At 35.4% G+C, this 121,896-nt stretch overlaps 1 protein-coding gene and 1 long non-coding RNA gene across 3 annotated transcripts; one reads left to right on the forward strand and one right to left on the reverse strand.

Annotated features, from left to right (window-relative positions):
- Positions 1-44,709: 44,709 nt before the first annotated feature.
- LOC127846961 (N-acetylneuraminate 9-O-acetyltransferase-like) lies at positions 44,710-121,488 on the forward strand. Of its 2 annotated transcripts, XM_052378422.1 has the most exons (22): positions 44,710-44,840; positions 54,380-54,476; positions 57,957-58,143; positions 61,638-61,748; positions 65,265-65,316; positions 68,402-68,473; positions 70,875-70,965; positions 72,348-72,459; positions 76,947-77,071; positions 86,855-86,925; positions 88,163-88,295; positions 89,086-89,194; positions 90,179-90,268; positions 91,560-91,679; positions 102,165-102,230; positions 104,951-105,107; positions 107,427-107,506; positions 109,312-109,416; positions 109,945-110,085; positions 110,789-110,866; positions 112,375-112,467; positions 116,504-121,488. In XM_052378422.1, exons 1-22 carry the CDS (start codon positions 44,711-44,713, stop codon positions 116,753-116,755), a joined length of 2,472 nt encoding a protein of 823 aa, XP_052234382.1. In that variant the 5' UTR covers position 44,710; the 3' UTR covers positions 116,756-121,488. The 2 variants fall into 2 exon arrangements, with proteins under 2 accessions (XP_052234382.1, XP_052234383.1); XM_052378423.1 differs by lacking the exon at positions 102,165-102,230.
- LOC127846968 (uncharacterized) lies at positions 62,030-63,226 on the reverse strand. The gene is made up of 3 exons (XR_008033752.1): positions 63,132-63,226; positions 62,587-62,898; positions 62,030-62,352 (listed from the first exon to the last, which is right to left on the reverse strand). It is a non-coding gene; the product is annotated as an uncharacterized LOC127846968 (long non-coding RNA).
- Positions 121,489-121,896: the final 408 nt, after the last annotated feature.

Genomic DNA, 121,896 nt, shown 5'->3' on the forward strand with positions numbered 1-121,896 from the left:
TTCTTTTTTTCATAAATTTAAGGCCAAGAAGTTTTATATAAATATTTTATGGAGTTCACTCATTATTCGAGCCCAAAGCACTTTCAGAAAGCAACAAGCATATTCGTTCAATTGATTTCCCTCGCCAAAAAAATTTCATTATTGATTAGCGCAGAAGTAAAGGAAGGTTTGAGCTTTTTTTTAATACTTTATAGATACATCTTAAAAAATAAAAAAATAAAGGGAAATAACTCTCATTTAATACAGTTAATGTATATGGTTCTTGTGCATGGCTGTTCTCCTGATTGATATCTTAACACCCATGAAGTTCCAAGTGATTGATATCTAAACACCCATGAAGTTCCATGTGATTGATATCTAAACACCCATGAAGTTCCATGTGATTGATATCTAAACACCCATGAAGTTCCATGTGATTGATATCTAAACACCCATGAAGTCCCATGTGATTGATATCTAAACACCCATGAAGTTCCGTGTGATTGCTATCTAAACTCCCATGAAGTTCCATGTGATTGATATCTAAACACCCATGAAGTTCCATGTGATTGATATCTACACACCCATGAAGTTCCATGTTAAAATCTTGTATTGTATCTTAAATATATCCCTGGAAAATTGCATAATTCATAAGAAACAAAGGGCAATAACTCTTATTTAAGGGGTAATATAATACAATATAGGAAATGGAGATACAATGGTAAAGATAATTTCTAATATCTCGGAGTTGTTGTTAACTACAAGGGTAGCTTACAATTTAGTCAAAAACATTAAGTTGGAAAATCCTATTAGAAAATGCATATTATACTGTTTAAATGTAAGTAGTGTCAGCTGAATCCGAAATAATTGGGCAGTCGTTATATTATTTTTTGTTTTTTTCTTTTTATGCTATGCATCTGAAAGGTAAATCTTTTTAAATAAATCTTAATAGATCAAACGCACAAGTTAATATTATTATCGTTGTACCGAAAGATGTTCAATACATGTTCTTTGACCACAGAGTAAGAGTATTAGCATTTGATGGACTGTATGTGGAAACATGCCTATTTACCCAAATAAACCAAATGCAACGACCCAGTGACTTCAAACATTCATTTGTCAGATTGTATGGCCGTTATCAGGATGTAAAACACGTGTGTAATGTGTTTGCGGATTAACGCAAAATGGTTGATATCTGATACAAATGAGACTGTCTGAAAATTGACACTAATAAAATGAAGGGGAGAAATATATGGGTCCGAAAAATTGGATGCAAACAAAATATTGGCTTGAAAAGAGGGTTCCAGAAAGTTAGAAAAATTGAGATAGGTATTGGAGTTACCATCAACAACCTAGTGGGTCTCAGGTGGCAGATAGGGGCGACCTTTAGATATAGGAGCTAGGTGTTAGATAAGCTGAGCTTGCCCGAATTCACACATTGTTCTGAACCACCTTGCGGTGATACTTACAAAAATGGAGAGAACGCAAGTTTCAACATCATGCACTGCAATGCAAAAGGAGTAGAAAACAAGAAAACAGAGTTAGAGGATGTTTTGCATGTACCCAGCATCAATATCTGCTTCAAACAAAAAGAAACACATGTGAGAGGAGAAGCGATGGTAAAGAAAGGAAGAAGTTTGAGATGAACCAGATAAAAAAACAGCACGAGTACCAGCGACAAAAAAGAATGAACTAGGCAGCGTAAACCCGCTGTAGCGTGAACTTTGTTAGATCGTGAAGAACATCAGATAAACCGGCAGTCTTAAGATTCTCACAGTACCCCGTGTATTCATCAGATCATTGGTCGTAAAAAGTGTCAGATCGATGCACAATAACAATTTTTGTTCCAATACAAGCCGAGTTCGCGAATAACATAGCGGTTTTATGATCTAGTAGTAATTTTCGGATATCTGATTGTTTCGGACGTTGAACGTAAACAAGTTGTTAACAACAAAAATAACTAACACAACAATAGTTATAACTCCATGTAAACCTTATGAAATATAAACTAATTTTATATGACAATTTATAAACTCGATGGTATATTTGTATTGCATTGTAAATTCGTCATTTACAGTGTAGCAGTATTTAAAGTAAGCATTATTAGCCAAAATAATGGACTATTATTTATAAATATATTTTTGCAAATGAACAAATATTACAATATAGATCTGTTTACAAAATAATTACAGACGCAGAAATTAATATTCACAAAACACAACCACCTTCATAATTATTAATTTAGCAAATTTACATGTACACTACATACAGAAACATTATTTTTAAATAAGAATTAGAAATGTGACTTATAACACACCTGCATGTTACCAATTTCATAATTTATTTGTGTTATTTCAAAGTTTTTAAGTTCCTTTCCGAGCCAGAGGCTAGATTCAAGAAATTTGGGACGAAATTAGAATTATAGCTGAAATGTTCCCGCTATTTCGTTGTTACTGAATATCTTTCAATATGGTTAAGTCTTGTGTTGTGGGGAGGGGGGTCTGGAGTACCGGGAGAAAACTTCACCTGTCCGGTATGGTGACCACCAACCAGACTCACATGCTGCCGGGATCAGGAGACAAACCATATTTGCCTAATATAGAAGCGAGTATAGAAACCACTGTTATAGCTGGACAGCCTTATCATTTATTCAGTCTGTCAATAAATTTATATTGCAATCTTTACGGATCTTTAACCAGTCCATGACGCTGTACAGACACCTCCTCCACTATCATCATTCTTAATAATGAGTGAAGTTATGGTTTTTTAACCCTAATTAATTACAACAAGAGTCCCGCGGTCGGAGATATATGCTTCCCAAACAGGGCTTTGAATTAGTGACCCCAATTTTAATAGGAGTCATCTACTGTTTAAGGTCAATGCACATGTGAAGTATCAAGCCAATCAATCAATTCGTTGCCTATTGATTGATTTATTCCGATATCAGCTTATCTTCAGTCCGTTACTGACCTAGGGAAAAATACAGTTGAAATTGATCAGTTTGTCTTAAAATCCTCGCCGCCTAGTTATTTGTTTATACCGATAGGGGTGTGATTTAAGAATCACCCCAAGAGAGAAAAATGTTCAACCCCGTTTTTGGTGCAATTTAACTTTTCTTTTGTACATAGACCCAGCAAAGTTAATAACATTTTGTTAAATAATTTTGACTTTGAAATGGAGGAAACCGTCTGAATTGAGTAGAAATCCCAACACTGACCAAGTATTCAGAAAAAAACAGTTCATGAAAATGAAACGATGAAGACATAACCACCATCGGGATGATTACATTTCAGCCAAATGTTCTTGGATCCAAGCAACTTCATGAGCAATATACGATAGCATACCCTCATCAATTCTTATTGAGGTCATTCATTTGATCTCGTGATTATAACAAGCAAAAATGATCATATTATCATTTTGAGTCTCCAGTACAGTGTTACTTCTAGTAATTACTGGTACTTTAATCTAAACATGTCCATTATTTTTTGCAAAACAGTTGGTTTAGCAATTTTAAGACAAATTTAATTTCTTGGCACCACGATCATTTTTGTGGATTATAATGTTATGATTGGAGTACCTGTAAATAATTGGTGCCTGTGTATTTATAACTTGCACAATGATTTACCTTTGTGTTACACTTTTGAGATTTTCGGAATACATACCGACTACTTCTTTTTTTCATAAATTTAAGGTCAAGAAGTTTTATATAAATATTTTATGGAGTTCACTCATTATTCGAGCCCAAAGCACTTTCAGAAAGCAACAAGCATATTCGTTCAATTGATTTCCCTCACCAAAAAAATTTCATTATTGATTAGCGCAGAAGTAAAGGAAGGTTTGAGCTTTTTTTAAATACTTAATAGATACATCTTAAAAAATAAAAAATAAAGGGAAATAACTCTCATTTAATACAGTTAATGTATATGGTTCTTGTGCATGGCTGTTCTCCTGATTGATATCAACACCCATGAAGTTCCAAGTGATTGATATCTAAACACCCATGAAGTTCCATGTGATTGATATCTAAACACCCATGAAGTTCCATGTGATTGATATCTAAACACCCATGAAGTTCCATGTGATTGATATCTAAACACCATGAAGTCCCATGTGATTGCTATCTAAACTCCCATGAAGTTCCATGTGATTGATATCTAAACACCCATGAAGTTCCATGTGATTGATATCTAAACACCCATGAAGTTCCATGTTAAAATCTTGTATTGTATCTTAAATATATCCCTGGAAAATTGCATAATTCATAAGAAACAAAGGGCAATAACTCTTATTTAAGGGGTAATATAATACAAGATAGGAAATGGTAAAGATAATTTCTAATATCTCGGAGTTGTTGTTAACTACATGGGTAGCTTCAAATTTAGTCAAAAACATTAAGTTGGAAAATCCTATTAGAAAATGCATATTATACTGTTTAAATGTAAGTAGTGTCAGCTGAATCCGAAATAATTGGGCAGTCGTTATATTATTTTTTGTTTTTTTTCTTTTTATGCTATGCATCTGAAAGGTAAATCTTTTTAAATAAATCTTAATAGATCAAACGCACAAGTTAATATTTTTGATTTTGTTAAATTCAAAATTAACACATATAATACTAAGGTATACGGTGAGTTAGTTGTAAGCTAAAAGATGCGTAAAAAATAACATAACATAAAATAATATATGCTTTATTGCAATGCAAGGCCTACGGCGAAAATAGAATTGTTCAATAATCATCCAATAATGACAGAGAAATGTTAATTAATAATAAATTATAAACAAGCAAAACATTTAACACAAAGACATAAGCATAATGTCGCGGTTTTGGCGCGTTAACGTAACGTCGCGCCAATTTATGTAACGTTGTTTTTAACGTAACGTCATATCATGTTATACTATGTTATTGTTTGTTGAATTAAAGGAACGAACCTGAACACAACGTCTTATTATTTACATCGTCTTAATAGTGTGGTGCCGTAATTATTACACTAGAAGTACGATGAAGTTACACAAGCTAAGATCAAATAGAGGAGGTACTAAACGCACAATCGCTATTTTGCTGGAGAAAATCGAAGAAAAGAAAGAAAATGGAACGCTGATAGAACTCAACACACTTCTAAAAAAATTGGAGACAAAGGTGGAAATGCTAGAGACACTTAACGAAAAAATCTTACCAAACACGGAAACTGAAGAAATTGAAGATGCAATTGTGGAAACAGACATTTACATGATGGATTTATGCATGAAATTAGACACACTTATCGCCGATCGTGATCAACGGGATACGAGCATAGGGAGTCAGGAGCCGACATTTCATCCCATAGATACGCAGCGTGGTCGAGGGGATACGGGTGTAAGAGTTCAACAGACGACATTTCATCCCTTAGCATAGCGTGATCAACGGGATACGAGCATAGGGTGTCAGCAGCCGACATTTCATCCCATGGATACGCAGCGTGGTCGAGGGGATACGGGTTTAGGAGGTCAACAGACGACGTTTCATCCCTAAGCACAGCGTGATCAAGCGGATACGAGGTTGGACATTCAGCACACGACATTTCATCCCGACGATACACCACTTACACTTGAGAACAGAAATAAACATGCGTTAAATAATCCAGTCAATATTATTCATCTCACAGCCATGCAGCACGAGAGGGCGCCTTGCAGCTTCCAGTTCCGGAGGGAAGGATACGACGGCTCCCGGGCGGCTCACAATAGACGGTCCCCGTATCCGTACGGAGAGTACCTCGACCGGACAAGATCGGAGTACCGGCAATGAAACAAACACAGCTCTCACGTAAACATCGCAACTGAATTCCCTTTCGTAAGCGGCCTTTCGAACAGGGTTGGCGTACCGGAAACACCCACTGCCATTTTCCGGCCGTTGACCCACAGGATGTCGCCGCCTGGTACTGTCTACGAACCACCCGCTGGATTTCACTTCAATGGCGTATATCCGACGCGCCATCATCACTTCGCCGCCGCCCAGCTGCAGCCACATTCTACACATTCAGATTACCGGAATAGCTTCTCACACAAAGGCCACTACGCAAACGTTAACCTTGCGACTCACTTGTGGCCTGATTATGGCGGACACTCTGAACGCACGGAACCGACATGTCCTAGCAGCGCCGACGGCAACCACGAGCGGCCGCGGAGCTCCGGCGATCCGGCGGGAACCGCATCGAGCGAACAGACAAGCGTCTCCTCTGCAGAGATGAAGAGCGAGCGGACAGACGGCGGATTGGTTTCTTAGACGATCTCAGTTTCGTGGTCGCCGTCGCCGCAGAGTTTTCAGGGGGTAAGCCCCCAGTCACGTGACGCGAGCATGCCCGATTTCAGCTCGTCGTCCGACTCCAATCTCTCGTCCAGCTCCGAGAGCGAAGATCATAAGCCGAACGTGTTTTCCAAAAAGTCACGTGGCGAAAGTCCGACGGTCAGCTCTACGGTGACCGCTTCTCACAAAGATTCCCGCGAGTCACCGCCTGCGCATCGTAAGCCGTACCACCACCCGAGCGCCGGAGCCGCGCCCGTCGGCTTCGGCTTCCGGTACACCACGTGCGCGGTTGTCAACATGAACATGTACCCGCATGCACAGAGAACACCGGTGGAGCAGACGTACGAGGCGGCCGCCAAGTTGCTTTTCATGTACGTGCAGTGGACACACAACCAGGTCAATCGTAAAACTGTTAGAAGTGCTATGTGGAAGCGAAACCGAGAGAAACTAGTGATGAACATTGTGATTAAACCTGTGAGAAACAGCACGATAAACAGTTTATTAACAATGTGCTTAACATGTGATTGATACATTTGTGATGCAAAGTGAACTTTTAAAGACAGTGCAATCTATTCTGGGGTTTAGGTGATTGATACTTTGAGAGTATCTGAGATAATTATTTTGACTAATAATTTGTACTTCAAGTATTTTTGTCAGATTAACATTTTGATCAGACTTATTTATACATGTTGCTTAATCATTTTGAGGCCCCCAGAATGTCGCGGTTTTGGCGCGTTAACGGAACGTTGCGCCAATTTATGTAACGTTGTTTTTTTAAGTAACGTCATATCCTATTATTATGTTATTGTTAGTTGAATTAAAGGAACGATCTTGAACGCAGCGTCTTATCACTTTCATCGTCTTTACACATAACATATCATATCATAACTTTGACAAGTTAGTAATTCAAGTTGAATGTTTCATAATAAAAGAACTTATAACGTCAACACATTAATATTCAATTAAGTATCAAGCAAAAAATTCTTTCGAGTAGTAAATGCGTTGTGCATATATTTTGCCATAGCAATTACACGCTTTCTGTCATATTCCGACATCATTGCATACAACAGATTTAAAGTTATATAATGGCTTCCAATAATGTCCAGTAAATATTTAAGTCTTATCTCATCATACAACGGGTACAACAAAACAAAATCGAATTTTACAAAATTACAACATTAACAGTATTTCTATCCTCTGTCTTTATTCATATATCGACCCTTTCCAATTTGTTGTTCGTGGCTTGAATAACGAACATTTGATAACGTCTTATTTTAAATATAAGATAAATCAATATAAAGGTATTTCTCGGTATTCAGGAGAGTTTTGAAATATTTATAATTTAGTGCTTTTGGTGATGTTTTGATAAAATCCTGCATCCTTTGGAGAGCACAGTCTTTAATTCTTATTTTATAGAGATTCATAAAAGCACTGACGATTCAAATTTCACCGGCTATCCAAGCAAACCCAAATCCATTTTTAAACAAAAGTTGTATCACACACGTTGTCTTGCCGTCGGTTTTTAAGTTAGGTAGGATCAGGTAACAGTTTTTCGGATACCTTTGGTCTTTCATTCGAGTCAGCATTGCCCAATATTTAACACAGCGCGACATATGAGTTACATTTAATGGATGCCGTCCACACCTCACTCAGAGCGAGAGAGTTTGGTACATTTCAATTTAAACACGCCAGGCATTTGAAAAACCGGGAGTGTACACGCACTAGAGTTTCATTGTAACGAACACGAGTAGCATAAAATTGGGGTCGCCATTGCATCGAATAGTTAAAAAGCATTTTAAGGTTGGAAGTAAAAATAGTTTTTGAAATCTGTATATGTTATCCACCGCCTTCAAAGCGTGTAGACTAAATATTTCCTGGACTTTGGTCCATTACAAGGTTGGTGTAAAATAGGCTCCCAGATATTTATAAATCTGCACAACTTCAATTTGTTCACCGTTTTAAAACCACTTTTCATAGGATCTAAGCGGGCCTCCGATGCGAAACACTATAATTGTTTGCTTTTCCACATTATTTTCATCAATAAGGGAGCAGAAATTGCCGTATCAGATAAGCCTGTGGAGTCCGCACAGGCTAATCAGAGGCGACACTTTCCACTTGTATGATATTTTTAGTTTACATAGAGTCTCTTTAGCAAAACTCCAGTTAAGCCGGAACGTGTCGTCCCTGACTAGCCTGTGTGTTTACTAAAAATGTCATCTCCTGTCAAGTGTGTAAGCCATTTATATCCGTGATCTTTCATGAACGACATTATTTTGCCTCTGTGTTGATCCGTTTCTATGGTGAAGACATCAATGTCAATTTGGTTCCAGTCTATTGACTCCAGGATGTACAATTCCGCACCTTCAACATCCAATGAGAAATAATCAACCTTTTTAGTTCCAATCACGTTCAGAATATCAAAAGGCTGTAACATTGAACGGGTATGGACTTGTTGTACGTATTGTCATTTTTAAAATAGATTATTTCGCTGTTTATTCTGTTCCTGTGCTGCGCAGTCATGACTGCATCTGCACTGGAAATCATTCCGGCGATCGTTAATGTCAAGGACGTATTCGTATATCCTAGGCAACAGTTAATAGCATAACAATTTCTGTTTACAGAAGCTATGAAAGAAAACATGTGGGGATTGGCTTCAATTAATAGTTATGTCCAGTTGTTCTTCATTTCAAGGAGTAATGAGTTCGATAGAGACTGTCCGTCATACGCTCCGATTTCATAAAAAAAAAACGTTTCTTTTCGACCCAAAGAGGATGTTAAGGTACTTATCTTGCCCATACTGCGAAAAAAGAATCCTTGTAACGAAGATCTGGGTGCAAATTATAACTGCCGTTTCCATGAAACAGAACCTTCTGAATGCGATCGCTCACTGTTCCTGTGTGATCACTCACTGTCCTTGCATGATCGCATACTTTCCCTGTGTGATTGCCTACTGTCCACGCGAGATCGCCTACTTTCCCTGTGTGATCGCTCAATATTCCTGTGTGATCGCTTGCTGTCCCTGCGTGATAGCTTACTGTCCCTGCGTGATTGCTTACTGTCCCTGCGTGATCGCCTTCTGTCCCTGCGAGATCGCCTATTGTTCCTGTGTGATCGCTCAATGTTCCTGTGCGGTCGATCACTGTTCCTGTGTGATCGCCTACTGGCCCTGCGTGATCGCTTACTGTCCCTGCGTGATCGCTTACTGTCCCTTCTTGATCGCTTACTGTCCCTGTGTGATCGCCTACTGTCCTTGCGTGATCGCCTACTGTCCCTGCGAGATCGCCTACTGTTCCTGCGTGATCGCTTACTGTCCCTGCGTGATCACCTACTGTCCCTGCGAGATCGCCTACTATTCCTGTGTGATCGTTTAATGTTCCTGTGTGATAGCTTTATGTTCCTGTGTGATCGTTGAATGTTCCTGTGTGATCGCTCACTTTTCCTGTGTGGTCGCTCACTGTTCCTGTGTGGTCGCTCATTCTCCCCGCGGATTTTGCTGCTTTGTCTGAAGATACCCTCTCATCTGCCTGACAGTCAATTTGGTCCGATTTCCGTATTGGGTTTGTTGAGCTATACACACTGTCTGGTTTGATACGCAATGCCATCGTTACGACGTAAAAGAGAAATGCACAAGTACAGAATTCCACAATAAACGGCTTCAAGTCGTTGCGCAACGTTTTCGCAAACATTTTGAATTAACCAAAACGTTCAAATGCGAAAGTATACCACTGTTAACACACTTAAAAATACATTTGATTCATTCCATTCAGTTCAGCAGAAAATGGATTTCTGAAAGTGTTTAAAGCAAAAAATCGAAACACTTCATACCGCGTCTATTTGCTGGCAACTTGTATTTCATTATCCAATGTTCTTCTATATCCGCTTAACAGCGCCTGACGATCAAAGTAAGATAATAGTTTTCAATCAATATTGATTAATTTAGTGTAATGAGTTATGCCCCAATCAATAGAAATGATCATTTCAAATATAATTCCGTATCAAATAATGCACATTTTTTTTAGTTATTTTAGTTATTTTTCCTTACATTATGTGTATTTTAAGATCATAAATAGTTCTTCTTAAGAGAAACTTAAGAATAGTGAGAGTGTTTTCTATAAATCAAATGAATACAATTGTAACTTCATTTTTTCTGGGTTAAGCTACCCCCCCCCCCCCATTTACCGAAATTACTCTAATTTTTCGGACTCTCAAACATATAATATTTGTGTGTCGGAAAATTAAGAAACTTTAAAATATTTTCAAAATACAGTTTCCGAAAAGTAAAAGAAACTGACAATATACCTAAATGCACCGGGATGTATCTAAGTTTTAGAAATTAAGCCTTTAAAACTTGAATAAAATAAAAAAAATGTATGCAATTAAATTAAATTTTCTAAGGGACTACACATGCGTCAAAAATGTATTCAAGTGGTTAAGGGTTAATTTGTTTATATTATTAGTTACCTTACATGTTTGTTACAGGATTCCTCAATGTTGACCAGTGACATTTGCATAAGGGTACTAGTTTACTCAGCTTAGAATACCCTCAAGGGATCATGTACAGTAGTACAGGGTATTTAAATAAGTACCACTCTCATCTGGAAATCGGGACCCATCGGTTCAGGAGTGTAACTTGTTCACTTTAAATAACTCACAACCATTTAGTACAAATGTAAAAAAGTGTTCGTTTTTAGGAATATGTAAATCTGTTTAAAAGTCCATTTCCCGGTAGAACTTTCAGCTTTCAACAACTACATTTGTTGAATTCATACCCCCCGCCCCCACACGCTAACACAAAATATAAATCCCGGTAGAACTTTCAGCTTTCAACACCTAAGTTTGTTGAATGCATACCCCCCCACCCACACACACACACACACTAACACACACAATATATCTTTGTTTATTTGAGAGGTGCAGAACTGAAAAAAGAGTAGTTTTTCTCACTTATTTGCAGTCACGTTATACGAAAATGACAAGGGCAATAACTCTTATTTGAGAAAGGACAATTTTAACTCATATTTAAGAAAGTGTTCATGTGCATGTCACTTCTCCTATTTGATATTCATACACCCAACAAATATCATGTTGAAATCTAGTAAAGTATTTGAGATATAGCCCTGAAAAGTAACATAATACAGAACAACTAAGGTAAATAACTCTTATTTAAGCAAGTATAGAGTTATGGCTTTTGTGCATGCTACTTCTCCTTAGTGATATCTATACACTGATGTTCTCCAATAAAATGAGTAGACAGTTATTTTTTCAAAGAAGCCAGCAACTAAGAACTAAAACTGGCATTTGTGCATTGTTTTCAAAGAATATTTTGATGAAAAGTAGCCGGTGCCAATATTGTTAGCGCTTTCGGAGAACACTGTCTATACACCAATGAAGTAGTGAGATCTTGAATCGTATCTGAGATATAGCCCTAAAATGTTTCATCATACACAAATAACCAAGAGCAAAAACTCGTTTGTAAGAAAGTGTATGGTTATTGCTATTGTGCATAGCACTTGCCCTCATTGATATATATATATAAATACACCCATGAAGTTTAAATCTTAACATCTGTAATAGTATCTGAGATGCAACATGTATAGCCCAGAAAAAATTCATCGTAAACAAGTGTGATATGTCTTGTTATGACTATTGTGCATAGCACTTGCTCTAATTGACATATATATAAATACACCCATAAAGTTTCATCTTAAAATCTTTTATAGTATCTGAGATATAGCCCCAAAAAATTACATCGTAAAAAAAGTGTGATAAGTCTTGTCATGGCTATTGTACGTAGCACTTGCCCTCATTGAATATTATTAAATACACCCATGAAGTTACATGTTTAGCTCTTTTATAGTACCTGAGATACAACATGTTAAGCCCAGAAAAGTTACATCGTAAAAAAAACAAAGTGCGATAAGTGTTCTTTAGAAAATGCAGCGTAATGGTTCTTGTGCATATCCTAATTGATATCTATAAACCCATGAAATTGCATGTTCAAATATTGTATAGTATCTGAGAAATATGTACACAGACAAACTGTACCACTGATAAGATTATGACAGACGGACGCAGAGACAGACTCTATAAAAACTATATTCCTCCGCCGTAGGCAGGGAATTTAAATTCCGTTCACTAAAATTTAAGTTGTCATTTGTTCGAGATTCATAACAGCCATCCCAACAAAAACATGTTTAAAAAATAATTGGAATATCATGCAGTGTTGATATTTGGTAAGACATGATATTTGGTAAGAAAATACATTGTGTTATTTCAAATATTGCCCTAAAGCTCACACACACATTAACTTATTATTGTTTGGAAAAGCATGACACAGTCTTGTCTAGATACTTCCAGATAAGCACCTATTACAAACTGAAGGCGTTTGCTGCAAGGAAAATGGCTACGGCATATCCAGGGTACAGGGGATCACTTGACTTAGTGTGGTTCACAATAAACGTTGATGGATGTAAACACGCTGGTAAGTAGTGCTTTTATGTTGAATAACTTTTAAAACAATTTTTTCTCGAATTTTAAATAGTGCAATAAAGACAGATTTGTATGCTACTTTTGGCAATGTGAGAAAGATCACAATTACTTGATTTCAACGAGCCTGTGTTCTTGGTTAAAAATTTGATGTGTATTGCACTATTATGCTCTACTCAACATGAAATTTTGACAACGATTTCAGATGTTTTCAAGTATTTATTCTTATACCTTAAGATATCGGCACACACATCAAGAAAAACTTCTTTTATGCACTAAAGATTTTTCAAATATTTTCAATCACTTAAGATGTTTGCAAAAATAAAGTTCTTAAAAGTGTGTTTACATTCTGTCCAGCCTATTTGTAAACTCTGAAAACCCTGTTCATCATGCACCCTGATATCAGGTGAGAATTTTGGATATCATTTTTTTCGATAACAAAGTCTAAGTCACAAATCAATTTGGCAAGTGTAATTTTACATCCCTGGTTTTGTAATATTTTAGAGTAAACATTAATTTGCGGAAAGAATATTACGATAATAAATTGCAATAATTGATGATTTTCAATGGAAAGCAGTCTTGTTTACTCTAACTGAATGCTGTGAATGTTATTTTAATCAGAAAGCAAAACTTGTATGTGTTTATTATGCAAGTTTACAAAATCCAGGGCTTGATTTGTGGAAGGGCTTAGCCTTCTATTTTGAGCAATTCTCAACAAAACTAAGTCAAGATGGCCTGAAAGGCCCAAAGTCGCTCACCTGAGACACAAAGAAACTGACCTGTTCTGTGCAGACCAAGATATCATTAGACCAAATGTTCTAACCAAATGTCATGGAGAATGAACTATAAATGTAACTCTAAGAGGGCTAACCAGGTTTTACTACAGCCAAATAAGGATAACTTCCCCGCCCCCTTGGCGAAATAAAAGCCAAATTTTCTGCATTGATGTTTTTCTTTGTTTCATTTTGTCACATTTAATTTTTAACTGAACTTTAATTTAACTGTCAAATTTATTTCATTACACGGCATATACCCTATATACATTCAGTCTTTTTTCAATAACTCCACATATTGGACATTTTAGAAAAAGGCACTCACTTTGTACAACACTGTGACTTAATACCTATATCTATTTTCTCGAGTGATACTATTGTAACTACGTTTTTTGTCTTACCTAGGCGAATATATGGAAGTGTTTGATATTATTTTCTTATAAATTAAGGCTTCATATGTTGTTGTTTTTTTAAACATATGCATGCAGCTTCAATGTGTACTGAGATTTTGCGAATTCTAAAGTGTTGTTTTATATAGAAAAAAATAATCGTTGTTTTATTGTAATGTTGGCGTATTTTTCTTTTGTTTTTTTTTATGTTAGAGTTTCGCAGATATGTATATATGCCTAGCTGAAATATTATTTTGACTTATGTCGTCCAATTTCGATTCTATTCTCTGCGTCAATATTGACTTAAATGTATTTCTGTGAAATTAAGCTATTTTTTTAATGCTATATTCTGTTGATGGAATTCATTTACGGCCAAATCTAAGAACATGAAATATTCGCATATCAGGATATTCTTGCCGGAATTAACCCTCTAAAGCAAACATACCTGTGTTAATTGTTAACAGTTTAATATCTAAAATTTGTATGCTTAATATTTAACAGGATTTTCTGATCAGAATACTTAGTTTTATCATATTATTTTAAGGGTCTGGTGTTCCAACGTGAACAATTCTTTGTTGATGGACTTCATATTGGTTTATAACTTATACATACACACATCATTAAAATGTTATGACAATATTTTAATATTTACTTTAATGTGATTTCGCAAATTTTCATGTTGTATCGAAGTTGATGAACAATGACACTTATGTGTTTAATGTTTCACGATACAAATACAAATATATATTTATAAATCGAGTAATTTTATTCACAAAATTACTAACTAAGTTGTATGGTGTATTTTGAATGTGTTATGACATAAATAATATAGACGTTTTTAATTGCAACATTTTTACGTAATTCTTAACTAATGAATAATTGAACGTGAAACAAACGTGTTTAGTTATTGTTTGACGATGTACATTGAACACATTTAAAAAAATACTTTTCAATCAAATCTATTAAGTACTTTTCATATGAAAAATTCAACTCCCGATTTGGATGCTTTGATATGTAGATATTTAAAGGGATCTTTTCACGCTTTGGTAAATTGACAAAATTGAAAAAAGTTGTTTCAGATTCGCAAATTTTCGTTTTAGTTATGATATTTGTGAGGAAACAGTAATACTGAACATTTACCATGGTCTAATATAGCCATTATATGCATCTTTTGACGATTTTAAAACCTAAAAATTATAAAGCGTTGCAACGCGAAACGATTGAATAATTTGGAGAGTTCTGTTTTTGTCGGTAAATTTTGTGAAACTACGAAGATTGCTTATATAAGGTATAAAATACGTCACCAACGTGTACTCGGCGGAATAGCTCAGTAGGCTAAAGCGTTTTTACTTCAGGACTCTGGCAGGACTCCAGGGGTCACTGGTTCGAAACCTGCTCCGGGCAATGTTCTTTTCCTTTTTTTAATTTTATTCTTGATTTTTTACTGGAGCTTTTACGATCCAATGTTTACATTTATCAATATAAAGCATTTAATGAATAAGTTAAAAAATGCCAAAATCTGTGAAAAGGCCCCTTTAAAATCCAAATTCCAGATTATTATTGTAATATGCGGTTGTCAGCACGTAGGAATAATGGACCTCTGTTCGTTAAAGGCTTTCATGATCACGATACCACTTGTATATTTCAGTTTGTTCCAGTTCTTCAAGTTACTAGAGAGTTTTTATTGCGTCCGAATTTATGTAAAATGAAATCATTTTGTACAGATCAAAATATATATGCACATTCAAAGTTGCATACGTAATATAATAAGCATGCCGTTTTATTTAAGTTTAAGCGCCGATATGTTCTGTCTATATACACAAATAGCATTCATTATTAATTTAAAACATAATCTTTTCTAAACATAGATATTCATGTTTGCTATGACGACATTTTAAAATTGTTTCTTTTTAACGCATTCAAAAGGAAAAAATAGAATTATTGTCAATATGTTTGCAAATTTATTTAACACATATTCCTTACAAACATAGAGCATACTTTTATTTAATACATGTTTTTTCTTCAATTTATGTCGATGTATAAATCACGATTAGCATGTACTGTTTAATCGACAATAACATTATTTTTCTTTTATATTATGGTCTTATCTTTGTATATTTATCTTTGTTAACAAAGGAACATATGTGAGCGCGAATTTCGCGAATAGTTAAAACTACTTTTTGACGATGCTGGAACAGCGTTCCAGCATCGTCTAAGGTTTGATAATCAGTAAAAAAATTCTTCACAATGGCGACCTATGTAAAAGACCGAGCCAGTCCGATTGAGATAACTCGATTTTTCAGTTACTTCCCAAGTCATTCGCCACTGCGTGGGAGATTGCTCGTTGATTTTCATTGATAACATTCTCCTAACAGAGTTGTCGTTCGTGTTGATAAAGGTAAATATTAATAGAACAGCATATCCTGGGAAACAGATTCAATAAGTTTATCAGAACGTTAATTTCAAATTAGTAATTTTACATCCATTTTATTTTTATGGACCAATGAAACAACTATATATTTATTCTATTTTGTTTGATATTTGTTCTCGATTTAGTAAATAAATTGCGAATAAAAACATGTAAAATTAACTTTTTACGTGATCTCAAAACTAAAGAATGCGAACAATTTCGAACCTGCAAATTGTAAACGCTGCACTGCTATGATATATATAGATAAAACATCATTTCTTTGCGTAATTGTCCGTCCCGCTAGCGCAGTGGTAAGGACGTTCGCTTTTTCACCTTTACGACACCGGTTCGATTCCCGCTCCCGGCGCAATGTTATATTTTTTCTTTTTTGTGGTCACCATTCCGGACAGGTGTTTTTTTCCGGATAATCTCATCCCCCCCCCCGCAGCATTTGACCATATAAAAAATTAAAAAGTATTTCAGTACATAACAAATAGCTGGAAATTGAAGCTATCATTCAAAATTCGTCCCAACTGTCGTCAATCTAATCTTATTAGGTAGGAGTGCTGGACACACTCCGGGTCCCAACATTATGCAGCCTCAGCGCGGAGGTAACTAATTACCTTGGAAAAACACAAATACACACACTGGGTGCAGCCTAGGCGTATATAGACTCAAACAAGGCAACAAACTCAAGTGCGGGCACAATCATTTTAAATTTACATATTGAATACCGTATTCTAACAGAAATTACACAACCACCTAAGTGTACATACCATTTTTGATATTTCGTTCGATTGTTAGATTTCAGCATATACATGTATAAGGTCATTTCGCTATTAGTAAACTTATCCATATGTTCGTGGGCGAACTCGGATTGTCAAGTGCTCATACGATTGAGCTCACATGGTCCGGCTATGTGCTCATACCTACTTTCGAGAATCATCATGAAGGTATTGCCATACTTAATGAACAAGAATGTGACCCGCCTCCCAGTTTCGCTCAATGGGTCAAGTTACCCACGGGTACTACTTCCCCGTACTCCTAAACTTTTTTTCGTACCAAAAATGTTTCGTTCGCAAATTTTTTTCGTACCAATTTTTTTTCCTACCCAAAATTTTCGTACCCAAATTTTTTATCGTACCCAAATGTTCGTACCAACATACACAATTGTGGTGATATAGATAAACTTAAATTGATGTTTTATATCCATCCTCTTCAAAAGCATCGTCACACCAGTACTGCCAGTACTTTGATTCGTGTTGAGTCGGCAACTCAATTGACTCATCGGTAAACATTCACCCAACAATAAAATTAATTGAAATTTAATACAAATTTATGTGAATGAAACGGAGATTACTCCCGCATTTTATGACTACCGTGTGGCTCTTAAGGCCCATATATCAATGTTTGGCATGTTCAGGGTAGTCTGAACAGTTTTATTGATATTGCATAATGGCTGGCGGTGTCTGTTTCTCGAAAGCAACACATAATTATGATAATGATGTTAGATATTTTATTACCGGTCTGTAAATATAAAAAATAAACAAAATATTGTGTGGTTTTCTGTAACCAAGCTTTATTTGTTTGACATTGTATAATAATTAAAGCAAAATTATGATTCAATTCAAAGGCACATTTAAATATCGCTTCATGTATGTAAATGGGTAAAATATAAAAGCAAGGTGCACGAATAAATTGTAACGTGTAGTTACTGGTGACAGTCAGAAAAAACGTTCGATTGGCCAATATTTATTTAATATGTTTGCACCTGAAATTCAAATAACAATAATATGCACATGGTTATCAAATATTGGTATAATCAATTCAGAAAATAATTTCGGTATCACCACTTGGCCGATAAATAACTCTAAAGCAATCATTTCTTGTATAATTCATAATTTATCTGATTATAATTATTTACTACACACATTAACGGATATGAATGTAAAATGTATATACCCAAAAAGCTTTGTATATGTGATACGTGTTTTTAATTTCTAGCCCTCTAATCTATAACAAAATCCATGTTTCTAGTCATGCGCCTTTTCACATTAATTTGTTACAAATGAGCGCTTATAACGGTTGTTATTTTTACATTATCTTAATTTAATAAGATTCCCAATTCTGTTTGAGTCATTCTTCATACAAGAAACCGGACGAAACTGATAGGATTATTATATTTCTTCCTTTGGAATAATAGCCCAAAACATTATAAAGATATTACATTCATTAAAACATTTCCACACGCTATACGCTGTTTTATGTGTCAAAATATCGTATTTTTCTGGGTTATCTGTGAAACAAAAAAAGTATATTGTATATAGTTATATATAACATAACAATTCTAGTGTTATATTTTTCTTGTCAAAATAATTTTCAAACAATAAAAAGCTATATGCATATAATTTAAGGTTATACATAAATTTAACCTGACTTAATTTAAAAAACATTCAATATGCAAATCACGCGAAATAAAGTCTGTACTAGTCGGAAGATATAGACCATATGAATTTATATAATAATCATACAAATACCAGATTCACTGATTCAATCTCGGTATGGATTTGTCTTTCGGAATTGGTGGTGTTTAGCCTCAAAGCGGTGTTCTGACCGGTCCTTCATATTCGCGGATATGAATGGGTAGTTACTGCTATTAAAATGCCAATGAAAAACGCTTTAAAAATACCTCCGATCTGAACATTAAACATGCACGGAATGTATTTTTGTTCATAGAACGATTTGCATATCAAAAAATAAAGGAAAACAACATTTAAAAGCCATTATATGTTCATATCCGCACTTTTCAGTCATATCCGCGGATATGAGTCATATACGCACTTTGGTCGTACCCGATTTTTACTGAAGCACCGCATCAACACTGCAATGTATTGTTGTATTATAAATGGTACAGCCCAGTAAAATCGGGCTGGCCATATTATAGCCGTTTTCGGCTTTTTTAACGTAGAGTTTAAAGTTACGCAGTGTGCTCGGGCAATGGTTTCTAACCGAAGTCAAGAGGGTAAACAACCCCATTAGTCGAAGTAAAAATATTTTTTAAAATCTGAATATGTTATCCACCGCTTTCAAAGCTTGTAGACTAAATATTTCCTGGGCTTTGGTCCATGACAGGGTTGGTGTAAAATAGGCTCCCAGATATTTATAAATCTGCACAACTTCAATTTGTTCACCGTTTTAAAATCATAGGATCTAAGCGGGCCTCCGATACGAAACACCATAATTGTTTGCTTTCCCACATTATTTTCACCAATAAGGGAGCAGAAGTGTAAAGTGTCGTCACAGATTAGCCTGTGGAGTGCGCACAGGCTAATCAGAGGCGACACTTTCCAGTTTTATTATATTTTTCGTTTACAGAGAGTCTCTTTAGCAAAAATCCAGTGTTGGCGGAAAGTGTCGTCCCTGACTAGCCTGTGTATTTACTAAAAATGTCATCTCCTTGCAAGTGTGTAAGCCATTTATATCCGTGATCTTTCATGAAGGACATTATTTTGTCTCTGTGATGATCCGTTTCTATGGTGAAGACATCAATGTCAATTTGGTTCCAGTCTATGGACTCCAGGATGTACAATTCCGCGCCTTCAACATCCAATGAGAAATAATCCACCTTTTTAGTGCCAATCACGTTCAAAACATCCAAGAGGCTGTAACATTGAACGGTTACGGTTTTGTTGTAAGTTTTGTCATTGAAGTTTCTTTCACTGTTTATTCTGTTCCTGTGCTGTGCAGTCATGACTGCATCTGCACTGGAAAGCATTCCGGAGATCGTAAATGTCAAGGACGTATTCGTATATCCTAGGCAACAGTTAATAGCATAACATTTTCTGTTTACAGAAGGTATGAGAGAAAACAGGTGTGGAATGGATTCAATTAAAAGTCCCGTCCAGCTGTACTTCATTTCAAGGAGTAATGTGTTCGATAGAAACTGTCCGTCATACGCTCCGATTTCAACAAAAAACCCATTTCTTTTCGACCCAAAGAGGTTGCTTAGGTACCTGTCTTGCCCATACTGCGAAAAAGAATCCTTGTTACGAAGATCTGGGTACAAATTATAACTGCCGTTTCCATGAATCAGTTCCTTCCGAATGCGATCGCTAACTGTCCCTGTGTGATCGCTAACTGTCCCTGTGTGATCGCCAACTGCCCCTGCGTGATCGCTAACTGTCCCTGTATGATCGCCCACTGCCCCTGCGAGATCGCTCACTTTCCCTGCAAGATCGCTTATTGTCCCCGCGGATTTTGCTGTTTTGTCAGAAGATACCATCTCATCTGCCTGGCAGCTGAGTGGGTCCGAATTCCGTATTGGGAATTTGACGTAAAAGAGAAATGCACAAGTACAGAATCCCACAATAAACGGCTTCAAGTTGGTGCGCAACGTTTTCGCAATCATTTTGAATGAACCAAGACCTTCCATGGCGTGTACTCCAGTCAACAAGTATAACACACTCAACATAAATTTTATTTAACGCAGAAATTGGAAACTCTTCATACACAGCCTACGCGCAGAGATTTGAATGGATCCAGTATCAAATTGAATTCCGCATATTTATTCATCCAATACCTCGTTAAAGTAAATACGAAGAGTGGTAACACGGTTAAAGTTAAAAGGGCGGTTGACGAATCGCACTCCAGAAGTATTTGACAAACTTGCATGCGTTATAAACATAATTTATGTTTCAAAAAGATCATAACTGGGCTTTATTTTAATTAACTTTTAAATTAAATTATACAGCGAAAATTATCTATTATTTGTTTTTCACACAATTTCAATATTAATTAATGAATTAACAAATCAAAAGAAAACCGTAATTTTATTTATTTAAATAACGGTCGAATATCAAAAAAGTTCATTTATCAACATTCATGCGTTATAAATAAATTCACCGTTGGTAGTATAAAAACTTTAAACGAGTGCAGTAACAAACCACCTTAACTTCACTTTTTTCAAACTTCGAACGTGGTCAGAAAACATGGCAACTTTTCGTTCATTTGGTTACTAATAAACACGGGAGTTGAGCATTGTGCTTGAGTGTTTCAGATTTGTAGTTTGTATATATGCATCGATTTTATAAAGTGCGAAGTATTGGAAGTATGCCGTTAATGAAACTATTCAGAATCTTTATTCAGAGATCGAAGAGATCAAAAGAACGGATTGAACTATTGATGAACGGGGTCGATATATCAAGATTAAATAGAGTGATTTAATCATAAATATTTTAGTTTACTAGTTTTTAAATAAATTATTATCTCCACGCTTATCGAAAGCGTGGGGATTATGTGGTTAACTCCGCCGTCCGTCCGTCCGTCCTTGCAACTCCTCCTACAATATTAGCGCTAGAACCTTGAAAGGCTTGAAACTTACACACGTGGTACCTATGAGCATATGTGCAACCGTGCACTATTTGGCATTTTATCTGACCCCTGGGTCAAAAGTTATGGGGGTTGGGGTGGTGCCGGGTCAGAGATTTTCACTCATTTTTTAGGTTATTTTACATTAACTTATTCATTTCTACACCGATTTACTTCAAATTGATACTGAACATCTCTTATGATATTAAGGTCAATCTTAACTATGCACGGCCCCATAACCGACCCTGTGGCGCCCCCTGGGTCAAACATGCGGCGTGGGGATACGCGTCGGCCTCTGCCGCGCCATTTCTAGTTTATGCATGGATGCATGGGCTCGAGATAGTAAGATTAAATAGAGATAGTTAATCATAATTATCGTAATATACAGTCGAAACTGACCTAACGGCCACCTGAATTTACGGGTCACCTGCAGACAACGGTCAGTCTGGAATCCCCCGACGAAAAACACTCTATATTACGTTTGAATTTAACGGTCACCTGGCCATAACGGCCAACGGCCACCATATTCCACTCCGAAATTCATGTTTGACCTGAAATTAACGGTCGCGCGTCAGTTGTCTCGAGTCGCGAAAATTAAAAACACAGCACATCATTTGTCCGTCTATTTTGCGGTTAAAGCGTCTGAAAGCGGTAATTGTCTTTGATATTATAAAAGCGGCCCGCTACGAGTAAACAAATAATAAGGTGTTGAGACGGGTTGTTTTCCGGTGGTAATTGTGGGAGCATCTTCAAAAGAAAATATGTCAGAATTCGTGACACGTTTTAAGTAATTATCGCTAATTAAATGACCGCTAATTAGTACATGTTACTTTGAACGGTACAGTTACACCGTACTATCGGTTTATGACAGCAAATCCGCTTTTTAAACTTGTACGGACGTGACGTCAACGGCACATGACGAACTTTAATTAATGAATGAACGAGATGCATGAGTAAACAATTATATCAGCGTTGATAAAGTCATTGCTTTAGTTTAACAAGATGAAATTAAATAAATCTATAAGATATTATTCTGTAGCATTTAATGTACACACGTAAGATATTTCTGTTATTATGCTCAATTAACGGCAATGAGCCTTTGTTTTACACTATATTCAAACGACTGGGTAGGGTAACGACGTAGCAATACTACCAACTGACATACCATCCTAAAATTGTGATCCGAATTCAACGGTCATCTGTGGACAACGGTCGCTTTGGTCATTTCCCTTGACTGACCGCTGTTCTCAGGTTTGACTGTATGTCGTTTCGATTTCAGGTTATAAGCAGACGAGGTGATCGAATATATTAGACGTGTGTTGTGTGTGACTGTTCCTCAAGGGCAACTACGAGAGAATGAATCCTCGTCCGAAACAACGGAAACTTTACGCACGAGGAAAATCAATTTTGAGTAGCCTCCGACAGGTTGATGCAGAGGAAACGGAAACGATGCAGAGAATAAACTTCACCTGTTCCAACAATCTACAATGCAGAGGTAACTGCACTTCGAACCTGTGATTGGAATGGAGACACCGCTTCGCTCGTCGTGTGTTTACCGACATACGTAGGTGTAAGACACAGTTTTACCGCCAAAGAAGCAAAAACAGACCCACACACGATATAAACCTTGAGGTTGAATTGACACAGACATGTAAGTGATTCCGTCTTTTAGATGAGGGAGACGACAAAAGATTTATTGTATTCACCACAGGCTCAAATGTGCAGAACATGTGTGCGGCGAGAACTGTATATGGTGACGAAATATTCTACACCTACACTAATCTGTTTTACCACCTCTACACCTGACATACGTTTTGACGACCAAATGTACCCTGTCATGTTTGCATTACTACCAGGGAAGTCAGAGGAAGTATACAGGCGGTTGTTCGAAGCTCTGGTGAGAGATTGTAGCTAGGTTGTATGCTTCAACCAGACGTATTATTCATGGACCATGAGATATAGCCCAGTTGTTTCACAATATGTTTTTATTTAGTTCCATTGCTTTTGTCCCAATACATTGAAATTATTATTTAAAAAATAATTCCATATCAAATAATATACAGTTGTTTAGTTTATTTAAGTTTTATTTCCTTACTTTATGTATATTTTATGTTCATATGGAGAGTAAGTTGGTTCCTTTTTCCTAGTTCCTTATTCCTTATTCGAATAAGGAATAAGGAACAGTTCCTTATTCACGATTCCTTATTCGAATAAGGAATAAATAACGGTTCCTTATTCCTTATTCACGCTTAACATATTTGACTAAGCTTTTTAAGAAAAATAATGCAAACAATTCTCAATTAAATCAAAGCTAAATAACAAGAATACATTTAATTTGTGTATAACGATACATATTCATGTTTCTTCTCAGCGTTTTAATAGGATTTTTTGAATAACCCGAGCCGGCATTATCTACTTCGAATTCTAACTTCAAATCAACCAAACCTTAAGCCTGTTTACTTATTTAACATTTATGTGATATAAAAATGCAATCTAGTACATTTCCTAATTTTTGTTTTCATTTAAACTCAATTTCCTTTTTCGCGGCCGAATAAGGAAACGGGAACCAGTTCCTTATTCCGTATTCAAGCCGAATAAGGAACCTGCATTTTTTTACTTAAACATCAATGAAAATGATCAAAATTGTTCAACATATAAATGAACATCATTATATACATGTGTATACATAGGTTGGATATTTAAAATACGCATTGCAATACATTTCTACTAAGTTTTAAGTAATGATAAACCAGTTCCTTATTCAGTTTGAATAAGGAATAAGGAACTGGTTCCTTATTCCTTATTGAAATCGAATAAGGAACTGGAATGTACTTACTATAAATAATAAATCAAAATCGAATAAGGAACGGCATTTTCTTACTTAAACATCAATGAAAATTATCAAAAGTGTTCAACATATAAATGAATATCATTATATACATGTGTATACATAGGTTGGATATTTAAAATACGCATTGCAATACATTTCTACTAAGTTTTAAGTAATGATAAACCAGTTCCTTATTCAGTTTGAATAAGGAATAAGGAACTGGTTCCTTATTCCTTATTGAAATCGAATAAGGAACTGGAATGTACTTACTATAAATAATAAATCAAAATCGAATAAGGAACGGCATTTTCTTACTTAAACATCAATGAAAATGATCAAAATTGTTCAACATATAAATGAATATCATTATATACATGTGTATACATAGGTTGGATATTTAAAATACGCATTGCAATACATTTCTACTAAGTTTTAAGTAATGATAAACCAGTTCCTTATTCAGTTTGAATAAGGAATAAGGAACTGGTTCCTTTTTCCTTATTTAAATCGAATAAGGAACTGGAATGTACTTACTATAAATAATAAATCAAAATCGAATAAGGAACGGCATTTTCTTACTTAAACATCAATGAAAATGATCAAAATTGTTCAACATAAAAATGAATATCATTATATACATGTGTATACATAGGTTGGATATTTAAAATACGCATTGCAATACATTTCTACTAAGTTTTAAGTAATGATAAACCAGTTCCTTATTCAGTTTGAATAAGGAATAAGGAACTGGTTCCTTATTCCTTATTAAAATCGAATAAGGAACTGGAATGTACTTACTATAAATAATAAATCAAAATCGAATAAGGAACGGCATTTTCTTACTTAAACATCAATGAAAATGATCAAAATTGTTCAACATATAAATGAATATCATTATATACATGTGTATACATAGGTTGGATATTTAAAATACGCATTGCAATACATTTCTACTAAGTTTTAAGTAATGATAAACCAGTTCCTTATTCAGTTTGAATAAGGAATAAGGAACTGGTTCCTTATTCCTTATTGAAATCGAATAAGGAACTGGAATGTACTTACTATAAATAATAAATCAAAAACGAATAAGGAACGGCATTTTCTTACTTAAACATCAATGAAAATGATCAAAATTGTTCAACATATAAATGAATATCATTATATACATGTGTATACATAGGTTGGATATTTAAAATACGCATTGCAATACATTTCTACTAAGTTTTAAGTAATGATAAACAAGTTCCTTATTCAGTTTGAATAAGGAATAAGGAACTGGTTCCTTATTCCTTATTGAAATCGAATAAGGAACTGGAATGTACTTACTATAAATAATAATTCAAAATCGTATAAGGAACGGCATTTTCTTACTTAAACATCAATGAAAATTATCAAAATTGTTCAACATAAAAATGAATATCATTATATACATGTGTATACATAGGTTGGATATTTAAAATACGCATTGCAATACATTTCTACTAAGTTTTAAGTAATGATAAACCAGTTCCTTATTCAGTTTGAATAAGGAATAAGGAACTGGTTCCTAATTCCTTATTGAAATCGAATAAGGAACTGGAATGTACTTACTATAAATAATAATTCAAAATCGAATAAGGAACGGCATTTTCTTACTTAAACATCTATGAAAATGATCAAAATTGTTCAACATAAAAATGAATATCATTATATACATGTGTATACATAGGTTGGATATTTAAAATACGCATTGCAATACATTTCTACTAAGTTTTAAGTAATGATAAACCAGTTCATTATTCAGTATTGTTTAGTTTACTTTTTCGCGGCATTATAATAATTAATCACATGCATATTCAAACTGATCGGAGTATGCTTACTTTAACAGTTAACATATACCAAATCTGTTTTGGAATCATTTTATTTGCTTTCACCTTTTTAGTATGATTCTCTTTTTTTCACGTTAGTTCTTCCGTTAACTTCAGAGATTAAATAAACAACTCTTAATCAGTTATTTCTTAACATGAACAAGGGACAAAGTCCATGTCAATGACCGTAACCATTTCGACTCTTTATTTATAGCTGGCTTAGGTATCGACCATCCGAATGTGTGTTTCTGGAATACAGAAGTGGTATCAAATACGCAAGTAGTAAATGAAGTTTAGTTCTCAGGTGTGAAAGCAAAGCAGAGACGAGCCAAATTCTAGGTTGTTCGAGGTGGTTAATAAGTTATTACCTAGTATCTGCCAATTACAGTTAGAATAGAAAACGAAACATATTTTAATAACGTCTATTGATTTGCTTATATAACCAACTAACAAAATGTCAATTTACTTTCACAACGATGTACTGTGTGATTGACACTGTGACGTACCCATTTTAAATTATATTTTCCAATAAACAACAGTAAAATATAAAGGAAAATGATTGGTCACAAACAAAAATGTTTAATTGTTTCGGATGAAGTGTGGATAGCAAAATAATGATTTTTTTTTCTTTAACTAATCAAAATTGTGTCGCATTTTATTACGTACTAAATATTCCCCAGATCAAGTGTTTAATTAAGTTTGTACGAACCTAGGCACACGATTATTAACCGAAGGATCTACAAAACGGAAATGGCCTCGATGGTGAACAGTTTTTCGCCGTTCTTAGCGTAACAATTGCACTCTGTATTCGAACCGAGTAAGCAAATGGGTTATCATTAAATTTAACTTAGTAGAAATGTACTGCAATTAATGATTTTGATACCTAACCTACATTTTAAATGCTTTTCATTGATTTATTGGCTTCTTTGGTTCATTTATTTGTATTTTTTATTTAAAAAATGCCACTTCCTTTATTATTCGATTTGAATAAGGAAAACGGAGCCATTTCCTTATTCATTATTCAAACTGAATAATAAACTAGGCTATCATTAAATAAAACTCAGTAGCAATTAATTGCAATAAATATATATTTTTTTATTTCCAACCTTCATCTTTATACCTTGATTTTCTTTGACAATTAGTATTCTTTGATTTATTTTGATTTATGTTTGAGTAAGACGATGCCATTTCCTTATTATCGTCTTCATAATACTTGTTTTCAGTATCGTCAAATAGAATATAAAATAGAAATGTGACAGAATACATCCATATTACATAAGCAAGCTTAAATTACACACACAGCATCTAAAAAAATAAATATCCGAAAGTGACCGTTCGGAATATAGGCTTCCGAATAAGGAACTAACTTATTACTCAATTCCTTATTCAGATGCTTTAACTTCGGATAATTACATTCGGATCATTCCTGCAGAGCGCAGCTTTATGTTCGTTATTATTGGCTATGTTTATTGTAAGATTTTTTCTTCTATCTCTGATACAGTTCTTGAAGTTTTATGTGACCCCTTCCTTTTGCCAAGACTATACGGTATCTCATTACAAGGCATGTTTTAGACATTCCGTTCTCATAGAGATTTCAACACGTCACCATACAAGCAAGACTGCACCGGAAGCAGCGGTCCAGGTGTCTCTAGTAGACTGGAAAGTTCAATCGAGATGCCTCAACATTTTATTTTATTTAACATTCAAACACCTGCGCGCAAACTTGCTGTTATAGTGTTTTTTCTTCATAGATTTGTTTAAATGCGAATACGCGTTTTCTCGCTCGTGCAAACCAACGGTAAATACGGCGACCTTCAACCTCGGCACACGATTATTGACCGTGGTATCTAAAGAACGGCGATAGTCTCAATGGTTGAGAGTCCTTCGCCGTTTTTAGCTTTACAATTGCGCTCTGTATTCGAACAGAATGCCAAAATTGCGAACAGCGTTGTCGTCAGTGCGACATCACTGACGTCACCATAAAAAATGTCTGCACCGGAAGGAGCGGCCCAGATGCCTCTTGTAGTCTGGAAAGTTTCGTAGGAATGCCTCCGTTTTTTTATTCAATTTAAAGACAGATGCGTTCTCAAGCTCTTATTGAGTGTTTTTCTAATTAAATAGATTTTCTATCACTGAAAACGCGTTATCTCGATCTTGAAGCCAACGGTATATCCGGTGACCTTAAACATTGGCGCGGAAAATAAAGGTTGCGAGAACCAAAAAAAAATGGCGCTCGTCTATTTGATAACCAGTCCTATTTTTCCGATGTTAGTCCAACTGGTTACTTTTCCTTACTCGGAAGCAAAAAAAAGGAACTGGCTTATCATTTAACAAAAACCGAAGAAGAAATGTTCTGCAATACATATTTTGATACGCGACCTATATTTACAATGATTTTCATTGATTAATTGGTCTCTTTGGTTCATTTTAATTGGTTTGTTTAGCAAGGAAATGCCAGTTCCTTATTCGATTTGAATAAGGAACAAGGAACCAGTTCCTTATTCCCTATTCAAACCGAATAAGGAACTGGGATATCATTATATAAAACTAAGTACAGATGTTCTGCAATTCAAGTTTTTGATACCCAACCTAAATGTAAAATGCTTTTCATTGATTTATTGGTTTCTTTGGTTCATTTAAATTAAGTTGTTTAATAAGAAAATGCCAGTTCCTTATTCGATTTGAAAAAGAAACAAGGAACCAGTTCCTTATTCCTTATTCAAACCGAATAAGGAACTGGGTTTTCATTAAATAAAACTCAGTAACGATGTATTGCAATAAATATGTTTAATTTCGAACCTACATATACCATGATTTTCATTGACATTTAGTATTCTTTGGTTAATTTTAATTTATCTTTGAGTAAGACAATTCTATTTCCTAATTATCGTGTTCATAATACATGTTTTCAGCGTGTATCGTCAAAAATAATAAACAATAGAAATGTGACAGATTACATCCATATAACATAATCAAGTTTAAATAACACACACAGCATCTATAAAATAAAATACCCGAAAGTGATTATCCGAAATCGCTCTTCTGAATAAGGAACTAACTTATTACTCAATTCCTTATTCAGACGCTATACTTTCGGATACTTACATTCGGATCATTCTCACATAGCGCAGCTTTATTTTCGTTATTATTGGCTATGTTTAATGTAAGATTTTTTATTTATATCTCTGATACAGTTCTTAAAGTTTTGTCTGACCCTTACCTTTGGCCAAGACTACACGAAATCTTTTTTCTAAGCATGTTTTAGATATCTCATTCCGTTCTCATACGTTAACGGTTACGAAGGGATATGATTAAGGATGTTAAGAGATTTTCAACACGTCACCATAAAAGCAAGACTGCACCAGAAGCATCGGTCTCTTGTAGACTGGAAAGTTCCATCGAGATGCCTCAACATTTTATTTATTATTCAATAACCTGCGCGCAAACTAGCTGTACAAGTTTTTTTCTTCAGAGATTTGTTTGAGTGCGAATACACGTTTTCTCGCTCATGCAGACCAACGGTACATACGAGGACCTTCAAACTCGGCACACGATTATTGACCAGGGTTCCTAAAAAAACGGCGATGGTCTCGATGGTTAATAGTCCTTCGCCGTTTTAAGCGTCATAATTGCGCTCTGTATTTGAACCGAATGCCAATAGGTTGTACAGCGTTGTCGTCAGTGCGACGTCACTGACGTCACCATAAAAGCGGGACTGCACCGGAAGCAGCGGCCCAGGTGACTCTAGATGGCTGTTTAGTTTCGTCGAGATGCCTCTGTATTTTGTTTTTCAATAAAAAAAAAGCGTACTCAAGCTGTTATTGAGTGTTTCTTTTTAAATAGACTAACTATCACTGAAAACGCGTTATCTCAATCTTGGATGCCAGCGGTATATTCGGTGACATTAAACATTAGCGCACGATTAAAGGTCGCGAGAACCAAAAGAATGGCGCTGGTCTTTTTGAAAACCAGTCCTATTTTTGCGATGTAAGTCCAACTGGTTACTTTTTCCTTATTCGGTAGCAAAAAAAGATCTGGGTTATCATTTAACAAAAACCGAAGAAGAAATGTAATGCCTTACATATTTTGATACCCAACCTATATAAACAATGATTTTCATTGATAAATTGGTCTCTTTGGTTCGTTTTAATTGATTCAATAAGCAAGGAAATGCTAGTTCCTTATTCGATTTGAATAAGGAATAAGGGACCAGTTTCTTATTCCCTATTCAAACCGAATAAGGAACTGGGATATCATTATAAAAACGAAGAACAGATGTACTGCAATTACAGTTTTTGATACCCAACCTACATTTAAATACTTTTCATTGATTTATTAGTTTCTTTGGGTCATTTGAATTAAGTTGTTTAATAAGAAAATGCCAGTTCCTTATTCGATTTGAATAAGGAACAAGGAACCAGTTCCTTATTCCTTATTCAAACCGAATAAGGAACTGGGTTTTTATTAAATAAAACTCAGTGGCAATATATTGCAATAATGTTTTTTTTTATCACATTTAGTATTCTTTGGTTAATTTCAATTTATGTTTGAGTAAGACAATTCCATTTCTTTATTACAGTCTTCATAATAATTGTTTTCAGCGTGTATCGTCAAATATAATATACAATAGAAATGTGACAGAATCCATCCATATAACATAATCAAGCTTAAATAACACACACAACATCTAAAAAATAAAAAATCCGAAAGTGATCGTCTGAAATACAGGCTTCCGAATAAGGAACTAACTTATTACTCAATTCCTTATTCGGAGGCTATACTTTCGGATACTTACATTCGGATCATTCTCGAATACCGCATCCTTTATATTCGTTATTATTGGCTATGTTTAATGTAAGATTTTTATTTATATCTCTGATACAGTTCTTTAAGTTCTCTCTGACCCTTAGCTTGGGCCAAGACTATACGATATCTCACTACTATGCATGTTTTAGATAGCTCATTCCGTTCTCATACGTTAACGGTTACGAAGGGATATGATTAAGGATTTAAAGAGATTTCAACACGTCACCATTAAAGCAAGACTGCACCGGAAGCACTAGTCGACTGTTAAGTTTAATTGAGAGGCCTGAATATTTTATTTTATTTAATATTCAAACACCTGCGCTAATACTAGCTGTACTAGTGTTTTCTTCGTAGATTTGTTTTAGTGCGAATACGCGTTTTCTCGCTCATGCAGACCAACGATACATCCGGCGACTTTCAACCTCGTCACACGATTAATGGCCGTGGGATCTACAAAACGGCCGTGGGATCTACAAAACGGCGATGGCCTCGATGGTAAACAGTCCCTCGCAGATCTTAGCGTCACAGTTGCGCTCTGTATTCGTACCGAATGCCAATATTTCGTACATCGTTGTCGTCTTTTCGACGTCTCTGACGTCAATATACAGGCGATAATGCACCGGAAGCAGCGGCCAGGTGCCTCTAGTAGTATGGAAAGTTTCATCGAGATGCCTACGTATTTTGTTTTTCCATAAAAAAACAAATGCGTATACATGGTATACGAGTGTTTATATATTAAAATGCATTTTATATCTCCGAAAACGCGTCTTCCCGATCTTGGATGCATCCGTACATCCGGCGACCTTCAATAATGGCACACAATAAAAGATCGTGGGACGCGACAAAATGGCGCTGGTATCGGTGGTTACCAGTCCTATTTTCCCGAGTTAGTGCAGCTGGTTACTTTGTCATTTTTCACCCGCGAAAAAGGAACTGGTCATCATTACACATAAAAACTAGGTAGAAATGTACAAGAATACATATGTGCGATACTCAACCTACATTTACAATGATTTTTATTGATTTATTGTTGTTGTTTTTTGTAAGAAAATGGCAGTTCCTTATTCGATTTGAATAAGGAATAAGGAACCAGTTCCTTATTCCTTATTGAAATCGAATAAGGAACTGGGTTATAATGAAATAAATAAAAAGTAGAAATGTACTGCAGTTAATGTTTTGGATACACAACGTAAAAAACAATGATTGCCATTGATTTATTGGTCTCTTTGGTTCATTTTCATTTATTTTTTTATTAAGAAATCGCCAGTTCCTTATTTGATTTGAATAAGGAATAAGGAGCCAGTTCCTTATTCCTATTTCAAACCGAATAAGGAACTGGATTCTCATTAAATAAAACTAAGCAGCAATGTATTTCAATAAATATTTTTTTACATGTACCATCATTTCATTGACATTTAGTATTCTTTGGTAAATTTTAATTTATGTTTGAGTAGAACAATGCCATTTCCTTAATATCGTCTTAATAATATTTGTTTTCAGCGTATTTCGTCAAATAGAATATACAATAGAAATGTGACAGAATACATCCATATAACATAATCAAGCTTAAATAACACACACACACACACATCTAAAAAATAAAATATCTGAAAGTGATTGTCCGAAATACGGGCTTCTGAATAAGGAACTAACTTATTACTAATTCCTTATTCAGAGGCCATAATTTCGGATACTTTAATTCGGATCATTCTATCATAGCGCAGCTTTATATTCGTAATTATTGGCTATGTTAAATGTGAGTTTTTTTTTAAATTTATATCTCTGATACATTTTTTGAAGTTTTATCTGGACCTTACCTTTGGCCAAGACTATCCGATAGCTGAGTATCGAATAAGGAAATGGGTTATAATTAAATGAAACTAAGTAGAAATGTACTTCAATAGCTATTTTGTTATACCCAACCTACATTAACAGTGGTTTTCATGATTTATTGATCTCAGTGATTCATTTTCACTTATTTTTAATGAAGAAATCGCCAGTTCCTTATTCGATTTGAATAAGGAATAAGGAATCAGTTCCTTATTCCTTATTCAAACCGAATAAGGAACTAGGCTATAATTAAATAAAAAAAAGAAGACATGTACTATAATACATATTTGTGATGCCCAATCTACATTAATAATGATTTTCATTGATGTATTGAGCTCTTTGGTTCACTTTAATTTATCTTTTTTGGCAAGAAAATGGCAGTTCCTTATTCGATTTGAATAAGGAATAAGGAATCAGTTCCTTATTCCTCATTGAAATCGAATAAGGAACTGGGTTATAAGTAAACTAAAATATGTAGAAATGTACCTCAGTAAATATGTGTTATACCCAACCTATATTTACAGTGATTTTCATTGATTTATTGATCTCTTTGATTCCTATTTATGTTTTTGTTTAGTAAGAAAATGCCGTTCCTTATTCGATTTTGATTTATCATTTATAGTAAGAACATTCCAGTTCCTTATTCGATTTCAATAAGGAATAGGGAAGCAGTTCCTTATTCCTTATTCAAACTGAAAAAGGAACTGGTTTATCATTACTTAAAACTTAGTAGAAATGTATTGATATATGTATTTTAAATATCCAACCTATGTATATACATGTATGTAATGATGTTCATGTATATGTTGAACAATTTTTATCAATGTCATTGATGTTTAAGTAAGAAAATGCAGGCTCCTTATAAGGAATGAATAAGGAATAAGGAACTGGTTCCCTTTTCCGTATTCGGCCGCGAAAAAGGAAATGGAGTTTAAATGAAAACAAATATTAGGAAATGTACTAGATTACATTTTTATATCACATAAACGTTAAATAAGTATACAGGCTTAAGGTTTGGTTGATTTGAAGCTAGAATTCGAAGTAGATAATGCCGGCTCGGGTTATACAAGAAATCCTATTAAAACGCTAAGAAGAAACATGAATATGTATCGTTATACACAAATTAAATGTATTCTTGTTATTTAGTTTTGATTTAATTAAGAATTGATTGCATTATTTTTCTTAAAAAGCTTAGTCAAATATGTTAAGCGTGAATAAGGAATAAGGAACTGTTACTTATTCCTTATTCGAATAAGAAATCGTGAATAAGGAATAAGGAACTGTTCCTTATTCCTTATTCGAATAAGGAATAAGGAACTAGGAAAAAGGAACCAACTTACTCTCCATCAAGTTCATCAGTATTTCTTCTTAGAATATTTTAAAAGAATTTTGTTTTATAAATCCAATGTATACAATAATGTTATTGTAGCTTCAATTTTACTTGGTTAGGCTACCCCCATTTACCGTAATAACTCTTATTTTTCGGACACTCAAAAGCATAAAGATTTTGTGTGTCGGAAAATAAAGAAACTCTACAAAATTTTCCAAAATTTTCCGAAAAGTAAGAGAAATACTGAAAATATTCCTAAATGCACCGGGATATCTCTATATTCATGTGAGTAACGCCAACAATAAAAGCGATTGCTTGTATATACCACATCGTTTGGTATTAAGGAAATGTTTGAACTTAATTGAATAGGATTTAATTGCATTTGACCTTGTACCGAAAGATGTTCAACAAATGTAAATTGACCACAGAGTAAGATTATTAGCAATTTATGGACTGTGCATGAAAATATTTCTATTAACCCAAATAAAGCAAATGCAACGACCCAGCGACTTCTAACATTCATCTGTCAGGTTTTATGACCGTTATCAGGATGTACAATACATGTGTAATGTGTTTACGGATTAACGCAAATTGGTTAATATCTGATAAAAATGCAATTGTCTGAAAATTGAAAGTAATTAAATGTTGGGGAGAAACATAGGGGTCCTAAAAATTTGAGGCAAAATAATATTGGCTAGAAAGAAAGGTTGTCCAAAAACATAGAATAATTAAGATAGGTATTGGAGCGACCATCAACAACCTAGTGGATCTCAGGTTGCAGATAGGGGCGACTTTTAGATATATGATGTAGGTGTTAGGTAAGCTTAGCTTGCATGAATAAACACATTTCAGACCAGCTTGCGGTGTTAATTTCTCAAAGGAAGAAGCAAGTTAAAAATATTTAAGCCATGAGCTAATTTTCTTAATCTTTATTAATCTTAATCTCAGAATTCGGAATATTTCTTTCATTTTATTACTATTATTTAAACATGAATTAAGACATTCTAAATATAAGCAGTGATATTTTGGGAAAAAAACAATCGTCGAAAAATCTCAGAATATACTGTTTTTCTTTAAACACAACAATACCAAACAAGCATAGCCGGATAATTATGTTCCGGTTCCGGTTGATAAAAACATGAAATTACAAATGTAGAAATTTATACTTTAAACAGCACATAAGGTCAGGATTAAAGGATTGAGGGTGTGGATAGTGATTATAAATGGACTAATAGAAGTGCTGCCAAAATGCATGTAGACATGTTTTTGCTGAAAGAAATTTGTTAGAAGAAATTATTGAAAACGGCAAACCCCTATGGGTGGGGTATAAATTTAATATTTACTACAGCTTTTTACTGTTATTGAATATCGATATGCACGGAAAAGTTATCGCAATTTTAATCCGTCACGCATGAGCAATTTATAGAGCTGAAGTGTATATCAACTAATTATCTTAGCCAGTGAGAAGTATAACAATCAGAAAAAATACCGCTAGTCGGCGGTAAAGTACAGCGATGCATAAGCGAATACATTCCTCCACTGCGAGCGAGGCTACAAATACTGATTCAAGCCTCTTAGACAACACAGTTTTTGAAAATGGTAACAGCAAAACAAACGCTAAGAGTAAGAAAAAAACCTCAAAGCCCGATACAAAAAAACAAAAAACTATCGAAACGTATACTGAAAGTGTACCAAGAGAAAACGGTAGTCATTCTGAAAATATCATTAAAAAACAGCTTGATGAAATAAGCGCAAAATTGTCAAAAGTCCTCACAAAAGACGATACGTCTTTTATAAAAGATATCATCAAAGAAACTGTTGAGCAGTTAAAGGAAAAACTACTTGGGTCAGTTCTCAAAAGGCTTGAAATACTCGAAGGGACTGTCTTTGAGCAAAAGAGCGACATTGAATTTTTAAAAACAGAAATACAATCAAAAGACACACAAATCGAAAAGCTAAAAAGTGAAATCCATGCAACGGTGAACGATAAAAATAAAGAACCCAACAAATACGAAGAAATTGCAAACACCGCTGAACAATATAGCAGGAGAAATAATTTGAGAATGACAGGCGTCCCCGGTGACCAAGACCGTCAATCTTCGATAGCTGTGACAACCCAGGTTGTCTCCCTTGTAAACAGGTACCTGAACATTCCGATCAACGAAAGCGACATAGATATTGCACACAGGCTGGGCAAATTCAAACAGGGGGAAAACAGACCTGTAATAATCAAATTCGTCCGCCGGCAGATAAAAGTTGACATAGTAAAGAACTCGAAAAGATTCAAAGGATCCGGCATATTTGTTAACGATGACCTGACCAAATTAAATGCGGAAGTGCTTGCCTCGACGCGACTTAAGGATCCTCAGAACGTAGAAAGGGCGTGGTCCTTTGAGGGAAGCATATATGTTCTGTTCAAGGGAAACCAGCAAGCAGTGCAAATAAAATATGCCGATTACAAAAGTTGGCTTGAAAAATCATGGCCAAAAAAAAGCTATTCCCAAAGCGTCGAACAGGTGCACAATGGGAACCAAAAACATTCGCAGCAAAAGCGTTACTAAGTTGTAAGCATACAATGTGTGCGAACGATACAGTACCTAATCCATAGGCGATTACGCCGATTTAAATTGAACTCTTTGACCGTTTTTTTTTACACATTGTTCGTGTTTCTCTAATTTCAATAAACGTGTACATTATATATAAAATAAATTGCGATCAATAGAGGCAAGGTAACTCTGCTAACTACAAGTCAACTCTTTCTATCTCCCTTGGCAAACCGTATTGGTGTGTTTTTTTCTGTCGCATAAAAAAAGCTGCACCCCTTATTTATAAATTTACCATGATTATAATCAAAATAACAACAACTATGTTTAATGATGTTTTTCTTCATTAAAAGACTCAAATAATACTCCAAATCATGGCAGTGTATTTTTATGAATTACGGTATAGATGGAATATTATCGACGTTTCTTTTTGTCATGTGGTATGTAAAAGGCTCTGACTAATCTATTTTCAAAGATGTATTAATGCTATACCCATAAAGGCTGTACTATAAATGTTTTTGGTCATAGTCTTTGTTAAAAAAACGCAAGTTTTTCTCTCTTTTACAGTTTTTTGGCTTGTTGTTTTTCAAATGATGCCTTTTTTCCAATAGATTTTATTAAAATATAGATAATGCACAAGTATCAGTTGTTGTTTTTACTCGAAAAGACAATATAAATTAGAGATCATACATAAATATCAATGAAACAATATATCCTAAAAACATTTTTTACAACAAAAGCACAAAAACGTAACAGGTTTATATAAACATGTACATTATACTTTTAACTATAATGCGCATACTGTACTACTGTCGCCAATCACATACTAGATCTGTACTGTTCAGTAATTTTTAAGTAACTGAAACCACAATTCAATTTTATTTACATAGTGACATGTTGTTGTGTTTTTGTTTTGTTTTTTTGTAATAAAAAACCTAAATACAATATAATATATTTGTTCATATGTACATGAAAACACTAAAACGTTGAATTAACAACTCAATTTTAGCTGTTAATCTGTTGAGTGACTCTTATCGCTGTTACATATTGTCTCAAAGAACATCAGTTCCACATAACACAATTAATCAAATTTTAATATAACAATTCGTATGTAAACAATGCCTCATTTTCGCTTTCGACTGAAGCAAAAGGTGTTAATGTGTAAGATAAGCTGATTTTAGCTGTTCATCTGTTGAGTGACTCTTATCGCTGTTACATATTGTCTCAAATAAAATCAGTTCCACATAACACAATTAATCAAATTTTAATATAACAATTGGTATGTAAATAATGCCCCGTTTTCGCTTTTCGACTGAAGCTAAATGTGTTAATGTGTAAGAAAAGCTGATTTTATCTGTTAATCTGTTGAGTGACTCTTATCGTTGTTACATATTGTCTCAAATAAAACCAGTTCCACATAACACAATAAATCAAATTTTAATATAACAATTTGTATGTAAATAATGCCTCATTTTCGCTTTCGACTGAAGCTAAATGTGTTAATGTGTAAGATAAGCATTTAAGTAATTAATATTCAAACTGTCAACCTTCTGAAAATTTCTGTTAATTTGTTTGAGTGACTCTTATCGCTGGTGCATCTGTGTCTCAAATAAAATCAAATCCACATAACACAATTAATCTTAATATAACAATTCGTGTGTAAATAAGGCTTCTATTTCGCTTTCAACTGAAGCTAAATGTGTTCATGTGCACGATAAGAATTTTATTAATTAATATTCAAATGAAAAACCTTCTGAAATTCCAATAATCGCACCAGAAATTGTACCATATATATTATTAGTGTTTATTTTCTTGCTTTCTTTTAAATACTATTACACGTAAATTAAAATACCAACCGTTTGTTTTATAAGTGTGCACTACTATTTTCTTTTAAATACTATTACACGTAAATTAAAGTACCAACCGTTTGTTTTATAAGTGTGCACTACTATTATGCCTATTCTTGTCTCCCTAGTTGAATTTTCATACCAATATTAGTTTTGTTACTAATACATGTTTGTGTATCAGAACTAAAAACTGTTATGATCTAGTTATGATCTAGTGATGTGTATTTTTCCAATATGTTCAAAACTGCCATTTGTTAAATGTAAATTGATTAATCGAAATTATACTTAGTAGCAACACCTAGTGAACGAATATATGTCATAGAAACACATATTGAAAATAGTTAAATTAATATCGGCATATCTAGTTTGTTTTCTTAATGATTAACTGTGTGTACTTGCACAAAAGGCACACGGGATCCAGTGGTATTCAATTATGTTGAAAGTATCTTTTGTGAAAATGTGAACTCTTAAAAATTGTTTTTAGTAACAACTTTTAGTACGCAAATATCTTTCCATGCGATCTTATAAACACTTATTGAAAATAGTTTTTATATATACTGTATATTGTATACTGTTAATCAAACACTGTTTGTATCTTACTTGTTTTATGTTTATGCAGACGTTCATTATAACATTTATATATACACAGTTTATACTGTTAAACAAATTGTTTTTAAGAAGGGAAAAAACTATTTCAATGCTAACATAAAAAAATCATAGTAAATAAAGATTAAAAAAACCCACAAAATCTGTTCAGTGCATAGATAATATGTAGCTGAGCGAAATATATATACCATCTTTATTTAAAAAATCCTGATGTTTACATAACCACACATCTTAAATTTTTTGTACAAAACATCTTAAAATAACCACGTTTCTTGTCCGGTAGAAACTTATACTGGTTACATTAATAACATAGCAATACACTGTATTCAACAAAAAGTGACGTTTAGATAAAATGACCTACATATTTTAAAGACTTTTTTCAACTACCTTAAAAAATCAATTTTCAGCTTCATATACTTGAGCTTGTTTCTGAAAACTTTTGTAAATCAGTAAGCTGATACCCGTACTACAATACTATTGCTAAAGTTAAAAAATTGGCCTGTGTGCTGTTTACTTGTTTGTTGTTGTTGTTTGTTTTGTTAGCATTTCTCTTAAGACATTTTACATCATAATAGCGTTATTTTTTGTATCGTGTTGTTCATATACAATATGATTGCAGATATATGTATTATGTCTAGATACCTATATTTTGGTCTTTGTTTCTTTTGCAATATTGCTGTAACCTTTGTAACTAGAATGTCTGTTGGATGCTGTTCAAATCACCGTTTAGACTGTAGATCATTAACTTTAAATTTTTGCCTTTGTTTACAAACGGTACTAACAGCCAACTGGACTGGCGCACAAAACATTACCATTTACTTAACTATCATTTGGTATGAGTATTAAAATATGTACTCTAAATGTAAAAGGGCTAAATAACATAGACAAACGCACTAAAATTTTTAAATGGTTAGATGAAAAAAAATATAATATATGTCTTTTACAGGAAAGTCATCTAACACCTACCTTAGCACAAACCTTAAAAAATGAATGGGACGGAGATATTTATCTAAGTGGACAACATACAAATAAACAAGGCATCGCTTTTCTGATAAAAAGTAATACAGGAATAATAGTGGATAACTTCAATGAAATAATAATTGGCAGACAAGCAAGCATAGATATAAAAATACACGAAACACAATTAACATTAATAAACGTTTACGGCCCTAACATAGATGAATCCAAATTTTACGAGACATTGCAATCCTATATAATAAGTAACCAAGATAAAAACATTATAGTCGGAGGTGATTTCAATATTGTTCTAAACCCATTATTAGATAAAAGAAATGGAAACCTATATTCTCACTCAAAAAATAGACAAATTTTGAATAACATAATTGAAAACTACAATTTAATCGATTTCTGGCGTACAGTTAATCCGAATGAGAGAAAATTCACTTGGCATTCAAACACAAAACCAACAATATTTTGCAGATTGGACTATTTCTTAATATCTGAGTCACTCTGCAATATTATTAATACATGCAACATAAAACCAGGATTTATGACCGACCATTCTCTAGTTGAACTTAAACTGCACAATATACAACCTGGATACTTTAAAATTAATAACAGCATCTTATTAGATACACAATACCAAACGCAAATAAAACAGGAAATAACCAATACAGCTCAAAGTAACAAAGATGCTAACCCCAACACATTATGGGAAATAATTAAAGGTAATATACGTAACACAACAATACGATACACATCATTTAAACAAAAAGAAACAAAAAAACTTGAAACTGAGACCATGAAAATAATTGAAACACTTGAAAAACAATTGCATGAAACAATTACAAATGATACCAAAGCCATTGAAGATGAAATAACATCAAACAAACAAGTATTAGAAGGAATCTATCATACACAACTCAATGGAATATTACTACGAGCGCGTGCACAGCATGTTGAACACAATGAAAAAAAAACAAAATACTTCGCAAACATCGAAAAACGTAGAAGTGAACAAAAAACTGTACACAAATTAGTAGTTAATGGCAAAGATATAACAAACAGAACACAAATACTAGAGGAACAACGTTTATTTTTCGAAACCCTCTATAAACGAAAACATATTGAAACTAACACCCTTTTTAAAAATACACATCATGCTTTAAATCAAGAGGAAAAAATATTGTGTGACGGATTACTTAATGAATATGAATGTGGACTAGCACTTAAAGAAATGCAAAATAACAAAAGTCCAGGATCTGACGGCATCACAATCGAATTTTATAAAATATTCTGGAACGATATTAAAACACATTTAATTAATTCACTTAACTATTCATTTAACAACGAAAACTTAACTACGCTACAAAAACAAGGTATAATATCACTCATTCCAAAACCTGGAAAAAACTTAGAATCCTTATCAAACTGGCATCCGATTAGTTTACTGAACAATGATTATAAAATTGCAACAAAAAGTATATCCAACAGAATTAAAAAAATATTACCATCAATCATTTCAAGATCTCAATCTGGCTTCATAAAAGGACGTTACATTGGTGAAAATGTACGTCTGATACAAGAATGCATACATTATTTCAACCAACCAAACAATTCAGGCCTTATTTTCTTTGCAGACTTGGAAAAGGCTTTCGATTCACTAGATCATTCGTTTATGTTCTCTTGTTTAGAAAATATGAATTTTGGTGAAAGTCTAATTAAATGGGTAAAACTATTTTACACCGACATAAACAGCATTATTATTAACAATGGATTTTTTTCAAACAGTTTTAACATCGAACGAGGGGTAAGACAAGGATGCCCACTTTCATCCTCGCTATTTATTATATGCATCGAGTATCTATCACATTATATCCAATCAAATAAACATATAAAAGGAATATCGCTAGAACCTGACGACGAAATTAAACAGTCCTTATTTGCTGACGATGCAACTTATTTTTTAAATGACAATAGTGACTCATTCAATAACCTTATAGAATCGCTAACCCTTTATGGAACGGCATCAGGTCTAAAACTAAACACAAGTAAATGCACTGTGCTACGAGTAGGTAAATTTAAACAAAGTAATATTCAACTTAAAAAAGAAATGAAATTCCACTGGACATCAGATGAAGCAACAACGTTAGGAATAACCTTTACAAACAATGAAAATGAAACAATTCTAAAAAACATATTGCCTAAATTACAAAAATTTAAAAATTGTTTAAAATCATGGCAGCATCGTAAACTTACACTAATTGGAAAAAACACGGTGTTGAAAACGTTTGCACTCCCTAAATTAATTTATACACTAACAGTCCTCCCAAACCCACCAAATGATATTATTAAAGATATACAATCAGCAATATTTAATTTCATATGGGACGGTAAACCTGATAAAATTAAGCGAACCCAGTTAATTCAATCTGTAGAAAATGGAGGTATCCAATTAACGGACATCGACTCATTCTTGAATGCAATCAAATGCAGCTGGGTTAAAAGATATCTAGATAAAACCAATACAAGTAAATGGAAATTATTCTACCAGAAAATCCTAAAAAAATATGGTGACTCCTTACTTTTTGAATGTAACATCAACAATACCATTTTGCATGAAATTGCAAACGAAAACATATTTCTATCGAGTGTTTTATCAGCATGGACTAATGTTACTCATAATCTAGAAACCCAAATCACCAGTAAAACTATTTTATGGAACAATAAAGACATAACTTCAAACAATAAGACTTTTTTCTATAAACATTGGTTTGAACAAAACATTAAATATGTCGACCAATTGTACGATTACAGAATAAATGACTTTTATTCTTTTGAGAACATATGTTATATATACGGAATACCTTCAAGCAATTTCCTAATGTATTACACATTAATTAAAAGCATACCCATACATATTAAATCTACAATTAATACAAATAACACACCATGTACCCAAACATCATTCACGGAAAACATACTTGCAAAACAAAACAAAACAAACAAAATATTTTACAAACTACAAATTAAACACCCTGCAGAAAACTCCAAGATTCAAAATAAATGGCAAAACCTGCTTCGAGAACATGAATTTAATTGGAAACAAATATTTATCATGCCATATAAAACAACTATAGATAGCACACTGAGAAATTTTCAATATAAATATGTGCATAGAATCATAGCAACAAATAAATACCTTTTTAAGTGCAACCTATCCAACACAAATTTATGTGATATATGCAGCGAACACATTGAAACAATAGAACACCTGTTCTGGGAGTGCAAACATATTCAAATTCTATGGAACCAGTTAACAACATTTCTAGAGAAACAACAATTAAAATTTAAACTGTCTCTCTTAAATATCAGTTTCGGTGTGAATACTTTTAAAATACCAGAAATTAATAACACTGTGAACCACATTATCATACTTATGAAATATTTTATATTTAGCTTCAAATACAAAAAACAAATACCTACCTTCAACTGTTTTATAAACTATTTAAAATTAAAGATCAAAATTGAAAAAGAAATAGCCCTCAACAACGATAAACTTCATATTTTTGAACAAAAATGGAAACGCATAAACTTTCATAACCCAGTCCAGTTGTCTTCTACCTAACTCTCCGCAAATCATCTCTATGATTGATTATTACATTTAAAAATAACAGCATACACCACAGGCAACCAAACAAAAAAAACAGTATATCCTAGCATATCATGTATAATATGTGTTTGACATTATAACTGTTGTATTATACCACTTTTGTTCTTGCTTATGCACATATTTACATTGTATGTTTTATATTGAATAAAAAAAACAAAAAACAATACCAAACAATCTTGCGTGAGACATAAAGCATCTCGTATGATAAAGAAATTAGAAATTGCCTTAGTTTGTTTGTATATCTCACTAAGGGTCAGACGAAGTTTCAAGGCCACATTATATTTTCAAAGCTCGTTATTTATTATTCTTTGTATTTAAATGCTAGGGAGGATTTCATTGTTAACTCGGATTATAATCTGCGCTATTGCCGAACAATGTTTCACGAAGAGCCTTCATAATGCTCAAGTTAAGGACAGCGTAAGGTCAAAAATTGTCGTTTTTCTCTCAAAATCTATTAAAAGCGTGTGCGTATGATAATATTACATCGTTTTTTATTATTCCCACGCCCATGATGATTTGTGTACACTTCATATAGCTCCACCGTGGTTCTTACTGCCGATAACAGACTTTAACTTTCGAAAAAAAAAAACGCAAAAATTGTACGGGAGAAAGCAATCCCATGACAAAAACGACAGATATATAACATTAAGGCATTTACAAAAGAGCAGAGTTACTCTTGCGATAGTGAAATGTAAGTGGAATGTAACCTTCATTTATTATTTCTCTTGCTTTTAATTAACTGCTCTTTAGTTTCAAAATGGCCGATAAACCAAGTTCGTCTACTCATGAAATTACATATTTTCTTAACATCGAAAATGCCAAAATTTTGGCTTTTATTATGGTTTCGGGGTTCATTGCCTACCACGGGTTTATCCATGTCACATATAGTAAGTTGCCTTTACATGTTGCATATTTACTTTTGATGTATCATTTCATGCTCAAATGGGTGGGATTTCATGTAGCTGAAATAATTCGCGTTCAGAATAAATCTGAACGCTGAAACTCCGGTCTGCAAAAACCATAACGAAAATTAAATACAATACTATTATATCAATATGCTTAAAATTGCAAAAGAACATAACCAACTCATAAAGTTTTAGTTAATAAGTCCATTTTTACCTCAAATAGCGTCGAATTGAAGTTAAAAGGCATAATTTGTTTCAGTTAAACTTCTGCTTAAATCGCAATACAATCACTGACCTCTCGCCATGTTATGAAATATTTAAATATCAACCATTCAGAAGAAGGCATACGGTGTAATAGGCTGCGTTATCGATTAAAATCTACCTGCCGTATACAGCGGGCACAGCGATTGGAATTGAAAATGTGAGTAGTGTGTTGATTTAAATTGGTCAGGCGTGCATAATTGAAAGAGTCATTACATAATTCTTACGGAACATTATTGAGAAATGAATTATCTACACAGGTATGTAAATATTATTGCAATCCGTTGATATTAACTGTCTGATATCGGGGCTTGAATGTTGCGCACCAAATTCCTTGCGCATCAATATAGACAAAGAAGGAAAACTCTCGCTATTAAAAAGATAGAGTGGACTATTGACGCCAAGAGTCTGCCAAAGAAAAAATCATCAAAAGACTCTTAAGGCGGCAATTTATATTGACTAGGATTTCATGTCGATGTTTCATGACATTTTACGTGCTGTTTTGTTTGTCACTGTGGTTTAAAAATGTCATGATAACATAATTTACACGCTTTTATTTCATTTTGAATATAAACATTAAAGAACGTCTATGCCTATACATTATTTGTGTAGCAGGAGATGAACTTTTACTGTAGTGTATTGACGATTTCCTTATATCAAGCGTAGCCTACTTTTGATCACTTTTTTTACATTTAGAGCACGGCTCTCACGATGACGTTGCATGCATGCGTTCCAAGTATGTTGTTTCATTAACATTACTATGCTTGAAAATAAATTAAGACAATACTAAAAATTAGATGTTTTTTATTTGCATTTCAAAATTTTACTTAAACTGAAATAATCCAGTGGGTGGGTTCGGGATGGGTATCACTCACCAGGGATGGCGAAATCAAATGTCCGAGTTGCCCGAGTCGTACATTTGCTTGTCAGGGCAACTGATTTTTTTCAATTAAGTTGTCCGTGGACAACCAGTCGGTCGAGGAATACAAAAAAAAACAACATTATATTAAAGCGGTAATTAAGTTTTACAAAACCGGATGTTGACACGCGATTACATTGTCAGTGCTATTTGCGGAGCATTCAAGATAAAATTCGGGCACTCTCCTGCCCAGTGATCTCCCTTATTCTATTAGAGACTGGGAGCATGCCGCATTTTCAATATTCGGCCAGACTGTTAGACACTATGTTAGCGTTTCCGATCGCCAAAATCGCCATAGGCGATTGAATCTTTCAGCTGGCGATTAAAGTTTAAAATGTGAATGAAAATGGCGATTGCAAAAAAAACCTGATATTTCTCTATAAGTATATAATATTCCCTACTTTTAAAGAGAACTCGGTACCGATTTCCACATGTAATCGCCATAAAAGCTCCTGGTGGTAACAGATAGTCCATTGATAAGAGATAACTGGATGCCCATATCGTATATTCAAGCCACATAACACAGTCATGTATGCTGACAGATGCATCACGGGAAATTTTCGGGTAACTTTCCAGTCGCCAAACTGTGACATTTAACGTCCAATCGGTTACGAGAATGTTTATGGAGGCGGAGTTATATAGCGATTATTATTTTTGATTGACATCGGTCACAGAGTAAGTGTTTATCGCAGGTTTATTAACAATGAATCACAGTAGTAGCATTAATACGTGATATAAAACCGGTAAATAAAGCAGTACATTAAAGGCGGTTTCGGGCATCATCATCACACCTATTTACCGTACTGTAAACAATCATTAATTATGAGAAAATAATTGCAATTGGTGAGCAGTGTAAAATTACTTACGGCGAGTAAGTTGTGAAAAACAAAACCCGTTAATAATTTGATGCGGTCACAAATTAAATCCAGTGCATGTATATTTTATCATGTCTATTTGTAGAACTGATTTACACCGTTTTTCTATAGCCACGTGATAAGAACTATTCACCTTGCATTAATACCGTTATGCCATGTAAAACCCGTGTTATAAGAAAGAGCGCGAAATTATTGCTGCCGTCTGCAATGCCAAGTTCTACGCATGCAAAGCATGCTTTTTAAAAATCAGACGATGTGTAACTAAATATAGCCTAGCCACTCAGTACATGCAGTATTTAAGACTTACAAATTTACCGGTACGTTTCAATAAATTATATATTGCAACTATGGAAAAATATGTCAATTCAAGAATACATTGCAGTAAATGTGTTTTTCAAAAATCAAGAAGCACCAGACTACGGCAAAAATTATTGGGAGAAGGGGGGTGGCGAATAAGAGTTACGCAAGACCCACCCAATCAAAGACCGGGGCATATCTGAAAGTTCTAACATTGTATACTGTTTATGCCAGTGCATGAAAATAAATATAAATGAAAAATAAATAAAAAATATAAAATTATTTGATTTCAGGTAACAAATAATTTATTTAAATGTGACTTCAATAATAATTTAATACAGTCATTGTTGATACCTATAGATTCATGATAATGATTATTTCGTTCATTGAACAAATAAGGTTATAATGTGGGTCTTTATCGTAGTGCTGAAATTTGGCTACTAATTTTTTTTCCCTAGCGCCAACCTAGAGACAGTGTACAGACTGGTTTCTTTAGTTTCACAATCAGACAGAAATATAAGTATCGAACTAAGATAATCAAAACACGGTCTACTTTGTTATTTGAGAATAATTTCAGACGACTTTAACGGAAATGATTGGAACTGATGAGGTCCACATATTGGACTCATTTAATTTTTTAAGATTACGATGTATCTATGTGAAACACATGTTTTAATAACACTAGCTAAATGCAAGATTAAAAGTTTGAGAACGTCTTTATATTGTTTATAACATACTGCTATAATGAATGTACCATGGAAATACAAATATAACTAAAACAAGCAAAAAATACTCATTTTGATTTATTCCTCATTATTTTAAATTAATCAATAAATGCGTTTATAATTTATATCAACATTAACGGACAAGTGTAGTTAAGCAACGGACAAGTTAAATTTCCTAAATGGTTGTCCGTGGACAAGTATAGTTTTTTTTAATTTCGCCACCCCTGCTCACCCTAGAAAATTTTCTAATTGAAGGAGTTAAATGGCGCAATCTGGTGCATCAAATTAAGCTTTTAAGATTGAAGTAATACAGCATTTTTCACAGAAAATAAAATACAAATGTATCAGACCTTTTTCTCAATTTTCTGCCTATCTCACAGGTCCGATAGTCAGACCCATTCCCAATGCCAAATTCAGATATTTTTTCCCAATTATCCAAAAAAAATCCAATTTCTGATCGAAATAACTGAAGCCCAAAAATGCGTTTACCTGTAGGTACCGTGTTTTTAATAATCGGGCGACGTGTTTTAGCAGCCAATGTGAATTCCGCGTAGAATGTCATCGTATCGCCTGTTCCATAATGCAATTTTGCAATCTTGACACTTCATACAAAATGGCGGCCGCTTGTGTCTATGCATTTCTTAAGACGCATTTACGGTCATTTTCGGTCAGAATTAGCTTTTAAATATTGAAGTCCTGGATTATTCAGAATCATCACGTATGTATACTACAAGTGATAACCATGTATACGCATTAATTATTGTAAATTGGTTGAGAATCAATATCAATGGTCTGAGGTAAATAAATGTGGACTTGTTTCACTTTCAACGTAACCGTGGTTCGAAAGAATAAATTTCGGTAAAAAATTACGGAAATCAGACCCATTGTAAAAAATGTCGTATAATTCGAAGCACTATCAAAGTGAATTACGATAAATTGACTCGAAAGGCACACAAAAACTGAATGTTTTGTGGGGAAATACTACCTCCAGTCAGTCTACCGTTAACCCAGAATCTAGTTCTTCTTGAATGGTCTGAGCTTAAATGTGTACATACGTACAGCTCTTCACAGAGGGTCAATAGCTGGGAGTTGGATTATTGCAACTAACCCAGAATCTGACTCGCCCATTAACATTCCCAGTAGTCAAACTCAGTTTGTGTTCCCCAGAAGGGGTTTCTGAGCAAGCAAGTGATGAACATTTGCCACTGCCAGATTTAGAGTGACTACCCTTTGTAGCTTCTCAACATTTCAATACTGTACATTTATGATGTTCATCTTTACTTTTGTGTTTCAAAACAGGATTGCCTTCAGACATTTGGCAACTTGAATGTTGAATAAAAATATGTTGAGTGCTGGTCCTTTTACTGTGAATATTCAAAAATAATCCTTAATGACATATCGAGCTATGTATTTTATGATTATGTGAACTTCAAGCAAAACAAAGTCCGTGTTTTTTTTTTATCATACACATACTTACTTTAGCAGTGGACAATGACTGTTGCATGGTTACAAACAGTTTAATTCTTTCTTAGCATTTTTGGACAATAACTATGTATGAAAACATCAGATTTAATAAGAAAAATTCAGAAAAATAATTTCCCAAATAATGCTTTTGTCGATGAAAATACTTCCCAATTTGGAAGATTTCGCAACTAAAAAAATCCCAATTTTGCTAGGTACTTTTTCCCAAAATAGACAGAAAAAGGCCTGCTGTATTTATTTTGAAATCTCTCAAACTTTAAAAAAAGCAAAAACATTTTAATTGCAACTGTTTTTATGCCCCCGGTAGGGTGGCATATAGCAGTTGAACTGTCCGTCAGTCAGTATGTCAGTCTGTCTGTTCGTCCGAAAAAAACTTAAACATTGGCCATAACTTTTTCAATATTCAAGATAGCAACTTGATATTTGACATGCATGTGCATCTCATGAAGCTGCACATTCTGAGTGGTGGAAGTTCAAGGTCAAGGTCTTCCTTCAAGGTCAAAGGTAAAAAAAATAAATTCAAAGCGGCGTTCTCATGAAGCTGCACATTTTGAGTGGTGGAAGTTCAAGGTCAAGGTCATCCTTCAAGGTCAAAGGTCAAAAAAAAAAGCGGCGCAATAGGGGGCATTGTGTTTCTGACGACCACATCTCTTGTTTAATGTTAATACTCTGAATGAGAGTCTAGCTCTAAGTCAAGTGCGTGGAGGGCAAGCTAATATTCAGCCTCTCCAGATTGCAGGGCTGGCTACACTTGCAGATTGCTTTTGAGGTCACAGGGCGCTCATTTGGCCATTTTTGGGGCCGAAATTCGGCCCCATTCCCCCCTTAAAATAGTATACTTTTTTCCCCTATTTCAGCTAAAAATTCCCCCCTCTAAAAAAAATGTTGTTTTTAATTTTATTTTATACATGTACCTTAGTTGCCAGCTGGTATTGTGCTGTTAACCTTTGATTAAATGTATATTTATGTAAATTACATAAAATATTGCAATTTTATGTGCTGAATGGTTGGTGACTAGATCTTCTAAAATTCCCCTTTTCGCCTAAAATGACGCGAAATTCCCCCCTTTAAGGGCCTCGGCCCCAATCCCACAAAGTGTAGCAAGGGCCATGGATCATTCTGCAGCTGTTGCAGGTCCTCCTCTTCCAGGGATTTTCTGTGGTGGCATCTGTTTGAACATAAGGAACTGCCACATCGTTTACTTTAGAACAAAGACTTAAATTATTCATGGCTTATGAAGAGTATTAAACAAACCATGTGATATATTAAACACGTCAAACACATGTATCTCATCCAAAAGTCTTTAGAAGTTTTATAGATTTTAAACAGTTAAAAACGGCACAATTCCACAGATCCTTGCAGCCCATGTTACATTCTTAAATAAATGCAGAAGAGCATTGTTAACACAGTCTACCGGTGCAAGGTTCAGCCCAGGGTTGGAAATTAGTGGTTGCCCATGAGCCCGGGGCCAGTACGTTTTGGCCTGTGCAACTCAAATTCAAAAGTTAATAGTCCGGCTGGGAAACTTGCTTTTTATGCTTCCACAAAATTTTTGGGGGGAGCATATAGTCGCCGCTTCGTCTGTCCAGGGCCCTCACACTACTTTGGGGGAAGGGGTCCGCAGTCCTTAGGAGGGGTGATTTTTGCGGCGTTTCCCTTTTTGGAGGATTTTTTTTACTTACTCTCTCATTATTTCATTTGTACATGTTTGCACTATATTCATTCATTTTTCATAATTTAGTATGTTTAAAAAGATTAAATTGAAATAGAATTGAGATATAATAATCATGAGACAAATCTTTCTATTAAAAAAAAAAAAAATTATTTTTTTTTTTTTAGGGGGAATTTTTCCCCCCAAAAGGGGAAAAAAGTATACTTTTCAGGTGGGGGACTGCCGCCGAAATTCGGCGGCAGATTTGATAGATTGAGGGCCCTGCTGTCCATGTGTCCGTCCGTCCGTGCACAATTTTTGTCCGGTCTATTCCTCAGCAATTAATGACCGGAATTCAATTAAACTTTATGGGAAGCTTCACTACATGTACCAAGAAGAGATGTGCAAATTATCAGCCGGTTCTCGTCGGATGATTTTTCACAGAGTTATGGCCCTTTGAAAGTTTCCATTAACTGTACATATAGTACAATTCTTGTCCCCCCAACTACTGACTGGAATTCAATGAAGCTTTATGGGAAGCTTAACTACCTTGAGGAGATTCGCATATTATCTGTGGGTTCTGGTTAGATGATTTGTTTAGAGAGTTATGGCCCTTTAAAAATTTTAAGTTGCTAAACCATCCATCGTATTATTTTGTCCAAAGTTATGCCCCTCAAGACGTTTCCTTTTATATGAATATATAGTGCAATATTATGACAAAAAAAACTTTGGGGAGCATCACCCGTCTCCAACGGTTTCTTGTTAAGCTTGAAACAATTCAGTGCAATTAAACATTTAATGAAATTGACGACTGTGAGTTAATAATTAGTTTCATAAAATTTATTTATCAATGCCAATGAAATGATTTATCTCAGACTTATAATAGGATATAATACACAAAAAGTTTGTCAATTAAGCAATGTTGTTGTTTAGTTATCTTTTTTTTTTTAAGAAAGTTTTATATACACGTGACACTACATGTATATTGTACTGGGCTCATTAGTCTTTAGCTGGGCAACCAAATTACTAAAGATGGTTGCCCGTGTGCGCAACCAATTGTTAAACGTTAGTTTCCATCCCTGGCTGAGTTATATTTTGGTTGATAACACAATCAAGTGCATTTAAAATGAATAAATAAAAGGTAAATGTGTAATCAAATGAAATATGTCATTACCCAAATCCATATTTAGAGTAACAAAACTACAACAGACTAAATAGTAGGGCTGTAACGAATACACTAGGTGACGAACATGATACGTATCACGAATACAGGGTGGCGAATACGAATATTTATTCGAGAATATGAATTTCAATGAACAAAAGTAATACTGACAACTTGACATGACATTATATAGTATGAAACTATGAGTATTGGTCAATTTGATTAATAGAGTATCATTGCATACTGAAAATATGAAATATAACACTTTGAAATAACAAAACACTGACTAGAACTGCTTAAACTTTAAACACAGATTTGAAACTTTTGAGAAAACATGACTAGTACCAATAAAATCCTTGAGTAGAACAATTAATAGTCAACAGTGTTGACACACCCGCGATATCAATAGCATTCCCTTTGCTAGGCCCCATGTTTGTTGATAAGTTGCACAATCATTGTCGTAAAGATAAACAAAATAGAAATACCATCTGCTAATCCTTTGTGTGTATGTTTGAGCATCAAATCACTCGTATTTACCTAAATATACATTAAACAACCATCAAAAGATTTTTCAATTCAATGTCGTAAATATTCAACCGGTGCCCGCCATTTTGTTGATAATCTCACTGTGCAACATAGTGAGTGGGGTAAACATGATGAAAAACGCCGGAATAAGGAGAACATTTAAATATAGGGGTTTATTGTATGAACCTTCATTTGTAAGATAAGATGATTAAACTTTCAAACTCGAAACCACGTTGTTTGTATTGATCAAATATTCGGTTTGGGAGGTGGCGAATAACGAATACAATTCATCTACAGCCGTATTCGAGTAATTCGAATATTCGAATGTATCGTTACAGCCCTACTAAATAGAGGCGTCAAAATAGGGCACTTGAGTAAACTAAACCAGGGATGTAAAATTACACTTGCCGGCTTGTTTTGTGACTTAGACTTTGGTATGGGAAAATAGGATATCCAAAATTCTCACCTGATCAATATCAGGGTGCATGATGAACAGAGTTTTCAGGGATTTACCGGTACACATGGGCTGGACAGAATGTAAACACACCTTTAAAAACTTTATTTTTACAAATATCTCGAGTTATTGAGAATACTTGAAAAATCTTTATCGCATAAAAGACAGTTTTTCTTGCACTGTGTGCCGATATCTTCAGGTATAAGAATAAATACTTAAAAACATCTGAAATTGTTGATAACATTTCATGTGAATGGAGCATAATGGTGCAATACACATCAAATTTTTAAACAAGAACACCGGCTCATTGAAATAAAGTAATTCTGAGGTTTTTCAAAAGCAGCATAAAAATCTGTCTTTGTTGCACTATTTAAAATTCTAGAGGAAAATTGTTTTTAGAAGATATTAAAAAAAAAGCACCACTTTAAATATACCAGTGTGTTTACATCCATCAATGTTTAATCGTGAACCTCACTAAGTCACGTGATCCCCTGTACTCTGGATATGGTGTTGCCATTTTCCATGCAGTAAACGCCTTTAGTTTGTATCAGATGCTTATCTGGAAGCATCAAGACAAGACTGTGTCATACTATTCAGTACTCCAGCTAGGATTTAAAAAGGGCAAGGGGGCTTTTTGTCAGAAGGGCACTTTTGACGCGCAGTATTTTGTCAAAAGGGCACTTTCGAGCGTGCTGGCGTTTCTGGAATGCTTCCTGTTGCAATAAAAATAAAGCATGTTTATTTATATGATATCAATATTTGATAGAATATATTATTCCTATTATTATTAAACTATTTAAATATAATGTCTAAAATGAGGAAAAAATAATTTCAATGTAATAAGAGATTTATTAATTATCATATTAAAAAAAAATAATAAGGGCAGGGGGGGGCCTAGGAAGGGCAGGGCAAGTGTTCGGAGGGTCAGGGCGGGGCGCCCTTCTATTAAGGCTTAGCTGGAGCACTGCTATTCCTAATAATAGTCAGCTAATTTGTGTATGAGCTTTGGGGTAATATTTAGATTAACACAATGTACTTACCAAATATCATTTCTTACCAAATATCAACACTGCAGGATATTTCAAATGTTTTGATATGTACCCCCTGGGTGACATATTGTTTTTGCCCTGTCTGTTTGTCGGTTTGTTTAACTATTGTTGTACATTACAGGCAGTGACACATGCACATGGCTTCTGAGTGATGGACGGTTTCCAGGCTATGGGGTCTGGCAGCCGTATGGGTGTATGGTGCATAAGTATACTAGAGAGTAAGTTCCTTTCATGTAGAACCAACTTAAAGAAAACTACATGTATACAGTGCTCCAGCTTGAATTTGAAAAGGGCATGGGGGACTTTTTTTTTAAAAGGGCACTTTCAACGCGCAGTATTTTGTCAAAAGGACACTTTCGAGCGCACGGGCATATCTGGATTGCTCCCTGTTGCATATTAATTTTTATGTCATAAATAATTGTAAGAATAAATTATTCCCATTATTATCAGTGCTCACACTGGCCTTCAGAAAATAATAGCCATCATTTTTTCCTTAAAAAAACATAATAGCCAAAACAGACGCGGACTTTTCCGCAAAATGGTACTGAAGGCAAAAAGAAAAAACAATGAATCTCATTTTATCTATGTTTTATCAAATGTATATCTCTTAGATTTAATTTATAATATATACTTTAAAACAAGCATAATATCAGTGGCATTTTCTTATAAAATATTATCATGGCTTTACAACAAAGAATACAATCAAGGTTGTTGGTGTGACTTAAAAAACCAGACATCAGCTACAGTTACATACATATATACTTTAAAACAAAAAGATGAATACTTTTATTTAAGTACTATTCATAAAGTAAAAACTGCCTTTTCAAATTGTTAAATTTTTAAAGTCTGTCTAGGAGCAAGTTCGGGTTAGTACCATACGAAATATTGTCAACCAGACCATCCGTAACACAGCATATGTATTCGTCATTCTATAAAAAAATGTTATAAAGAACGCTGAAAGTAAATTAAAATCGACAAACTGTACAGTATCCGAAAACGCCTGTCCGAAAACATGTTGAGATACCTCTTTTGCACATGAAATAAAATATGCATAATAATAGATACATAATTTAAAATTGCGAGATGGCTGACTTTTAATTTGCAACATGCGTAGAATGGTACGGTTTTCAGAAAATAGCGAAAACGTGAATAATTGCAACATTGCAAAACTCAAGTTTTTTTACTACTTACCTTTGAGAAGTGTTGAATGTTTTTAACTTTAAATAGTATTTTGAGCAACAAAAACACAATAATTATAGAAAAATAACAAAATTGGCTTCTTTATAATAATTAAAGCAGACGACAATTAGCGCCCGCTGACTTGAAAGCAATTACGGTATCATTTGAGCAACGTAAACAAAATAATTACAAACAAGAAATATCTTTAAAAAAGATATACGGCGTTGATTGTGGTTGGATTTTGTGAAAGGTAAAGAGTTCAATGAATGAGATCAAAGATAGCGAATGTCTTTTTCTGTGCAGTTCTTAGCTGCATGACACGTAGTACGGGATGTTACGCAGAGTGTTCGCGGCTTATTTTACATTATTACATATTGCTGGTCATAAACCTATAGATACAAAACAGAAAACCAAAAGAAGAATGGAAGTGAAATTAAAACATTAAGTCAACTGGCCACACGCGAAGTATCCGTACATATTTTAAATATTCATACGCGCATTCTTCGAACAAACCTGTTGTAGTGGTTTGTCGGGCATTGCTATTTGATTTGATTATTAACAGTATCGAGAATCATCGCGCTCATGCTTAATACATTAGTCAATATAGTGGAATAATTCTTGTTAAATTAATCAAAAATATTATTTATCATAATATTGTTGAAAACACATTAAGAATCTACCATAATTGTATCACTGAATATTTTCATTTAACATATTTCTGGTCTAAAGAAAATTCCACAGTCCACATATGACAGATTCTTGAGTCAGATAGACTTCAGCCCTTATCAGCAATACAAAAATGGTCTGTAGCTGTTAATGAGATAACATGCTGAGATTGACCCTTTGAGAAGGTTAACCCGAGAAAGTGATTTATTGCTGCTGACCACAAGTCTTCCAGATAACCCAAACACTTCACCTAGTTCACGCGATAGCGTCTATATTATATAACAACTATTTCACTGGCCGCGATTTGACCCTGATACTGGCGCTAGCTATATTTTGAAAATAAAAGGTGCACGCGCAAACTGCGTTGATGTCGAGAGTTGAGTTTAACACTGTTCTATCTATCAAGTCTTTTCATTAGAGATACAATTGTTTCATGCAGTAAAACAGTGTTACAAACACGCGTCCATGTTTCCAATGTTCTGGTGGTATGTTCAAATCAGCCAATTGAATAAATTAAGTGTGTTCATTTGTACCTAGCCGCGGGAAATTTTATTTGAATTTTATTGGACACTTACAAAGGTCAGGTAAGGTGAAAAGCTGGCTTATACAGCTACGCCGAGAAAAAAGTTGAAATCATTATCACACATCAAGAAATGTTGAAGCAGACGACATATAGCGGTTATGACGGGGATAATAAGTTGATGGCGATTAAATAATTATTTAATCAAGAAATGTTCAAGGTAATCTAATTGGAAAAAAAAAAGGCGTGAAAAACTAAACCAGCCGACAATATTTGCGGCAATTTTCAATAATGACGCTTAAATAATAATTGCGATAAAATAACGAAAATCTAACAGTTACCGATAATTGGTAAAGCACCGGGAGATTAAAGACGTTTTTTTCCGAAATATATCACTTCTGTTGGACACTGATTGAGAAAAACGCTCTAGGCCAGGATGTCACAGAAGTTATTGACACGTGTATGACAATACACAGGGTCGAGTGTGTACACAGGTAATCTCGTTATCGATTTTTCCTGCTTGATGGCCCGATTAACAGGCGTTTCGCATTCGCCGGAAAACTTGTAGAGGCAAATTTATTTTTGATGTAGGCGGATAAAATAATCGCCAATTTTTCTAGACAATTTAAAGAAATAATAGCCAGTTGGATTAAATAATCGCCATTGGCGATAATGTCTGGCAGCAGCGTGAGCACTGATTATTAAATCATGCAAATAAAATGTCTACAATGAAGAATAAAGTAATCACAATGTAATAAAAGATTTATAAATAATCATAATATGTCCAAAAGATTATTTTTTTTAATAAGAAAAAGTGCAGGGCGGAGCCTTGGAAGGGCAGGTCGGGGCCATGGAAGGGCAGGGCAGAGCTCCGGAAGGGGAGGGCAGGCTCCCTTCTATTTAGGCCTAGCTGGAGCACTGTATACATGTTTATTTATGCAGATATAATATTTTACAATTAGACCTGTCATAATGCAGTGTTATTTTTTTTTAATTTGGGTCCGGTAGGGGGACCCATTCCCATAAAAAAAATGTATATTTTTCCCTAACGGGACCTATAATTCTAAATTGAAGGTTTCCCCAATAAAATTATTTTTTAAGAAAGTCTAACTCCCAATTCTCCGAATCTAATTCTATAAATTGAATGTTATAAAATATAATATAGAAATCACTTTTATTATCAATTTTATAGTATTTGCATAAAATCAACAACATTAATTTCCCAATTTTAGGCAAAAGTATGCAATATTCCCCAATCCAAAGGGACCAGGCCCCGTTTCCAATATGGTAAACAAACAACACTGTACAGTGTATCGATACAATTCTATTTCAGAGACTCCAGGATGTGCATGCATTATATATCATACTGGGGAGGCCACAACCATATCACGTTTCTCGGCGACTCCCGTATACGACAGCTGTATTTTGAGTTTGTCAGCCTATTGAGCAATCAACCCATAGAGACGTCCAAGGCGCATGAGGACATTCACTTTGTTGATGATCACATCAATGCCAGGGTGGTAAGCATCAACTTATTAAATAATTCAGGTGGCCGTGGCAGAGTGGATATGGTGTACACGTACAGACTTCGAGGTGAAAGCTTTGGTCCTTGCTGTGGGAGTGGTCTTAAGATCTCCTCCATGGACATCAAGTACCTAAGAAACATATTTGAGAGCATATCAATAAGCCTTTTGATGCAATCGAAGTAATATAAATAGGTTTATTAACCCTTTCAGTGCGGGAACCGAATTTTAAAGGCCTTTGCAAACAGTTTGGATCCAGATGAGACGCCACAGAACGTGGCGTCTCATCAGGATCCAAACTGTTTGCTATTCTGATAGTATTCTTTGAAAAAAAATCGAAGAAAATGCTAATTTTAGAAATTCAGCAGACGACATTTTAGCAGGCAACAAATTTCCCAGCATGCAAAGGGCAAATAATTATAGTACATGTACAAGTGTTAACAAGCTAACTCATGAAAAGTGTGAGTAGTTCAATTAGTCTAAATGATGTGAACTGAATTACTGCAGATGCTTGCTAAAAATCCAAAACATTAAAAGCTTGCAAATATAATGGTCATCCATATTCTCTGGGTAATTAACGTTCTAATAAAAATTCAAGTTGAAACAAATACTTACTTGATAAATTATGGATTCCTGTCCGAAGATAAACACCTTTTCAAGTGAAATCTATCTAAATTCTATTCATATTTCATGTTTCTTTTTCGTGTCAATCAGTTTATACATCATACTGTCCACTGATGCGTACGAGATGCCATATTCATATTCTTGCCGTAAGTAGGTTAACAGGCGTTAGGTCACTAAATCACAATAAATAGAAAATATCTGCTTAGAAGCTTAACTTTTAGGAGTAGTAACATTAATCATGAAACATTAAACTTGATTTTAACATGAACATTAACAGTTTAACAATACTTTGAACTGCACCACAGTAATGATTCTACTCCTCTGGACAATGAATGCACCTAAAGGTGCTTCCTCTTCTGAGCACTTTCACAGGTGTACAGTGTGCCAGATGTACCCAATGTTTACAAACATCACACTGTCCCCATTTTATTAACTTCACATCAGGAAAGATAACGAGCTGTGGTGGAAGACTTTGTCTACACGCACAACACAAGTCATACAGTTGTAGATGGATACATCAGGCGATGAAATATTGTGTGCTGGGCTGGCGTCATGACAGGTTGCTCTAGACGACTTTGGTGATGTTATTTGTGACGTTTGATTGGAAACGGTAGTCAGTGAAACCACTATATTTGTACTGTCCACAGCCTTTGAGTTGTTTGAGGGTTTTTTTACCTGCAGACTTTTCAGTATTTCAGTATTTTTCTCTGGCATAAGGTTTCCAATAACTTTTATAGGTGGTGTGAATTTCTTTTTGGTTCTTTGAACAATATGCGTTATGTTTCTGTTTTCAAGGAAGCTTTTTGCTGTGGTTGTTGTCAGTTCTTTATTTGAAGTTTCAGTTTCAACTTTCTCGGCTGACGGTGTGACATCTGTGTCTCCTCTTTCTTCATCCAAGTAAATGTTCCTGTAAAATGGGTAGATGCCCGATTTTGAAAAGCTGAAATTATGTTATCTGGGGAAAATGATTTCGCGTATGGTCGAGAGGTCAGTCTAGCAACTTCATATCTTGTAACACTCACTCCTGGGTTACTAGGCATTCATGAGAGTAGTATTTTTTGAGTGGTCCAAAAACACCAATGTCAAGGGGCTGTGTCAGATGGCTTGAATGAGGTGGTAAAACAAACAAAACAACATTATTTTCTTTTTCCCATTCTGTCAGAGTTAAAGACAAATGTGATGTGTGCCCGTCATATAAGATCAGAGTAGGAGGGCCAGTTTTGTCGAGCTTCACATGTTTTGAAAAATGCTCAGACAGATAACGCTCAAAAAGGCCTCTGTTAATCCAACCACTATCTGACATGCCACTGGTAGAGCCTGGCAACGTACAATCTAAAAGATCATCTGACCACCTTTTTCCTGGGAAGATGAAGAAAGGTGGTACATGGTTCCCTACGGCGTTTGCTGTACCGATGATAGTAATATTCTTCGTACTTGGGGATGTAATGGCCTGTGCGACTGTGTCTTTAGCACAAACAATCTTGGGAGGACTGTGTTCTGTTGAAAAGCCAGACTCGTCAACATTATAAATTCGTTCCGGTGCATTAAGCATATTGTTTTCATTCAGAACTTTTTCAAGTTCTTGAAAGTAATTGCACGGGCCATTCCAAGCTTTTGTGGAGCCACAACTTTAAGTTGTTCCCATCTTCCCAAAAATGCATAAAACCAATTCTGGCTCAGACCTTCACCCGCTTTCACCGATTTCCCAAGTGACCGAGCATAATCAGCAGCCATATATCGTATGCTGCTTATTGTGTAGCCATATCCAATGTTGGCCATGTGTATTATGTGATCAACAAGCAGTTTTTCTTCTTCATCATTAAAGAGACGGACAGGACCTGACCTACAGTCTAGGGTTACATTATGCCTGGTTCTATCCCTTAGTGTGGATTCTGGAAACCCATACAACCTGCTTGCCCTATAAACCGACATGCCTGACAGAGATGCTTGGAAAGCTCTCTTTAAGTTTTCCTTGTCGTGTGGCTTCTAACCACTTCTTATTTTCTGCAAATGAAATAATTGGTCGTCTCACTTTAAGACCCTTATGATCATTCAGGTTCAACCAACAGTTTCAAATTAAATGGTTTAAGGCCTAATCTTTAATAGTGATGTGTAACCTTAAGCATATGGGCGGAGCTTGGAATATTTGCATATTCATGACATCAGGAAAAAGCGAGCAGACGATGCGTAAATAAGATGAAAAAAAGTTAAAATACTGAATAAATAAATAAATAGAAATAGTGTTTAATTTGGTGGAAAATTTTTATTTCTGTTGGATAACAATTACAACTAACCAAAATATTGCTCATGATCACTGAAAATACAGTTTTCTGACGTCGAAAGAAATTGGGTCACCAACTCTGACAGGTAAACAACACGAAGGGGGCGCAATCGAAATACCGCGGGAATAGGAATACCGCGACAATACGGATGTGGACTATATATTGTGTTGAGGTCATTTTTCAGAACACTTTTTACACAATCTATTTACACATATCTGCAGTTAAAGATTGAGACACAATAATATTTAATTATACAGGCCTCGACACTTACAGTGTACCAGGAACTTGAGACTCCCACATTTTGGTAAGGGACACCAGTTTTTCCCAGGATTTTGCTCTAATTTTAATTTGGAGGGTTCCCTTTTGACACCAATCTGTATAAGTTAGTGTCAAGCCCTGGTTTATCATTTGTTTGTTTCTTTAAACAAATCATTCTTCTTCGATACCTGTTAGTCAGAAAAGTAGATCCACTGTCTAAAAGTCTTAAGTTCTTAAACATTAAGGCTGCTGTATAATTTTTATGGCATTTGTATCCTTCATATGAGATAATGTACATTTCATTACATGCCCTTGTTTTCTCTTAAGGATTTCATCTGGATGCCGTTTGTGAATCCAGAGATGTATAAGCTGTACAAACAGTGGATGTTGAAAGCTCCCAGCGAACGGCCTAATCTTGTGGTTACAGGCAGTGCTACAGTAAGTAGTGGTTTGCAACCTTCTACATCAAGTGCTATAGTAAGTAGTGGTTTGCAACCTTCTACATCAAGTGCTACAGTAAGTAGTGGTTTGCAACTTTCTACATCAAGTGCTACAGTAAGTAGTGGTTTGCAACCTTCTACATCAAGTGCTACAGTAAGTAGTTGTTTGCAACCTTCTACATCAAGTGCTATAGTAAGTAGTGGTTTGCAACCTTCTACATCAAGTGCTACAGTAATTAGTGGTTTGCAACCTTCTACATCAAGTGCTACAGTAAGTAGTTGTTTGCAACCTTCTACATCAAGTGCTATAGTAAGTAGTGGTTTGCAACCTTCTACATCAAGTGCTACAGTAATTAGTGGTTTGCAACCTTCTACATCAAGTGCTACAGTAAGTAGTGGTTTGCAACCTTCTACATCAAGTGCTACAGTAAGTAGTGGTTTGCAACCTTCTACATCAAGTGCTACAGTAAGTAGTGGTTTGCAACCTTCTACATCAAGTGCTACAGTAAGTAGTGGTTTGCAACCTTCTACATCAAGTGCTACAGTAAGTAGTGGTTTGCAACCTTCTACATCAAGTGCTACAGTAAGTAGTGGTTTGCAACCTTCTAAATCAAGTGCTATAGTAAGTAATGGTTTGCAACCTTCTACATCAAGTGCTACAGTAAGTAGTGGTTTGCAACCATCTACATCGAGTGCTATAGTAAGTAGTGGTTTGCAACCTTCTACATCAAGTGCTACAGTTAGTAGTGGTTTGCAACCTTCTACATCAAGTGCTACAGTTAGTTGTGGTTTGCAACCTTCTACATCAAGTGCTACAGTAAATAGTGGTTTGCAACCTTCTACATCAAGTGCTACAGTAAGTAGTGGTTTGCAACCTTCTACATCAAGTGCTACAGTAAGTAGTGGTTTGCAACCTTCTACATCAAGTGCTACAGTAAGTAGTGGTTTGCAACCTTCTACATCAAGTGCTACAGTAAGTAGTGGTTTGCAACCTTCTACATCAAGTGCTACAGTAAGTAGTGGTTTGCAACCTTCTACATCAAGTGCTACAGTAAGTAGTGGTTTGCAACCTTCTACATCAAGTGCTACAGTAAGTAGTGGTTTGCAACCTTCTACATCAAGTGCTACAGTAAGTAGTGGTTTGCAACCTTCTAAATCAAGTGCTATAGTAAGTAATGGTTTGCAACCTTCTACATCAAGTGCTACAGTAAGTAGTGGTTTGCAACCATCTACATCGAGTGCTATAGTAAGTAGTGGTTTGCACCTTCTACATCAAGTGCTACAGTAAGTAGTGGTTTGCAACCTTCTACATCAAGTGCTACAGTGAGTAGTGGTTTGCAACCTTCTACATCAAGTGCTTCAGTGAGTAGTGGTTTGCAACCTTCTACATCAAGTGCTACAGTAAGTAGTGGTTTGCAACCTTCTACATCAAGTGCTACAGTAAGTAGTGGTTTGCAACCTTCTACATCAAGTGCTACAGTGAGTAGTGGTTTACAACCTTCTACATCAAGTGCTACAGTAAGTAGTGGTTTGCAACCTTCTACATCAAGTGCTATAGTAAGTAGTGGTTTGCAACCTTCTACATCAAGTGCTACAGTAAGTAGTGGTTTGCAACCTTCTACATCAAGTGCTACAGTTAGTAGTGGTTTGCAACCTTCTACATCAAGTGCTACAGTTAGTAGTGGTTTGCAACCTTCTACATCAAGTAGTGGTTTGCAACCTTCTACATCAAGTGCTACAGTAAGTAGTGGTTTGCAACCTTCTACATCAAGTGCTATAGTAAGTAGTGGTTTGCAACCTTCTACATCAAGTGCTACAGTAAGTAGTGGTTTGCAACCTTCTACATCAAGTGCTACAGTTAGTAGTGGTTTGCAACCTTCTACATCAAGTGCTACAGTTAGTAGTGGTTTGCAACCTTCTACATCAAGTGCTACAGTTAGTAGTGGTTTGCAACCTTCTACATCAAGTGCTATAGTAAGTAGTGGTTTGCAACCTTCTACATCAAGTGCTACAGTAAGTAGTGGTTTGCAACCTTCTACATCAAGTGCTACAGTTAGTAGTGCTTTGCAACCTTCTACATCAAGTGCTCTAGTAAGTAGTGGTTTGCAACCTTCTACATCAAGTGCTACAGTTAGTAGTGGTTTGCAACCTTCTACATCAAGTGCTATAGTAAGTAGTGGTTTGCAACCTTCTACATCAAGTGCTATAGTAAGTAGTAAGTAGTAGCTCTCCAACTGAAGTTTCCTATTTTGGAGCATGAAGTCTACCTTATTATATTCTTATTATATTACAGACTTGAATTATAATTAGATGTTGAAGATTCTCCTTCTCAAAGGAGATAGTGGCAAAGAGTCGACGCATTTTCTTTGATGATTGGTGGCAGCATTGAGTAGTGGCTGTCTGGCCATGATCTTTAATACTGTGGCTTTGGAGAAGTGAATCAGACATAGATTTCCAAACAAATCTCGACTTCGAAGACTGATAGATGTGTTCAAACTATTGCACACTTATCGTCCTTAATAGTCTTTTGAAGCGCTTTTACTGACTCTGTCAAACTGTCACACCTTACAAGCGTTATTATCGACGACTAAAAGGGGGTAATGTCCTCTGTTGTCAGCGTGTTTTTTACGTCCCCCAGTCTATACTGGGGGTCATTTTGCACATTTTGAGTGGTGAAAGGTCAAGGTCATCCTTCAAGGTCAAAGGTAAAATATATGGGGGGAACATAGTGTTTCCCAAACACATCTTGTTTTCCATTCAAAATTGGGTCTTGTAATCGGCTCCATTCCCAATGGAAAAAAAGTATATATTTTTTCCAAATGGGAGCTTAAAATTCCCAAGGAAGGTTTAAACAAAAAATATTTATTTTTTAGATCTCAATACTTTGTTCATCTTCAATCCATTAAAGATCAACCTTGGTAATTATAATACTAAAAGCACTTGTATTATCAATTTTTAGCATTTTTTAGCAAAACAGCAACAACACAAATTTCCCAATTATTGTCAAAACGCCGCAAATTTTCCCAAACCAAAGGGACCTGTCCTCATTCCCCAAATGGTGAAAAAAAACACTGGGTGTACAGGCAGGGCAATTTCGGGGGGGGGGGGGGGGGGGGTGGGGGGGGGGGGGATATGTTCAGAGGGTACTGTGTCCTTGAACCAACAGGCCCACTTAAGAATAACAATACAATTTTAATTCAAGGAAAAAAATATATACATGAGACAGGTTTAATACATGTTGCAACCTTGTTTCTTGTTTAAGTAACAAATATAACAAATAGTTCATGGACAATGAATTGTGTTTTTTTAGAGGTTAAACCAAAGTTGAACTCAACATGAAAGCACTTTTAGATGATACAAGTCTTTTTATTATTCATAGCCTTAGGATCAAAATTCAGTGACATGCATATTGTGTTCAATACCTGACTTGATGATTCTGTATTAAGTGCTTGCAAAGTTTGTTTGAGTGTTGATTATAATAGCAAACTATTTGGTGTTTTCCCTCTCTTTTCAGTGGAGCATAAAAGAGTTTAATGGAAGCACTGAGGCCCTAAAGAATTTTGAAAGTAAGAATGATTTATTTTTTTTAAATACACCCATAGTTGTGTACTGATTTGCCACCATATAGGCGGCGGTATATAGTTTTGACGACCGTCATTCTGTCCGTTTGTCAGTCCATCTGTTTTTCGTCTGGTTGGAACATTGAAACTTGGTGTAATTGTATATTTGGATATGAAGATGTTTCGTGTCAAATGCTGTTGCGATTCATTTGCAAATAACAGAAATATGGCCTTGTTATGTCCCCCACTATAGTAGTGGGGGACATATTGTTTTTGCCCTGTCTGTTGGTCTGTTGGTTTGTTTGCACCAACTTTAACATTTTGCAATAATTTTTGCTAAATTGAAGATAGCAACTTCATATTTGGCATGCATGTGTATCTCATGAAGCTGCACATTTTGAGTGGTGAAAGGTCAAGGTCATCCTTCAAGGTCAGAGGTCAAATATATGTGGCCCAAATCACTCATTTTATGAATACTTTTGCAATATTGAAGATAGCAACTTGATATTTGGCATGCATGTGTATCTCATGAAGCTGCACATTTTGAGTGGTGAAAGGTCAAGGTCATCCTTCAAGGTCAGAGGTCAAATATATGTGGCTCAAATTGCTTATTTTATAAATACTTTTGCAATATCGAAGATAGCAACTTGATATTTGGCATGCATGTGCATCTCATGGAGCTGCACATTTTGAGTGGTGAAAGGTCAAGGTCATCCTTCAAGGTCAGAGGTCAAATATATGTGGCCCAAATCGCTTATTTTATGAATACTTTTGCAATATTGAAGATAGCAACTTGATATTTGGCATGCATGTGTATCTCATGGAGCTGCACATTTTGAGTGGTGAAAGGTCAAGGTCATCCTTCACAAGGTCAAGGTCATCCTTCAAGGTCAAACGCCATATAGGGGGACATTGTGTTTCACAAACACATCTTGTTTACTTGAAAATTAGCCCACTTTTTATGCCCCGGATCGAAAAATCGGGGGTATATTGTTTTTGGCTTGTCTGTCTGTCTGTCATTGTAAGTGTGTGTCACAAAACTTTAACCTTGGTTAAAGTTCGATAACTTTTGCATTATTGAAGATAGCAACTTCATATTTGGCATGCATGTGTATCTCAAGGAGCTGCACATTTTGAGTGGTGAAAGGTCAAGGTTATCCTTTAAGGTCAAAGGTCAAATATCATTGTATTTTTCTTTCCTAAAACTTTAACCTTCGTTAAAGTTTGGTCATAACTTTTCAAATATTAAATACAGCAACTTCATATTTGGCAGGCATGTGTAACTCATGGAGCTGCACATTTTGAGTGGTGAAAGGTCAAGGTCATCCTTCAAGGTCGCCCACTTTTTATGCCCCGGATCGAAAGATCAGGGGTATATTGTTTTTGGCCTGTCTGTCTGTCTGTCATTGTGTGTGTCACAAAACTTTAACCTTGGTTAAAGTTTGATAACTTTTGCATTATTGAAGATAGCAACTTCATATTTGGCTTGCATGTGTATCTCATGGAGCTGCACATTTTGAGTGGTGAAAGGTCAAGGTCATCCTTCAAGGTCATAATAAAAAATAATTCATTTCTCCATTCAATCTCTTACTCACTTCTTGTGCAGCTGCACATTTTTAGTGGTGAAAGGTCAACCTTTAAGGTCAAAGGTCAAATATATTTTTGTATTTTTCTTTTCTTATTATGCCACCTTTTGTAAGAAAAGGCAGCACATAGTGATCGGACTGTCCGTCCCTCTGTCTGTTTTTCCGTCACACGTTGTGTTTCGGTTTCGAAAAATGCTCATGACTTCTATGTCCCTTGAGATATAACCTTCATATTTGGTATTCATGTGTATACGGACAAAGCCTTTCCATACGCACACAAATTTTTACCCCTGTGACCTTGACCTTGAACTTAGGGTCCGCGTTTAGGTTTTGAAATCTGTTTAGGTTTTGAAAAAAGCTCATAACTTCTATCAAGCATTTATAGGGGGCATAAGTCATCTTATGGTGACAGCTCTTGTATATCCTATAACTTTAAGTTTTATTATAACTTTTATGCCCCCGGATCGAATGATCTGGGGTATATTGTTTTTGGCCTGTCTGTCTGTCTGTCTATCATTCTGTTGAAAACTTTAACCTTGGTTAAAGTTTTGCAATAATGAATAACTTTTGCAATATTGAAGATAGCAACTTGATATTTGGCATGCATGTGTATCTCATGGAGCTGCACATTTTGAGTGGTGAAAGGTCAAGGTCAAATATATGGCTTCAAAGCGGCGTCAAAACTTTAACCTTGTTCATAACTTTTGCAATATTGAAGATAGCAACTTGATATATGCCATGCATGTGTTTCTCATAAAGCTGCACATTTTGAGTAGTGAAAGGTCAAGGTCATCCTTCAAGGTCAGAGGTCAAATATATGGCTTCAAAGTGATGCAATAGGGGTCGTTGTGTTTCTGACAACACATCTCTTGTTTCTTATTGGGAATGTGCTGTTTTCTGGTACGTTATAAATAATGAAAAAATCGCAGAGCGTTAACTAGTATTATGTTCTCATAAAAGTGGTCATAATACGAAATATAAGGGTGTCCTTATTCTTAGGGTTTGTGACCATGAAAACATATAGGAAAACAATGGGTCCTTAAATAAATTCTCACGCAGATCATGATGGCAATAATCAGGATTTAGGTGTATAAGGAAACAATTGCTTTAGTTAAGTTATTAAAAAAATCCTCTTAACCCTTTCCCACTCAGAAGCAAAGTGAAAATAGCTATGTGCAAACAGCATACAACCAGAAAAGCCTGGGAGTAACTCTAAGCCTTTAAATGTTTGCTGCTCATCAGTATCTAAGGGTTGGAAGTGAAGCCTTAAAAACTTGAATTTAGTAAGAAAGGTCTTCAATTTAATACATCTTTCTAAGGGACTACAAATGCGTGAAAATATGTATTTAAGTGGTTGAGAGTTAAAAAAAGTAGTCATCAGTGGGGTTTGAATGTATAAGAAATAAATTTTAGTTACTTGAGTGTTGAACCATTGTACCTGTATCTGCTGTAGGCTTCTATATTAGTTACTTCAGTTCAACCCTGTGTTTGCCCACCTGTTTCAGCCAACCTGACCTTCATAGTTCCATATCTAAAGAAGATGAAGGAGTCAACTGAGATAGTCTGGACTCTTCAGGGTGAGAGAATAAAATGAATGAAAAGTTACTGAAAAATATTTTAGTTATACCCCCACAAACTAAGTTTAGTGGGGTATATAGGAGTGAGCTTGTCTGTCTGTCGGTTGGTCGGTTGGTCCATATAAAGTGTCCTCTCTCTAATTCAAGTTGTTATCCCCCGCCAGAGGCGGAGGGATATTGTTTTGGCGTTGTCCGTCCTTCCGGCACTTTTGTGTCCGGAGCCATATCTTGGAAGTGCTTTGGCGGATTTCATTGAAACTTCGTATGAAACTTCGCATTAGTATATATATGCATAAGAGGATGATGCACGCCAAATTGCATTTTACACCATCTGTTAAAAACAGAGTTATGGCCCTTTGTATCTTGAAAAAATGCTTTTTACTATAGGCACTTTTGTGTCCGGAGCCGTATCTTGGAAGTGCTTTGGCGGATTTCATTGAAACTTGGTATGAGTATATATACGCATAAGAGGATGATGCACGCCAAATGGCATTGTACACCATCTGTTAATAACAGAGTTATGGCCCTTTGTATCTTGAAAAAATGCTTTTTACTATAGGCACTTTTGTGTCCGGAGCCATATCTTGGAAGTGCTTTGGGGGATTAAATTGAAACTTGGTATGAGTATATATATGCATAAGAGGATGATGCACGCCGAATGGCATTGTATACAATCTGTTAAAAACTGAGTTATGGTCCTTTGTATCTTGAAAAAATGCTTTTAACAATAGGCACTTTTGTGTCCGGAGCCATATCTTGGAAGTGCTTTGGCGGATTTCATTGAAACTTGGTATGAGTATATATCCCGCGCCAGAGGCGGAGGTATATTGTTTTGGCGCTGTCCGTCTGTCTGTCACTTTTGTGTCCGGAGCCATATCTTGGAAGTGCTTTGGGGTATTTCATTGAAACTTCGTATGAGTATATATATGGATAAGAGGATAATGCACGCCAAATGGCATTGTACACCATCTGTTAATAACGGAGTTATGGCCCTTTGTATCTTGGAAAAATGCTTGTTTGAGTGTCAAATATAATACTCTTGTGTCCAAAAGCATATAGGCGGGGGATATCAATTCAACGAATTTGCTTGTTTTAATCTGATCTTTACCAAACTTGATCAGATGTTGTATCTAGATGATGTCTAGGTCAAATTCGAAAATGGGTCATACTGGGTCAAAAACTGGGTCACGGGGGCACTTAGTGGGTTTTAAACATTGAGCATGGTGTCCGCTCTCTAATTCAAGTAGTTTTCATCCCATCTTCACCAAACGTGGTCAGAAGTTGTATCTAGATGATGTGTAGGTCAAGTTCAAACATGGGCCATGTCGGGTCAAAAACTAGGTCACGGGGTCACTTAGTGCGTTTTAAACATTGAGCATGGTGTCTGCTGTTATTTGTGAAGACAATATGCAAAATATTCTGTGTCAATGCGGCATTAGGGGGTATTTGTCACGTCTGTGACAAAGCTATCATGTTTTCTTATATGTGAATCATTCTGGGTATATGCATTTCTGTATCAGTTAAATCAGTTCAACCCTGCGTTTTCCCAACTATATCAGACAATCAGGGTTAGAGAATAATGTGAATTTTAAGTAACTGAAAAAATATACATTTGTCAGGATTTTCAAAAATATTTGTATGCTCTTGTTGGTGTTTTTCGTCCTTCTGGCGTCTTTTCCTGCTTCTTGTGTGGGGCCTTATTCAAAAACTTTTGAAGGGATTTGAAAGAAACTTCATGTACTGATTGAAGGCATGAAGAGTTGAATGACCATAACTCTCTCTTTATGATTTACTGAGTTATAACCCTTTGGTCAATTTCTTTTGTGGAGCATGACCTTCTTCGTATAAAAGGTAATCAAGTAAAACTATAACATTGATAGAAGATATTTAGAGGAAGTGCTTAGTCTGCCGAGATTGAACAGTTCACTCAAGTATTGCTTGCCATTTGATTGAAAAGATGGCAGATATAGAATATAAAATATTAGTTGGGACCAAAACACTTGAGTGGAATACCCCGATGGAGACTGCAGACACTAAGTCTTATAACTCTTTTAGTGCTGGAATCGAATTTTGAAGGCCTTTGCAAACAGTTTGGATCCAGATGAGACGCCACAGAACGTGGCGTCTCATCAGGATTCAAACTGTTTGCTTTTCTGATAGTATTCTTTGAAAAAAATCAAAGAAAATGCTAATTTTAGAAATTCAGCAGACGACTTTTAAGCAGATGACAAATTTCCCGGCATGCAAAGGGTAATTAGAAATGCAGATTCAGATTATTTTCTTTTGAAAATTAAAGCTTGCCACTTCTATGCAGCATGTCGATGAATAACCTGAGATGGAGATTTCAATAACCTTGTTTTGACAATTGAAAGTTTATTGAAATATCAGCCTTGTGTTACAGATCCTGTACTTCCAAGCCAGCTGTCCCCCAACAGATCTATGATAACCAATGCGCAGATAGATCACTACAACAAAGTGGCACTGGAAGTGTTGTAAGTGCAGATTGTTTTTCAGACCCCGAAGCATATTCTATTAGAGAACCAGGGCTTATTTATGAGTTGAAAACTAAAAGCTAGAACTTTTCTTGACGTTTATTGTATTGCACATAATAAAAGCAATAATTAACAGTTTCCAGCATTTATCCAAGGCTTCCACTGCACTTTAATTATGGATTTCTTGACTTCCATCACTTAAATTTTGAAATTCCCGCTCATAAAGTCTTGAAGTCCCATTTCAGAATATTTTTTTTGCCCAATTGGGAAAAGTACAGGTCCCAGCCCAATTGGGAAAAATGTGCGCGTACAAACCCTGAAATTGTGAAAATTCGCGTCTTGAAGTCTCCCCCTTTCAGAAATTGTACTTGATTTTTAGCCCCCAAATATTTCTAAATTGATAACTAAGTGTTGTCAAGTTGTGAATATTATATTTACTCAGGTGAAAGCCATCTCCATAGGGAAACTTACTTAATGTTAAGATTTTTTTTTATAAAAAAATTAAATATGATAAAAAAAAAAAACTTTTAATTGGGCATTTTTTGAAGAACAATTTGGAAAATTGTATTTTTTTTCCCAATTGGGAAAGTACCGTTTTTTGGTTCTTTATAAAAAAGGAAAAAAAAAATGCTGCTTTTTAATTAACAAATTAACATTCCTGAACCATGTTGAATAACAATGGATGTGTTGGGGATTTCAAAATTTATTTGTACCGGCTTACTGGCCATTATTATAGCAATAATGACCTAGGCCGTTATGTGTTTAAGCTGTCTTGACCTAAGCAGAAATATGGCCTCCACAGTGCAGTTTAAGCTTAAACAACAGTTACAAATTGGCATTGTCATTCAATGTGTTTTCGGAAGAGAGATGAACAATCAATATTTAACAAATTTAAATATGCTCCATAAAACAAAAACTACCAGTGTTTTAAACATGATTCATCATCGCTATTAATTCTCTTCTCTTTTGATTATTTTCCCAATAATTGTTAATATTTCATGACTTAGAACCAATAAAATATAATAATTATAAATTAAACATGTAACTGGTTGTTACAACATCATTACTATAATGGAAAGTTGATTACAAAACGATAATTGGGAACTTAACCCATTTATACCTAGTGTCTAGAAAAAAGGCCTTAGCAAACAGCGTAGACCCAGATGAGACGCCGCATGATGCAGGGTCTGTGCTGTTTGCTTTAACGAAATTCTGTAAGAAATATACTAAATATAGAAATAAATATACTAGACATCCCTAATTTTGGAAATAAATTGATCCAATTTAGAAGGATGGGAGAGTCCACTAGGCATAAATGGGTTAAGATGATCTTGCTTTAGAGTCTACAATTTTCTAAAACGTCTGCCGGTTCTTGATTACAGCGCCAAGGCAGAGAGTTCAGCCAAGATTTGGAGCTCGTCCCGTTTAGTTGCCCAGGGTCTGAAGAAAGAACTGGTTGACGGTATTCATCTGTCACAAAGTGCTTTAAACTTGGTAATTTCAGATTTGTGATTTTTAGCTCGGCTGTTTTCGGAGAAAAACCGAGGTATTGTTATAGCCAGCTCGTTGTGTCGTGTCTGTCGTCATCCGCGTCATGCTAAAACCATAACATTTTGTCAAGGTTTTGAACATTGGTTCTAAAATCAAAGTGCTTCCACCTACAACTTTGAAACTTCATATGTAGCTGCACCTTGATGAGTTCTACATGCCACACCCATATTTGGGTCACTAGGTCAAAGGTCAAGTTCACTGTGATCTCTTAAAAAAAAAAAAATTCTGACAAGCTTTCATTTCTTCAAAAATGCACCCGCAGCCGAACGTGTCACCCATTATGCGGTGCTCTTGTTTAAATCAATTTTTAAAAAGCATTCGTCTTCTGTTATTACTCTGTGCATTCCACACAGTCCATTTTGGGGCTAACACTTTCTGGCTAAACTGGATTTTTATAGAAAAGACCTCCTTGAAATGAAAAAATCAATAATAGCAAAATGCTTTGTCCTTAAGTAGGCTCAATTGAAAGCTCAACAGTAGGCTCAATAGTAGGCTCAATAGTAGGCTCAATAGTAGGCTCAATAGTAGGCTCAATAGAAGGCTCAATAGAAGGCTCAATAGTAGGCTCAATAGTAGGCTCAATAGTAGGCTCAATAGTAGGCTCAATAGAAGGCTCAATAGAAGGCTCAATAGTAGGCTCAATAGTAGGCTCAATAGAAGGCTCAATAGTAGGCTCAATAGAAGGCTCAATAGTAGGCTCAATAGTAGGCTCAATAGTAGGCTCAATAGAAGGCTCAATACAGTGTCCGACAAATTTCTTATTTTTCAGGTAGCCCACTGGGCTACCAATAAAAATATTTGGTAGCCCATAAAATTTTCCTACAAAATGATAAGAGGCAGGTTTTCATCTTTATTTTATTTCTTCATTTACATATACATAATATGTATACATACATATACATAAAACAGCAAGTAGTCTGATGTACACAGTCAATATCGTAAATTAATGTTACAGTACAGGCACCGTGTACTTAAATGTAAATGTACCAAAGAAAATCATATACTACATGTAGGTATTACATGTATGTGCACATGTATGTGTACTTACATTTGTAAATTCGGACAGAACGTTAAGTTGTAAACGTAAACAAGGGCTGTTTGTAAAACATGCATGCCCGCCTATATGGGCTATAAGTTGTAGTAGCAGCCATTGTGTGAATACGTTTTTTGTCAATGTGAATGGTGGTGGTGGTGGTGGTGGTGGTGGGGGTGGGGGTGGGGGTGGTGGTGGGGGAGGGGGAGGGGGAGGAGGAGGAGGAGGAGGGGAAGGAGTAGAAGTAGTAGTAGAAGTAGTAGTAGTAGTAGTAGTAGTAGTAGTAGTAGTAGTAGTAGTAGTAGTAGTAGTAGTAGTAGTAGTAGTAGTAGTAGTAGTAGTAGTAGTAGTAGTAGTAGTAGTAGTAGTAGTTGTAGTAGTAGTAGTAGTTGTAGTAGTAGTAGTAGTAGAAGCAGCAGCAGCAGCAGCAGTAGTAGTAGTAGTAGTAGTAGTAGTAGTAGTAGTAGTATGCATTACAAACATGCAGTTAGCCTTACATTTGGTAAAATTTAAATATATTACAAGGGAGGCAAATGCTGTAACAATTACCCCCCCTGTCCTGCTTATAATGATATTAATCAGCAAATTTAAACATTAACACAATATTAAATATACAAAATATACAAAAAATCTCATATTCTGATAATATTTTAATTGATCCACTGTATTTTACTAAAAGGATGATGTTTCATTGGACTGATAATTATAGATTTAGGATTACAGACCAGTTGCTTCAGTAATATTGTTCAGAGTGTGCCCTGTTGGCCGTGTATGCATTCTTGAGTTATCATTCAAAAACCATTTTACTATTTCCAGTCACGGTGACCTTGACCTTTGACCTAGTGACCTCAAAATCAATAGGGGTCATCTGCGATTCATGATCAATGTACCTATGAAGTTTCATGATCCTAGGCCCAAGCGTTCTTGAGTTATCGTATGACAACCACCTGGTGGACGGACGGACGGACCGACCGACCGACATGAGCAAAGCAATATACCCCCTCTTCTTCGAAGGGGGGCATAATAAAGCGTTTAGATGATCAATACGATTGACTCGTATGGTGTTAATCAATGCAATTGCCCTTTTTAACAACAAATACCGAGTTTCAAGAAATCAAGAGTATTAAATCATTTATTTACTTGTGTCCGACTTTAAGTACTGTAAGAATTTACGTATTGCATCCGTATGTTACGACACTTGTGTGCAGTCAGTAGGGCCTACATGTATACAATACAATAATTGTTTCAATAATGAAGGAACTGATACAGCGTAACGGTAACGATACAGCGTGTTTACATGATATTTTATTAGAGAAAATGTCAATGCCAAATAATTCGCGAGATACCCCGGTACTTAAGTTGAAATTCACAACGAAACTTTTAATGGAAATTAAATGATCTCAATTTTGTACCCGCTACGAAATTTTTTTTTACAAATAAATACACCCACGCCAATTTTCGCGCGCTTTTACCAGGACAAAGAAATTCATTTCTTAAATGTAGAATTTTGTAACCTAAAATAGCTGTACACAACGTGTGCAAACCGTGGCAGGTCATTTACGCATGTTGCAATACAACGGTCCTGATTGGGAGCTTATTTCATCATATCTTTAAATAGAACCATATGCCGAAATTCATTTGACACTTTAGAAAATTTCAAACGTTTGTGTTTATGACTCTTATCGTCTATATTACCCACCCATAATTTGGTTTTTAAAATATAAATCGGGCATATATGGGATTATTGATTAACAGTCGATTAATCCAATTATTAATTGACAATGCAAACTAATTAGCAGGTGTTAACTGCATTCACAAAGTTGTCATTAATATTCATTTTCGGTTTTGTTACCGTTTTGAAGAATCTGCTATTGTTTTGATTTATTTAATGTTTGGCGTCCTTGGATATTTAACGACATCAAAAACGTTGTCGCTATTACTCATTGTTGCGGTTAACAAAGAATTCCAAACTGCGGAATGGTGTTGCATCATGTGCGCCAACTATCCAACCGGCTCTCATTATATTATTAGCAGACGACAAATGTTGATTCTGATTGGATGATTAAAATACACTGTTACTGTTTAAGACATTACCGCAAGTGATTGGTGACTGATTACATAATTGATTGCACTTTGTTATCGGATTATAAGCAATACACAGCGTACAAACACATGGTAAGCGTGTTTATTCTACGTATGTCTGTCAATAAACCGGGCTACCGCTCTTATAAATTTATAGTAGCCCGGCTGGCGTCAGCTGGAAAATTTCAGTAGCCCGATGAAAAATTTTGGTAGTCCCCGGGCTCCGGGCAATGGATTTGTCGGACACTGCTCAATAGTAGGCTCAATAGAAGGCTCAATAGTAGGCTCAATAGTAGGCTCAATAGAAGGCTCAATAGTAGGCTCAATAGTAGGCTCAATAGAAGGCTCAATAGTAGGCTCAATAGTAGGCTCAATAGAAGGCTCAGGCTCAATAGTAGGCTCAATAGTAGGCTCAATAGAAGGCTCAATAGTAGGCTCAATAGTAGTCTCAATAGTAGGCTCAATAGTAGGGTCAATAGTAGGATCAATCGTAGGCTCTATAGAAGGCTCAATAGTAGGCTCAATAAAAGGCTCAATAGTAGGCTCAATAGTAGGCTCAATAGAAGGCTCAATAGTAGGCTCAATAGAAGGCTCAATAGTAGGCTCAATAGAAGGCTCAATAGTAGGCTCAATAGTAGGCTCAATAGTAGGCTCAATAGTAGGCTCAATAGAAGGCTCAATAGTAGGCTCAATAGTAGGCTAAATAGAAGGCTCAATAGTAGGCTCAATAGAAGGCTCAATAGTAGGCTCAATAGAAGGCTCAATAGTAGGCTCAATAGAAGGCTCAATAGTAGGCTCAATAGAAGGCTCAATAGTAGGCTCAATAGAAGGCTCAATAGTAGGCTCAATAGTAGGCTCAATAGTAGGCTCAATAGTAGGCTCAATAGAAGGCTCAATAGTAGGCTCAATAGAAGGCTCAATAGTAGGCTCAATAGTAGGCTCAATAGAAGGCTCAATAGTAGGCTCAATAGAAGGCTCAATAGTAGGCTCAATAGTAGGCTAAATAGAAGGCTCAATAGTAGGCTCAATAGAAGGCTCAATAGTAGGCTCAATAGTAGGCTCAATAGAAGGCTCAATAGTAGGCTCAATAGAAGGCTCAATAGTAGGCTCAATAGTAGGCTCAATAGTATGCACAGGCTAATCAGGGACGCCACTTTCAGCCTAAATTGGATTTGCCTACGTAGAGACATCCTTTAAAGAAAAATTCCAGTGAAAAAAGCAGAAACTTTTGTCCCTCGGATGATACATTCCGCATGTGCATTAAGACCAGATTTCCCAAAACGCTTCTCATACATGCCCTGTCAAACTGTTTCAGGATGTTCAGATGTTGATGAACATGTACTGCAACGACCACATGAACCACAACGATGGCACCTGCTGCAGTAAGCCTGAGACCACCACCAACCTCCAGATAGTTGTGGCCGCGTTCTTCCTTGTCTGGTACCTTCACATTTTTATGTCCCCACCACTATAGTGGGGAACATATTGTTTTTGTTATGTCCCCACCACTATAGTGGGGTAAATATTGTTTTTGTTATGTCTCCACCACTATATTGGGGGACATATTGTTTTTGTTATGTCCCCACCATTATAGTGGGGGACATTTTGTTTTGCCCTGTCGGTTGGTTTGTTTCTTTGTTTGTGTGTTTGTTTGCATCAAACTTAAACATTTTGCCATAACTTTTGCAATATTGAAGATAGCAACTTCATATGTGGCATGCATGTGTATCTCATGGAGCCGCACATTTTGAGTGGTGAAAGGTCAAGGTCATCTTTGAAGGTCAAAAAGGTCAAATATATGGGTCAAAATCACTAAACTTTAACATTTGCCATATCTTTTGCAATATTGTCCTACCTTTGGGAAAATTTCCCTCAGATTATCATGTGCAGTTGGCATATATGGCCGACACTCTCCGCCTAAATTTTTGCTTAGAAGATACTTATTTTTAAGCTCACCTGAGCACAACGTGCTCATGGTGAGCTTTTATGATCGCCTTTTGTCTGTCGTGCGTTGTGGGACGTCAACATTTGCCTTGTTCACTCTCTAAAGGCCACATTTATTGTCCAATCTGCATGAAATTTGGTCAGAAGATTGGTTTCAATGATATCTTGGATGAGTTCGAAAATGGTTACGTTTGCTTGAAAAACATGGCTGCCAAGGGGCGGGGCATTTTTCCTTAAATGGCTATAGCAAAATCTTGTTAACACTCTAGAGGCCACATTTATTGTCCGATCCTCATAAAACTTGGTCAGAAGATTAATCCCAATGATATCTTGGACGATTTCAAAAATGATGTCCGTTGGTTGAAAAACATGGCCGCCAGGGGGCGGGGCATTTTTTCTTATATGGCTATAGTAAAACCATCTTAACACTCTAGAGGCCACATTTATTTTCCGATCTTCATGAAACTTGATCAGATGATTTGTCCCAATGATATCTTGGATGAGTTCATCTAACCTTGGCTTGAAAAACATGGCTGCCAAGGGGCGGGGCATTTTTCCTTATATGGCTATATATGGCTATAGTAAAATCTTGTTAACTTTCTAGTTTGCTAAATCTTTATGAAATTTGGTCAGAACATTGGTTTCCTGTGTAGTAAAGTTTGGTTTTATTATGTCAATATTATGTGACATTAACTGTGTTATGTAATTTTTCATAACACAGAATTTTCATAGTTAACATAACTGTTTTAGTCATTAACACTTATGATAAGCCTTTCAACTAAGAGATAACTAAAAGAAAGACAACATGTACATGATTTTGCAGTATTTATGCAGTATTTATCTCCCTTGTTTAACCTGGTTCAGTAATCTAGTTTTAGTTCTGCTCTGGAATTTGGGAAGATATTGATCATTGATAAATGCACTGTTCTGAGGGAAAATTGACTACTTTGCCATTGATGTCTTCTGAACTGTATAAAATAAGCTGGTTGGGCTGATTAAAACACCTTGATGCTTTCTTGAAAAGTTAACAGCTCTTGAAAAAGGTTGGAATTTTGAAATAATTAAACTCTAAATTACTTTTAACACCAGCATCAAGACATTTTGGCATTATTTTCTAAATTATTCTTATTATTTAGATTATTTTTATGTGGCATTTTCTAAACTATTTTGTAAACTAGATTTTTGAAGCACTTTCGAGACTAACAGTAACTTATATTTATATCAGTTTTTTTTGACAGATGTTGAACTTCTTTTTACATTCATTAAGGTATTTGCTGAATGTTGTTCATTTTTGTAACGATACTTAGATTCTTTAGACTTGGCTTGTACTTGTTCTTAATTTTCTGTCATTGTTCTTCATTTTCCGAGTTCTTGGAATAAAAATTAGTTATTTTTGTTAAAGCTGCCTTGGTTTTCACTTATAAATAAATTCTTTGAGTGTATTAAGGCGTCCCTGACTGACCTTTAGTTAATTGAATTACAACCAGTCAGTATAGTCATCCTGACCGGAAATAAGAGTTCGTCAAATAAATATTTCCGCATTACATAAGTGCTTACAAAGTTACATAACTTGTAACCGTCCGGTGACCAGTTCATTTGCGTAAGCGAAGGAGACCGCACTACCACACCTGGATAGGACAGTTGAGTTCGATTATGGTTTGGATCGGTAAAAAAACATGGCCGCTAGGGGGAGGTCTTTTTCGTTAGATTTATATAGTAAAAAAGCTTGTGAACACTCTAGAAGTCACATGTTTTGCCTAATCATCATGAAATTTTGTCAAAACTTTAGTTATGTGGATTCTCGGACTAGTTTGAAAATGGTCGTGATCAGTGAAAAAACATGGCCGCAAGGGAGTGGGACAGTTTTCTTTATATGTATATAGTGACAACATGTGAACAGTCTAGAAAACACATTTTTTTCCCAATCTTCATGAAATTTAGACATATCTTGGAAGAGTTAAAAAATGGTTCAGGTCTGTTAAAAAAAACATGGCCGCCAAGGGGCCATTTGTTGTTCATTCTTCATGATACTTGGTTAGAACATTTGTTCCATTGATACAGAGCTCCAGATAAAAATTTGGTCAAATTCTTATTTACTCCCTATTTTAAAAATTAATTCTTATTTTACCCCCTATTAATAAAATTATTTCTTAACAAAATATTACCAATTTTTTATTTATTCATTGGCACATTAACAATTCAACATTTTGATTTATAGTCTTGCAAAAAACCTGGCTTTCCTTCTCCGTTTCTTGCTAATTGAAAGAACATGCAGCGTGGACTTTTGACAATGAAATGGCTTTGTGGTCAAAATACACTAAATAGTTTCCCTATATAATTCAATGTAAAAGCGACAACTTTGAGCGAAAATAAATGCAACATTTTGCACATAGAGACCCCCATAACCATACCTTTTCTTAAAGGCCATTCTAAGCGGAATTGATTTATGCAATAAAAAAGATATGTCATGTACAAAGCAAGAAAGAACTTGACACAAATCAAAATCGACTGTTTTTGCAACTTTTTTTTTCGGCGTTTCTTAGTGGAATGTAACCTTTTCTAGTGCAATGGTTTACTTTAGTCTTCACGTGTATCATATTTCAGGGATTCAGTAGTGAACACCTATTCATGCCCTACCATTATCTCCGCAAGATAACACCCGAATAATGGTAAAAAGTGTAAAACATGCCTTCCTGTCAACTATGATATTTTTTAGAGAGTACAGCCCTACATGAAGCGATCATTTAGTGTATTGTAACCTGTTTTGACTTCCACGCTTCGATACACCGCTTCGGTCGGCCATTTTGATTTTTTATGTAAAACGGTCACTGACACTTGGGCTTAGGTCATAATGGCCTTTTGGTCGCCGTTAAAGTCATATCAAAAACTATATTTAACATTTAATTTTAATTACATTTTGAATAGGTATACAGTATATTACTTATGTATAAAAATTACGATAAGTGTAATTAAAAAGGTACAATAAACAGTAATGACACGCCTGCAATACTGGGAGAACAGAATCGAGACCGTTTGGCCTTTCGACCGTTCTTAGGTGTGGCTCTTCCTCACAGCAAACGCTTTAGTGACGTTGACTTAAAGTTGTAGTTTTAATTGAGCGCCTAGAAGAGTCAGAACCGGGATGAAATGTTTACCGTATATAATTTGCTACTGGAAGTTTTACGCACATTCGAAAATTTTGAATTCGTGTTTTATTTTTGCAATGCGTAACTTTACGCAAGGATTCTAAATCTAAATCGTTATTTAAGAAATTAAATGCGTTTTTACGCCTTTACGCATGTTATCTGGAGCACTGCATTGATGTCTTGGGCTGCAAAGAACAGGTCATTTTTTTTTATCTCAGGTGAGCGACTTTGGGCCTTTCAGGACCTCTTGTTTAAAGTAAAATACCATTCAAGCAGAAAGTGTTGTCCCTGATTAGCCTGTGCAGACTACACAGGCTGATCTGGAAAACTTAATGCACATGCATACAGCCCTGTTTTCTGACAGCAAGGCTCACTGATAAACCAGAGTGGTAGGTAATCCTTTCCCTGGCTCACTGTTAAACCAGAGTGGTAAGTTAAATGTCTTAATGTTGCTCAATTATAAAATTTAACTCAAAGTCAGTGGCTGAAACCAACTTGTTTTCAATAACTTTCTGCCCTTTAACCAATCAAAAGTCGCTTGTTTTCAAATAGATGGTGCCTCAACCAATCAAAAGTCTATCAACACCCCTTTGTTAGGCTTAGATGGAGCACTGATGGATGATTGCATCAAATTATGATGTTTCATTGGACTGATAATTATAGATTTAGGATTACAGACCAGTTGCTTCAGTTATATTGTTCAGAGTTCGCCTTGTTGGCCGCATATGCGTTCTTGAGTTATCATCCAAAAACCATTTTACCATTTCGAGTCACCGTTACCTTGACCTAGTGACCTCAAAATCAATAGGGGTCATCTGCGAATCATGATCAATGTTCCTATTAAGTTTCATGATAGCGTTCTTGAGTTATCATCCGGAAACCACCTGGTGGACGGACCGACAGACAGACCGACTGACCGACATGTGCAAAGCAATATACCCCCTCTTCTTCGAAGGGGGGCATAATTAAATATAGTATGCTAAGAGTGCTGTGTATTATTCAATAAATATTTTGGGGTTGAAGTGTGCCTAATTATCAGTGGATATTTCCCAGATTGAGTAATTGGCTGAGACAGTATGATATCAGATTAGAGATTAGCATCCATCCAGTATGTTAACATTAACAAGAAATATCTTTAAAAAAGATATACGGCGTTGATTGTGGTTGGAGTTTATGGAAGGTAAAGATTTAAATGAATGAGATCAAGGATAGCAAATATCTTTTTCTGTGCAGTTTTTAGCTGCATCAAACGCAGTACGGGATGTTACGCGGAGTTTTCGAGGCTTATTTCACATTATTACATATTGCTTGTCATAAAGCTATAGATACAAAACAGAAAACCAAAGTCAACCGGCCACACGCGAAGTCTCCGTACATATTTTAAATATGTATACGCGCGTTCTTCGAACAAACCTGTTTGAGTAATTTATCGGGCATTGCTACGTGTATTTGATTCGATTATTAACAGTATCGAGAATCATCGCGCTCATACTCAATACATAAGTCAATATGCTGCAATAATACATTAGTAAATATGATGGAATAATTCTTGTTAATTAAAAATAATATTTATCATGGTATTGTTAAAAACACATTAATAATCTATTATTGACATGCCATAAAATAATATCGCTGGATATCTTCATTTCACATCTTTCTGGTGGTAAAGAAAATTCCAGTTCACCTAGTTCACGCTATATTGTCTTTATTATATAACTATTATGTTACTGACCGCGAACTCCGAACAGCACATAAGGTCTGACCTGTATATAAACTCTGACATTCAAACACACTAACCGCGAACTGACCCCTTATACCTCGCGGGTTGAAATGCAATACATTAAAGTGAGGCATCGCTTCCACTGCTCTTTATACTTTTACATATAACATGTTGACAGGAATATGGAAGTCAGTACTAAATATGAGAACATGGCCTTTAAGTTCACAACGTTCTCGCGCTGAAAATCCTCTGAAAATAAAGGTGCACGCACAAACTGTATTGATGGCGAGATTAAGTGTAAAACTGTTCTATCTATTAAGCCTTTTTATAAAAGATAAAACTGTTTCATGCTGAACACGCAGTAATACAGTGTTACAAAGACGCGGACATGTTTCCAATGTTCTAGTGGAATTATCAAATCAGCCAATGCAGTCAATGAAGTGTATTCATCTGTACTTGGCCGCGGGAAGTTTTATTTGAATTCTGTTGGACGCTAACAAAGGTCAGGCTAAGGTGAAAAGCTGGCGTATACAGCTAACGCCGAAAAAGATTCATATGCACAACCGGTAACCGCTTTGAATTCAAACTGCACCTTATATTATAGCAGGTTACTGAGGTATATGTCTATGTTTATTCATTTGATGCAAATAAATTGTTAGAGCCTGCAACAATTTTGTTTCTTGTTCAATTTCTGTACAGCAAAACGGTTGTTAAAGACGCACTTTTTAAGAAGTGTGTTAAACATGTGTCTTTTTAGATAAAACCTTTTAAAACAGATCATATGATAAAAACGCACTTATGAAATAAAAGACTAACTTATGCTTAAAAAAGTCACATCAAAACAGAAAAACACACTTTTGTGAGAAAAAACCCACATCTGTAAATCTTAAAACACACTTTTTAGATAAAAGACGCACCTCCTTGATAAAAGACGCACTTCTTAGATAAAAGACACACATTCTGCTCACATCTACACTCAAAAGCGCACTTACAGATGAAGAAAACACACACAAAAAACAAACTGTTTCACTTAAATAAAGCACTTGGAAAGAAAAAACGCACAAAATGCGCACTTAAGTGCACTTTTGAACACTGAAAACACAGATATTAACAAAAAACACATAATTAATGCACTTTTAAGTGCGCTGAATGTGTGTTTTGGTAAAAAGTGAGTTTTAAATTGACAAGGGCTTATACAACAGCGAACACCTACAGTGCCTTCAGCGCTTTGATTTGCTGTGTGCTGGTTCATCAGCATCTTAGGTTTTGAAATTTTTCCTTTTATACTGCAATCTATTACAAAAGGTCGATAATTGACCAGTCGCCAAGGTATTGATCGCTCCGCCCACATTCTTCGATCAGCCAATCAGATATGGATTTTTCACACACCCCTCAGCAACGCTTATCTGGCCGCCATTTTGTCCGACAAACAAAGCGTATCGTACATATGGAATGACGTAATTTTTAAGAGTTTACACAGATTTTATATCAAATGCATGATCATTACTGTTCGATCATTATTCAAAATTGTAGGTGCTATACATGTACATACTTTATAAAAGGTTATTATTGTATCTTTATTTCTTGAACATACGAACGAGTTATGAGAAAACAAACACAATAAATATTGTAACCACACCAGTTGTGTGTTCTATACAACGTGTTATACCGTTTGATGCTCAATATTATTAAGCAATTTGGGCAACATAATAATTGCCACACGTGCTTATTAATCTCAGCGTAATTGTCGATGATTAATAAATGACAATTTGTTGCGTGGATCTCAGAATGAATGAACATAAAGGCATTGTTAGGTACTGTACACAAGAAAAGAAATATTTAATTACTTAAATGATTTCCAATTATATATTTATTTTCTGTGGATCATAAACAATGGAAATCATTATAAATTGTTAACTTAAATATTGTTTTAACTAAAGTTAAAACAACAAAAAGGTGATTTCAACGCGGCTTAGCTAGCTTAAAGCGACTTCAAGTGTAAAATGTAAGGCTTATAATACAACAACAACAACAACATTTCTAATACAACATATATATTGATACGGGAAGAAATGTGAAAATTGCAATTAACATATAAGGGCCATCTTGCTATAAATAAACAAATGCATAATATGCATAATGTATTCAATTCGAATGTTCGTGAACAGCACCGTAATACCAAAATTTCATTTTTCGATAGTGAAATGTAGCAGGTTCCCATTAAACATAAATGAAATAAAATGCATATTAGATCTGTTAATGAAACCACGAAATTAGGCCTGTATTATATTATGGTTACAATCAAAACTTAATTTATATCTAAATTTAAAAAATCGGTGTCTTTAAAAATAACACAATAAAACAAAGATCTAAACATTTTTAATAAACAAAAAACCCATCATGATATGAATGTGTCATTTGCATTTAATAAATATATTTTCAAAATTATATATGAATAGCAACCGGATTCACTGCCAGACGGTTTTAATCCAAGTTCAAAATCAATATGAAATAAATGCTCATTTTTACCACTGATTTTTCATCAACTTCCTATAATATGTATAAGAAACGTTTCTGATAGTTAACTCATTTATTTTGATTACGCCATTTCTCTCTAAAGCATTTATGATTGTATTTAAGTTGTACAAAGCAGTTTAGTTTAGTGTGGGGCTTTAATAAAAAGAGCATGATACATCGTTACAAGTATAGTATTTTACTCACGTAATGCGCTATAATTGCAATCTGCTTGTCGGAGTTTTCTAATCACTAGACCACATGACTATGTGGGCGGAGCGATCGATAATTTGGCGACTGGTCAATTCAATGAGGCCTTTGTATGGCAAAAATGCCATAGGTAAAAATGCCAGAGGAAAAAATGCCAGAGGTAAAAATGCCAGATGTAAAGTTGTAAAAATGCCATAGGTAAAAATGCCATAGGTAAAAATGCCAGATGTTATATAGTAATATAGAGTTTTGAGCAATATTCTTAAGGATATTGAGTATTGTAGGGGTTAAGTGAATGTTTAAAATCCGCAATTGATTAAGAAAAAAAGTGCAGATAAATATTATGTACAAAATTTCAGTTGTGGGGAGAGGGGAATTCACCCTGTAATAAATCTATATATTATCGGCTCTATGTTAAAATGCTTAAATGCTTTAATTAGCTATACGTATCAATACATGCCTCATTTAGTAATTAATGTAAACATGATCACCATCAAAACCCTGCTTGTTTGTCATATTGCTTTAATAATTTATTGTCCTAAAAAATCAAAAGATTCCGTTACATCAATAAAAATAGCTTTTAAAAGATATTTAATGACCGATTCTATAAAGAAACAAAAAATCCCAACCAATAAACAGAACGAATAAAGCACAATAACAAAATTATAGTCTAAATTTATTAGTGAGACAAGTAGAATAAAAATAACATGTTCAATAAGAAATGTTTCCTTACAATACTCAATATCCTTAAAAATATTGCTCAAAACTCTTTTACTTTTTTAACATCTGGCATTTTTACCTATGGCATTTTTGCCACTTTACATCTGGCATTTTTACCACTGGCATTTTTACCTCTGGTATTTTACCTATGGCATTTTTACCTCCCAATTTTTACCGCACCGTCATATCTTGTTCCCCAACATTCACCTTGTTAACACTGTTAAGGTCGCATTTCTCCACTAATCTTTATGAAACTTTCTTCAGACATTTGCCAAAACTGGGCACTGTAAAATCCAAATCTAGGGAACTGGTTGAAATTGAAAAGAGAGCTTGTGGACACTCTCAAAGTTTCATTTGATGCACGATTTTGGGGAAACTGGGAGAAACATTTGTCATAATGGTTTCTCAACTGAGTTTTCAATTGGTAAAATGGGGTCCAAAACTAGGTCATCAGACTGAAATATTGTTGAAAATGGCAAAGTTTCCTACTAAACAAAAAAAAAATTGTCAAAATTGAAGAAAATGTTTGATAACTTTTATGAGGTAACTTTTTAATCCTAATCTTTGAAACTTGGTTGATTCATTTTCACTATACTACATTTATATCAATGTTTTCTAATTTCAATTGTTATATTGGTATTGACTTAAAACACATGTTTTTGTGCATGTTTGTTAATGATGATGAGCTTTCTGTCCTTAAGTCTGAGTAAACTATTCTGTTCTGTTATAAACTTTGATGTGAGGCTGAGAGCCCTCGAAGCCCTACTTTTTTTGGCATATTACTGTCATAATTACTTTGGGTGTAAACAAATTGGGAAACATCATCCTGATCTTTCATTCTTGGCTTAGGAGTTTAGCACAGGCTGGTTAATGGAAGGTCAAATCAACAGAAATGACAATTATTTTTATTTTTTGCTCAAATTGCCTTTGATACTTTGTGCATTATTATTTATTTTTATTTTTTAACAGCTTAGTTTCCACAATTGCATTGCTGATTTATCGAAGGCGGCTTAGAAGAAATGGACTTAAAATTAGAACAGGTATGTTTTTTAAATGCTGTTAAAATATATCAGTCAAGCTCTGAGAAATCCAGGTTTTAGATATTGAGGGTATTAATCAACAATTGGGAAAGCTTTAGATTATTGCTGGTATTAACATTTGGGAAACCTGTAGATATTGAGAGAATTATCAACATTTGGAAAGCTTTAGATATTGAGGGTATAAATCAATATTTTGGAACGCTTTAGATAATGAGGGTTTTAATCAACGTTTGGGAAACCTGTAGATATTGAGGGTATTAATCAACATCTGGGAAAGCTTTATATTATGAGGGTATTTATCAACATCAAATAAAGATTTAGGTAATGAGGGTATTAATAAACATCAGGGAAAGCTTTAGATAATTAGTGTGTTAATCAACATTTGGGAAAGCTTTAGATATTGAGGGTATTAATCAACATTTGGGAAAGCATTAGATAATTAGTGTTTTAATCAACTTCAAAGAGAGATTTAGATAATGAGGGTTTTAATCAACATCAGGGAATGCTTAAGATAATGAGGGTATTAATCAACTTCAAGGAAAGCTTTAGATAATGAGGGTATTAAATAGCATCAGGGAAAGCTTTTGATAATTAGGGTATGAATCAACATCAGGGAAAGCTATTTATTGATAATGAGGACATTAATCAACATCAATGAAAGCTTTAGATAATGAGGGTATTAATCAACATCAAGGAATGCTTTAGATAATGAGGACATTAATCAACATCACGGAAAGCTTCAGATGATGAGGGTATTAATCAACATCATGGAAAGCTTAAGATAATGAGGGTATTAATCAACATCATGGAAAGCTTAAGATAATGAGGGTTTTAATAACTATTATTCAACATCAAGGAAAGCTTATGATAAGGAGGGTATGAAGCAACATTAGGGACGCTTTAGATAATCAGGGTATTAAGATAATCAGGGTATTAATTAACGTCAGGGAAAGCTTTAGATAATTAGGGTATGAATCAACATAAGGGAAAGCTATTTATTGATAATGAGGATATTAATCAACATCAAGGAAAGCTTTAGATAATGAGGGTATTAATCAACATAAGGGAAAGCTTTAGATAATGAGGGTATTAATCAACATCAAGGAAAGCTTTAGATAATGAGGGTATTAATTAACATCAGGGAGTGCTTTAGATAATGAGGGTATTAATCAAGATCAGGGAAAACTTTCATGTTTTCTTCTGGAGCCTATTTTAATACTATCAATCATGTTTACAGAGAACTGTCAGAGAAATGGAGGCGTTGTCAATGCGGAAACATCTACCAAGGAGCTGGCACAAAGCTTGTATGAGGTGCTGACATCCCTCTCAAAATTTGGCATCATCATGGCCTATTTCTACCTGTGTGACAGGTACATATTTTATTAAAATTAGCCTCGCTCTGGAAAAATGATGTTTTATGCATGTGCGTAAAGTGTCCTCCCAGTTTTGCCTGTTCAGTCTTATCAGGGACAACACTTTCTGCTGACGTTGGATTTTTGTTTAGAAGAGATGTTTTTTAAAATAAAAATTCCATATAAGTGTAAAGTGTTGTCCTTGCGGCCGCACATGCAGTCAGCCAGGTGTTCCCAAATCGGGGATCATATCTCTCTGGATAATAGTTGTTATCCAGAAATTCGGAAAGAAACATCTTATATGTAGATTTAAACAATGCAGACTGATTTTATTTTTTTGTTCCATTAGAAGTTTCATACAAATATATGTTTAATTATAGTTGATATGGTATGTTTTTAGTAACACAAGAAGCATGAAATGATGTCTTGAATAACAAAGAAAATGAGGTCACTATAATGTAAATGTTTGCTGCTTCCATCAGTGTGAAATACTGTTTAGTTTATACAATTGTTTTTGTCAAATGCACTTGTGATGGGATAAATAAATGCCGTAAACAATGGGTAGCTACTACTTGCTTAAGATCTCATATTATCCCTTTAACACTCAGATATGCACTATGATTGGTTTGTATTTCCTTAGAAAATTTAATTTAATTTAAGACCTTGCTTGCTAGTTTCAGCAGCAAACAGCATGAAACCTTCAAACACTGCACATTTTTTGCAGGCTTTTCTGGTTGTATGGTGGTTTCATATAGCCATTTTCACTTTGCTTAAGAGTGGGAGAGGTTTAGCTTCACTTGAATTTCAGGACGGATTTCTTCATGAAGGAGAACAAGTACTACACACATGTGAACTTCTTCCTACCTTTTGCCTACATCATGATCCTGGGGTTCTTCTTCACTGAAAGCACAGAAAAAGTAGGTTACACAACACTCTTAATCATGCATGAGAAACCGATTTGCAGTCAAGCTCAATGTTTTTTTGCTGCTTAAAGTTGTTTAGATGATTCCTTTGTCGTACCTATTCAAAGACATAGAAGTGATAGAATTTAAGCTGAGCTTAAAATGCCAATTTTTTGCCCAAGTTTCATTTATTGGGACTTGATTTATGGCAGGATCTTGTAATCCTTACAAATTAAGTTTGAAAGAGGGTATATTGGAGTCTCTCTGTTGCTCAGATGTTTTGTTAGTTAGTTGGTCATTTTCAATAAAATGTTACAAAATATCGCACTTCTCTTACACCTTTGAGTCAGACTTGTATTGTAAAGTCCACAAATGAGCCTTGTTGTGGGAAAACAGGTTTAAATGCATCTGTGTAAAGTGTCATCTCCGATTAGCCTGTGCAGCCCGCCCAGGAAAATCAGGGATGACACTTCCTACTTTTATGGAATTTTTATGTCCCCCACCGCTATAGTGGGGGACATATTGTTTTTGCCCTGTCTGTTGGTTTGTTTGATTGTGTGTTTGTTTGTTTGTTTGCCTTAACTTTAACATTTGCAATAACTTTTGCAATATTGAAGATAGCAACTTGATATTTGGCATGCATGTGTATCTCATGGAGCTGCACATTTTGAGTGGTGAAAGGTCAAGGTCATCCTTCAAGGTCAAAGGTCAAATATATAGCTTCAAAGCGGCGCAAAAGGGGACATAGTGTTTCTGACAAACACATATCTTGTTTAATTTAAACTTTTAAATGAAAATTCAGTGTAGGCAGAAAGTGAAGACCCTGATTAGTATGTGAGGACTACACAGGCTAATCTGGGACGACACTCAACGCTTTTAGCCCAGTTTTCCCAGAATGAGGCCAATATAGTGGATTTTAATATAAGATCTGACTCACAGGTATAAGATATGTGCTGGACATCTTAAACTCTGAAGACTCGTATGATGCCATAATTTCAGACAGAGATGCTGCATAGAGACCAGACTGACGAGTGGAAAGGATGGATGCAGCTTGTAATTCTCATTTACCACATCACGGGCGCTAGCAAGGTATGTTACTGTACAATCACTTATATTTGCAGAGTTCTTATTTCCCCAACTGTACTGTTCACTTACTATATTTTGCATAGTCCTTATTTTTATGCCCCTGGTAGGGTGGCATATAGCAGTTGAACTGTCTGTCAGTCTGTCTGTCTGTCCGAAAACTTAAACATTGGCCATAACTTTTGCAATATTGAAGATAGCAACTTGATATTTGGCATGCATGTGTATCTCATGAAGCTGCACATTTTGAGTGGTGACAGGTCAAGGTCAAAATTCAAAAAATACAATCCAAGGGAAGTAATAAGCTTTAAAAGGGAGATAATTTTTAAACCTGCCAAATGATATATTGAAATTTTATTTCAAAGCGGCGCAATAGGGGGCATTGTGTTTCATATTTTAAGATTTTTTATTCAGGGGTGTCAATAGTTCGGACTATTCCGGAAATCTAGATTTGAGCCGTCCAGGGTCGACTTTGAGATCAAGTGAGAATTGAAGTGATCTGCAATTACTAAATTGGTTACTTTTTGAAGTCAGATTTATTCATAATTTTCACCACATAAATTTTTCCTCAATTCAAAATACGTGAAATTATAAGCTGCCAATATAAGTGATGCCACTGTATGCAATTTATAGAGATTTATGATTGTGTTCAAATTATAACGGTAAAATCTCACTTTGCTTAAGCCTATGGTTTGTTTAGAATTTGGTTATTATCCCCTGACATAGGCGTAGAGATATAGAGTGGGCAGTGTCCGTCTGTCCATCATTTGGTCCCTGTGTCTGTCTCAAAATTTTGAAATTGGTGGGGGATATCAAGTCAACAAATTTGTTTGTTAGAAATATATTTTTCTCATCACAGTTACTGTTGCTAGCAAAGTCCTACATGCAATGTGCACTAATTTGTCCAGATTTGTTAATAGTCAATATAATGTATGGGCTTGGGGGCACATTCTTGTCTTTCTTTCCATGAGAATGTTCTCTGTAACCACTGATGAAATACCATCCACTTATATAACGGACAAAATACGCTTTTTTTCTGCTAGCATAGCTTATTGCATGTGCGTAAAGTGTTGTCCCAGATTAGTCGGTGCAATCCACACACACTCCTCCTGGATGACACTTAACTCCTGCTTAACTGATTTTTTTTTGTTAAGGAAGTGTCTACTTAATGAAAAGATAAGGCGTAAACTTTTGTCCCTGATTAGCCTGTGCAAAGTGAACTGACTAATCTTGGACTAGACTTGATACACATAGTATAACATTAAGCACAGTTTTTCCAGAATAATTTTCTTTGCAGATTCTACCCATCTACATGCACATCCGAGTTTTAGTGTCAGGTTACCTGTTCCTTACCGGGTTTGGTCATTTCACTTACTTTTGGAAGAAAGGAGAATATGACCTGTTCAGATACTGTCAGGTATTGGTTTAAATATATTTCTTTCAAACATGATATTTTATTTTACATAGAATTTCATACAACATTTATAATAGGTACATACTTTTTTTTAAATGGGATTAGAAGGAAAGACAAAGTCTTATAATGTTCTTGTCCCTCTTTCTTTGTCAGGTATTGTACCCCACTATCAAATATTGCATTATTAAACATGAAATCACACCATACTGTACAGGTTTTTGTGTGTTTTAAGTAATGATTAAATATGGCTGATTAATTAGAATTTTGAAAAATTTCACTAAATATTACTTTTATTACTGTTACAATTTCAGTGCATTTTGTAGACGTACAAGTAATCTTTGCAAAATAAGGGATTCCACAGAATTTGAATTCATTATTTAAAATACCAATTTAAAAAAAAATAAAACATTTTAAAATAGCAGATGTTGAAACTTTGTAACCCTTTCCCCATCAGAAGCAAAGTGAAAATGGCTTTTGCAACCAGCTTGAAACCAGAACAGCCTGCGAGTCACTCGCAGTCTGTTCAAGTTTTATGCTTTTTGCTGCTCATTAGTAGCAAACAGCATAATTAGTATCTTTAGGCTTGAAATGAAACCCTTTGAACTCGTTTCTAGTAAAGAAGATGGTACATTTAATCAGATTTTCTAAGGGACTACAAACACGTCAAAGTGCGTGTATAAGGGTAAAGGGTTATTTTGTGTACTCCTCCTGCTGTTGTTTGTTGGTGTTGTTTATCCTGTATGCATGTGTGGTGGCGAGTTGTGTTTGCACCTAACAGTGGTTTCATACTAAGCAGATATATTTGTATTAGTACAGTCCCTTGTCGACAACATTGCAGGAGAGTTTTCTATCCCTCTAACTCAATAACACGTCTTTTGTTGGGATTTTTTAATTATTAAGAAACCTGTACCCTATATTCTGTAATGAATGCCCTTACGCGTATATACATCCACATGAGGAAAATGTGATGCTCCTGGGGGTGTTTATTAGAGAATATATGGTATATCAGGGTTAAAAATGAAACTGATGTATCTTGTATTGAAATTTTCTGGAAATGCTACAGTTACTCTCTTATCCCTCTATGTGTATGGATAATACCTATTGCACAGCTGAACGGTGATAAATTATTCGGGGGGAAAAATTGTTGCAAAATAATTACTAGTCATAATATTGAAATGTTGTGAAGTAAGATTTAAATTGATTGTGGTTGTGCCTTACTGGGTGGAAAACTGATGCATTTTTTCATGCTGTCTCTTGTCTGCAACACTAGGCAATTAATGATGATAACAAACAATGCTCTTGGTGCATGTTTGCACTGGCTTAATCAGCTCTAGTAATTGACTGCCGTAAAGTGGCTTCTCTATAAAGGTGCTTTTGTCTGTTGGTAAAAGGTACACAGGCGAATCATTATATTTTAAAAAATCACCAATTTTGAGAAACTGTTGCCATTTGTGCATTTTGTTGCCATTGGCAACAAAAGCAAGTGACAGCAGGCAATTGTTAAATGGCCTGGAAATAGAGGATAAATGGTTGTGATAATTTCAAACTAAATATGTGAATAATGATTTTGTAAACAGGCGAAATATAATTGTTGTTTTACTTACATTCTGATCATCACATTACAAATAGAAAAAAGGTTCATAATTATCTTCAGTTCTAGAGTGTTTGCTGATGGCATACAGTCCACTCTCGTTATCTCGACATCAGATATCGCGATTTTCTCGATATGTCGAAGTAGGCTCAATGTCCCAACTTTTTTCCTTCTTTATCTATATTAATAAACATCGCATATATTGATTTTCATTATGTTGAATAATTCGATATCTCGATATAAAAGTTTGTTCCGAGTCCCGTTTTTACATGTATTTACTGTGGTTTATCTCGAAGTGCGAATAACTGTCCCAGTGTCGGCAAAGGTAAGAAAGAGCTAGGTTCACTAACCACCCAAAATGGCCCAATCTCAGAAATTGGCGAAAATTGGTTTGTTTATTGATCAAAATCTAGCAAATTTAAAATACAGTTTTTTATTCCACATTTCAGGACTATGACATCACAATAGCCCCTTAATTAGAGAACCTGTTAAGTCAATTAAATATACTATATACGCAGATTTTTGTCCCTGACGTTGAAAACTGTGGTTTTTCTATTCCTAGTTTTTATTAATTCTGTTCTATTAAGTGTTTTCTTATTGAATGTGTTTTGCCATGCATACGTTACTTGCATATTTTCCGGATAGACACTATATTCAGATATTTCAACATTTTAGCGGATATATGCTGATAATTGTCTAAAAAACGTATCTTGAAAAATCTAAAACATTCTTGTTAAATGTATTTCAAGTGTTTTGCAATGCATATGTTACATGCATATCTTTCGGATAGACACTATTCTAGATATATTCTGAAAATCCTCAAATTCCCCGACTTTTAGCATTCTAGGGGTATAGGCGTCGGGCTCTGTGCATACTGTAAGGGACTCTATACCTTATAAAATGAAGTTTTGCATAGATAAATTATGGATTTTAATAGTTATACTTCCAAACCGATAATTTGCAAAGAAATAATTTTAATAAAAATGTTGGGCCAAAAATCATGGTTAGTGAACCTAGCTCCATTTTCTTTGATACTAAACCGTTCCCAATACTGTGCAATAGATAATTGATCTGTTACTTGCATTAATGACCACACGTGTCTAATGCCGTTAGCCATTAACACTTGAGTATGGCCTGTCACTTCAACTGCAATTAACACATAGCCTGCCAAAAGGCGGAAATACTAATTGTTTTTACAAACAACATTCCAAAATGCATTGAGATATATTTTTGCGTATATAAACCATCGCAAATTTGCAGAAAGTTGTTCTATCCTTGAACTTTAACAGTCATTATCAACTTGAAAGATAATTAGGAGTTGTCTGTCGAGCAATCCAGAGAAGGACATCCAAGAATCGTAAGAAACGCGCATTGAATCTCATACAGTAATTATTACGCCGTTGTGAGTATCATGCCACGCGGCTTTAGTTAGACCACTTAGCAGGTATTTAGATGTTAAAAACAAGGTAAATTGTGTCTCATTTTTCTTTGAATAAGCCTAATCCGATATCTCGAGCTCTCGTTATCTCAATATTTTTTCTTGTTCCTGCTGACTTCGAGATAACGAGAGTAGGCTGTATGTATAACTTTATTGAAAGTGTGTATTTCAACCATTATGTTAATTTCAGTCCCTAATAATGCACAGTTATTGATATGTGTAAAACAATTGAGCCAATATCTGGGAAAACTGGGCATAATGCACGAGTATAAAGTATTGTCACAGATTAGCCTGTGCAGTCTGCTGTTTACCCATTTGCTTCTAAACCTTTCCCACTCAGAATTCACAGTTTAACAATCCAAAAAAGACTTGTTTACATCATCACGTTCAGGTTGTTTGTTACATAAACGCAAACACATGTGTTGTGTATTGTTATGCCCCCCTTCAAAGAAGAGGGTGTATATTGTTTTGCACATGTCTGTCCGTATGTCCGTCCACCAGATGGTTTCCGGATGATAACTCAAGAATGCTAACGGTCAAAGGTCAAGGTCACAGTGACTCGTTCTTGGATGCAGTTTAGGACCTCATTTGCAGATTATATTATGTACTGGTGTGGTGGGGTCTCCGTCCCCACCAGATGGTTTCTGGATGATAACTCAAGAACGCTTATGCCTAGGATCATGAAACTTCATAGGTACATTGATCATGACTGGCAGATGACCCCTATTGATTTTGAGGTCACTAGGTCAAAGGTCAAGGTCACAGTGACTCGTTCTTGGATGCAGTTTAGGACCACATTTGCAGATTATATTATGTTCTATTGTTGTGGGGTCTACGTCCCCACCAGATGGTTTCTGGATGATAACTCAAGAACGCTTATGCCTAAGATCATGAAACTTCATAGGTACATTGATCATGACTGGCAGATGACCATTGATTTTCAGGTCACTAGGTCAAAGGTCAAGGTCACAGTGACTCGAAACAGTAAAATGGTTTCCGGATGATAACTCAAGAATGCTTACGCCTAGGATCATGAAACTTCATAGGTACATTGATATTGACTGGCAGATGACCCCTATTGATTTTCAGGTCACTAGGTCAAAGGTCAAGGTCACAGTGACAAAAAACGTAATCACACAATGGCTGCCACTACAACTGACAGCCCATATGGGGGGCATGCATGTTTTACAAACAGCCCTTGTTTCTTTTAGCAAAGATCAAAATAAGTTTATTCAAATTACGATTTCATTAAGTTAAAAAAGATGCAAAGATGCATATACTCTTTATTAAAATTGAATCTGTATGGGATTTTTACATATCATGGGGAAAAAGAAGCTTCGAACTTGTACTTTATCCCTTTCCCTTTGAGAAGCAAAGAGAAAGTAGCTATGTGCAAACAGCATAAAACTAAAACAGTCTGCCAGTAACTCGCAGTCTGTTCAGGTTTTATGCTGTTTGCTGCTCATCAGTATCTAAGGGTTAGAAATGTAGCCTTTAAACTTGAATCTAGTAAGAAAGGTCTTTAATGAAATGTTACTTTCTAAAGGACTAGAAATGCGTCAAAGTTCATATCTAAGTGGTGAAGGGTTAAACCTGCTGTAATGTAGTAGGTTTTCATTGAAATAAATTTTGACAATATGCACAAGTTTTTCGTATTCAATTTTCCTCAAAAATGTTCTTGGAATGTGAATTAATTCAGCTATGCCAAAACAGCCCTGCACTTAGTAAAAATAAACCCTAACCTTAGAGTTCAGCTGTGTAAAGTGTACATGATTATGTGAGAGATAGAAATCCTGGGCGAGGTTCAGCTGTGTAAAGTGAACATAGATTATATAAGGGATAGAAATTCTGGGCAAAGTTCAGCTGTGTAAAGTGTAGATGATTATGTGAGGTATAGAAATCCTGGGCAAAGTTCAGCTGTGTAAAGTGTACATGATTATGTGAGAGATATTAATCCTGGGCAAAGTTCAGCTGTGTAAAGTGTACATGATTATGTGAGGGATAGAAATCCTGGGCAAAGTTCAGCTGTGTAAAGTGTACATGATTATGTGAGGAATAGAAATCATGGGCAAAGTTCAGCTGTGTAAAGTGTACATGATTATGTGAGGGATATAAATCATGGGCAAAGTTCTGCTGTGTAAAGTGTACATGATAATGTGAGGGATAGAAATCATGGGCAAAGTTCAGCTGTGTAAAGTGTACATGATTATTTGAGGGATAGAAATCATGGGCAAAGTTCAGCTGTGTAAAGTGTACATGATTATTTGAGGGATAGAAATCATGGGCAAAGTTCAGCTGTGTAAAGTGTACATGATTATGTGAGGTAAAGAAATCCTGGGCGAAGTTCTGCTGTGTAAAGTGCACATGATTATGTGACGGATAGAAATCCTGGGCAAAGTTCAGCTGTGTTAAGTGAACATGATTATATGAGGAATAGAAATCATTGGCAAAGTTCAGCTGTGTAAAGTGTACTTGATTATGTGAGGGATATACATCGTGGGCAAAGTTCAGCTGTGTAAAGTGTACATGATTATGTGAGGGATAGAAATCATGGGCAAAGTTCAGCTGTGTAAAGTGTACATAATTATTTGAGGGATAGAAATCCTGGGCAAAGTTCAGCTGTGTAAAGTGTATGTGATTATGTGAGGAATAGAAATCATGGGCAAAGTTCAGCTGTGTAAAGTGTACATGATTATGTGAGGTATAGAAATCATGGGCAAAGTTCTGCTGTGTAAAGTGTACATGATTATTTGAGGGATAGAAATCATGGGCAAAGTTCTGCTGTGTTAAGTGTACATGATTATTTGAGGGATAGAAATCCTGGGCAAAGTTCAGCTGTGTAAAGTGTACATGATTATGTGAGGGATAGAAATCCTGGGTAAAGTTCAGCTGTGTAAAGTGTACATGATTATTTGAGGGATAGAAATCCTGGGCAAAGTTCAGCTGTGTAAAGTGTACATGATTTTGTGAGGGATAGAAATCCTGGGCAAAGTTCAGCTGTGTAAAGTGTACATGATTATGTGAGGTATAGAAATCATGGGCAAAGTTCAGCTGTGTAAAGTGTACATGATTATGTGAGGGATAGAACTCCTGGGCGAAGTTCTGCTGTGTAAAGTGCACATGATTATGTGACGGATAGAAATCCTGGGCAAAGTTCAGCTGTGTTAAGTGAACATGATTATATGAGGAATAGAAATCATTGGCAAAGTTCAGATGTGTAAAGTGTACATGATTATGTGAGGGATATACATCGTGGGCAAAGTTCAGCTGTGTAAAGTGTACATGATTATGTGAGGGATAGAAATCATGGGCAAAGTTCAGCTGTGTAAAGTGTACATAATTATTTGAGGGATAGAAATCCTGGGCAAAGTTCAGCTGTGTAAAGTGTATGTGATTATGTGAGGAATAGAAATCATGGGCAAAGTTCAGCTGTGTAAAGTGTACATGATTATGTGAGGTATAGAAATCATGGGCAAAGTTCTGCTGTGTAAAGTGTACATGATTATTTGAGGGATAGAAATCATGGGCAAAGTTCTGCTGTGTTAAGTGTACATGATTATTTGAGGGATAGAAATCCTGGGCAAAGTTCAGCTGTGTAAAGTGTACATGATTATGTGAGGGATAGAAATCCTGGGTAAAGTTCAGCTGTGTAAAGTGTACATGATTATTTGAGGGATAGAAATCCTGGGCAAAGTTCAGCTGTGTAAAGTGTACATGATTTTGTGAGGGATAGAAATCCTGGGCAAAGTTCAGCTGTGTAAAGTGTACATGATTATGTGAGGTATAGAAATCATGGGCAAAGTTCAGCTGTGTAAAGTGTACATGATTATGTGAGGGATAGAACTCCTGGGGCCCTGTCTTATCAAAGATTGTAAAACAAATTTAAGTAAGGAAAAACTTTGTAGTTTGCAAACAATATATATTTATGATCAATATGTCGCTATTAAATATAGGGCATTGTAAGGATTAGTAAACAAAGAATTACAGAAACTATAAGGTATGGTGCTTAGCAAGAATAACTCTTCCAAATGTTCAAACCTTACTTAGATTTGTCAAATGATGCTTCATAAGATGAGCCCCAGGATAATGTTTTACTAAGCTACATATTCCATTCTAAGACTTACATATTAATTAATTAAATAGACTTATATATTTTCATTTATTGAAGCTCATTTTTAGCTCATCTATTTTTTGAAAAAAAATTATGAGCTATTGTCATCACCTTGGCGTCGGCGTTGGCGTTGGCGTTGGCGTTGGCGTTGGCGTTGGCGTCGGCGTCCGGTTAAGTTTTGCGTTTAGGTCCACTTTTCTCAGAAAGTATCAATGCTATTGCATTCAAACTTGGTACACTTACTTACTATCATGAGGGGACTAGGCAGGCAAAGTTAGATAACTCTGGCGTGCATTTTGACAGAATTATGTGCCCTTTTTGTACTTAAAAAATTGCAAATTTTGGTTAAGTTTTGCGTTTAGTTCCACTTTTCTCAGTAAGTATCAATGCTATTGCATTCAAACTTGGTACACTTACTTACTATCATGAGGGGACTGGGCAGGCAAAGTTAGATAACTCTGGCATGCATTTTGACAGAATTATGTGCCCTTTTTATACTTAGAAAATTGACAATTTTGGTTAAGTTTTGTGTTTAGGTCCATTTTATTCCTTAAGCATCAAAGCTATTGCTTTCATACTTGCAACACTTACTAACTATCATAAGGGGACTGTGCAGGCAAAGTAATGTAACTCTGACTGGCATTTTGACAGAATTATGTGCCCTTTTTATACTTAGAAAATTGAAAATTTGATTAAGTTTTGTGTTTAGGTCCACTTTATTCCTACAGTATCAAAGCTATTGCTTTCATACTTGCAAGATTTATGAACTATCATAAGGGGACGGTGCAGGCAAAGTTATGTAACTCTGACTGGCATTTGGACGGAATTATGGGCCCTTTATACTTAGAAAATTGAAAATTTGGTTAAGATTTATGTTTTGGTCACTTTACCCCTAAAGTATCATAGATATTGCTTTCATACTTGGAACACTCACAAACTATCATAAGGGTACAGTAAAAGGACAAGTTGCATAACTCTGGTTGTCATTGTTACGGAATTATGGCCCTTTTTTGACTTAGTAACTTTTAATATATGGTTAAATTTTGTGTTTCGATCCACTCGAAGTATCAAGGCTATTGCTTTCAAACTTCAAATACTTACATGCTATCATGAGGTTACTGTACCTGGCAACTTGAATTTTACTTTGACCTTTGAATGACCTTGACTCTCAAGGTCAAATTATTAAATTTTGCTAAAATTGCCATAACTTCTTTATTTATGATTAGATTTGATTGATACTTTGATGAAACTACTCTTACCTGACATACCACAATAGACTTCACCCAAACCATCCCCCGTGCCCTCCCCCCCCTCCCCCCCTCCCCCCCCCCCCCTAATTTTTTTTTTTTTTTTTTTTTTTTTATAAGATCATCTCACAAATGACCACCACACCCTCACACTATACCCCCACCCCACCCCCCCCCACCCCCCCCCCAAATTTTTTTTTTGATTTTTTTTTTTTTTTTTTTTTTTTTTTTTTTAAGATCATCTCACAAATTATCACCACACCCTCACACTATACCCCCCCCCCCCGATTTTTTTTTTTTTTTTTTTTTTTTTTTCGCTTTTTTGGAAGATAATGTAATAAATGTCCACAACCCCACACTATACACCCCTCTTCACTCCACTCCTCCCTCCTTTGTGATTGAAAATGAGAGTCCCTTCACCTTTAAAAAGAAAATAGATGAGCGGTCTGCACCCGCAAGGCGGTGCTCTTGTTTAAAATAATAGTTTCTTAAATTTCATTTATTAATACCAAATGCACATTCACTGAAACTTCAGCGGCAAAGGATATTGCACACAGCTTTGATTTCAACATGTATGACTAAAGTGCAGAGCTGTCAATAAATTTGAATTATGCGTGTAAGTCTGATTTGTGTGTAAGTAGCTTAATAAAATGGGACCAGGCTGAATATTTTAAAGCTACTTGTTTAAAAGCAGTCATTTTAATCTTTGAACATGAAATAGAATGTTATTTGCCATACATGTATCTATCTGCATCGAAAAATAATTATATTTTAAGATGGGGAATTGTGATCACTCTTTGTCAGGTGTCTGTCATGGTGGGGTGTGTGTGGTATGCATCCTAAATTATAATTGTTAACAACTCTAGAGGCCACATTTTTCATCCAATCTTGACAAGACTTGGTGAGAATGTTTATCTTGACAATATCTATCTACCAAGTTTGGTTTTGGGCCACATGCGTCCACAAACTAGGCTATCAGGTCAAATCTTAGAAATACCTTGTTTAAACTTAGAGGAATTGATGAATGTTTATAAAGACAATATCTATGCCAAGTTTGAATAAGGGTCATATGCATCCAAAAACTAGGACATTAGGTCAAATCATAGAAAAAACCTTGTTACCAACCTCTCTATAGGGAACATTTTTGACTCATTCTTGATAAGACATGGTCAGAATCTTTATCTTGACATTTTCTTGGTCAAATTCCAATCAAGGTCATGTGCGTAATAAAACTAGGTCACAAGGTCAAATAGTATTAAAAGCTAAGTGGTGCCACTCTAGAACCCACATTTATGACTCATTGAAACATAGTCAGAATGTTTATCTTGACAATATCTAGGCAAAGTTTGAATCTAGGTCACTAATGTGTAGAAACTAGGTCACCAGGTCAAATAAATATCTTACCATTCTAGGGGCAGCATTTATGACTCAAGCTTGATGGAACTTGGTCAATATGTTTTGATAATATCTTTGCCAAGTGTGAATCTTGGTCAGATGTGTCTAAAAACTAGGTCACTTGATAAAATTTCTACAACAAACTTGTTACCACTGTAAGGCCACATTTATGACTCATTTTTATAAAATTTGGTCAGAATGTTTATCTTACTAAAATGAAGGCCATGCATGAATCTTGGTCAAGTGTGGTCAAAATGAGATCACCTGGTCAAGTCCTCAACAATTAGTGACTGGGAACTCAGGTGAGCGCTGAAGCACTTTATGGCCCTCTTGTTATCAAGAGCTACATGTGTTATTAACCCTTTCCCACTCAGAAGCAAAGTGAAAATGGCTCTGTGCAAACAGCATAAAACCAGAACAACCTGCGAGTCACTCGCAGTCTGTTCAGGTGTTATGCTGTTTGCTGCTCTTCAGTATCTAAGGGATTGAAATGAAGCGTTTAAAACTTAAATCTAGTAAGATAGGTCTTTAATTAAATTTAAATCTTTAAGGGACTACAAATGCATGAAAATACATATCTTAGTGGTAATATACATATCTTAGTGGTAAAATACGTATATAAGTGATAAAGGGATAAAATGAACTCCCGAGCTTGTTTTCAAGTAGCTTTCCAACGTTCACCTGTACTTTGCCTGCATGTTTTCAGACTGGGTGTCGCTATTTACCACAATATTGGAGCATTAGGAACAATGGGCTAAGAAGAATGCTTGAAGTAAGTGAGCGTGCTCAATGAGGACCATCAGATGCTTAATAGACAAATATTGGCTAGATTTTAATGATATTTTTAAGTAGCGCTGTGCAAAAACTGGGTTTAATGCATGTGCGTTGTGATTTTTGTTTGGGAAAGAAAGTGGAAAGTGTCATACCTGATCAGACTGTGCCAACTGTATATTTGTTAGACAGAATATATTCATACCAAAAGGACAGTCAAGTAGACATTTGCACCAAACGCTTTCTAGCATTAACATTATAGTGGTGGCTACATGTTGCTATATAACAACATTTATATTTAACTTGTAACCACTTAAACTTTGACTTTGGGGACCTGTGTTTGTTATATGAGACTTTACGTTAACCCTTAAAGCGCTGGAGCTGAATTTTAAAGGCCTTTGCAAACAGTTTGGATCCAGATGAGACGCCACAGAACGTGGCGTCTCATCTGGATCCAAACTGTTTGCTATTCTGATAGTATTCTTTGAAAAAAATTCGAAGAAAATGCTAATTTTAGAAATTCAACAGACAACATTTTAGCAGATGACAAATTTCCCAGCATGCAAAGGGTTAATAAGGGGTTTATAGTTCTCTCTACTTTGTAATATGTGAAAAAAAGTAAGAATCAAAATCATGTTGGTACTCTTCTTACAAACAAAACAGTGCATTTCATGTTGTTAATGCATGTATGTTCTATTCTGTCTATTATTTTGGCTTGAACTCTTCATAAACAGGGACAGGAATAAATAGACATGACATGACTTATTAGATCATCGTTAGATGATTGTATGATTTTACATTTGTGAGGATATTGTAAGTGTAATTGTGCTGTTTAGTAGTTATATGTGTGTAATGAAATAACCTTATTAAGCTACAGTTAAAAATTATTTGATATAATGCCAAAAATATTTAATGAACAATATATTTATTATAAATATGATAACACAATTGAGAATTGTATGTACTTATAAATATGAAGTAACACAATTGATAATTTTAGGTACTTAAAAATATGAAGTTAGTGCCAGAATATTAAGGCTATTTTAAAGCAAAAAGTGACCTCATAAATATTGCTTTTTTTCTCTTTTATGCCCCCCTTCGAAGAAGAGGGGGTATATTGTTTTGCACATGTTGGTCGGTCCGTCCGCCAGAAGGTTTCCGGATGATTACTCAAGAACGCTTAGGCCTAGGATCATGAAACTTCATAGGTACATTGATCATGACTGGCAGATGACCCCTATTGATTTTCAGGTCACTAGGTCAACGGTAAAGGTCACAGTTACTCGAAATAGTAAAATGGTTTCCGGATGATAACTCAAGAATGCTTATGCCTAGGATCATGAAACTTCATAGGTACATTGATCATGACTGGCAAATGACCCCTTTTGATTTTCAGGTCACTAGGTCAAAGGTCAAGGTCACAGTGACTCGAAACAGTAAAATGGTTTCCGGATGATAACTCAAGAATGCTTACGCCTAGGATCATGAAACTTCATAGGTACATTCATGATTGATCATGACTGGCAGATGACCCCTATTGATTTTCAGGTCACTAGGTCAAAGGTCAAGGTCACATTGACTCGAAATAGTAAAATGGCCCGGATGATAACTCAAGAATGCTTACGCCTAGGATCATGAAACTTCATTGGTACATTGATCATGACTGGCAGATGACTGCTATTAATTTTCAGGTCACTAGGTCAAAGATCAATGTCAAAGTGACTCAAAACAGTAAAATGGTTTCCGGATGATAATTCAAGAATGCTTATGCCTAGGATCATGAAACTTCATAGTTCCGAACATTGATCATGACTGGCAGATGACCCCTATTTATTTTCAGGTCACTAGGTCAAAGGACAAGGTCACAGTGACTCGAAATATTAAAATGGTTTCCGGATGATAACTCAAGAATGCGTGCGCCTAGGATCATGAAACTTCATAGGTACATTGATAATGACTGGCAGATGACCACGATTGATGTTCAGGTCAAAGGTCACAGTGACAAAAAAAGTATTCACACATTGGCTGCCACTACAACTGACAGCCTATATGGGGGGCATGCATGTTTTACAAACAGCCCTTGTTATAAAAAAATACTAGCATAGGATTATATGAGAAGTTTGGTATGTGGCTTGTAAAAATGAAAAGTCATGTCCCTCTATTTTAATTTCTTTTCTCGCCAACACATCATGTAAGAGCAGTAACACAGTCTGTGTAATTTAAATTAAAGCAAAAATAGAGTGATAGAACAATGGCAAAGAAAAATTAATTTTCCTGGTTTTTTATTTTCTTTCGAACTCATGACCTTAAATCAATACCTTTTTACATGCAATTGAAAAAATTATATTTAATTAAAGGGCAATAAAACATGTGACCAAAATATTACAATCTATTTATGCTCTCAGTCCTTTGATTTCAGTCTGTTTTGGCATAACCCTTAGATTTCATACAGTCTTTCTTTGCCATTTGATTACAGACAGGATTTTTATTCTCTCAGCCCTTTGATGCCATGAAATCTTTTATTCTCTCAGCCCTTTTATTTCATACTGTCTTTATTCTCTCTGCCCTTTTATTTCATACTGTCTTTATTCTCTCAGCCCTTTGATGTCATATAGTCTTTTTATTCTCTCAGCCTCTTTATGTCATACAGTTTTTGTTTTCATTATCTTAGCCTTTTGATTTAAATTCAGTCTTTTTATGCTCTCAGCTCTTTGATTTCAGGTGCTGTTTCGTCTGAACTTCCTGGTGGTGGCGCTGTGTTTTGTGATGAACCGCCACTACCAGTTCTACTACTTCGTGCCACTGGTGTCGTTCTGGTTCATGGTCGTCTACGTCACCATGGCAGTGTGGCCCCGGGTTACAGAGAAACAGGCCGAAGGTATCCTAGCAACACATGTAATCCTTTGCTGGTATTCACCAACCTATTCCAAGAGATAAGAATGGCGAATAGTCGTAGACTCAAGAAATGTACCTAAGAGTTTGCTCATATACAGACTAAAAATGGTTCTTTTATCTTTAACATGTTGTTAAAGAAGAATTGTACAATCTAAGGCTTTAACTGCCATGCTTCACTTGTCTTTCAAATGAATTACAGTTTTAAGCATGTTCTCAATTTTTAGAATTAATTCTCAGAATTGATTGGTGAATATGGGCCCTTGGTTGAGGTAACCATGTTTATTTTAATAGAAAAAGAGAAGAATTTTCAATACATAGAATTGTGCTATAATATTACCAGTAACTTGTACAATTTAAGGAAGGGAACTTGTTTGCACTATTTTCGGAACCTATATTGTCATCAAAAGGTCTCTTAGGGAGGACTGAAGAATTATCTCAGCCACTCTAGGGGTCATTTGCTAGTGACCCCTACAAAGGATTTACTGGTTTTCTCACCAAATATATGGTTTCTGCTTTACTCTGTAAATCTAGGAGCCATTGGCTAGTGGACCCCTACAGAGAATTAACTAGTTTTCTCTAGAAATTTAGGAGCCATTGGTAAGTGATCCTTACAGAGGATTTACTGGTTTACTCAGGAAATTTAGGGGCCATTTGCTAGTGTTCACCTCCAGAGGATTTACTGGTTGATCAGCAAATCTAGGGCCCATTGGAAAGTGGACCCCTACAAAAATTTTACTGGTTTATCAGTGAATCTTTGAGATATTGGCTAGTGTTCCACTCTTGAATATTTACTGGCTTTTCAAGAAATCTAGGGGCCATTGGCTAGTGTACCCCTCTAAGGGATTTACTGGTTTCTCAGCAAATCCAGGGGGCATTGGCTTGTGGACCCCTCTAGAAGATTTATTGGTTTCTCAGCAAATCTAGGGGACATTGGCTAGTGTACCCCTTTAAAGGACTTACTAGTTTCTTAGCAAATCCAGGGGCCATTGGCTAGTGTACCCCTCTAGAGGATTTACTGGTTTCTCAGTAAATCTTGGGGTCATTAGCTAGTGTACCCCTCTAGAGGATTTACTGGTTTATGCAGCAAATCTAGGGGCCATTGGCTGGTGAATCCCTCTAGAGGATTTACTGGTTTCTCAGCAAATCTAGGGGATTCTAGTGTACCCCTCTAGAGGATTTACTGGTTTATGCAGCAAATCTAGGGGACATTGGCTAGTGGACCCCTCTAGAGGATTTACTGGTTTCTCAGTAAATCTAGGGGCCATTGGCTAGTGTACCCCTCTAGAGGATTTACTGGTTTAGGCGGTAAATCTAGGGGCCATTGGCTAGTGTACCCCTCTAGAGGATTAACTGGTTTCTCAGCAAATCTAGGGACCATTGGCTAGTGTTCCCCTCCAGAAGATATACTGGTTTATGCAGTAAATCTAGGGGACATTGGCTAGTGGACCCCTCTAGAGGATTTACTGGTTTATGCAGTAAATCTAGGGGCATTGGCGAGTGGACCCCTCTAGAGGATTTACTAGTTTCTCAACAAATCTTGGGGACATTGGCTAGTGTACCCCTCTAGAGGATTCAGTGGTTACTCAGCAAATCTAGGGGCCATTGGCTAGTGTACCCCTCTAGAGGATCTACTGGTTTCTCAGCAAATCTAGGGGCCATTGGCTAGTGGACCCCTCTAGAGGATTTACTGGTTTCTCAGCAAATCTAGGGGCCATTGGCTAGTGTACCCCTCTAGAGGATTTACTGGTTTATGCAGCAAATCTAGGGGCCATTGGCTAGTGTACCCCTCTAGAGGATCTACTGGTTTCTCAGCAAATCTAGGGGCCATTGGCTAGTGGACCCCTCTAGAGGATTTACTGGTCTCTCAGTAAATCTAGGGGACATTGGCTAGAGTACCCCTTTAGAGGATTTACTGGTTTCTCAGCAAATCTAGGGGCCATTGGCTAGTGTACCCATCTAGAGGATTCAGTGGTTACTCAGCAAATCTAGGGGCCTTTGGCTAGTGTACCCCTCTAGAGGATTCAGTGGTTCCTCAGCAAATCTTGGGGCCATTGGCTAGTGTACCCGTCTAGAGGATCTATTGGTTTCTCAGCAAATCTGGGGGCCATTGGCTAGTGTATCCCTCTAGAGGATATACTGGTTTCTCATTAAATCTAGAGGGCATTGGCTAGTGAACCCCTGAAGAGGATTTAGTGATTACTCAGCAAATCTAGGGTCTATTGTTTAACCCCTTCTTACTGTCATCTGCAATTTGGGATACAAATCATTTGAACTGTTGTGACATGTTAGTAACTTGTTTCAGAGAGGACAAGAACCTACCTGTTCATGATAATCAAGTTTATTCTACTTGTTCTGGTCATCACACTGTTCTTCATTTCTGAGGTGAGATTTCATTGGACAATTAGATTGGGCACACTTTACGTGATTCAGATTATTTGACAATTAGATTGGGCACACTTTACGTGATTCAGATTATTGGACAATTAGATTGGGCACACTTTACGTGATTCAGATTATTGGACAATTAGATTGGGCACACTTTACGTGATTCAGATTATTGGACAATTAGATTGGGCACACTTTACGTGATTCAGATTATTGGACAATTAGATTGGGCACACTTTACATGTGGTTATTTTTATATGTACAGTCAATCTTGTATTAAGAGATCACAAAAGGGAGTAACCAAAAGTGATTTCTTAATAAAAATGATTTTTAAATGAAAAAAAGACCATTCTGGAAATAAAGTAAAATCACTGGTTAACCATATTTAGTATGATTAAGGAAGCAAAAGTGTTGTTTTATGGCTTCTTGATAGGAAGCAGCTTTCCTTTGATTACGTCAAACTGATAACCTAATGATTTTTTGGCGTTCAAGTTTGTCTCAATTTTCAAATTTAACCACCATGTGGTCGCTAAATCAAATATTTGGACATCAAAATATCTGAAAATCAGCTGTTGCTGGTTGCGTAAGACAAAAGTTGCTTAATACAATATCAAAATAAGAGAAAACACTTGGAGGGACATTAAAAGTGGTCGCGTAACACTAAGGTGGCTTAATTCAAGTGGTCGCATCTACAAGATTGACTGTACATATGAGCCTTGATTGGGAAACTGGGCTAAATGCATGTGCATAAAGTGTGATCCCAGATAAGCCTGTGTCGTCCTCACAGGCTAATCTGGAAATACTCTTTTATGGTGCTTTCTGGTTAAAAGAAGGCTCTTCGAACCAAAAATCAAATGTAGGCAGAAAGTGTTGTCACTTATTAGCTTTTGTAAGCTGCACAGGGTAATCTGGGATGACACTGTCACAGGGTAATCTGGGATGACACTGTCACGGGGTAATCTGGGATGACACTGTCACAGGGTAATCTGGGATGACACTGTCACAGGGTAATCTGGGATGACACTGTCACAGGGTAATCTGGGATGACACTGTCACAGGGTAATCTGGGATGACACTGTCACAGGGTAATCTGGGATGACACTGTCACAGGGTAATCTGGGATGACACTGTCACAGGGTAATCTGGGATGACACTGTCACAGGGTAATCTGGGATAACACTGTCACAGGGTAATCTGGGATGACACTGTCACAGGGTAATCTGGGATGACACTGTCACAGGGTAATCTGGGATGACACTGTTCATGATCATCTTGAGTCTGTGAAGCAACAAACAAGAGGGGGAGTATAATAGATTCACCATGCATTATGCCCGTCTGACTCTGTTATCACAAACTTTCTGTCATAGTACTCCTTAAAATTGTAATTTTTCATATTGCATTTTTTTTTTGTCATAAAAACTTTGTACAGGCGCATTTTTGTATTGGTTTTCAATAATGGTTAAGTTATGGGACTTTGAAGTTTATACAACATGATTGATATAACTTTCTACATATTAAAGTATGCAGTTGTGGGATGTTTTTGTCTTTGGATATCTTGATTTTAATGTAATGCGCTCCAAGGGTGCAGGGTAAAGATTGTAATGTATTGGGAAATTTGTACCGGTAAATAACTTTCGACAAAGAGTTCAACATGTGGTAATTACCTTTTGAGTTCACGGCCTATGTTCAGAGCCAAAGGGTTAAGGTCATTTTTTTTATAAAATTTCAATGTGAAGGGCATTATTGACAATTTGCTTGACATGTTTCTAGTGATTCCCTCTTTCACTTACTTTTGTTGACAGGTGTTCTTTGAGCGAATATTCTTGTTGCGACCATTAAAGCCGTTGTTTGTGACGTCTGATGACTCCATCCATGAATGGAGATTTCGATGGCAGTTAGACAGATTTGTAAGTTTCCCTTGCATTTTGTCTGTTAACAAATAATTATGCCTGGTTTAAAGAGTTTTTTAAATTTATTATAACTTTATATGTGCATGTATTTCTTTTTTTGTTTAAAAGATAGTCTTTTTTTTTTAAATTAAGCTTGAAATATCCCCCTACCGGTTTCACCGGAGGGGACTTATGGTTTGCACTCTGTGCGTCTGTCAGTCTGTCAGTCACACTTTTCTGGATCCTGCGATAACTTCAAAAGTTCTTCATATTTTTTCATGAAACTTGAAACATTGATAGATGGCAATATGGACATTATGCACGTCATTTCATTTTATTCCTACATCAAAAATTCTAGTTGATATGGCAACAAATAAAAAAATTCTGACAATGATGGAGCCGGTAGGGGACATATATTGCTTGGCAATAGTCTTGTTAGATCTGTAATGACTTGGAAAACGAAGCTGTTCAAAACATATAAACATAAGTATCTATGAAATAATTAGCAAACACATAATCATACATTTGTGTGTTGTTCTTTTGCAGAGTGTTCTATATGGAATGATATTTGGGTTTGGCTACCACATTTTGAAGCGCTACCGAATGCTACAGGACACAGAAAACCGCAATCTCTTCTCCACATCAGTGTCGTGGTGTTTTGCAGGACTGGGCTGCATAGGCTTAGCGGTAAGTTTGTTCTTTTACTGGTGTGTAACCCTTTCCCACGGTGCCTATACCACGTGACTTTTTCGGATCTGTGTTGGGAGAATAAAGCACGACACAGTTAACACTTATAAGGATCTCTTTTTAAATCTTTCACCATTTTTAATGGGATTAAGTGGAGAGCCAGCTCATTCATAAGAGTTTTCTATAGAACAAATAAGTATGATCTGTTTGATAAGCCTTGGTTTCCAGTGATGTTTGACTAGGTCATTCATTTTTTTTATTTCAAAGCAGTGCAGTAGGTGGCATTGTGTTTCTGACGAACACATCTCTTGTTTATTCAATTATAATAGTAACTTAAGTTAATATTTATGCGCAATTAAAATTACTTTTCCCAAAAACTATTATGGAACAAACAAAAAAATTTGTGGGTTAACCTAATTACAGCTCCACTAAGAAAATTTGTGCGGAGTAAAGTTGAGATATAAAGCAAATTTTAATACGAAATAAATGCTTATCACCTTTTGACTGATATGACTGGCAAGTAAGTGTAATTTAAAAATTAAACAAAAGTAATTAAAGGGTATAAACCGCAAACAAATACCTGCCTTGGCATGGAAGTCACAATCTTGACTATCACATGATAACCCCCTCTGAATATACCAGAAACATCAAATAAACAGCATTTACTAGTATGTTTATTGATGTTACATTCCTATACTTGTAGAGTTATGCGGCATTTTCCGGACTTTGCCGTAATAAACAAGAGTGCAATGAAGTCCATTCCTACATCACTTTCATTCCGGTAAGTGGTGATAATTGTCTCAGAGGCTTAGGTGTGTAGGCAAGTGAATCACACTGATTACATACCAACATTAGGTGTGTTTTTCCATATATTTGTTTACCTCTCCCTTGCCATGGTACCTAAATTTTCTTAAGAAAGCTATAAACTCGATAAGACTAATTACACCTTTGAAGTTGTCCCAATTTCATGCTCAGCATTATCAAGGGTGTGATTAACCCTTTGCATGCTGGGAAATTTGTCGTCTGCTAAAATGTCGTCTGCTGAATTTCTAAAATTAGCATTTTCTTCAATTTTTTTCAAAGAATATTATCAGAATAGCAAACAGTTTGGATCCTGTTCTGTGGCGTCTCATCTGGATCCAAACTGTTTGCAAAGGCCTTCAAAATTTGGTTCCCGCACTGTAAGGGTTAAAGATCCGACTCAGGGGAGGAAAATGACATACCCCCATACAGGATTTAAAAAAACTCTTCATTTGTATGTAGATACAGCAAAGTTGACAACTATTTGTAAAAATTAGTTTTACATTGAATGGAAGGAAATTAGCTGAAGAAGGGAAAAATCACACCCCTGTATAGTTTATGTAAGTTTATTTTATGCTTTCCGGTGGTTTATAGAGAAATATCAGTGAATTAAAACTGATAATTTCACTGTTTCAAACAATGAAAATTATCAGTGAAAATTATCGATAATTTTCACTGTTTATGTTAAATGACGTCTTTTTTTTTTGACGAAATGACGTCATTTTCCCAGCGAAATTCTTTAGCTACACTCTTTAACAATGTATATAAACTGTGAAAAAAGGCATTAAATAAAAAGAAAATTTGTTGGGGTCGGTGGATTATAGATTTTAATTCACTCAATATCATATAAAATATATATTTTCACTTGTGTCTGCGCCACTCGTGAAAATATTATTTTCTATGATCACTCGTGAATTAAAATCGATAATCCACCGAATCCAACAAATATCCTCTATGTCACACAAGTTTAATCACAGTAATTGATAGAAGCAATTTAGTGGCGTATTTATTAAGAAAACACAGTGTTTTAAGGCCTTTGAAGGAGATGGGAGGGGGTATGTCCCACTTAGTCATTAACAGTGTTATTAATAATAAACATGTTTGTATTCTAAGCACTTAAATGTAAGATTAATTTACAATTATTGAGAAATTTAAGAAAATTTTATTTCGTTAACTAATGTGTAACTTTGAAATTCCATTGAATATGGGTTGTCTTACAGCTTTTACATCACATACCATTTCTGTGGTTCAAATTTAGGTATAAGATATTTTTGATCACTATTGTGTTGTATGTGTAACTTTGAGATGTGTAATATGGTATTACATAAAAGAAAAGAAACAATAAATGTTAAAAATACATGTAATAGACAAATAGTTTGCAGCAAATGTACAAGTGTCAGCTATCTACAGTACACATCCAATAGTAGCATAATATGTCTTTGTTCAAAACAGGCTGCTGTATTTGTTATTTCTTGCTCTTGTTTTCAGATTGTCTCGTTCATACTAATAAGAAACGTCTTCGGAAGTATACGGACTAGATACAGCTCCTTCTTTGCCTGGTTTGGACGTATTTCATTAGAGGTACTAATGACTTTTCCTGTGACTTATTATCTCCAGCTAAAGGCGGAGGGATATAAAATTGACGTTGTCCGTCTGTAAGTCTGTCCATTTGTCACAACATTTATTTTTGGTGGGGGATATCATTTCAACAAATTTGCTTGTTGTATTTCATTTACAGTAATGTATAAACTAAATTAAATGTGAAACCACATAGAGATGCTGATGTATGAAGTCTTAATTTACTGTAAATTATTTATTACAAGAACGATTTGATTTATTTATGATTAACCCTTTCCCACTCAGAGGCAAAGTGAAAACGGCTATGTGCAAACAGCATAAAACCAGAACAGCCTGCGAGTAACTCGCAGTCTGTTCAGGTTTTATGCTGGTTGCTGCTCATCAGTAACTAAGGGTTGGAAATGAAGCCTTTAAAACTTGAATCAGGTAAGAAAAGTCTTTAATTAAATTTATCTCTAAAATATGTATATTAGTGGTAAAGGGTTAATAGTGTACAAGGATACCAATAAGCATGATGGTATGTTTTCTGAGCTTTGCTGAATAAATTCATCCTCAGTCAGGGCAGGCTAATCTAAAACAACACTTTCCGCCTTAACCCATTTATGCCTAGCGTCTAGAAAAAAGGCCTTGGCAAACAGCGTAGACTCAGATGAGACGCTGCTTAATGCGGCATCTCATCAGGGTCTGCGCTGTTTGATTAAAGGAATTTCTGTAAGAAATATTCTTAATTTAGAAATAAATATACTAGACATCCCTAATTTTGGAAATAAATTGTTCCAATTTAGAAGGATGGGAGAGTCCACTAGGCATGAATGGGTTAACTTGATTTTTGCTACATAAAGACACCACTTAACACTCCTGTATGAAGCCTTGCTTTCCCAGATGAATCTCAATTTTTCCCAGAGCGAATCTTAATTCAACTAATTTCACTACTTTACTCTAGTGAAGGAATCATGTTTCATCTCTGTTATTGTCCCCTACCGGTTTTACCGGAGGGGACTTATGGTTTGGGCTCTGTGCATCTGTCTGTCTGTCACACTTTTCTGGATCCTGCGATAACTTTAAAAGTTCCTAATATTTGTTCATGAAACTTAAAACATGGATAGATGGCAATATGGACATTATGCACGTCATTGCATTTTTGTTCCTACGTAAAAATTCTGGTTGCTATGGCAGAAATAGACTAGAAATACTGCTGAAAAAGGTGGTTTTCTGGATCCTGTGATAACTTTTAAAGTTCTTCATATTTTTTCATGACACTTAAAACATGGATATATGGCAATATGGACATTGTGCACGTAATTTCATTTTTGTTCCTACGTCAAAAATTCTGGTTGCTAGGGCAACAAATAGACTAGAAATACTGCTGAAAAAGGTTGTTTTCTGGATCCTGCGATAACTTTCAAACTTCTTCATATTTTTTCATGACACTTAGAACATGGATATATGGCAATATGGATATTATGCACGTAATTTCATTTTGTTCCTACATCAAAAATTATGGTTGCTATGGCAACAAATATATTTTAAAAATCTGACAATGGTGGAATTTCTGACAATGGTGGAGCCGGTAGGGAACATATATTGCTTGGTAATAGTCTTGTTAGCTCACTTGAGCACAACATGCTCATGGTGAGCTTTTGTGATCGCTTTTTGTCCGTTGTGCGTTGTCCGTTGCGGCGTCAACATTTGCTTTGTTAACTCTCTAGAGGCTACATTTATTGTCCAATCTTCATGAATTTTGGTCAGCAAATTGGTTTCAATGATATCTTGGATGAGTTCAAAAATGGTTACGTTTGCTTGAAAAACATGGCTGCCAAGGGGCAGGGCATTTTTCCTTATATGGCTATATATGGCTATAGTAAAATCTTGTTAACACTCTAGAGGCCACATTTATTGTCTGTTCTTCATAAAACTTGGTCAGAAGATTCATCCCAATAATATCTTGGACAAGTTCGAAAATGATGCCGGTTGGTTGAAAAACATGGCCACCAGGGGGCGGGGCATTTTTCTTTATATGGCTTTAGTAAAACCTTGTTAACACTCTAGAGGCCACATTTATTTTCCGATCTTCATGAAACTTGCTCAGAAGATTTGTGCCACTGATATCATGGATGAGTTCAAAAATGGTAACCTTTGCTTGAAAAACATGGCTGCCAAGGGGCGGGGCATTTTTCCTTATATGGCTATATATATGGCTATAGTAAAATCTTGTTAACACTCTAGAGGCTACATTTATTGTCCTATCTTCATGAAACTTGGTCAAAAGATTCATCCCAGTAATATCTTGGACGAGTTCAATAATGATGCCAGTTTGTTGAAAAACATGGCCGCCAGGGGGCGGGGCAGTTTTCCTTATATGGCTTTAGTAAAACCTTGTTAACACTCTAGAGGCCACATTTATTGTCCTATCTTCATGAAACTTGGTCAGAAGATTCATCCCAATAATATCTTGTACGAGTTTGAAAATGATGCTGGTTGGTTGAAAAACATGGCTGCCAGGGCGCGGGGCATTTTTCCTTATATGGCTATAGTAAAACCTTGTTAACACTCTAGAGGCCACGTTTATTTTCCGATCTTCATGAAACTTGCTCAGAAGATTTGTCCCACTGATACCTTGAATGAGTTAAAAAATGGTAACCTTTGCTTGAAAAACATGGCTGCAAAGGGGCGGGGCATTTTTCCTTATATGGCTATAGTAAAATCTTGTTAACACTCTGAAGGCCACATTTATTGTCCTATCTTCATCGAAACTTGTTCAGAAGATTTATCCCAATAATATCTTGGATGATTTTGAAAATGATGCTGGTTGGTTGAAAAACATGGCCGCCAGGGGGCGGGGCATTTTTCCTTATATGGCTATAGTAAAACTTTAACACTCTAGAGGCCACATTTATTGTCAAATCATGATGAAATATGGACAGAAGATTTGTCTTAATGATGTCTTGGATGAGTTTGAAAACGGTTACGTTTGCTTGAAAAACATGGCCGCCAAGGGGCGGGGCATTTTTCCTTATATGGCTATATAAGGCTTTAGTAAAATCTTTTTAGCACTCTAGAGGCCACATATATAGTCAGATCTTCATGAAACTTGGTCAGAAGATTCATACCAATAATATCTTGGACAAGTTCAAAAATGATGCCCATTGGTTGAAAAACATGGCCACCACGGGGCGGGGCTATTTTCCTTATATGGCTATAGTAAAACCTTGTTAGCACTCTAGAGGTCAAATTTATTTTCTGATCATCATGAAACTTGGTCAGAAGATTTGTCCCAATGATATCTTGGATGAGTTTGAAAATGGTTTTGGTTGCTTTAAAAACATGGCCACCAGGGGCGGGGCATTTTTCCTTAATGGCTTTATATGGCTATAGTAAAACCTTGTTAACACTCTAGAGGCCACATTTATTGTCCAATCTTCATGAAATTTGGTCAGAAGATTGGTCTTAATGATATCTTGGATGAGTTTGAAAATAATTATGTTTGCTTGAATAAAAAATGGCTTTCCAGGGGGGGGGGGGCATTTTTCCTTATATGGCTATAGTAAAATCTTTTTAAAACTCTAGAGGCCACATTTACTGTCCGATCTTCATGGTCAGAAGATCCATTCCAATAATATCTTGGAAGGGTTCAAAAATGATGCCGGTTGGTTGAAAAACATGGCTGCCAGGGGGCCGGGCATTTTCCTTATATGGCTATAGTAAAACCTTGTAAACACTCTAGAGGCCACATTTATTTTCCGATCTTTGTGAAACTTGGTCATAAGATTTGTCCCAATAATATTTTGTTATCTCAGGTGAGCGACTTTGGGCCTTTCAGGCCCTCTTGTTTTTATCTATGTCATTGAACACTTGCCTCTCTATATTTCAGCTGTTCATTGAACACTTGCCTCTCTATATTTCAGCTGTTCATTGAACACTTGCCTCTCTATATTTCAGCTATTCATTAAACACTCGCTTCTCTATATTTCAGCTGTTCATTGAACACTTGCCTCTCTATATTTCAGCTGTTCATTGAACACTTGCCTGTATATTTCAGCTGTTCATCTCCCAGTACCACATCTGGCTGGCGGCAGACACTCACGGCGTGCTCGTCATGATTCCCAGCTATCCTGTCCTCAATGTCATCCTGACTAGCTTCATCTTCATCTGCGTGAGCCACGAAATCTTCAAAATCACCACCACATTAACCAAGTATGCTGTGCCATCGGAGTGGAAGGCCTTGCTAAGGAACATGGTTGTGTTTGGACTCATTTTGATATCGTTGGGAGTATCTCGGGGTGTTATTTGATAGTTTGGGTGTTCGAAAGTACTGCGATTTTTACCTTACAGGCAGTGTTGTTGGAGTGGACTGTGTGGCGAAGGAACATGGTCATGTTTTGGCAAATTTTGATAGCCGTTTTGGTATCTTGTGGCGTTATTTGAATGTAAAAGAACATTGTGATCTTGATCTTATAAGCTGTGACTTTGGAATTGAATGTGTTTCAATGAAACCTGGTCATTTCTTCTGCGCCAATTTGTATACTTCACGAGAAATCCTGTGGTGTAGTTCCAAAATAACTGTGACCTTGACCTAGTTTGCTGTGCCCTTGGAGTGGAATCTTTTGCAAAGGCAGGTGACATTCGGTGACATTTTTATACCGTTAGGGGTGTTTCTTAGAGTGAAAAACATTACTTAGAAAAATTGTCAAGTATAGGGTGCATTTTAATACATTGTGCGCTTGGTGCATTGTATGACATGATTTGAGAGCTTTAAGAGTAGTTTTACTTAACCCTTTCAGTGCGGGAACCGAATTTTGAAGGCCTTTGCAAACAGTTTGGATCCTGACTCAGGATCCAAACTGTTTGCTATTCTGATAGTATTCTTTGAAAAAAATCGAAGAAAATGCTAATTTTAGAAATTCAGCAGACGACATTTTAGCAGACGACAAATTTCCCAGCATGCAAAGGGTTAAGGCTACCATGCCAGGATTAGTGGTCATTTTAATGCTGATTTTGCAACCCAAAATTTGTGATATTTTTCTTTTGAGGTGTGCATGATATATTCAGTTTTGTTAGCTGGAAATCAATCATACATGTGTTAAGTGACAACTTGTGAAAACAGATGTGCTCTATGAGGCATTGCTACTTTATGTGTCGTGTTCTGAGAAAACTGGGCATACTGCATGTGCGTAAAGTGTCATCCCAGATTAGCCTGTGCAGTCTGCACTGGCTAATCAGGGACAACACTCCGCCTAAATTGGATTTTTGCTCTCAAGAGACTTCATTTCAACAAAAAATGTCATAAAAGCGAAAAGTGTCGTCCCTGATTAGCCTGTACAGTCCGCACAGGCTAATCTGGGACGACAATTTACGCACATGCATTATGCCCAGTTTTCTCAAAACGCGACTTATAATAAGACATATTTATAAAACAACATTCAGTTATCACAATGAAGAGTGGTCATGGGGCCTGGTGTAAAAGCGGTACATGCATTTAAAATGCTGTTCAACAAATATCCATTTACAAATATTTGTAAACTAAATGTGTTATTGCTTTGTTATGGGAAAAGATTAAGGGATCACAAAATGTACACAGCGAATTTTTTTTGCCCTATTTTGAAAAGTACAATTACCAGCCCAATTGGGAAAAATGTGCACGAAAAACCCCTAAAATTTGGAAAATTCGCATTGTGAAGTATATTGGGAAATTAGTGTATTTGATATTTTGTTCCCAAATACTTTAAAATTGATAACTAAGTGTTGTAAATATTATTTTTACTTAGGTTCAAGCCATAGCGCTCCAAACATAACCAACTAAATGTTTAATTTATTTATTAAAAAAAAAAAATTAAAAAAATTTGGAAACCAATTAGGATTTTTTGACAGCAACCAGAAATGTGTAGTTTTTTTCTTATTGTGAAATTGCCGTTGTCCAATACAGAAGGAAAAAATTGCTGGTACAGGATTCTGCTCAAAAGGGACATTGTGGAAGGTCTCAACTTTCTGGTGACAATATCTTATTATTTTTATAAATAAACAGAATTTCTTAGCCTTACACTTGTAATTAAAGTTGTAAGGCCTGAGCTATATATAGCCGTTGGTTATTTGCCGAAATATATTAATTTTCAACAGATTTTCAAATGTTTTTTTTTTCCAAATGGACAGCACCCTTTTTGTATGCCAGGTCTTGTACTAGTTGCTTTACTTGTACGTTTATGATTGTATGTAATTATGAGATTGAATTAGTGAACACATATAAACATGTTATTTATTGGCAGTTTATCATTCTTTTTATTATATCACCTGAGCACAGCGTGCTAATGGTAAGCTTTTGTAATCACCTTTTTTCCGTAGTCGCGCGTTTTCAACTTTTAACTTGTTTACGCTTTAGAGGTCACATTTATTATCCAATCTTCATTAAACTTGGTCAGAACATGTGCCCCAATTATGTCTTGGATGAGTTTGAAAATGGTTCCGACCAGTCGAAAAAACATGGCCACCGTGGGGCGGGACTGTTTACCTATAATGGCTATAGTAAAACCTTGTTACATGTAACACTCTAGAAGCCACATTTATTATCAAATCTCAATGAAACATGGTCAGAACATCAGTTTTAATGATATCTTAGATGGTGTAGAACCGGTCTGTTGAAAAACATGGACACCAGGGGGCTGGGCATTTTTCCTTATATTGCTATAGTAAAACCTTTTTTTAAATCGCTCGATTGATAGTAATTTTCGAAAATATTACTTTAACATCATAATTTGTTTATCACCAGTTTACTAGGTGAGAAAAGTTCAACACATATCGTTACTTGACAAGACACAACAGCAGTACTTGATATGTTCAATATTTTAATGAGAGTAGTTTGGTACCATATTATTTATTATTTATATTTTATAAGAAGTCTAGATCATGATAAATACATAGTGCATTGTCAACTTTTAAGAAAACGTTGTTTAAGTTGCAACAAATATTTTTCACCTTTTGGTACAAACATTATTTTTGTTAACTTTTAAAGAAAGAAACCTTTGTATATATGTATGTATTCCCCAACTATAATATGTTTTAACATAAGATTGTTGTTGTTTATAAACCTCATTCCCTTTTGCCCATAGCCTGTAGTCGAAGAGCATTGCATCAAATTGCATTGTAGTGTTTCAAACATGCCCGTCTTTCATATTTAGTGAACAACTTTCCTACTTAGTGTGTTCATCACTTTTTTTGCATTTTTTAATGAATGTGTTGATAATTTGTTGGTTTTTATGTCTAGTGTGTTCATTAAGATTCTTAACCCCACATGTTTTTTGAATTGGTGATTTGTGATTTTGAAAAGAATGTTTCACAAAAATATCTTCTATAATTACCCTCTTACCTCTGATTTAAAAAGGCAGTTCGTCAACTTGTCAGTTACTGGCATAAGTATGTGCACTTAGTACAGGGGGTGAAGAATCAATGGGGTTTTCAGGGACTTACACACAGGCGGGACAAAATGTAAACACACCATTAAGAACTTTATTTTTGCCAATATCTCAAGGTATTTTAATACATTTGCAAAAATCTTTAGTGCACTGAAGACAGTTTTTCTTGAAGTTTTAGCCGATATCTTAAGGTAGAAGAATAAATCCTTGAATACTTCTGAAATTGGTTACAAAATTTCACCTTGTGTGAAGCATAATCGCGCAGTTTACATGGAATTTTTTTACAAGAACACGGGCTTATTGTATTAAGTTATTCTGATGTATAACAGTATTTCACATTGCCATAAGCATCATACACATGTAAATCTGTTTTCTATGCACAAGTTACAATTCGTAAGAAAAATGGTTTTAAAAAGGTTATAAGGAAAAAAGTGTCACTTACCAGTGTGTTCACAACCATTAATGTTTAATTGGGAACCCACCAAAGTCACGTGACCCTGCACCCTGGTACAGGTAAACCAAAAAACATATAAAGTGTGAGTTTATTAGCTGTCTGCCTTATATGAATGGAATACTTATGAAAATGGTGAAGAAAACAAAGCAAACCAACTTTACAGCCAAACTAGGCTATCTTCAATGTCAGTTTCTACATAAACCATACTATAATAAATCAACTTGTGTGAGCAGAACTGAAGCCTGTATTAAATTACCTAAAAGCAATAAAAAAACTGAAGTTAGAAAAATTAGTGAAATGTAAAAAGAAATCAAGATTTCACACGTATTTGACAGTATATTTTCTAGTTACAGAGACAAGAGTCTTGTTTTCATTTGTGCCATTCTAATAATTGTTTAATTTATTGAAAATAGTAAAAATTATTGATAAAGTCAAATTTGGTGGCTATTAAATTTCTTGTAACATGGTTTAATGAGATTTATAATTAATGCAATTGTTTTCTCATTAACCGATTTGTGATTCCAATCAAAATATAATAAAACATATTTTTAACTGTAATGTGCAATTATATATAAGTTTATTAATTATTAGTTTCGTGTTGTTTTTTTGTCATTATGATTTACCCATTTTGTAATTAAAAGTAATAATTAATTGTTAATCTTTAATGTAACGTACATTTTAACTGTGAGTTAATGGTATTTAAAATTGTATTTTCTGCTTATTTTTGTTGGTAATTGCGGTAGGCTTGCCCACTTATGTACAGAATATCACACGAAATCACTGAAGTTTCTTCCAGAATTGTTTGTAGCACACACCCACCTCATTTGCTTTTAGTAATGTAACTGTTTATTTGAGTCTTGTTCTGAGAAAACTGGGCATAATGCATGTGCGTAAAGTGCCGTCCCAGATTAGCCTGTGCAGTCCGCACAGACTAATCAGGGACGACACGTTCCACCTAAACTTGATTTTTGGTAAGGAGGGACTTCCTTGAAACTAAAAATACCATAAAAGCGGAAAGTGTCGTCCCTGGGACGACACTTTCCGCACATGCATTATGCCCAATTTTCACAGAACAAGACACATTTTGTTACTAGTTGTTTTGTAATTATTGCATTTACGAAATCATGTGTACTGATATGTTTTGCAAATAAAATCAATCCAATTAAATGGTCTTTCTGCCTTGTGTATAATGCAATAATCCTACGTTACAATGTAGGTATGTGAAACTAGAACAAGAATGTCAATATGCCTATATACTCTTTATTGGAAAACAATTATCTTGTTAAAAAATATGTAAGCGAATGTACATATAGTTTAATATAAGTTTATATATATATATATTGCCAACAGATACAAACTACGGTAATAACATTAATGATAACATTCACTAGTTAAGCTAATGTTATTGGTGTGTAATACAAAAGTATTAACTTTGTCAACTAACACCTGACATAGTTATGTGTAATGTTTGCAACAACAAAGGTTTTATAGATGCCTGAGAAATGTATTGCTTGCATGAGGTATGGATCATATTATTCAGAAATGGTTTATAGTTTCGACTTTTATTTTTAGCTC

The sequence above is a fragment of the Dreissena polymorpha genome, chromosome 10 (genome assembly GCF_020536995.1).
Source record: "Dreissena polymorpha isolate Duluth1 chromosome 10, UMN_Dpol_1.0, whole genome shotgun sequence".
NCBI lineage: Eukaryota > Metazoa > Mollusca > Bivalvia > Myida > Dreissenidae > Dreissena > Dreissena polymorpha.

What these genes read in the sequence shown, in the direction of transcription:
- LOC127846961 (XM_052378422.1), top strand. Translation starts at nt 44,711, where the DNA reads ATGGCCGATAAACCAAGTTCGTCTACTCATGAAATTACATATTTTCTT. An exon ending in GTTTATCCATGTCACATATA is followed by an intron (nt 44,841 to 54,379) that starts GTAAGTTGCCTT and finishes TGTACATTACAG; the next exon opens with GCAGTGACACATGCACATGG. An exon ending in AAAGTGGCACTGGAAGTGTT is followed by an intron (nt 70,966 to 72,347) that starts GTAAGTGCAGAT and finishes TCTTGATTACAG; the next exon opens with CGCCAAGGCAGAGAGTTCAG.